Source organism: Tursiops truncatus, chromosome 19, assembly GCF_011762595.2.
Source record: "Tursiops truncatus isolate mTurTru1 chromosome 19, mTurTru1.mat.Y, whole genome shotgun sequence".
Taxonomy (NCBI): domain Eukaryota; kingdom Metazoa; phylum Chordata; class Mammalia; order Artiodactyla; family Delphinidae; genus Tursiops; species Tursiops truncatus.
In genome coordinates, this window is record NC_047052.1 from 49,357,929 (window position 1) to 49,499,557 (window position 141,629).

Below are 141,629 nucleotides of genomic sequence, written 5' to 3' on the forward strand. Positions count from 1 at the left end.
CCCAAGGACGTTGGAAGCCACGTAATAATGTAATATTTATTTTTTCCCAGAGAGCTGCAGCCTGTTGGTTAACAAAGTCTTGAATGGAGGAGGCTCAGGGCAAGGGTGGATTCCTCCTTTGATGAGCGCCACAGACTTAGCTGCCCCGTCATGTTTTACAGGTTGGGGCACATTGCTCATGACCTTGATTCCATTCGCTTCCTGTGATGGCTTCAGGCAGGACGGGGCCCAGGTCTGGTTGCCTCTGCTTAAATCTGGAGTGCAGTAGATGCCTGGACAGCAACCAGGGTGAGGGAGAAAGGATGTTTTCTAGGGCAGGGTTTGTGTTCCGTCTCTGAAGAGGGACGAGCCCAGACTGCACTCCAGGGCCTGGAGCCTTGTGTCTCAGGGGAGCTGAGTCACTAAAGGGCAGGAGAGTGAAAGGAGATCAGGACAGGGTAGGGGGGCCTGGGTGCTGATGGGAGAGCAGTGCCATTTCTGAGCTCTGTAGATACCAATAGCCACTAACTCAACAGCGTTGAGACTTTGGGATGAGATAGCCCTGGGTTCACATCCTGCCTTGGCCCCTTTCTCAAGGTATCAAAAAATCCTTTGCACAAAGTCCTGTCCAATCCTACTACCAGCCCCCTCAGAGACTTCCATCCTACTGTGTCCACCATGGGACCTCACTGTCTGGGGACAGCTCTGTCTTCTGCAAGAGAGCCCAGATCTGGGAGGGACCTGGCCTGTGTTGATTGAGCCATCATTTGGTGTCGGGACCTGCCACTACTTATGGCTAGAGAAAGTTCTACTTCTGACTTCAAACAGCCCTTTGTTTTATTCTCTCATTCTGTTCCCTGAATCCAAGGAAGACACTGACCCGAGGTCTTACTGCTGGTCAGTGACTCAGGCTGGACTAGAACCCAGGTCTCCTGAACCCCAGTCCGGGGGCCTCCGAACATCCCTGGCCCAGCCCATGTAGGAAGGACAGCCTCTGCTCATAGACAACCCTGGGGAAGACCCAGGTTAACGTTCCCATGTGCCCTTTCTTGGGACTGGCAGAGCTGGGCTCCTGGATGTGAAACCCAGGGTGATGCTGTCAGTTCCCGCTCTCACTGGATTCCCCACTGGCTTCCTTGCTGCCCCAGGAATAAATAGACTTGATTTTCCTCCTGGCAGTATCTGGGTGTTATTTCCATCTGGCCTTAGGGAGCCCCTCCCAGGAAACAAGCAGGAATGAGGTAGACTTTCAGGTGTATGGAGAGAAGGTCAGGGATGCAGGAGAAGGGGCTGGGGCTCCCCAGAGCCAGGAGGTTCCTCCTCTGCTGGCTGATGGGGAGGCTGTGTCAACCCTTTGCACCAACCATATCCCTGGGATTACAGAAAGAGACCCCTGCTCCCTGCAAAGTGACTTCAAGTGATGAAAGAATGGATGATCTGGCTTGACCCAGCCCTGGTTGCATCCTCCACATGATATAGTGAATTAAGAGCCTACATGTCATAGGAGTGGCTGGAGCAACAGGCTCCAGGCTGTGTTGAATGGTACTCAGGACAGCACTCTTGAGCTGTGATCCAGGATCTGGACGCCCTTGTTTCTGCTTAGTGGCTTTTCAGCACCTCAAAGCTATTGCCTAAACTCACGGGTGCTGCTGGGGAAACACCTGGCTGTGATGCCCAGAGCTTCAAATACACCCAGAATTCCAGCTGCAAGGCCGTGTGGGAAAGGCAGTCTGAATCTTCCCAGCCTCTGCAGACAAGGAGGCCCTCAGTGGAGGGCAATGATGCCAAGCGTCCTGCCCATTCCTTATGGTTCCCCCTTGCCCCCAACTTATTATAACTGCTTATTACAACCCAAAATGTCTCCCACGGCTCAACCGCCAAGTCCTCAGCTGTACGGCTCACCACTCTCTTCCCTCTAACTTGTGCCCCAGCATGAGTGTCTGTGCCCCCCTCATCCACAAGTTCCAGGGTTCATGCATGATGGTTTCTGTCTGACCCTCTCTCCAATCTCTTCATGTGCGTTCTATTCGCAGCCCCCGCACCACCCCCACAGCAGCTTTCAGTTTAAATGTTGCCCACATGAAATGTCCCTGAACTCTGAGGGTGTGGTCTGTAACCTCATTACATCCTGATAGCACCTTGGACGTCTTCTCTTGAGCACTTTTCACAGCTTTTTGTGTGTGTGTGGCTTTGTTGTCAAGGAAGACACTTGAGAATTAGAACCAGTTGTGCTTCTGATGCTCAGTGAGAAGGGAATGAGTCGTTTCTGGGACCAAACAGATCAAGGGTTTCAGATTTCGGTGAACCACACCAACCTTCGCTCTGCACGAGCAGTTGGGAATCAAAATCACACTATAAAGTGAAGATACTCAGAGAATGTATCATTCCAGAAACAGATCGAATTGGTCAGCACTAGAGGTGTGGACAGTTCCTGCTGTTCTTTGGACACGCACCCCCCCATTCAAATGTTTTTACTTTTCTTTTTTTAATGTGTGTGGAAAAATACACCTAACATAAAATTTACTATTTTAACCCTTGTATATTGTACTGTTCAGTGACACTTTGTACATTCAAGATGTTGTATAACCATCACCAGAATATTTTCATCGCCCCAGAAGGATAATCTCATACTCATTAAGCAATCACTGTCCATTCCGCTGTCCTCCCAGCCCCTATAAAACTCTGATCTGCTTTCTGTCTCAATGTTTTCACCTGCTTTGAAGTTTTCCTATAAATTATGAAAGATGTGGTGGTTTGCGTCTGGCTTCGTTCACTCATCACAGTGTTTTCAAGGTTCATCCGTGCTGCAGCATGTATCGGTACTTCATTTCTTAAGAGAAATAATATTTCATTGTATGGGCGTACCACATCTTTTTATCCATTCATCACTTGGTGGACATTTGTGATGTTTCCACCTTTTGACGCTTGTGAAAAATGCTACTATGAACATTTATGTACAAATGATTGTTTGAACATCTGTTTCAATTCTTTTGGTTATAATCCAGGGGCAGATTTGTTTGTTCACATGTTTAATTTAGTGAGGAATGAACAGTTTTCCACAGTAGTTGCACCACTTTGCATATTCACAAGCAAAGTGTGCAGTTTGCAATTTCTCCATATCCCTGTGAACACATTTTTTTTTTTATCATTTAAAAAGTACCACCATTCTAGTGGCTATACAGTGGTAATTCCTAGTAATTTTGATTTGAATTTCCCTTAAAACATGACTTTGATCATGTTATCATGTGCTTATTGGATATTTGGATATCTTCTTGGAGAAGTATCTATTAAGTCCTTTGCCAATTTTAAAATTGTATTATTTATCTTTTTGTTATTCAGTTGGAGTTCTTTATATTCCAGATCGTTATTAGCTATATGATTTTCAATATTTTCTTTTATTATGTGAGTTGTATTTTCACCTTCTTGACAGTATCCTTTGATACCCAAAACTTTAAAAATTTTTTAAAGTCCAATATATGCTGGGTTTTTTTTTTTTTCCCTTTGCCTCTATGCTTTTGGTGTCATATGTAAGAAACCATTTTGAAATCTAAGGTCATGAAGACTTACTCCTATGTTTTCTCCTAAGACTTTTCTAGTTTTAACTCTTACATTTAGGCCTTTCATCAACTTTGATTTAGTTTTGTTTATGGTGTGAGGTAGAGGTCCAGCTTCATCCTTTTGCCTGTGGATATGCATTTGACCCAGTCTGCCACATGTTGAAAACTTCCTCCCATTTTGTATGGTCTTAGGACCCTCATTGAAAATCAATTGGCCAAAGTCCATTTCTCCATCAGTCTGTAAGGACATTGTTGTTGAGCTGTCAAGGTGAAAAACTACCATGGCTTCCAGTTCTTTGACAAAACCTCAGATGTGTGACGTTCTGGCCAAGAATCTGTGATTTCATATTGTTGGAGCATTCATTGTCTCCCTGAGAGTTGAAAATGCAGATTTCTACAGAAATTATTTTTTAAAAAGAGACTCTTTTTAAAAAATTAATTAATTAATTTATTTGGCTGTGTCAGGTCTTAGTTGTGGCACGTGGGCTCTTTGTTGCGGTGCGTGGGCTTCTCTCTAGTCGTGGCACACAGGCTGTAGAGTGCGCGGGCTCAACAGTTGCGATGCGTGGACTTAGTTGCCCCACGGCATGTGGAATCTTAGTTCCCCAACCAGGGATTGAGCTCACGTCCCCCGCATTGGGAGGCGGATTCTTAACAACTGGACCACCAGGGAAGTCTGTCTACAGAAATTATGATTCTATAAAAGATTTTGAGGAGATGAGGAAGGCTGGTATCTTTCAGAGTGCAAAGTGATTTTGGAATGCAAAGAATTTCTTTGGGTTGAGTTCTGTGGAAGTTTGTCACTTACCTGTGTTTCTGAACTATGAAACTATGAACTATGAATATCTGGGCTAAGGAATAGCTTCTCTTGATAAATAAAGAATTAACAAAAAAATCAATTGGCCATAAATGCATGAGTTTATTTCTGGAAACTCAATTCCATTCCATTGATCTATATATCTATCATTATGCCGGTACCACACTGTTTTGATTACTGTAGCTTTATAATAAGTTTAAAATTGGGACTTGTGAGTCTCCCAAGAGTGTTCTTTTAAGGATTCCTTGAGGTATTCAGAGTCCCTTGCAATTCCATATGAATTTGAGAATACGCTTTCACATTACTGGAAGAAGGAAAAAAGTCATTGGGGTTTTGCAAGGGATTGCATTGAATCTGTTGATTGCTTTGGGAATAATCTAAACAATATAAATGATAACTGATTTGGGAGATGTGAAGAATATGAATGAGAGAATGGGAGAAATTGTGCTGGGTACTTGGTAAGCAATAGATGACTTTAGAGGTGATTGATGTGACCAAGATCGTTACCATACTAATTTGTTTTGTTGCCATTCTGGACAAAAAGTCCACACCAGATTTTAAGTAGATGTGAGGGAGAGGGGAGTAGTTTTTCCTCTGAGAGAAGCCAGTTGGGATCAGAAGATGAAAGAGCTGCTCCCCTGAGGGAGGCTGACAGTGCACATTTTTGCCTATACTTCTTTTTTTTTTTTTTTTGTATGCGGGCCTCTCACTGTTGTGGCCTCTCCCGTTGCAGAGCACAGGCTCCAGATGCACAGGCTCAGCGGCCATGGCTTACAGGCCCAGCCGCTCCGCGACATGTGGGATCCTCCCGGACCGGGGCACGAACCCGCGTCCCCTGCGTCGGCAGGCGGACTCCCAACCACTGCACTACCAGGGAAGCCCCCCTATACTTCTTTTATTTTTTAAAATTATTTATTTTTGGCTGCATTGGGTCTTCATTGCTGCGTGTGGGCTGCTCATAGTGGTGGCTTCTCTTGTGGAGCACGGGCTCTAGGTGCGCTGGCTTCAGTAGTTGTGGCTCGCGGGCTCTAGAGCTCAGGCTCAGTAGTTGTGGCGCACGGGCTTAGTTGCTCTGCGGCATGTGGGATCTTCCCAGACCAGGACTCGAACCCCTGTCCCCTGTATTGGCAGGTGGATTCTTAACCACTGCGCCACTAGAGAAGCCACTTGCCTATACTTCTTTTCGCTTTTTTTGAGATGCATGATGCATGTATCTCAAAGATGCATTATGATGTAATGTCTATTTTTCCTAATAGATGCCGCCAGGCAGTCAGTAAAATCAAGAATAGAGAAGATTCTGAGCCCCATCCCAACTTGCTCACTCCTGGCAGGGCCCTGATGCTGTTGGTAGCCTGGGTTTCCAGTGCCCAACACAGGGCTGAGTCCTATGTTTGTGGGGTGGGGAAGCAGGGGAGAGATGGCTGGGAGGGAGATCCTTCTGCAAAGAGGGACCCTGAGGCCTTCCCCAGTGTATGAGATCCCAACAGGCCTTGCTGAGGAGCAATATTACAGGGAGGACAAGGGAGATGTCTGGAGAGAGGGAGAGATTTGAACTTCAGGCGCCAGTTCTCAGTATGTCACAAAGACGTGTTGAGTTAGATACACACTTCCTTCATCCATTTATGATTTCATTCATTCATTCGTGCATTCTTTCAATATTCCCTGAGCACCTGCTCTGCCACCAGCCTTGTGCTATCTGATGATGGGGACACAGTGGTGACTTAGTCCCAGACCCATTCCCTCTGACTCCCACGTCCAGTTGGGGCACAGACGATAATGACCCAGAGTGAGCAGGTCTGGGAAGAAGGGCCAAGGGTGATAGGGAGGGCTTCCTGTAGGAGGGCACATCTGAGCTGTGATTTTAAGAATGAGCAAGAATTGTAACTATTTCAGAGGGGGCTCAGCCCTGGGAGGGCGGAGGACAGGACAGGGCGAGTCACCCTGTGGGCCTTGGTGAGGATTCGGGCTTAATCTGAGTGCACTGTGAGCCAAGAACACATGCTAAACAGGGAATGAAAGTGGTGAGACTTGGGTCTGTGGAAAATCCTAGTGTCTGTCTCCTGTGAGGGGAGTGGACAGAAGGGTGGACGGACAGGAAGCAGGAAACCAGAGAGGATGCTTCTGGAGCAGAAATAATCATGCAATTACCAGAGTTCTAAATGTCTGACCTCTCTCAAGGGGGTGGGATGTATAGCACACTCGTTTCCCAGAGCCGTTTCTTCCCCTGTTCTTCAGGCCTCCCCTCCTCTTACAGCTGCAGGGTAGAAAAGCGTTCTCCAAACTGTGGGTTGTGACACTCCTTCAGGTTGTAAAACCAATGAATTTATCTTAATGGGTTCTTTTAAAATGAGAAGAGAATTGATGGAAGATAGAATAGCGTGCACTGCAGAGAATCTTAACTCACATAAGGATGTAATATCTATCTTTCCCAGTGAGTCACATACAATGGTTAATAAACGCACACGATTGGAAAGACTCCAGGCACAGGCTTGTCTTCTGCTTTCCTAAGAGCCAGTGACTTAGCTGTCCCATCATGTCTTCCCAAAAAATAGGTTCAGCTCTCACATCCTTCATCCCAGGTGCTTCCTGGAGTGGCTGAAGGTAGGCTTGGCACACAGCCTGGCATCTATACCAAAAAGAGGGGCGAGGTAGGTCTGGATACCTGCCAGTTCCAGAGAGAAGCTGGTTGCCCAGGGCAGGCTTGGGGTTGGCATCCCTTGAGAGGAGCCCAGCCCCCTCCCCTCCCCTCATCTGCAGCCTCATCTCTCCGGGGGGCTGAGTCAGGACCTGGGTGGAAAAGTGAGAGGAGATCAGGGCAGGGCTAGAGGGTGGGTCTCAGAGGCTGTACTGGTGGGAGGACATTGAGGTCCAGGCCAGGGCTCCATGGACACTGAGAACACCAGACTCAACAGTGATGAGGCTTCAGGGTCAGAGAACCTTGGGTTTGAATTGCTATACTTTCTCAAAGGGCCAAATAGGCCGTTTATAGGTAACGCTATTCCTGTCCTTGTATAAGAGGAGGACTTGCTTTCTCATATTTGACTCTGACAGCATTTTTTTTTTTTTTTTTTTTGGCTGCTTCGAGTCTTAGCTGTGGCACGCGGGATCTTCATTGAGGCATGTGGGATCTTTCGCTGTGGTGCGTGGGCTCCTCTCTAGTTGTGGTGCACCAGCTCCAGAGCAGGTGGGCTCTATAGTTTGTGGCACGTGAACTCTCTAGTTGAGGCGCCTGGGCTCAGTAGTTGTGGCTTGTGGGCTTAGTTGTCCCACGGCATGTGGGATCTTAGTTCCCTGACCAGGGATCGAACCTGTGTCCTCTGCGTTGGAAGGTGGATTCTTTACCACTGGACCACCAGGGAAGTCCCTGAGCTGTTTTTCAGATACTGAAAGCCCCACCACGTGGAAGAAGTTAACTATTTGCTGACCACAAGCACATAGATCCCAGACCAGTTGGAACCAGAAGGTTGATGATGTTGACTCCCGATTACCTCACCATCAACCAATCAGAAGAATGCCCATGAGCTGATCACGCACTCTACAGCCCCTCTTCCTCACCCTGTCTTTAAAAATCTTTCACTGGAAGCCATTGGGGAGTTTGGGTCTTTCAAGCACTAGCTGCCCGTTCTCCTTGCTTGGCACCCTGCAGTAAACGCTGCACTTTCCTTCATCACAACCTGGTGTCAGTAGATTGGCTTTACTGCACACAGGCGAGCAGGCCCAAGTTTGGTTCTGTAGCACTAGGCGATGTGAGGACACAGTGCCAATTCAGTAGCAGATCCTGTGCCATCACTGGGGACACAGATCCAGCCTCTGGCTCAGGGAGGTCAGGGCTGGTTGGAAAGCCATAGGTGGGGAAGAGCAAGTGTTACCTGGAGAGAGTCTGCGATGATGATACTGGAGAAGCGGCATCTTCCCTGAGATTTCAAGGATGAGTTACAATTGTGGCTGATTCAGTGAATCTGGAGCCTCTAAGAGCAGAGGGTGGGGCCAGGAGAGGGGCTGGAGGTGGCAGGGCTGGTCGTCTCGTGAGGCTTTCAGATACTCTGGGTATGATCCTGAGCTCACGGGGCACTGTGGAGGGATCATAAGCAGGGGATGAAGGTGGTCAAATCTGTGTCTGTGGAACTTCCTGGTGTCTGTCTGCTGTGAAGAAGGTGGACAGGAGAGTTAGTAGAAGCAGGAGACCAGGGAGAAGGCTTCTGAAGCAGAAGTCATCACCCTATAGCAGAGAACTGATCACCCCCTTTCTCCTGACAGAGTATGCGGTCATTTCACCTCCTCTTGCAGGACCATTTCCCCCTCTGCTCTCTGGCCCCATCTCTTACAGCAGCAGGTAGAACAATATTTCCCAAGGAAAAGACTGGGGCATCCTGGTAGGATGTAAAACCAATTCACTTGGGCATAAACAATAGTATGTTTTACTTGAATAAGAATAGACTAGAATACGGGAGAGTGTGCTCTGAACAGGATGCTGTGCTATACTGTTCAATGCACTTTCTCCTGTGACTGTGTATAACCTACATAATGATGTAATCTCTATTTTCCCCAGTGAGTCACAGACAAGTGGTTAGAACACTTGAGAATAGAGAAGGTTTGGGGATCACCTCCTCTTTTCCTACGAATCACTAATGGACTTCCCTGGTGGTGCAGTGGTTAAGAATCCGCCTGCTAGTGCAGGGGACACGGGTTCAAGCCCTGGTCCGGGAAGATCTCACATGCGGCGAAGCAACTAAGCCCGTGCGCCACAACTACTGAGCCTGCGCTCTAGAACCCATGAGCCACAACTACTGAAGCCCGTGTGCCTAGAGCCTGTGCTCTGCAACAAGAGAAGCCACCGCAGTGAGAAGCCCACGCACCGCAACGAAGACCCAACGCAGCCAAAATAAAATTAAATAAATAAATAAATTTTTAAAAAAGAAAAAAATAAGAATCACTAACTTACCTGCCCCATCACGTGTTCTAATAAAGGGGTTCGAGAATTCCCTGGGGATCCAGTGGTTAGGTCTCCATGGTTTCTACTGTAGGGGGCGCAGGTTCCACCCCCGGTCAGGGAACTAGGATCCTGCATGCTGTGCTGCATGGCCTAAATAAATAAATAAATAAAGGGGTTCATCTCTTTGGTCCTCAGTATCAGGATTTTCCTGGAGGAATGCAAACCTGGTTGTCTCGACCAAAAAGAGAAGTTATGCCAGGACTGGATCCCAGCCAGGGTGAGAGACAGAAGCACAGTCCCCAGGCCAGGGTCGGGGTTAGCATCTCTGTGGAGGGAGGAATCCAGCCCACCCTCCCTGGCCTGGAGTCTGATCTCTCAGGGCAGCTGAGTCAGGCCCTGGGGTAGGAAAGTGGAGAGAGATCCTGACACTGCAGGGGAAGCTCAGAGGCTGTGCTGTTAGGAGGGCAGCGGGGACCAGGCCAGGGCTCGATGGACGCCGAGAGCCCCTGATTTGACAGTGATGAGGCTTTGTGCTGGCATCCTGCTTCTATCCCTTCTCAAGTGTCATAAAAACCATTACACACAGCACTATCCAATCTCACCACCGGCTCCCTCAGAGGCCCCATCCTATTCTGCCCACCTTGGTCCTCTCTGTGTGGGAGTGGGTCTGTCTTCTGCTCCTGAGCCCAGCTTCGTGAGGCAGGGCCGAGGCTGCTGGGTGGAAGCTGTCTCAGGTGTTGGGACTCTCTGCTTCTACCATGTCTAAAAGATTCTGGGTTTCTGGACAGTAAGGGTGAGATCAATTGGCCATTTATTGAATTCTCTCAACCTGCTCCCTGGATTCAAGCAAGATAGTGACCTGAGGTCCCATGCTGGTCAGTGATGCAGGATGGAATAGATCTCAGGTCTCCTGAATCCCAGTCCAAGAGCCTCCAAACCCTCTAGGAAGGACAGGCTGGACCTGGTCAGACACCCCTGAACAAGACCTGGCTTGTCCTTCCCACAGCTTTTAGTCAAGGATGGTGGAGCTGGGCTCCTGGATGTGAAACCCAGGAGGATGCTGTCAGTTCTTGTTTTTTTTAAAAAAAGATACTTATTTATCTATCTATTTGCGCCAGGTCTTTGTTGTGGCATGTGGGATCTAGTCCCCTGACCAGTGATTGAACCTGGGCCCCTTGTGTTGGGAGCGCAGGGTCTTAACCACTGGACCACCAGAGAAGTCCCCATCAGCTCCTGTCTTCACATACTTCTTCGCTGGATTCCCCTTTGCCCCAGGAATAAATTGATTGAATCTTCCTCCTGGCAGCATCTAGGTGTTATTTTTATCTGGCCACAGGGAACCTCTCCCAGGAAACAGGCAGGAAAGAGGTGGACTTTCAGGATTACAGAGAGAATGTCAGGTGCGTAGGAGGAGGGGCTGGGGGTAGGAAAATGACCTAGAGAAAGGCACTTGTTTTCTAGGATTTACAAAGGCCTTTGAATGCTTTCGTTCGTTTATTTATTTATCATGCCCTTGGGTCTTTGTGTCTGCACCTGGGCTTTCTCTAGTTGTGGCCAGCAGGGGCTACTCTTCATTTTCAAATTGTATGAAAAACTGGTTAGGATGGCACTAGATATATTTTTATATATTGCAGCATTTTATTTTTTTATTATCAAGGAAGTGATATTTTATTTTAATTGTTTTAACATCTTTATTGGAGTATAATTGCTTTACATTGTTGTGTTAGTTTCTGCTGTGTAACAAAGTGAATATATGTATCCATGTATCCCCATATCCCCTCCCTCTCACCCTCCCTATCTCACCCCTCTAGGTGGTCACAAAGCACCGAGCTGATCTCCCTGTGAGATGCAGTTGCTTCCCACTAGCTATCTATTTTACATTTGGTAGTGTATGTATGCCAATGCTACTCTCTCACTTCGTCCCAGCTTACCCTTCCCCCTCCCTGTGTCCTCAAGTCCATTCTCTACATCTAGTGCAGCATTTTAAAAAGAAATTCTTCCCATCCAGGAGTATGATCTATTTTACAATATTTGGTAAGTATCTTCCTCAGGGGAGTATTATGTGGTATTGTCTATGGAAGATAAAGTAACAATTGTCTGTCTTTACTTCTGGATTTACACAGAGGACTTTTTAAGAAAGAACTTAATTTGCATAGACATTTTACACCAATGTATGAAAGTAATATCATTTTTTAATCTTTGTATTTTTTAATTTAAATTTTATTTTATATTGGATGGAGTATAGCTGATTTACAATATTGTGTTTGTTTCAGGTGTATGGCAAAGTGATTCAGTTATACATATGCTTATATCCGTTCTTTTTCAGATTCTTTTCTTTCTTTTTTTTAAAAATATTTATTTATTCATTTGGTTGCACTGGGTCTTAGTTGTGGTGGGCTCCTTAGTTGCAGCTCCAGGGCTCCTTAGTTGTGGCAGGCAGGCTCCTTAGTTGTGGCAGGCGGGCTCCTTATTTGTGGCATGCGAACTCTTAATTGTGGCATGCATGTGGGATCTAGTTCCCTGACCAGGGATGGAACCCAGTCCCCTTGCATTGGGAGCGTGGAGTCTTATCCACTGCGCCACCAGGGAAGTCCCAGTCCCACCAGGGAAGGTCCAGTGGTTAAGACTTTGCCTTCCAGTGCAGAGGGTGAGGGTTTGATCCCTGTCGAGGAGCTGAGATCCCACATGCCTCAAGGCCAAAAAACCAAAACATAAAATAGAGACAAATATAAAATAGTAACAAATTCAATAAAGACTTTAAAAATGGTCCACCTCAAAAAAAATCTTTTAAAAAAGGAATATTGAGTAGAGTTCCCTATAGTATACAGTAGGTCCTTGTTGGTTATTTATTTTACATTTAGTAGTGTGCATATGTTAATCCCAAACTCCTAATTTATCCCTCCTCCCCACCTTTCCCCAGTAATATCACTTTGAAGTAAAGTGAGAGGTATTAATAGGCTCAAATTATTGAAAGTAATCAAAGTTAATTTCATGGATAATGAGACAAATCATAATCACGTGTCACTGGAAAGGATGCAATAAGAAGACTGAATCCCTTCTGCGGCATTCCCGCCAGAGGTGTATATCCTGTAGTGAATGATGAGAAAACATCAGACAAACCCAAATCGAGGGATGTTCTACAAAATAACTGGCCTGGGACTTCTCTGGTGGTCCAGTGGTTACGACTCCGTGCTTCCACTTCAGGGGACGTGGGATCGATTCCTGGTCCGGGAACTAAGATCCCACATCCTGCGCGGTGCAGCCAAAAAATAAAATAATAATAATAAAATAAATAATAATTGGCCTGCAAGCTTCAAAAGGGTGAAGACCATGAAATTCAAATAAGACATGACAATTAAGTGTAGTGGGTGGTTCTGACTTGGGCCCTGTTGTTATAAAGGGGGACAATTTATGAAACCTGAATGCAGTCTGAGGCTTAAAAGGTAGTGATGTATCATGTGAATTTCCTGATATTGAAGGTAGTTATGTAGGAAAAGGGGTCCTTGTTTGCAGTAATTACGCACTTCAAAGGTGAGGTGATGAGGCATTATGTCGGCCACTTACTCTCAATGGCTCTGGAAACCAAAGCGAGGTAATAATATTTATCTTATAGGATAGATGTGAGGATTAAATGATATGATGTGAGATCTTGTAACATTCCTTGGCACATAATATTTCACTAAATTGAAGGTGTTCTTATTATGTAAAATCAAGACACTAAAAATATGTAATCAGTGTGACCTTTACCTGTAGCTATTTCTTCACAAACACACAGGCACACACTTTTTACGTATGTATGTTTGAGTGTGTATATCATCACATCCACCAGGGGGCGCGTCAGGCTTCGGTTACGGCTTCATTGTTTTTTAGTTTAGGTAGACCACTTGTTCTCATATGCCTTGGTCTCAGAACGTCTTTATACTCTTAAAAAATGTTGAGGACCCCCCAGAGAGTCTTTGCTTGTGTGGGTAATATACAATATGGTGTACTGTTCAACCAGCCTTCTGAAAAAAATCCATGATATGATGTTTCTATGGTGTAAATACTTCACCATGGCCCATTTCATGCTATCAAAGTTTTAACAACCGGTACACATGATCCTAAATTTAACAATTCACTCTCCCAAGCCAGTAAGGGCTGGCACCAGCACACCACAGCGTAGTTATTCATTCATATTTACCTTATATAAATTTAAACTGATAAATTTTAAAGATTTATTTATTCATTGAAAAGTAGCAATGATAAATCCATTACATGTTAATATCAGAGCAATGATATCATCAGACATCACATAGCTTCTGGAAAACTTTACCTTATAGTAGGAAGAAGAGGAAAGCCAATAACATCTTAGTATTCTCATGAGAATAGTTTTGACCTTGTGGAGCTCATGAAAGGATCTCAGAGACTCCCAGGGGTCTGCAGACCATACTTGGGAATCACTGGCTTAGTAATATAATATAAAATAATATAATGTAATATACCTTAAATCTATTCAATCCAGTACCCCCTTTAAAAATAATAGATTTTTATAGTATTCCTTTTATTACCAGGAAACAAAATTCATGCACAGCATAACTTATTTGTACATGTAATCTCTAACTTAAAATTATTGCAATACGTTATCTGTAGTTTAGAAAAGAAACAAAAGAAAAATACACTCTACAATCCTTTACTAGACATGTGTGTTTAGGAATGAAGCATGTGTTTGGTTTTTAGAAAGGTGGTTTGTGTATATGGCATATATGAGGTCAGCCCAGCTAGGTTCAGGGTGGCTCCTGGAATCAAACAGATCAATATTTCCACAGTGAAATGTGGGCTGTTTATCCCACCACAGTGGGATAAATATAGATTACCAAAATAGCCCGGGTCGGGTCAGGTTTTGCTGTCAAGTACACTAGACAACAATCTCTCCTTTTCAGAGCTATTTGGATCCTGGAATTGTGGATGACTGATGGTGAGCCTGTAATCTATGATTAAATACGAAGTGTTCCATTAGGTCAGTGTTCTCAGACACTACAGGGCCCGATGTTCCTGCTTTTGATGAATTATAAGTTTAGATTTAAGGTGAAGAAGACAAGATTCAGTCAGATTTTTATCTTTATATTTGACATTTTGAAATAAGAGCTAAATAAAAAACATTCATATGTCTATTAAGAGAGAAAGCAAAACAGGGTGACCAGCTAGATTGTCTGGGATTCAAATACCCTAAGGAGGGAGAATGTCAGTGATATGATTCTCTGACATGGTGAGCACTCGTAATACCAACTTTTGCCCCAAACAGGGTATGATCTTCCCTTGATTCACATGTAGTTGCTTTCCTGGAAAATTCAGAGTATATTAAAATAGTGTAAAATTTTTGCTGTTTATATGTAAAATGGGAGCCGCTGTAGCCTAAGATGATCCTTAACAGATTCTTCCTGCACCTACGAACTCGGGCAGGAACCCAGGAAACCCCTCCTGCTCTGGGCTGCACAGTGCATTGCGAGAATCTGGGTTCCCTGGCCCTGGCCACCAAATACCAGAAGCCCTACAGATTTACATGCATCTCCCGGGACTGCCCCAGCTACTGGGTCTTGCTCACTGAACCCTGAAGGAGGGATGTGCCAGGGAGGTGGGGTCTCAGGGCGCTGGGAGGGGCCTCCTGGCCTCCCAGAGTGGAGCGACAGATTCTCCTGCAGGAGGCGCCAAAGCGCTGAGCACGCGAGCAAGGGACTCCGGCCACAGTGCAGAGGGGGGGCAGTTACCTGCATCTACACCAACATACACATCAGCGTCTGCATAGGGAACCATGACATGCAAGAGACTTTTACATGTGTGTGATTATAGTCGTGCGTGTGTTTCACATGTTTTACTGATGACAGGTGCCCTTATTTACAGAACCCAGATAGATGTCACTATCTGTGTGTGCAACAACATGTATCCACGTGCTAGCATCGACAAGCAGGCTCACATCAAGGCATGCCTAATGCCAAGACATATATCTTGACCATGGTATGTACTGACACGTCTATTTGTCAGAATCCACGTGTTGCTACTGACTTGTGTGTTAATGGCAGCCTGTTACATGACACCTATGTGTGTGACATCCAAATGCACATGGACATGTATGCATGTGGACGTGTGGGTAGTGACCGTGCCTGTCTGAGCCTCGTCTGTCCACCCTCCAGGATGGAGCCCCTTGGCTGGCAGGGGAGTGGAGATTTGGAAACAATCATCCAATCTACCCCAGGGCGTATTATTTTTTTATTAATGCAGTTTTCAGAAATGACTCTCTGAGCCACAGAGAAGTTAAATAACATGGTCAAGGTCGCACAGCTGGCACGTGATGGAGCCCAAAGGCTGTCTCTAGAACCATATATTGAAACCACTAAACTATAGGAAAATAATGGAGCCCACCTAATGGGGCTGTCATGATGTTCCAGTCAAAGCAGAACAGCACTGGGCACAGAACGCTCGCCCTACTTACGTCCATCGTCTGATTCCAGGTTGGCCTTGGCTTGAGTTTGGAGGGATTTTCTGCCCCTGGCCGTGTTCCAGGAATGCCAGCTGACCTTTATAAACCCATACTATGAGGAGTCAGAGCCAGGGGAAGGGAGAGCAGAGAGAAAATCAGATCACAAGAGGCAGCAGTAGAGAGGTTAGGAGCAACTCCCCCCCAGTCTTGGGCAGTAGGGAGGGTGAGTCTTACAGAGGTGAACACCAGCAACTAAAATGTCTGAGCAGATGTACAGAAAACAGTAGCCGGAGATGCTGACTTGTCAGATTGGGTGTGTGCTTGGTTCTGGGGTTTTGTTGCTGAACCCTATTTCCCTGTCAATAAATCAAGCATTTTTTCTCCAATATCCCAAAGCCTAAGACTCTACCTCCACGGTGCTGCTCATAGCAGAGCTCCAAGATGTTCTATAAAGAGTGTGGGAGATATTTCTCCAAAATGGCGACAATAATATTTCCAGTTCCACGTGCTCTTCCTGTGGAAGCTTGACCTTTCCCACCAAGAAGTAGAGTCTGGGGACTTCCCTGGTGGTCCAGTGGTTAAGACTCCATGCTTCCAATGCAGGGGGCCCGGGTTCGATCCCTGGTCAGGGAATTAGATCCTGCATGCTGCGACGAAGATCCCGTGTGCCACAACTAAGACCCGGTGCAGCCTAATTAATTAATTAATTAATTAATTAAAAAAAGAAGTAGAGTCTATTTCCCTCCACTGGGCAGGACTTTGTGATTGCCTTGATGAAAAGAAGTGACACTGCATGACTCCCAGGGCTAGGTCATAAAGGAGACACAGCTTCTGCCTGTCTCCTCACTCACTCACCCTCTCCCTTGGGGCTTGGCTGCCATGATGTGAGGAAGCCCAAGCAGCTACATGGAAAGGTCACATGTAGATGTTCCAGCCACAGCCCCCAGGTGAGGTCTCAGCTGACAGGCAGCATCAACCACCAGGCATGTGACTGAGGAAGCATCAGATCATTCCTGCCGACAGTCTTTAAGCTGCCCCAGCTGATGCCAAGTGGAGCAGAGATGAGTTGTCTCCACTGAGCCCTGCCCAGATTGCAGATTCATGAGCAAAATAAATCTCGTTTGGGTGGTTTGTTTTGCAAATGAGAGAGCTTCCAGTTCTTTCCAACCTGTGGGGAAAGAGGACTTCATTCAGACCTAACTCAGATGTCACTTTCCTGCTGAAAAGCCTTCTATGTTTCTATCTCCCTCAGAGTGAAAGCCAACACAACCTAAAAAAAACTCACCCTGCACGATCTTTCCACACCACTGTCCACTTCCTCCCCACATCATCTCTCTGATCTCATCTCCCAATCTTCCCATCCATCCCTCTGCTCTAGCCACACTGGTCTCCTTGCTGATCCCTGAACTTACCAGGCAAATCCCACCTCAGGACACTTGCACTGTTTTTTTTCCACCGTAGATTAGCCTTGCCCATTCTGGAACTTCATGGAATTGAAATCACATAGTAATTCTCTTTTGTGTCTGTCTTCTTTCATTCTGCATAATGATTTTAAGATTCATCTGTGTTGTATGTGTATCAATAGTTGATTCTTTTTTCTTACTGAGTAGTATCCATTGTATGGGTGTACCACAGTTTGTTTATCCATATCAGTATAGTAATATGTTGATGTGTGGGTGAACCTCAATATCTTTTCAGTCTGTCTCCTCTCCTTTACCCCCATTGCCCCTTCTCTGGCCCAGGCATCTCTTCTTTACACCCAGATCTGCACCCCAGCCTCCCTCCTGTTCTCTGACCTTCAGTCTCACCCCTGTTATCCACTCTCCACATGGCAACCAGAGGAATCTTTTTAAGGCACATATTGTGTTCCTGTCCTGCTCAAAACTCTGCCATGGCTCCCCAGTGCTCCCAGGATATTGCCCAAACTTCTTTCATGGCTCTCAGATCTGGTTTGATCTCACCTGCATGCACCATTCCAGCATCACTGCCCACCTCCTCTCCTTACACTCCACGTTGTAGCCACAGGTACCTTTCAAATATCTCAAGGTCCCAAGCTCTTTTTTTTGCCTCCAAGCCATTGCATTCTCTTCCCTCTGCCCAGAATACTTTTCTCTCTCCCCCTCTCTCTCTCTTTTAATAAATTTATTTATTTTATTTATTTATTTTTGGCTGTGTTGGGTCTTCATTGCGCGGGCTTTCTCTAGTTGCCGCCAGCGGGGGCTACTCTTCCTGGCGATGCGCGGGCTTCTCATTGCGGTGGCTTCTCTTGTTGCAGAGCACGGGCTCTAGGCGTACAGGCTTCAGTAGTTGTGGCTCGCAGGCTCAGTAGTTGTGACGCACGGGCTTAGTTGCTCCACGGCATGTGGGATCTTCCCAGATGAGGGCTTAAACCCGTGTCCCTTGCATTGGCAGGCAGATTCTTAACCACTGCGCCACCAGGGAAGCCCTCTCTTTACCTTCTTCACTCTTATTCATCCTTCAAGTCTCTGTTCAGAGGTCTCCTCCTTAGGAAACCTTCTCGACAACCCCCCCCAGGCTGGGTGAGGTGCCTGCACTGAGCTCCCATAGTTCCTGGTGGCTCGGATCACTCTGCATTTTAATAATGTAAAGCTCTCCCCTAAGCTTCAGCTCCAGGAACAAAACTTGTCTCTCCAGAAAAACAAGAACATATCCCTTTTTAAAAAAAAAAAAAAATTAATTTATTTAGTTTTGGCTGTGTTGGGTCTTCATTGCTGTGTGCGGGCTTTCTCTAGTTGCAGCGAGCAGGGACTACTCTTCGTTGTGGTGCGCGGGCTTCTCATTGTGGTGGCTTCTCTTGTTGCGGAGCACGGGCTCTAGGCGTGTGGGCTTCAGTAGTTATGGCTCGTGGGCTCTAGAGCGCAGGCTCAGTAGTTGTGGCGCACTGGGCTTAGTTGCTCCGCGGCATACGGGATCTTCCCGGACCGGGGCACAAACCCGTGTCTCCTGCATTGGCAGGCGGATTCTTAACCACTGTGCCACCAGGGAAGCCCCAAACAAGAACATATCCTTTTAGCAAAAATTGGAAATCATTTCGAAAAACACATTTCCCATATCACCTTTGCTGCCAGGAACCATCAAGTGAAGTTTAACACTAACCTAGATCATAGATGCCTGGCACATCTGTGTATATAAGTTTTAGTCCTGTTTTAATGTTTGTTTAACAAATGTCAATTTTCCTTGGGCACCGTAAATCCTCAGATTGGCTATCTGCTATGACTCAGATAGCCTCTGCTTCCTCGGATAGGACCTGCTTCTCCTGCAGCCCTTCCTAATTTTGACCTCTCATTCACATGTCTCTGTACTGAGGCTCAGGAGATATTCTCTCAGTTTATCAAGATTCTTTTGGGGGTAAGCAGCTGAAATCAACTCAACTAATCTAAGCACAAAGTAAATGAATAAAACAATATTTAACAACAACAGCAACAACCAAAAAACCCATAATGGTTCTAAGATTAAAATGGACTTCAGGTATGGCTGGATCCAGGCACTTAAGTGCTAGTGTTAGGACTGTCTTTTACAAACTTTCATTTCTGCTTTCCTCTGCATTGACATTCAGCACAAAGCCTCTTCTTTCATGGTAACAGAGCCCCATGAGCTCCAGGCTCACATCCCACCAGCTTGGCAACTGCAGTAGAAAGAGAACCTCTTTTGTGATAGTTGCAGCAAATGTCTCAGGGTTGGTTTCTCACTGGGCTAGATTAGGTCACATGCCTTCCCTGAACCAATCACTGTGATCAGAAAAACAGAATAAACTGGCTAGGTCTAGTCCCTGGAGCTGGTGAGGGGAGGGTTATGGCCAGCCCTATTCAAATTAAATAGACTGAGAGGGGAGAGAAGTGGTTCCCCAAAAGAAAACTGAGTGGGACACTAGGATGGGCAAAAACCACTTCTGCTGTAGTGTCCTCTTCCCTGCCCAAAGCTGCATCCTGAATATTGGTCTGCTACGGATTAGAACCCAACCACCACCAACACACACACACACACACACACACACACACACACACACACACACACTCTGTTCCTTATCCAATTGTAACACTTCCACCACTCCTTGGTGACCTTGTGCCTCTCCCTTCTTACTTCATTGGTAGAAAGATCATTTCTCCGCTCTTTTGAAAAGTGGGTGTGATTGAGTTTTACATATTTACTTGACATAAACTTGATCACTCACCAGTGAGAACCTGAAAACGGAGTTAGAGAGGCAAGGAGGTGGGGCTGGGGTACAGAGGGTGCCAGACCGGAGGAGTGGGGAGCAGAGGGATTGGGCACGAGACGGAGGGGTGAAGGTGGAAGGAAGGGGCTCGGGACTGAGAGGGAACGATGGGGTACAGAGGGGGGAGGGATTGTAGAACTGGGGTGGGGTCGGGAGTTGGGGGCGGAGAGGAAAAGCGGAGGACTCAGTGGATAGGGAAGGGGTGGAGGCGGAGCTGGGCGACTCAGGAGGCAGGGCTGGGCCACTGGAGGGGGTGGGATTGGAGGTCGGAGGGGCCCACCCGGGGGTAGGAAATGGAGGAGTGAGCCAGGGGTGCGAGTTAGAGGGTGGGGGCTGGAGTGAACTAGGTGGGTTCAGAAGAGTACTGGTGTCGGAACTTGGCGGGAGATACTGGGCCAGAAGGCGCGGCCAGCCGATCTTGCTTGCACCGCGCTGGCGACACTGCTGAGAAGTCCGCGGCAAGGAGTGTGGCTGGGGGGGGGTGTATTCCACTGCACCCGCCCCCTCTACACACACACACACACACACACACACACACACACACACCTCTCTCTCTCTCTCTCTCTCTCTCTCTCTCTCCCTCCCCCCGCACCCCCCCCCGGCATTCCAAGTCTTCGTCTCTTGTCCCGCCTCTTTCATGGAAGTGACAGACCGGTCAACCAACCAGAGCCGCGGGCCGGGCGCTGCGCAGCCAACCGCTCGGCGTGGGGAGGAGCTGGGGAGGGGGCTCGCAGGGCAGGGGAGGGGGCTAGGGGCCTCGAAGGGCTCCGGAGCGGCGACTGGCGAGTCATGGCGCTGGGGCTACAGCGCGCAAGGTACTGGGCTTTGGGGTCAGGAATGATAAGAATTGGGGGGGCTCCTCTTCCAGCGACCCCTGAGCCGGGTGGGGAAGGCGCGGGTGCAAGCCTAGGGCCACTCGGGCGCGCGGTTGGAGAGACATCCCCGCCGCACCCTCCACCCTAGGGGACTGCAGGGGTGGGGGCATTTCCCCAAGTCCAGGCTGCCACGCCCCTCTAGCCAGGAGCGACATCTGGGTCGTGATCCCAGATTTCCTGCTGTTCCGGGTTCGCTTCCCCTCCTGACTGGGGTTGAAACTCGGGGTCCCCATGGAATCGGGGGTAGTTGCGTTTGAGCAGTTCCCAGGCTTCTGCGGGAGGCATTCTCCCTCCACATACTGACCCTTCTGGCCTCCGAGCCCCCAGAATTGAGGTTGTTCTTTGACACCAGACCCCTAGAGTCCTAGGGGATCCGGGGTACCCCCAAATTGAGCCTTCCCAGATATAGGGAGTCCCTTGGAATGCGGAGTCAGCTTCTGAGTTCAAGAGAAGAGAGAGCCTCTTTAACTGGACCCTCCCTGACAGTCTCCCAAACCTTGAGTTGCCTAGAAATAGGCAGAGATGGTCACCTTTCAGAAGCCACCTTGGGACCCTTCCCAGGGGCCTTTTGGAAGGTAGGGTCACCCCCTTTAAGAACCAGAAAACAGCCTGACCCACTTCCCAAAGTCTAGCCTCTTATCTGACTCCTCCACTCCCACCCAGTCCCTGTGACAGTGGGAAGGGGCACCCAAGCCTTATTTGGGGAAGACTCCAGAGAGGGTGCTGTGCCTGATTCAGTGCAAGCTGTGGGAAGCGCCCCCTGCCGCAGAGCCCAGCTGGGGTCATCCCGGACAGGTGGTGGGTTTCTGTGTTCCCTTCCCAGCAGGTGCAGATTTGCTGGGGCAGCACAGGGAGCTCGTGCTCTGGGTCCACTGCCAGGGGGTCCTATCTGGCCATGTTTTCATGGGACCCCAGAAAATATCCCACGCCCTTGGTTTCTCCTGTCCAATCTGAGGCGTCCAGGAAGCCTCACCCCCTTCCCTCCTCCCTGGCTTCGCAGGTCTGATTGGATCCTTCCCCACCCCCATGTTTTCACTCCCCCCACTTATACACCCCCCAATTCTATTCTAGTCTCTGGCTCTGGGCCTGCCAGGGAACTCTATCCCACCCCTTGTAGGCCAACCCTGGTCTAGCCCCTCCCAGCACCCCTTCCTGCCTAGGTGGGAGCCCCTCTTGGCGGAGCTGGGGCGCTCCCCCCTCCCCATCCAAGGCCAGCCCTCTCCTGCGGTGTCATCTGAGCCCACGCACCGCCCACTCATAACTCGCACCCAGATCCCAGCCACGCTCCATCCCCTCCTGCACCCCTAGGATGGCGCTAGGGCCAAAGAGGGTCAGGGTGATGGTGAGTGGGCCCCCCATACTCCCTTCTTCCATCCTTGCCATCCCACCCCAGGCAAGGGTGATTCTTGGGAAGTCCCTGATGGGCATTCGGCCCAGGGTGCCCCTCCGGTCAGAGGGTTCCCAGAGAACATAGGGCTTTGGGTACAGGCGCCCCACTGGATTATCATGTCCTTAGGAAGGAGCAGAGTCAGGGGTAGAGAGACTCCCACCGGCCCCCACCCCAAGTCCCTTCTCAAACCCAAACCCTCTCAGGCCACCTTGGCGCAATGCCAAGAGGAGTCCCTGCATGTATTCAACCTAAGCCCCCCCCCAAATCCTCTACACTTTTTGCAAGACCCCCAGTACCCAGCTGAATATCAGGAGAGGCCCAGGAGCAGCCCTGAACGTGGGGAAGGGTGTCCCCGCTTCTCCATGCCTTTGTTCTCGGGTGGCAAGTTCTTCAGGGCAGGGAAGAGGTGGGCTTCTCCCTCTCCTGGTTGTGGGGGGGGCACCAAGCCCTAGTCCCCATTCCCAGGCCTTACCCTGGGGCCTCCCAGCCTGGCTCCACCCCCGTTCTCTACTGGAACACAGAGGAAGGGTGGCAGGGTTCCAGCTGCACGTCCCAACCTGGGCAGAGTGCCAAGGGGACGGACCAGGGCTGGGCATGGGGCCAGCTGGGGAGACTGGCCAGCTGGGGAAATCTGGAGGCAGCAGTGGTGGGACAAGGGGAAGGGACTGGGGCCAGTGGACAGAGGAGGGGCAGGACAGGGGTCCGTTGGGTGGCATGCCCACCAAGGCATGGCATTTAAGAGCACAGGCCCCCAGATCAGGGTTCAAATTGCAGCTCGCCCGCTTCCTGGCTTGTGTGGCTTTGTGCCAGCAACTGCTCTCTGAGCCTTAGTTTTGTAGCCTGGAAAATGAGGGTTATACCTCCCCTCCCCTGCACCCGCTCAAGATGAGAAGCAGTGAGGGGACAGATCTTTGGGGCAGGATACCCGATAGGTGAGCAATAAACTGTGTTCGAGTCCGACAGGGTTCTGGGTAGAAGCAGATACGTGGTCAGACTAACAGAAGCGTTGGGCATGGTTGCGCATTGGTGGAGGGCCCTGGGATTACCAGCTTGGTTACTTGGCTGGGTGATGCAATTGCTCAGAGCCTTGGTTTCTGACTCTGTAAAAGGGAGATCACTTTTCCAGGTTCTTAGGGTTTGTTGAGAGGATTTCATGGGGTCTCTAAGCTCATGAGTGTTTGATCCACCAAAGCTATCATTATTATTAGTATCACTATGATTTCGTTTTCTTCCCAAGGTGTTGTTTAAATCACGTGTGTACTTGCACACATACACACATCACACCATGGGGTTACCACTGAAGCCCGAGGGTTTCTCCAGTGCCTACGATGCTCCTAAGCCTTCCATCCCTGATGTGGACAAAGGGGAAATAATAAAAGTTGAACCTTTATATAGCACCAACCAATTGCCGGGCCCGGTTCTAAGCCCTTGACATATATTAACTCATTTAATCTTCACAACAGCCCCATGAGTTTGTGCTGTTCTTAGGCTCAGGGAGGCTATGCAACTTGTCCAAAGTCACACAGCTATTAAGTAATGGAGTTGAGATTGGAACCCTGCACCAGAGGAGCTAGCCCCAACTCTGTTTAAAGGGAAAGGCCAGAGACCAGGCATCTGTGGAGCAAGTGAGAGGCCACACTTCCTGTCAGAACATCCGGAGAACAGGCTGGGAGCTAGAAGGAGGGTCCCGCTGTAGCCACCAGCTAGCTTCTTCTATGGAGGGAGGAGTCATTTGGCCACAGAGAGGATTATAGAGCCCAGCTGCCCAGGAGGTGGGGGGCCAACCCCACCCCCCAACCCCACCCCCCAACCCCGTTCCTGTTCCTACTCCCTGTTCCCTCTGTCTGGGCCCCCAGCTCAGCGAGGCCCGCCCACCCCCACCCTCTGGGCAGGAAGACAAACAGGGCTGGAACAGAACGGGACAGGAGGACGGAATGTCCCCTGGGCAGAGCGGGACTGGAGGCCCCTGCCCCCCATCAGCCAGGAGGGAGGGGATGAGGGCAACTGCTGGCTCCCTCCACCCAGCTGCCCCCTTCTGTGCCTCCCACCCACTTGCACTGAGGAGTTCTTTCCCATCTGGAGAGTCAGAAGAGTCCACTCCCCTCCCTCCATCGTGCCTGTGGGTTGGGCTGCAGGTCTCCTGCTCGGGGGTGAGGTTGATGCCCCAGAAGTGGCCTCTGGCTTTTAGGAAGGGGCAGCTTCCCCTCCTAGAGCTTTGCGTCCATGGAGGTTGGCGGGGACGTCACAAGAAAGGAATTAGAAGAATAAAGGCTTTGGAACTTCACTGCCTGACTTCAAATGCCAGCTCCACCACTTAATGGCTTTGTGACTTTTGGGGCAAAGGACTTCACTTTCCAGAGCCTCAGTTTCCCCTTTGTGAAGTGGAGGTTTAAAGTGCTCTCTGCCTAGGGCTTTCTTAGGACTGAATGAGTACACATAGGCTGAGTCCTTACTTAGTGCAACGCCAGACGCATAAATGCTTAGCAACTTATAGCTGCTTATTAATGGTTTTATCAATAGTATCAATATAGATGAGATTACATATACCATACTATATGTAACATACTCTATAATTTTCTTCCCCAAAACTATAATTTGGATTCAGACAGACCTGGAGTTTGACTTTTAAGACAGTGGCAGAAACAGGGAGAAGTACTGAAATCTGGAGATAAACCCAGGGCCATACAACAGAGGAAACTGAAGAGTTTAGGAAGACCAGCGTTCAAACTCTGGCTTCACTCCTTGTGGGCAAGCACTGCACCTCTCTGTGCCTGGGCTTCATCTGTTCAACGGGGAAAATGTTACTACCTTCCTTCTAGGGATGTCTGAGCTAAACGGGTTAATGTAAGTTACACACTCGGCATGGGGTCTGACCTAATAGTAAAAGTTGGATAAGTGGTAGATATTTCTGAAAAAAAATGACACTCATCCTCTCCTCCCAACCCCACATGCAGAATTCAGGCATTTGAAGTGGATTAAAGGGCAGAGATGAGTGGTGAGCCATTGGCCCTGGGGTTGGTTTGCTGTGTCACCCTGGCAGGGCCCCTGTTGGTGGGTCGTTGGACTTTGAGATCTGTACTCCAAGATTCTGAGGACTCAGCTCAGCTGAGGAGGGGAAAGGGCAGAAGAGGGGGTTCTGGGAGGCTGTAGGGCAGGGGGCCTGGGGGGCTGGAGGCATCTTCTTGCGCCCTCCGTTCCCTGGCTCCTGGCCAGCTCTGCCAGCCCCCTCCCAGCCGGAGGCCTCCCTGTTCCCCGGTCTTCCCAAGCCCGGAGAATAAACAGCAGATAAGTCAGGGAGGGGACAGAGCGGCCCTGGGCACGCCTTGGAGAGGAGTGAGGCACCGGAGGGCAGCATGGGCTGGCTGGCGCCGGGACAGATAAAACCTGAGGCAAGGAACGACTCCACAGTATAATCCACCCAGGCCCAGAGAGCTCCGGCAACTCGCCCGGGCCACACTGCGAGGCCAGCACAGTCGCGGCTCTGCCCTCCCTGAACCCGAGACCCATGTGGCAGCAACCCACGTGCTTGTCCCATCCAACTCTTTCCCTTCCCGGGGCGCCGCCAGTGAACGCTGCCCATGCCCGCAGGTCGAGCACGGAGCTGCGCAAGGAGAAGTCCCGGGATGCGGCCCGCAGCCGGCGCAGCCAGGAGACCGAGGTGCTGTACCAGCTGGCGCACACGCTGCCCTTCGCGCGCGGGGTGAGCGCCCACCTGGACAAAGCCTCCATCATGCGCCTCACCATCAGCTACCTGCGCATGCACCAACTCTGCGCCGCAGGTGAGGCCCGCCCCCGGGAATTCCCACCTCAGCAAGACCCCGCCCTCGGAAAGGTACATCCCAGGGAGGCCCCGCCTCCGGGAAGCCTCATCTCCACAAGACCCCGCCCCCCTATGTCTTCCCGGCGAAGCCCCACCCCTCTGGAATCCACTTAGTGGGAGAGGCCCCGCCCCTTCAGGTTCTGGGCCAATCGGAACCCAGTTTCTTTGGAGTCCCCGCCCCCTTAGAAGTCTATCATTTGTGAGGCCCCGCCCATTGGAACGCGCCCTTGGGAAGCTCCGCCTCCTTAGAGTTGGAACCCTAGGGAATAGGAGGCCGGCTAACTCCCAAGGCACCTGGACCCTTAGGATTTGGTCTCCTGAGAGATCTTCTCGGCTAAGCTTCTTTCCCTTATAATCAATATCCCCAGGAGGCTTCACTGCCCAATATTTAATTACTTGAGAGAGTCCCGCTTCCCCTCCTCAGGTCCCTAGTTCTATTGCTTGTCCCCTTAGTAGCCATCCCCTTGAATTCCCTCCCTGTTAGAATTCTCTGTAGGACGCCTACACACACACACACACACCCCTTGGAATCCCAGGACCCTGAAAGCTTTTATTATGGGGAAAGTGGACTCATCCTCTGGCAGACTCTGCCCATTAGATGAATTCTGCCTCCTTAGAATTCTGTTGCTTGGGAGTCCCTGCTCCTTTAGAATCCCGCCGATCTGGAAGGTCCTGCTCCAAGAATTCTGAACCCCTGGGAAGCTTGGCCCCCTTGGAATTCTGACTCCTCCTAGGCCCCGGCTTCTTAGAATTTTGACCCCTGGAAATTTCATCCCCTTAAGATTCTGCCCTCCTTAGAGTTCTGTTCCCTTAGGAAACCCCTATCTCCTTAGAATTCTGTACCCCTGGGAGGCTCTGCTCCCTTAGAATTCCAGTCCTTGGTGGTCCTGCCCTCTTCCTTGGACTCCAAGCCACTGGGATGTGCCCCACTCACCTGGAGGTACCTATAAGTTCCTCTGAGTGAAGGAAAGCAGAGGGAGGCTAGCCAGGGTGGCCTTACCGCTGACTAGAGATGCCCCATCCTGGTCCGGACACCAGGGGAGTGGAACCAGGTGGGAGCAGGGGGCGAACCACTGGATGCCTGCTACCTGAAGGCCCTGGAGGGCTTCGTTATGGTGCTCACCGCCGAGGGAGACATGGCTTACTTGTCAGAGAATGTCAGCAAACACCTGGGCCTCAGTCAGGTAAGAGGAGCTGCCTGCTTTGTGCAGGTGATGCTGGGATACAGAGGTGACCAGAACTACCTTAGCCCTATTTTTACAAGGCCCACAGTGCAGAGGGGAGACAAATATGTCACCAGACAGGAAGATTCAGAATGGTCAGGGCTGGGGTGGGGCAGCCTAGGGGGCTGTACAAGCCGGGGGTGGAGGGTGGTACCTGACCCAGCCTGGGTGGGAATTGAGGGCTTCCTGGAGGAGAAGACATCTGAGCTAAAACCTGAAGGGCTTAGCCATTCAAAGGGTATGGCGAACGGATGGGATCAGAGGAGACTGGCAACATGCATGGCCAAGGGAACAGAATATGCAAAGACACAGATGTGAGATAAAACAGCATTTGGGGGAAATAAAGACATTAATCCAAGCTAGGTGCAGAGTGCAATGGGAGAAAGTGAGAGAGAAAAGGCTAGAGAGGACATAATTTAGGACCAAAATAGAAGGTTTATCTCTAGGGCACTGTGGAGCCATGGAAAGATTTTAAGCAGGGGAGAGGTTGTGTCAGAAAGGTGGAATCAGAATTTCATTTTATTTAGAAAGATCCCTCTAGGTACTGCACAGAGATAGAATTAGAGGGAGTGAGACTAGCGGCTGGAAAATCCATAAGGAAGTGGATGCAGGGCCCCAAGTGGGAGAAAAGAAGTAGGATTAGGGGCCTGGGGATGGGAGGACAAACAAGAGACACTTAGAGAGTAGAACTAATTTCAGCTGATCCTTACAGCAATACCATTCTTCTTCTTAGCTCACATAAATGGGCTCCACAGTTGGCATCCCTTCCTTTCCCCTGCCTTGTTATCCCACTCTTGGTACCAATTTCTCTGTTAGTTTGAGCTCTTGGGCTCAGATAGGTGAATGTCTCAAGATCCCAAAGCTCGGAAGTGGCAGGGCTCGGATTCAAATCCAACTACAAGATCTCACTCCTCCCCTATTCAGCATTAGCTCTGGACTCTGGGCTCTGTGGATCCCCTTTCATCTGTGTCACCTCCTCCCAGCACCAGTCTCATTTCCTGAATTGAAATAAGGAGTTGGGTCTTCGGCTTGCACAACAAATGGAATTTGAATAGAGTCTCACCTCAGGGCCTTTGCACTTGCTGTTCTCTCTTTCTGGAACACTCCACTCCAGAGAGCCACCTCACTGGCTTTGTTCAGCAATTTGTGTAAATGTCACTTCTTCAAGAAACTGTCCCTGACTACTGCCTCTAAGATAGCGTCCCATCATTTCATCATCTTACCTTGCTTTAGCTTTCTTCATATCACTTAGTATATTGTTTTATGCATGTGTGTTGTTTTGTTTGTTCATTGGCTATCTCCCGCCACTAGCCAGTAAGCTCTGAGAGGCAGGGATTTTGTCTTCATAGCCACTGCTGTGCCCATACCAGGTAGAAGAATGCCTAGCAAATTATATGCCAAAGAAAGGAATGAATGAATGAATGAATGAATGAATGAATAAGGAGACTGGGGAAATAATCCAGGCTCATGAATTAGGGCAGGCTGATGAGGATGGGAGGGAGGAGATGGGTCAGAGGCCCTGGTAAAAATGCTTTTCCTCTAAGACACTCCCTGCTTCCCTCCCTCCCAGCTTGAGCTGATCGGACACAGTATCTTTGATTTTGTCCATCCCTGTGACCAAGAGGAGCTTCAGGACGCCCTGACTCCCCGGCAGAGTGAGTCCTTGGAGATCTCTGCCCCCAAATTACAGAAACTGAGGCTCCATCCTTTCTTTTCTTTTCTTTTTTTTTTTTCTTGCGGTACGCGGGCCTCTCGCTGTCGTGGCCTCTCCCGTTGCGGAGCACAGGCTCCAGACGCGCAGGCCCAGCGGCCACGGCCCACGGGCCCAGCCGCTCTGCGGCATGTGGGATCCTCCCAGACTGGGGCACGAACCCGTGTCCCCTGCATCGGCAGGCGGACTCTCAGCCACTGCGCCACCAGGGAAGCCCTCCATTCTTTCTTCAGCATATCTTCTCCCCCTCTGAAATACTGGACTGAGAAAAATGGGATGAGGATGATGTGGCCCTGCCCCAGGGAATACAGGGACATGGCTGCACCCCGGGGGTCTAAAGGAGCATAGCGTACCCCGTGGAGACCCTCTCTGGGTCGGAAGTCTCAATTTGGGGGATGAGGCTGGGGAGAGGTTAGTAACCAGGGTGCTGGAGGGACTGGGCCCTGTCCCAAGCTGCCCGGTGACCTGCTCCTCCCCTCCCCCCCCCACGGCCCTCCTCAGGCCTGTCCAAAAGGAAGCCGGAGGCCCCCACCGAGCGGTGCTTCTCCTTGCGCATGAAGAGCACGCTCACCAGCCGCGGGCGCACCCTCAACCTCAAGGCGGCCACCTGGAAGGTGGGCAGGGCCTGGCCTGGAGGAGGGCAAGGGACCTGCTGGGGCTGGACCTGAGCCCTAAAGTCTCACAGTGGGTTGGAGTCCGGGAGTCTCCTGGGCCGGGGATCCAGTGGGGCACTCTCAGGCTGGGTCTAGTGCATCCTTTGGGTACCTCGGAGGTTGGGGATCTGGGGGTCCTTGTATCCTTTCTTAGTCTGGGTCTCTGTGAGCCTGGGGCTGGGGGTCCTCAGCATCTTGGGCCTGGAGTCTCCATGGGGTTGGAATCCGGGGTTCTCGGAGCTCCCTGAGTCTTAAGAATCTAGAGATTGTCAGAACCTTCTTAGGTTGGGTCTCTGTGGGGTTGGGGTCTGGGGGTCCTCAGAGCTCCCTGAGCTGGGTCTCTAGAATCCTCAGGGGTTTCTTCTTCTCAGCTCCCTGAGGGGAGGGGCCTACAGGGAGATACCTCCCCGCCCCTTGGGTGGCCCTAGGCCCAGGTGCATCATTGCCTCGCTCCCTGCCCACCAGGTACTGCACTGTTCTGGACACATGAGGGCCTACAAGCCCCCTGCACAGTCTTCCCCGGCCGGGAGCCCCCACTTGGAGCCCCCCCTGCAATGCCTGGTGCTAATCTGTGAAGCCATCCCCCACCCTGGCAGCTTGGAGCCCCCGTTGGGCCGGGGGGCCTTCCTCAGCCGCCACAGCCTGGACATGAAGTTCACCTACTGTGATGAGAGGTGGGCAGGAGCCAGGGGCCCACCCACCACCTGCCAGCCTGGCTCCTCTTCTTCCTTTCTGCCCAAGTTCATTCACGTCTCCTCTCCTACCCCCCAGCTGCTCTCTCTGCTCTGTTTCTATCTCTCTGACTCCATCTATCTCTGTCTTTGTGTATCTCTCTGTCTCTGAATTGTCTGTGGGTCTTCGTATCTGGGTTCAGACTGCTTGGGTTCAAATGCCGGCTGTGCACCCTTGGCCAAATGACTTCACCTCTCTGTGCCACACTTTCCTCATCCGTCCTATGGAGTGATAGCAGAACCTACTTTGAACAGTTGTTCTGAGCATTCAGTGAGTTGCCTGGTACAAAGCACTCTAGAAGTGCCTATTTTTTAAAATCATTATCATCATGATTACTTTTTATTTCTATTCATTCTTTTTTATCTTTCTTTTTGTGACTTTCTTTCTTTCTCTTCCCCTCTCCTATTTCTTTCACGTTCTCTTTTGTCTTTCTTTCTTTCTTTTTTTTTAAATATTTATTTATTTATTTTTGGGCTGCCTCGGGTCTTAGTTGCGGCACCCGGGATCTTTCACTGTGGTGTGTGGGCTTCTCTCTAGTTGTGGCACGCGGGCTCCAGAGTGCGTGGGCTCTGTAGTTGCGGCATGCAGGCTCTTTAGTTGTGGCACACAGGCTTAGTTGTTCCGCGCATGTGGGATCCTAGTTCCCCGACCAGGGATCGAACCTGCGTGCCCTGCATTGGAAGGCGGATTCTTAACCACTGGACCACCAGAGAAGTCCCCTTTTTTGTTTTTTCTTTTCATCACTCTTCCAATTTTTACCTTCTCTCTCCTCCCCTATTAGTTTCCTATGGCTGCTGTATCATGTTACCACAAACGTAGTGGCTCAAAACAATACAAATTCTCTATCTCAGTGTTCTGGAGGTGAGAAGTCTGAAATGAGTCTTATGAGGCTGAAATCAAGGGCTATGTTCCTTCTGGAGGCTCCAGGGAAGAATCTGTTTCCTTGCCATGAAAGCTTCTGGAGACCTCCTACATTCCTTGGCTTGTGGCCCCTCTCTCTACCTTCACAGAGCATCACTTCAGCTTCTGCCTCCATCATCACATCTAGTCTCACTCTGATCACCTACTCCCCTCCTATAAGGACTCCTGTGATTACACTGGGCCCACCCAGATGATCCAGGATCATCTCCGCATCACAAGATCCTTAACTTCATCACATCTGCAAAGTCCCTTTTGCCGTGTAAGGTAGCATATTCACAGGTTCCGGGAAGTAGGACGGAGACATCTTCAGGGGCCATTATTCAACCGGCCACACCCCGTTTTCTATTTCTTACTCTCCCTTTCTCTCTGTTACAACCCTGTCTCTGTCTGTCTTGCTGGCTTCATCCCCGTGTCCCCCTCTCCTTCCTTTCACCCACCCTCCACTTTCGCCAGTTGAACTGACCGGGGTCCACTGCACCCACTTCAGGATTGCGGAGGTTGCTGGCTACAGCCCCGATGACCTGATTGGCTGTTCTGCCTATGAGTACATCCATGCGCTGGACTCAGATGCAGTCGGCCAGAGCATCCATACCTGTACGTGTTCAGGTTCCGTTTCCGGTGCTGCATGGCCCCAGCCAACACCAGCCGCCTGCTTCCCCAAGTCCCCAGGAACCTTCTCTTCCCTGGCCCCTTCATCCCCAGCGCCCTGCTCCCACGGCCTTCTCTCCCCAGTTGCCCTAACCCCTCCCCATGCCCCTCCCCAGTGCTGAGCAAGGGCCAGGCAGTAACGGGGCAGTACCGCTTCCTGGCCCGGAGTGGTGGCTACCTGTGGACCCAGACCCAGGCCACAGTGGTGTCGGGGGGCCGGGGCCCCCAGTCTGAGAGTATCGTCTGCGTCCATTTCCTGATCAGGTAAGCGGGAATGAGGTGGGGTGGCTGTGTGTGGTTCTCTTCTGGTCTGCATACGTGTGAACAGGTGTGTGTGTGTATATGCACAAGTGTGCATGTGTATGGTGCACACGTGTGTGAGGGAATGTGCACAGGTACACGTATGTAGAACATGTGTGACTGACCACACACGTATCTGCATGTAGACACCAATGTGTGTGAGCGTGTAATTTCAACTAAAAGGATTCTATATTCAAGTTAAAATAAGAAATCTAGCTGAATCTTGGGGGCTTTTTTGTGCTTTTTAAAAATTGATGTGTAATTTACATAGAGAAGTTTCATTCTTTTTGGTATACGCTTCTATGAGTTTCGACAAGTGCATGGAATCGTGTAACCCCGACCATAATCGAGCTATAGAGTAGGGAATTCCCTGGCGGACCAGTGGTTATGACTCCGCACTCTCACTGCCAGGGGCCTGGGTTCAATCCCTGGTCAGGGAACTAAGATCCTACAAGCCATGCAGTGTGGCCCCCCCCCCAAAAAGCTATAGTGTAGTTTCATCACCCAAGAAAATTCTTGCATAGTGAACCCCACTCCACCCCCCAGTCATCTCTGGCAACCACTGATCTGTTCTCTGACTCTAGAATTTTGCCTTTTCCAGAATGTCATGTACACGAAATTCTGTAGTATGTAGCCTTTGAGCCTGGCTTCTTTCACATAGCCTAATACATTTAAAATTTATCTACATTGAGGTGTGTATCAATACGTTCCTTTCTGATGCTAGGTAATCTTCTGTGGTATGAATATGTATGGACCACGGTTTATCCATTCCCCAGTTGGAGGGTATTTGGACTGTTGCCTATTTGGGGCAATTACAAGAAAAGCTACTGTAAACATTCTTGTCCAGGATTTTTTGAGATCATATGTTTTCGTTTCTCTTGGGCAAACACCTAAGAATGGAATGGATGGGTCATATGGTCAGTGTATGTTTAGCTTCCTAAGAAACTAGCAAACTGCTTTCCAGAGAGGCTGTACCCTCTTGCATTCCCATCAGCAACGTGTGAGGGTTCCAGTTCCTCCACATCTTTGCCAGCATTTGTATTGTCTGTTTCTGTCTTGTTTTGTCTTCATTGGGTGACATTCTAATGGGTGTGTAGTGGTGAATCATAGTCTTTCCCGCCGCTTCCATCATGCACCTTAGAAGTTTTTCACCATGACAACATTGTGACGAGGGCAGCAAATGATCACCCAAGACGGAGACTTACAGCTTTTCTTTGAAGATTATCTTCCAGGACATGGCATTCATTTCTAAAGCCAGAGGAGTTTCCCTGGGTCTTTTTGGTCAAGAACAGATTCTATTAGAAAACAGAGGTTGGTAACAGGAAGATTCATCTAAGTCTTCATACACAAGAAAACAAGGCTGAGCATCCTTGGAATGTTCTCTCCTTAACACCCTTTCAAATCAGAATCTTTGAATAACTTGTAGCCTTGGGAAGAAGTCTCCTCACTGTCAGAGCTAAGGAGAGGGGACCCGCCCCCATATCTTGCGGCAAGCTCCTTTCATTCATTATGAAGATTTGCCTTTTGATGGCCAGTCCCTGGAATTTCAATCTGCCTCGAGTTCAGTTTTACTGGCAGAAAATGGGTGAAGAAAGAATAGGTGTTTACTTAGTAACAGTGAGATGAGAAGCATATGGTATGAATCGTGCTTAGTGCTGTGTACGTATTGTGTGGCGTGCAGCTGTGTGGCTCTTGGTGCGTGCCCAGGTGCTGACACTTTGTAGAATCCATCCTGCCACACCTAAGCCTCCTTCTGTTGCAGTGAGCACCTGCTCCATAAAAATACAACTCACTTGCACGGGGCACTTACAACATTCCAGGTCCTGGGCTTTGTGTTCACAACCACCCCATGAGGTATAGCAATTATTTCGATCCCCATTTTTGGGGAGAGAAAACTGAGGACCAGAGAGGGGAAGTCATTTGCCTGGTGTCACACAGCTAGTAAATGTCAGAGCTGGGTTTTGACCCAAGGTTGGTCAGGAGGCTACACTAATAACCACCAAACCACACAATCTCTTATTTGCTCAAGCCAGAAACCTAGGAGTCTCTCCTGCATCCTTTTTCTCATTCCCTCCTATCCACATCCACTCTGTCCACCTCTGGGATAGATCTTGAATTTGTTTCCCTTCTCTCTGTCTCCATGGCCACCACCATCTCACACCTTGTTTATAGCATTAACCTCCTAACTGAGATCTAAAGCTGGTTTGGATTCCACTGATCACACAACTGCCGAGGTCAGGGGGCAGGTTCTGAAATACGAATTGGTTCATGTCTCTCCCCTGCTCAAAGCCCTTCTGTGGTTCTCCAGTATCCAGAAGAGAAAGTCCCCAAACCTTAACATGGCTCTTCAGGCCCCGTGTGACCTGACTCCTGCATGCCTCCGCTTATCACTCCAAACTCCAGGACCTTTGCACATGCGGATTCCTCTGCCAGGATGCTCCTCCCCCTTCCCTCCTCCTCTTTCTCCTGAATGACGCCCACTCATACTTCTGGTTTCAGCTCAGACATTACTTACTGCGAGACCCTTTCCTGAACCCCTACAGGAGGTCATATCTCCCCATTTTCCCTCCTGGTCCTGTCCTTTTGCTTCGGAGCAGTTAGAACCATTTGTGTGTTTAACCAGGCCTTCTTCCTTGATGGCCCTTCTCAAAATTGCATATCTCCTTCTTCGCCTTTCTTTCCCCTAATACTTACTGTCCTATAAAAGTGTGACATGGGAATTCCCTGGTGGTCCAGTGGTTAGGACTCCAGTGGTTAGGACTCTGCACTTTCACTGCTGAGGGCCCCGGTTTGATCCCAGGTCAGGAAAGTAAAATCCCTCAAGCCAGCCCCGTAGGAAAAAAAAAAAAAAAAAAAAAAAGTGTGACATGAGCCACATATGTTACTTTGAATTTTCTAATAGCCATTAAAAAAGTAAACAGAGGCGGAAAGTGGGGGGTGGGATGAATTGGGAGATGGGGATTGACATCTATACACTAATATGTATAAAATAGAGAACCAATGAGAACCTGCTGTATAGCGCAGGGAACTCTACGTCACTTCGCTGTGCAGTAGAAACTAACACAACATTGTAAAACAACTATACCCGCCCCCCCAAAAAAAGTAAAAAGAAACAGGTGAAATTAGTTTCAATAATACTTTATTAAATACAATAATATATCACATCAATAATATTGTTAAATCAGTAATACATTATTAATTAATGTAATTAATAATACACTATTAAGTGTATTATACATTGTAATATAGGTATATGTGTGTATTCTAATACATGCAAAAATGTCATTTCAACATGTAATCAATATTAAAAATTATTAATGAGATATTTTAGATTCTTTTTCATACTCAATTTTTTCAATCTGGGGTGTATTTTATACTGACAGTACACCTCAATTCCAACCAGCCATGTTTCAAGGGCTTCGTTAGTGGAAATATATATTTTGTAACTAGATAGATACATTTACCAACAAATAATATCTTTTATTGAAGGTCTGTCTTTTCCCCCTAGCATTTAAGCCCCATGAGAGCAGGGAGTTTTGTCTGTCTTGTGCGCTGCTGAATCTCCAGCGCCTAGAACAGTGTCTGGCACACAGTAGTTGCTCAATAAACAATGATGGCAAATACTTACATAGAGCTCACCCCGCGCCAGGCACGGTTCTATGCATTTGACATACACTAACTCATTTAGGCCTCACGACAACCTGGGGAGGAGGTACTATTATTACTCCCTCTTTACAGAAGAGGAAAATGAGGCCCAGAGAGGTCAGCCATATGCTCAAGGTCACACAGCTCATAAGTGGCAGAGCTGGAATTTGAACCCAGGCTGCTGGCTGCAGAGCCCCTGCTCTTAACCACTAAGTATTACGGGTTGTGTAGGAAATGTCTGTGGAATGAATGAACGCGTGCATTTCATGTGGCATGTATGCATATGTGCGAGCCCAAGTGTGTAGAACATGTGTGCATATCTGATGTATACACTTGGGTGTATATGGGAGTTCCTGTTTGTGCCTGTGCCGAGGGTGCATACACGTGTGACTGTGCGACCTTATGTTTTTCTAGAGGGGTGGGGTGGCTTTGGATCCAGCCTAAATTGGGATGTTTCCAGCTCAGAAGGGGTGGGTGAGGATGGGGAAGGATCACAGCTTCTCAAAGAGCTGGCAGAAGGACCACCCACATTCTGACCTGGATAGTGTTCTGCAAATGAGATGCAAATGAAGGTCTGGTCCTCCATCCCAGACCCATTCTCCAGAAGCCAATTTGCAGAGAGAACATTTGAGTGGCTTCTGCAGCTACAGACTGGGGAGGGAGGGGGCGGCAGGAAGGCACGAGGGACGTAAGGATGTATTTATAAATTCGTTCCCTTGAATGTGACAAATGCCTATGAATAGAAGCTTCATAAATAAAATCTCTTATTCATAAAAATATATCCCCATAAATTCTTCCTATTTGGCAACATAAGAATATAGTAAGTGCATAATCCTCATCAATACATTTATAAGAATGTATTTATAAGTAAATCTCTATAAAGAGAATATTTAGTTCTCATGCCTTTCACTCTCCCTGCTCTCTGCCCCTCATGGCCCCTCAGTCTCTCCTCTCTCTCTCTCTCCCCAGCCTATGCTAAATGCCAACTCTTTTTTTCTGCCTTTCCTTCCACAGAGGGAGCTTGGGAAGACACACTTCACTTTCTTGTCAATGCTATTATAATTAAAAAGCATTCAACAAAATTTAAATCTTTAAAACAAGTCAATGTGGCAAATTACTTTCTGCACAATGCCCACCAGCCCCCGGATGAGACTGCCCTCCTCTAACAGGACATCATATGTGGAGGCTGCCAGGCACCCTCCCTGACTCCCACTCCCCTTTCTGCCCTGTACCCCAGCCGGGTGGAAGAGACCGAAGTGGTGCTGTCCCTGGAGCAAACGGAGCGACACTCTCGCAGACACGTTCAGCGGGGCACCCCCTCTCAGAAGGACGCCCCTAATCCTGGTGACAGCCTTGGTATGGGGCAGGGCTGGGGCTGGGAGGGGTTGTGTCCCCAGGATGCTCGGAAGAAAGCCCAAGTGCCTTAATGCCACTCGCTTGGCCCTGTGTGACCTGCTTCCCTCCCCTTCTTACTCTCTGAGCCACACCAGCCTCCTTAGTGCTCTGGGAACAAACCAAACTCTTTCATGCCTCAGGGCCTTTGCACATGTAGTTTCCTTCGCCCAGAATGCCCTTGTCTCTTCCCTCCTCCCTCTTCTCTGTCCCCAGGATGATTGCTTCAGTCTTGTTGCTCTCTGCTCTGAATCCTGCTGTGGCTTCCAATCGCCCCCACTTTCCATTTGTTCCGTGCTCCCACTTCACTGTTCTTTGGCTTCCGGTAATCTTGACCCTTCCACGTCTGGCTCCTTTCTACCTCTTCCTTCTCCTCTGCTTAACACCCCACCCCCTCCAATCCTGGATGGATGAGTTTCCCTCCCTGTTTGTTCTTCAGGGCCTCACCGTCTCCAAACTGTTGCTGGCAACCCATGCTCCTGGGTGTGGTAATGAGGTCCCCCATCTCCTTTCCTTTTCTGGCTTAGAACTGGCTCAGGGCCACATCTTGACCTCCAGGGACCTTAGAATCTCCTTGAGGATCATGGGCCAGTCTTTTCTCCTAACATGACAGCCCCCCAGGCTGAATGTTATTCTGTGCCACCGGGGAACCGGGTCAATCACTTGCCATGGTCCAGCCATGTCAATTTTAAATATTAAAACATTTCCCCACCATTGGGCAATTGCTACAGTCCCCAGCCTACTGTGTGCCCTCACCCCACGTTAGCCCCTCCAGGGCAACTGAAGGGACAGCAGAAGTTCTCCAGGACTCGGCAGCACTGTGAACGGGGTCTATGCTGATTACCTAGTCAGCTATGCTCCCGGGGGTTGGCAGAGGGCTCTGCCCCTCAGCCCTGGGTGACCCTCCTGTGTCCTCCCCATCTTGATGTGTCCTGCAGACACCTCCGGTCCCCGGATCCTAGCCTTCCTGCACCCCCCTGCCCTGAGTGAGGCCGCCCTGGCCGCTGACCCCCGTCGTTTCTGTAGCCCTGACCTCCGTCGCCTCCTGGCACCGATCCTGGATGGGACTTCAGTAGCCGCTACCCCCAGTGCACCCCCAGCCCCACGACGCCCCCGAAGTCCTCTTCCGGTAAGCAGTCCCCTCCACTTCAGCCCTCAGGATCTAGGCTGTTTTGGCCTTTGGCTTGAACCTTGCTATTCTCTGGGCCTCAGTTTCTCCATCTGTGTAGTGGAAAGGCTGGGATGAGATGGAATCGGGGGTTCCTTCAAGACCTAGATTCCAGATTCTTCAACTGTTATCTGGACCAAAACCTAGGCTGTTTGGGACTGGCGTGGGCGACCCCCTCATTGCTTGTGACCAAGCATCCAGGTTTTCTGAGGTTTGAATTCAGAGTCCAGAATGTCTAATGTCTTAAACTGCGCAAACCTGGATTCAAATCCTGACTCTGCCATTTGTGGCTGTGTTACCCTGGACAAGTGGGGCCTCGGCTTCTTCACCTGTAAAATTCAGATAATAGCAAGTTGCCACCTCATTGGTTATTGTGAGGGTTCAGCAAAATCATTCATGAGAAGCACTCAGAAAGGCTTCAAGAGACCATAACGGTTACTGTTTTCACTTAAGAGTCCAGATAGTCTGACCTTTCACTCAGGGGTCCATATTATCTGGTCTTGAGTTTCCTTATTCCCACCTTTGTGACCACCCCCCCCCCCGGCAAATATCTTCTCTCCACCGGAGAAATAGACTGTGACCTTTGACCTCACCCTTTACCCTTGGGAAGCTGGACCGGGCATTGTTTTCCTCCAGACTCCAAGACATTTAACCCCAGAGGGCCAGAATATCTTGGCCTCAGGCTTTGGTCTTTCGAACCTTTGATGTTTGCTCTGTCAATCTACACCCAGAGGGACTTCCCTGGTGGTGCTTAAGAATCCACCTGCCAATGCAGGGGACACTGGTTCGAGCCCTGGTCCAGGAAGATCCCACATGCCACAGAGTAGCTAAGTTTGTGCGCCACAACTACTGAGCCTGTGCTCTAGAGCCCGTGCACCACAACTACTGAGCCCGCGTGCCGCAACTACTGAAGCCCGCACGCCTAGAGCCCGTGCTCCACAACAAGAGAAGCCACCACAATGAGAAGCCCGCGCACCGCAATGAAGTGTAGCCCCCGCTCGCCGCAACTAGAGAAAGCCTGCATGCAGCAACGAAGACCCAACATAGCCAAAAATAAATAAAATTAAATCAATAAATTTATATATAAAAAAAATTTATACCCAGGCGCTCAGACTTTTGAACACCCAGGTGCAGAAACTCACATTTGCTATTTGACCCCTTTGGTGTCCCAGCTGGCTGACATTTGACCCTCACTTCTACCCCTGAGGTCAAATGTTTAGACTGCCTTACTGCCTAACATCTCCCAGGCTCAAGATTTCCTTAAGTCTCTTATTCTCTCTCCCCACAGGCTGATCTCCCAGATGAACTACTTGTGGATGTGGAGAATGCACACAAACTCTTCGCCTCTGGGAAGGACCTTGAGGCAGTGGAGACAGATCTAGATATAGCTCAGGTAAGGGCTGGCATGGAAGGAACGGTCTTTACCTCTGGGTTCTGGGTGACATATCTAAGTTTTAGAGAAGGACGGTGGCATGGTTAAGGGGATGAGTGGATGGATGGATAGATGGGTCATTGAATTCACTAGGTGGATGATGGTAGAGAGATGGATGGGTAATGCTTAGGTATTTGGACGGATGGATGGATGGACGGATGGATGGATGATGTATGTTTGGATGGGTAGCTGGATAGATAGACCGTTGGATGGATAATAGATGGATAATGTTTGGATGATTGATGGTCTGGAGAGATAAATGACAGTGGCATGGATGTATTAGCTATATATCACCGTGTAACAAATTACCCCAAAACTAGTACCTTCAAACAAACATTTATGGGACTTCCCTGGCAGTCCAGTGGTTGAGACTTCGCCTTCCAATGCAGGGGGTGCAGGTTCAATCCCCGGTCGGGGAGCTAAGATCCCACATGCCTCGGGGCCAAAAAACCAAAACAGAAAACAGATGCAATATTGCTACATATTCAATAAAGACTTTAAAAATGGTCCACATCAAAAAAAAAAAAAAAAACTTAAAAAAAAAACCCCAAACATTTATTAGGTCACACAATTTCTGAGAATCAGGAATCTGGGAGCAGCTTAGCTGGATGGTTTATTCTGAGTCTGTCATGAGGTTGAAGTCAAGCCCTCAGTCAGGGCCACAGTCATCTGGGGCTAGAGGATTCAATTCCAAACTCGCACACATGGCTGTTGGCAGGCCTTGGTCCCTCACTGGCTTTGGCTGGAGGCCTCAGTTCCTCACCATGTGGGCCTGCATAGAGGCTGCCTAAGCAACCTCACAGCATGGCAGCTGGCTTCCCCCAAGGCAAGTAATCCAAGAGACAGAGAGTGAACCTAAGACAGAAGATGCAGTCTTTTATAAGCTAATCTCAGAAGTGACATACCATCACTTCTGCTGTATTGTATTGGTCATACAGACCAACCCTGGTACAATGTGAAGGCAGCCACAAACGAGTGGGGACACCAAAAGGCCAGGGTCATTGGGATTTATGTCTCTCCTTCACACAAAACTCACTCACCCCCTCCCAAGTCCCCCAAAGTCTCTTCCCACTACAGCATCAACTTTAAGTCCAGAATCTCGTCACCTCAGTCAGGTCTGGGTGTGGCAAAGCACCTCAAATACAGTTCCTCTCAATCTGTTGGTCTGTGAACTAAAGAGACAAGTTGTCTGCCACCCACGTACCCAACATCCAGTGATGGGACAGGCACAGAATAACTGCCAAAAATACTCCTATTCAAAAAATAGGGGAAAGGAGAGCACACAGGTATCACTGGTCCACAGCAGTTTTGAAATCCAGTTGGGCAAATATCAAAAGTTCCTTGGTCAGAACCCATTCTGACTCAAAAACATCCCAGGAGTTTTTCTCCGTGGTTCTTGGCTCCACCCTCTGGGCTCTTGGCAATTCACTCTGAGTCATCCTTCCTTTTTCATAAAAAGGTAACATGTATTTGCAACTGAGTGGTTTTTGTAACCTGCTTCCTGCTTTTAGAACTTTGATGGCCCGAAGGTCTCTTTTCATTTTGTACCGTCTCTGTCCCTTTCAGGCCAAGCTGTCAATGCTTCTGTTCATATAATTCTCTTTAAAAAACAACAACAACAACAACAAACATTGTATGTCTTAAATGAATCTCTTTGGAGTTCACTCCATTAGACAAAAGCCATACCCACACATCTCTGAGAGAAACCCTTCTCTACCTTGGGCTTCTGTTGAGATGGCAGAGTGACAGTGCCCTGAGGTTTAATAGAAGCCCTATTGTTTGATTGAGAAGACCTGTGAGGCACATCCTTAAACCCTAGAGTACCTTTTGTCTGACTGAGGATATTCTAGGCACCACCTTTTGTCTTTCTGGGGTCTTAACAAGGAATTTTATAAACACACCCTGGGCTTAATCTTTAGACCATGCTTTCCTGAGAGTGCCCTTCTTTGCTCAGAAACCATTTCTTAATTTTAGCATCACTTGCTATCTGGTTCCCAGAGTCAGCCAAACCCAAGGTGAGGGGCACAATCCTCCAGACTCCCAAGTCTGCCCAAGACTTCTGACATCAGCCACAAGTTTGGGGGTCCCCAGGGCTACCCTCATTTCAGAGCAGCTGCCTGCAAATTCGGAGACTCTCATGGGCTCCCTCAGGTTTTATAATTTACTAGAACTAGTCATAAAACTAAGGAAAGCACTGTATTTATGATTACAGTCTTATTATAGCAAAAGAATATTATAGCCAAAGGAAGAAATTCATAGGGTAGAATCTGGGACTGGGAAAGTCCCAAGTTCAAAGATCTCAGGTCCCCAGGGATGGTATTACCCTCCTGTCATTGATGTGTGGAAACATGCATATGGAATACTGCCAGTCCCGGAAGCTCACCCCAGCTTTGGTCTCCAGAGTTTTTATTGAGGTTTCATTGTGTAGGCATGATCAATTGAGTTATTGCCAATGTAGCTGAGTTCCATCTCCATCTCCACCTTCCCCAGCACACACACACATTTTCCTTGGAGGTCAGGCTGATTTCATGGGGCCCAAAGCCCCAGCCCTCAAATCCCATGGTTGGCTTTTCTGGCATGGAGAGTCCCCATCCTCAGTTGTCTTGTCAGAATAAACTATCAGGTGTGGTCCAAGGGGTCCATCACGAGTAGCCAAGACACACCTATCACTTGGGAAATTCCAAGGGTTTAGATGTCACCTCCCAGGAGCCAGGACAAAGGCCGAACCTCTTCTTGGGTAAAATTCTTCACTGCACAGGGAGGTTGAGAATTTTCAAGCCCTTCAAGCCCCAGCTCCTTCCTGTTTAACATTTCTTCCTTTATCTTTTCTCTCCCTTTGCCTTTTACTCCAAGTAAGCAAGAAGAAATCAGGCAGCCCCTTCAACACTTTGGCTGGAAATCTCCTTAGGTGGATCAGCCAGCTTACTAGTTACATTTTCTACTTTCAACAAAACTGCAGGTGACAGTGTTGCTAAACTTTCAGCCACTTCCCAGCAAAAATCTTTCCTCCAGCTTCAGATAACGTGTTCCTCACTTGCCTTCAAGCCCTCAGTGGCAGGCTCCTCATGGTTCAAATTCTGACTAATGCCTTGTTCAAGGCAATCCAGGCCTCCTCTAACGGGCCCTTCAAAGTCCTTGAGCCCTTGCTCACTGCCCAGTGCAAAAGCCCCTCTCCCATTTTAGGTTTTTGTTACAGCTACACCCCACACTACTTATCAAAATCTTATTTGCTATCTATTTCTGGATAACAAATTACTGTAAAACTTCGAAGGTTAATACAAGCGTGTATTGCTTCACATACTTTCCGAGGGTCAGGGGTTTGGGAATCACTTAGCTGGGTGGCTTTTGCTCAGCGTCTCTCATGAGGTTGCAGTCAAGATGTCACGCTGGGCTGCAGTCATCTGAAGGCTTGATTGGGACTAGAATATCCACTTCCGAGATCCCTCCCTTGGCTGTTGGCAAGAGGTCTGTTTCTTGCCATGTAGGCCTCTCCAGAGGGCTCCCCTCAAGAGCCAGTGACCTGAGAGAGAGAGAGCACAGCAACAACGGAAGCCACAGTCTCGTTACAACCTAATGTTGGAAGTCACACACCATCATCTCCTCAATATCCTATTGTTACCAGGTCAGCCCTAGTCACCATAGTAGGGGAATAACCTAGGGTGTGAATACCAAGAGGTGAGGATCCTTGGGGGCCATCTTGGCAACTGGCTACCACAGAGTCCTTCTACCCATTTTACAGATGAGGAGACTGAGGCTCAGACCCTTGACCTCAGGCACACAACTCAGAAGTGGTGGAGCTGGGACTCTAGCCCGGGTCCACCCAAGGCCAAGGCTCATGCTCTTAACTCCCTCCTGCCCTCCGCAGGACGTCGATGCTCTGGACTTGGAGATGCTGGCCCCCTACATCTCCATGGATGATGACTTCCAGCTCAACTCCAGTGAGCAGCTACCCAGGGCCTACCACAGACCTCCAGGGGCTGTCCCCCGGCCCCGTGCACGGAGCTTCCACGGCATGTCGCCCCCAACCCCTGAGCCCTCCCTGCTGCCCCGCTGGGGGAGTGACCCCCGGCTGAGCTGTTCCAGCCCCTCCAGAGGGGACCCCTCAGCATCCTCCCCCATGGCTGGGGCTCGGAAGAGGTGAGCCACAGTACAGGTGGGATATAAAGAAGTGTAGAGGGAACTCCCTGGCGGTCCAGTGGTTAGGACTCCACGCTTTGACTGCTGAGGGTGTGGGTTCAATCCCTGGTCGGGGAACTAAGATCCTGTAAGCAGTGGCGTGGCAAAAAAAAAAAAAAGAAGTGTAGAGAAGGTCCCTGACCCCATCTTTCTCCTGCCTCCTACTTCAGCCTCATCCCTCATTATTCCTCCTACCCTGACCTCTGCTCCAGCCAGGCCCGCAGTGTCCCCAGCACATGTCATGTTTGTTTCAAACTTTATATCTTTGCCTAGGCTGTGCCTTCCTTCTGGAGTGCCCTCCACCGTTCTCATTGTTTATCCAAATCCCACCAGTCAACCACGGCCCTCTCCTTTGGAATTTGTTTCTATCTGGCTTAGTAACCATTTTTGTCATAGTTCAGAGGACATTGCCACAGTGTCAGAGAAACTGTCTAGAACTAAGTTCCCTAACACCTTTGAATATCTGTTGAAAGCCATGGACCCTTCCCAAGAAGATTCACATGCACATATAGACACATGATCTCGCGTATAATTTCAGAGGATCCATGTCCCCCTTCCAAAGATGTTACACTACGAATACTCAAGTTTTTGCTCTCCAGATGGTAGGCGTGTGCCCATTTAGTCTCCAGGGTGGTCTCGTTACTATCCTTATAAGGCTTTCATGGATACATCTCATTATTTTCCAAGGCTTTCAGTTTGGAGCTGGATATACAGTGGGTGCCTAATAAAGAGTTGTGAAGTGAGAGAGGGAGGAAATTAGTGAATCTAGTAGTTGGATGGATGGCTGGCTGGATGGCTGAGTGGATGGACAGATAGGCGGACGGATGGAAGGATAGACGGATGGTAGTTGTACAGGTGGGTGGGTGGGTGGGTGACGGATCACTGGGTAGATGAATGGGAAGATGGACTGGCAGATGGATGAATGGATGGATTGGTGGGTGTATGAGTAAAGGAATAAATAGGTGCTTGGGGGAGTGAATGAACGCTCATCACCTGCTCACACTGGTGCCCACACCTGCCCAGGTTTGCTGGGTTCTGAGATTCTTGCCTGTCTTCCTCCAGGGCCCTGGCCCAGAGCGCAGAGGACGAGGCAGAGGGGGTGGAGCTGCTGGGAGTGAGACCCCCCAAACGGTCCCCCAGCCCAGAACCCGAAAACTTCCTGCTGCCTCCCCTCAGCCTGGTATGTGTGGGGATTCGTGGGATTCTCTGGCCCTCAGAACCCAGCAGGCTTAAACCTAGTTTTTATAGATGGAAAAACAAGAGAGGCAGGGAGGGCCTGGCTGAAGGTCAAATGGACGGTCAGCCATCCAGCTAGGGCTAGGACCTTGATCTGCTGGTTCAGGCAACAGGTATGGAAGGGCTTTGCAAATAGACGTAAGTTGGTGGTAGGTGCTAAGAAGAAAAAATAAGCAGGGTAAGGGGAGAACTGACAAGGGTGAATATCTCTAGGAATCTTCTCTGCTCCCACGGAACACTCCCTCCCAAACCTAGCACAGGTCTTGGCCTTTGATTATTAGTGTAGCTTTAAGAGTACAGACACTAGAGTCAGACTGACTTGGGCTCGAGTCCCAGGTCCGTCACTCAGTAACTGTGAGACCCTGGGTGGGTGACGTCACCTCTCAGCCTCAGTCTCATCTGGGAAGTAGCAGATAGTTAAATTTCACAGGACTGGCATGAGACGGCCCTTAGCTGCTCTTAGTGGGCTATTGATAAGTGGGCGTATAAACACCAACCGAACAAGAGCAGCACCTCGGGCTCCTCACTCTGAACAGGGCTGGGTTTTCGTTTGTTTGTTTTGTTTTTGCGGTACACGGGCCTCTCACTGATGCGGCCTCTCCCGTTGCGGAGCATAGGCTCCGGACGCGCAGGCTCAGCGGCCACGGCTCACGGGCCCAGCCGCTCCGCGGCATGTGGGATCTTCCCGGACCGGGGCACGAACCTGCGTCCCCTGCATCGGCAGGCGGACTCTCAACCACTGCACCACCAGGGAAGCCCTGAACAGCGCTGTTGGAACATGAGAGTGTGGTTGATAATATCAACAGCTCTGATTTATTGAGTGCCTACCATGTGCCAGACGCTGACTGCACCAAGTGCCTTGCATGATTATTCAGTCCCTACAGCCACTCTTGAAATACTATTATTGTTCACATTTACACACAAGAGGTTAAGCAACTGTATCAGTCAGAGACTGGACAGGAAACAGAGAACATGTTCAAATGGGGTGTTGAGGAGAATTTAGTAACAGGACTGTTGGCAAAGGTGTAGGCATCACCCTGGGGCTAGCAACACCATCCCTAGCCTGAAGGCACAGGGCAGAGGGGTGGCCACTGGATCCTGGAGAGAGTAGGGTCCGCCTCGCAAGAGCTGAAACCTTCCATGGAGGGACACAGCCAACCCAAGATGACCCAGCAGGGAAGCAGCTAGAAGATCAAATACCCCTTGTCTTCCTCCTCCAACCTGCTGGTATCTCCCATCATGTGAACCTCAAAGGAACACACAGAGCAAGGTTGCACGTTGGTGGAGTCCACACGCACAGGTCAGCCTGCTGGGGCACTGAAGGGGAGAACAAGGCTCTGGAGGGACCCACAGAGGACATCTGGGACAGTGACTCACCCTAATTCACACAGCCAATAAGCAGCCACTGAACACCACAGTGCCCGTAACCACTGCCCCATCCTGCCTCCTTGGATATGATGATGATGATGATGATGATGGTGATGGTGATGATGATGGTGGCTTTGTCTGTGTCCCCTAGAGTTTCCTTCTGACAGGAGGACCAGCCCCAGGGAGCCAGCAGGATCCCAGCACCCACCTCCTAGAACTGAATGAGCCCCTGGGTGAGTAGCAACCTGGGTAGACAGAGAAGCTCTGGGTCCCCATCTCCTGTGGGAGGTGCCTTAGATGGCTGAGAGAGGGTGGGATGATTCTGAGGCTGGTGGGGGAGTCTGTCTGTGCCTGGACATGACCTTACTGGAAACAGGCAGCCCCTCCCTCTTCTCAGGGACACTGTGGGAGGAAAGAGAGGCCCTGAGGGAGGCAGGGGCTGGCCAAAGCTGTCCCTTGAGGTGGAAGCTGAGCCCGGGCCTGAGTCTAGGTCTCCCGAAGCCTGTGTCTGATTGTCCCTTGGTCATTCCCAGCTGTGTGGCTTTGGGAGATAGTTTCTGCTTCTGGAGTCTCGGTTTCCCCCTTCTTGTCAGTGGGGGCCTATTTTCCGTAAAGAAAAACCCCAACGAACTTTTTGGCCCACCCAATATAAGAGTTCATACTTTAAGGAGATGTTTTGAGGACTTGTGGATATGCTGCCCAGGAAGAGCTTAGCACGAGACCTGTTTCACAATAAATGCTCAAGAAATGTCGCCCTTAAGGTGATGCTGGTCCCAGACCACCCCACCCCCGCAACGCTGCAGAGTATGAGACAAGCTGCTTTGTCTGTGTTGCTCTCATCATCTTCCAGCACAACTATGAATAGCCATAGCTCCACCTGAAACCTGCAGGCACTGGCCATGAGGGAGCTTTCCAAAGCACAAATCTGATCTTGGCCTTCCTCTGCTCAAAGCTCTTCTATGCCTCCCTAGCGCCCTTCAGAGAAAGATCAAGCCCCTCATCTTGGACTCCAGTCTCTGCGGGGTCTGACTGTTGCCTCGTCTCAGACTGCACTCTGCTTCACATCCTCCGTTTCAGCCACAGTCACTATCCTTTAATTCATTCTTTCCTTCATGCGTGTAACAAATATTCACTCAACACACAGTAAGTGCCAGGCACTGTCCTAAGAGCTGAAGACAAAACTGGGAACAAAACACATGGAAACCCCTGCCCTCATAGAGCTGACATGCTAGTGAGGGAGACAGTCCAGAACAAAGAAACAAATGCAATAAAGAGTACACGTGATGAAAAATAGTGCTACTTGGGAAAATAATGTGTGCAGAGGAGAAAGGAGTTCTGTGGTGGGGGGATTTCCATTTTAAACAGTATGATTAGGGGTGGTCTCACTGAGAAGGTGCCATTTGAACAAAGACCTTAAGGAGGTGAGGGAGTGAGTTGTGACAATTTCTGGGGGAAGAGCATCTCAGGCAGAGGGAACAGCGAATGCAAAGGTCCTGAGGTGGGAGTGTATCTGTCTTCTATGGGGAAAAATCAGGCCAGTGTGGCTAAAACACAGAGAAGAGAGGAGAGAAGCAGATTCCACAGGGCCACTGTGGGGCATTGTGAGGACTTTGAAGTCATCTTGCTTGAGGAGGCTGCCTCAGGGCCTTTGCATATGCTGATCCCTCTGCCTGGAATGCTTTTCCCTCCATTCTTTGTCTAATTACCACATCCTTTAGATCTCAGATCAAATACGACTCCTTCCACAGAGCCTTCCCTCATTTCCCAAGCTATGGTTTGAAACACTCATCACAGTCCACGTTCACATAGGAATTTGTAACATTATTTGATTACTGTCTGTCTGCTCCTCACAGGGCAGGGGCCTGGCCTGTCTTGGTCATTGTGCTTCACCGTGTGTGCAAGGCTGGGCACAGAGCAAGGCCTCAGTACATATTTGTAATTGAAGAGCTAACGTTTATCTAGAGCTCATTCTGTGCCAAGCTTTGTGCTCAGTCTGTTACGTACGTACATGATCCAGTTGACGTCCCTCACTGGAATGTCAGCCCCACGAGGGCAGGAAGTTTCATTTATCCTGTTCACTACTGTGTCCCCAGTGCCTGGCACACAGTAGGTGCTCAACAAATATTTTTTGAATGAGTGAATTCTCATGAGTGAAGTAGGTCTAAGTATCCCTGTTTCCCAGATGACCACAGCTCACTGGGCGCTGTTCAAAGCGCTTTACGTGGATTCACTCATTTACTCCTCACTGACAGCCCTGTGGGAGGCAGGGGAGGTATTGTTGTTAGCCCATTTTACAGATGAGGTAACTGAGGCACAGAGAGGTAAAGTCACCTGTCCCAGTTCATACAGCAAGTAAGTAGCAGAGCCTGGATTCAAACTCAGGTGGCATCTGGCTCCAGGCTTCTTAACATCAGGACACCTGAGATTCAGAGAACAGCACTTGCCCAAGATTTCAGTCCTATTTGAATCCAGGCATGCCTGCCTCACCAGCCATGCTCTTAACTGTCTGAAGACGGGTTGGGGTGATAACTCCCCACTGGTTTACCTTCCATCTTCCCCCACAGGCCTGGGCCCCTCCCTGCTCTCTCTCTACCCGGACGAGGACACCGCCCAGCCCAGGAGCCACTTTCAGCCAGCGGCAGGCTTGGCCCAGGCCAACTGAGCCAGGTCCTCTTCCCACCTCCCTTCTCCCCCCACAAGAAAGGACGTCAATCATACTCCAAGCCGGCAGCCAATGCACAGGATGGAGGTGCCGGGAGAGGGGCTCCCTCTCTCCTCTCGGTGACCCCCGCCCGCCTCAGGCCTACCTCAGTCCCCACCCCTCTGCCCCACCCCCACTGTCTGGGGGTGCTCCGGGGTGGTCTCAGCTCAGTGACCTCTGGGAGGGGGTCCCTGGCCCCCTCCTGCTTCTCTCAGGACTTCCCTTGGGGTTCTCAGTACCGGTTACCTCATCCTTTTCTCCAATTCTCTTGGCTTTATTTTCGGTAATTAGGGGTGGGGGAGTTTGGGGCTCATGTCTGCATTTCTGGGCTTGGGGGAGTATTGATAACCAGAAGCACCTTGCTTTCCATCCATCTTTCTTTCATTCTTATTTTTATTTTTGTTGCTTTCATGGTATGTTTTTCATCGCTACGAACTGCCTGGGGTCCACAAGAATGTGGGACCCTGATCTTCCCACCAACTCAGGTGCCAATGGGGACAGCAGGCCAGACCTCACCCCCGGCGACTCCTGATTGAGCCCTTAGCCTCCCAAGCGGCCACCCAGCTCTGCCCACCCCTCCGCTCTGGACTTCTGCTGGCTCCTGCCTGACCTGGACCCCGACTCCATAGGCGGTCTTCCTATCCCAGGTGTAGCTTCCGACCTCTGCTTCCAGACCGTACCACCTCCAACCCTTTCTGGTTCTAGACCACACAGCTTTTGACCTACTCTGGTTCTAGACTGTGCCATCCCGGCCTTCTCTGGTTCTAGGCTGCACAACACCCAACATGGTCTGGTTTAGACCTTGCATCCTCCAAACCGCTGTGATTCCGGATCTCACCGTCTTCTCCTTCTGGACCTCACAATCTCCAACTCTGTCTTTCTACTTCACGCTTTCTAAAGTTGTCTGGTTCTAGGCTCACAACCTCCAACTCCCTCAGGCCTAGGACCACCAGAACCCTCTGGTTCTAGAGCTCACGCTCCGCCTTCCTCTGGTTCTAGAGCTCACGCTCCGCCTTCCTCTGGTTCTAGAGCTCACTCTCCGCCTTCCTCTGGTTCTAGAGCTCACGCTCCGCCTTCCTCTGGTTCTAGAGCTCACGCTCCGCCTTCCTCTGGTTCTAGAGCTCACGCTCCGCCTTCCTCTGGTTCTAGAGCTCACGCTCCGCCTTCCTCTGGTTCTAGAGCTCACGCTCCGCCTTCCTCTGGTTCTAGAGCTCACTCTCTGCCTTCCTCTGGTTCTAGAGCTCTCCCCACAGGTCTCCCTTCTTCTCAATGGCACATGCTCCTACTCCTGCTGATTCCAGCTCTTACAACCAGATTTCTTCTGATTTTGGAACCCCACATCCCCAAGCTTGGAATTGGTTCTAGTCTTCCTGATCTGTAATGCATTTCGTTCCAAATCTAGACTTCATGATGTCTCAATCATTTTGATTCATGATGCCCAGCTCAGCCCTTTTCAACTCTACACTCGAGACTTGCTTCTCCCATCAAAAAGAAGTAAAATGGGTTTCATGTCTTGACCTTATGGGTTTCGTGTCTGGACCTTTCAGAACCAGACACAATGTTCCAGTTCTCTTTTGCTCTCGACCTCATCATCGCTACCACTGAGTGGTCCTGGACTATACAACCTTGACACTTTGCAATTTCCAGGGCCCTCTGATTCCAGATCTGATGATCTCCCTTTCTTCTGGTTCTAGTAATGGGCTTCAAATGTCTTCTGATTCCAGACCTCGTCCTATAAATTTCCTTGACTCTAGACCTCACAATCTCCAATTGCCCCTCATTCCACATCTTATGACTCCGAACTACCACGTATCTAGAACTCAGCCTTCAAACATCTTCTGATTACAGACCTTGCCTTATAAATTTTTCTGGTTCTAGACCTTACAGCTTTAAATTCCTGATTCTAGACCTTACAACTCCCAAATCCCTCTGGTCCTAGAACTTGGTCTTCAGACTTTTTCAAATTCTAGTCCTTACTCTGTATCTCTGGTTCTAGACCTCACAGCGTCCAAGTGCCTCTGATTTCAGATCCACATTCTTTTGGCTCTAGAACTCAGCCTCCAAAGCCTTCTGATTTTAGAATCTGGACCTTGCCCTGTAGATTCCTCTAGTTCTGAATCTTAAGACCTCTGACTCCCTCACTCCAGACCCCACCCTCCTAACTCTATTCTGGGCTTCCCGCCTAACTCAACTTGCTCTAATTACTACTCTCTGCCTTAAGTCTTCCTATTCCAGATCCCTACCCTCCAGGTCCTTGAGCTAATGGACTTCATGCTCAAGCCTTTCCATTCTCAGTCTCATATCCCTAAAAGTTCTCTGTCCTAGAACCCCCTCCCTCCCCACCTCAGCCCTCAGATATGTACTTACTGTTACTTAACCCCAGGTATCTGGGGAACCTGGGGCTCCCTCACAATCCAGGTGACTTCCCCAGCCGCACAGGCACACGCACAGCCCTATCTGCATATCATGGGGTGGGGAGAGAGGCCAGGACTCCTCAGTACTCCACCACCACCTATGTGTCCCTGTCCCCTTCCCCCAACCTTCTTTCGACGATGGTGCTATTCTCGGTCTCCCACAGGAAAAGGCCTCCCTCTCTCAACCCAATTCACCCCCTTTATGGAAGGCACTTCTCACTGTTTTGTCAAGGGATGGCCTGTCCAGATTGGTGCTATGAGGAGAAGGGTCTGACCCCTCCCTCTCTCAGCGGGTGACCTAGGCCCTCTATGGAGGGAACTGTGTGGGCTGGGGGAGGGGAAGGGACTGGACCAGCCATGCTGGCTGTGAAACCCACTGATCTCTAAACCCCCATAAAGATCTCACCTTGGTAGGCACCAGAGCTCTGTGTGTTGACTCATCTGTGGGGTCGCTTCAGGGGGTGGGGGTGCACCGGCTGACTGGGTGTCCATGTCACTTTGTGATATAGGTCTATGTAACGTTGTGTGTCTGGTGATGTTTTCATTCTGTGTGGGTCATTGTGACATAATTCTGTGAACCTGTGTGTGGGGAGGGTTGTAATTCCTCCTCCATGTGTTACTGTCTGGGTGAAATGGTTCAGCCTTATGTGTGTTTCTCATTACTGTGGATTTCTGTGTTCCTGAGTGTAGGAGGCATTGGGATTTTTTTTTTTTTTTTGTACCTGTGTGTTGTCTGTGTGGTGGTGTGATTCTAGATGCACGTATGGGACTGTGTGACAGTATAATTCTGTGTATTGTCTCTGTGACATGATTCTCTGTACTTGAGTGTGTGTGTGTGTGTGTGTGCGTGCGCACGTGCCAAAGAGAGATTTTGTGTCTACAGCTTCCTGTGTGGACGGGTGTGCCTGTTGTCATGTCACCCTCATAACCCCTCTCCTATGTTCCACAAAGTAATCTTTTCAAAGGAAGAAAACCACTTTTAGGAACTCCCTGGTGGTCCAGTGATTAGGACTTGGCACTTTCACTGCCATTGCCCGGGTTCAATCCCTGCTTGGGGTGAACTAAGATCCCGCAAGCCACACGGTGTGGCAATAAATAAATAAATAAATAAAAATTTTAAAAAAGAAAAGAAAGCCACTTTTAAGCCTTCGCACTTGCTGTTCCCTCTGCCTTAAATACCTTTCTCTCTTCTCCCCTCTCTTCACCTGGTTATCTCCTACTCATACATTAGATCTTGGTTCAGACATCCCCTCCTCCAAGAAGTCTTCCCTGCCTACCTCAGCTGGGTGAGGTCCTCCCACAACCTGAGAGCTGCCCGCCCCACCCCCCATCAGCTCTAGGTACTCTGTCCCACTTTGAGTACTTCGGAGTGGATATAAAAAGTACTTACACTGTGTCAGGCCCTCTGTCACTTTACTTACGTGATCTTATCAAACTCTCCTCTAATCCTATACCATAGGCAGTTATTATCCCCATTTTGCAGTGAATGAAACTGAGGTTCAAAGAGGATGATCACTTGCCCGAGGTCACACAGCAGGGAAGGGCTGTGCTGGACTCGAATCCAGGATTCAAATCCATTATGGCATTCTTCCCACACACACCAAAAAAAAAAAAAAAAAAAAAAATCTAACCCCCAGCGTAGGCTCTGGAGCATACAGGAACAGTAGAGTAGGAATTAAGAGCACAGGAATTAGGTGGAACAGGTTCAAGTTCTGGCTCTGCCACTTTCTTATTGTATGACCTTGGGCAAATACGTTGACCTCTGCAAATCTCAGTGTCCTTATCTGTAAAGTGGAGACGATACTAGTATTTACCTTCTCGGGTGATTGTTGGATGTGGTAGGGTCAGATTGCCAGGACAAGAAGTTTTGGGGGTGGGAGAGCTTGTGCTGTCTCCAGGAGGGGAGCCAGAGCAGGGCCTTAAAGGATTTAGTGCTACAGTTCGGTATTGAGTAGCGGCTGTGGGTTTAGGACGGATAGTCTGGAATGGGGTACCGTGAATGAAGATTGGGGATGGGAGTGGCATCTGGAGATGTTGCCTGAGACTAATCTACTCAGGGTCTCTTAGGTCATCAGAAAAAGTCTGGGTTTTCTCCTAAGGGCACTGAGGAGCCATGGAAGGCTGGTGACTGGGGCGTGAGGAAGGAGAAAGGAGATGGTGCAACAAACTTCTAAGCCTAGCTCAGGGCTAGGGGATCCAGGGCACCTTTAATTAATAACTTACAAACACTGGCCCTTTCTGGTGTTGGTTTGAGAAACCGCCCATTTTTCAGAGAGGGGTAAGTGAGGCCCTAGAGAGGAAGGGAAGATTTCTTTGTTTAAGGTCACGCAGGTAAACTGACAGAAGGGCTTGACCCCCGGCTCCGGTTCCGCGTTGGGCATGGTGGTGCCTCGCAGAAAAGCCACACCCACCAGCAGCATTCGCAACCCACCTACCAACGGGAGAAGACGGCAGGGAAATCCCACTTTAAGACCCCGAGAAACTTCTGCGGCTCGGAACATGGAACTTTGGGAGACGGGGCCACGCCGGGCCTTTTTTGCCCGCGCGCCCCTTTTCGCCTTCCCCATTGGCTCATGCTAGGAAGGGCGCCGTCAGGGGGCCCTCTGGTCACCTTCTCCGCGCGCTCTATGGCTAAAGCGCCCTGCGCAGGCGCGCGAAGGGAGCTTTCAGGGCCCGCGCTTTACGACACTTGTGCAGCAGCGGCAGCGGCAACTCGGCACTCCTTCGCGACGATTCGGCCGGGTGCCGCTGGCCGCGGTTGCCAGGGTGGGGGGTCGCTTTGCGGCATGGCGATGGCGGAGGGCGAGCGGACTGAGTGTGCTGAGCCCCCCCGGGACGAGCCCCCGGCTGATGGCGCTCTGAAGCGGGCAGAGGAGCTCAAGACGCAGGCCAACGACTACTTCAAAGGTACGCCCGCCCTGGAGGGAGCGAAGGAGGGTGGAGAGCGGCCCAGGTCAAGGGGTGCCGGGCCCGCGCGGAACCATGGCAACGAGGAGCGCCAGCCTGGGCGCGGGGCAGGCACTACCAAGTGACTGGGCGTGGGGAGGCCGAGGATGGCGCTACCAAGGGGCGACAGAGGGGCCTTCTGAGAGAAGGGGTGACACCTAGAAGTGGCGTACGGAGCGGGTGCTAAGTGGGGAGACTGAGGAAGGCGATTCCAAGTATGAAACGGGAGGGAGACGGGAATGAGGGCACTACCAAATGTGAAACCCCAGAGGTGCCAGCTTATGGTGAGACCTGAAGAGGGCGCTACCAAGTAGTGACATGGGGCGGAGCAGTGATGGCGCTACCAAGTGGAGAGACACCAAGTGGGGGGGAGGGGGGAACTGTCCCAATAGAGCAGGAAATCATGGGAGTGGAGAATAGATCATTAGATGGGAGGGAAAGGAAGTAGGAGATTTGGGGTTACACTAGGAGAAAGGAGGTTCTGGGAGTAGAGGTGAGGCAATCCCAAGAATAGTATGACTTAGGATCTTGGGAAAGAAAGGTGTGGGGGCACCCATTCATTCATTCATTCATTACGTTTATTGAGCATCTGCTATGTGCTAAGGATCATGCTCGACGTTAGGGATGTAGCAGTAGATGAGACAGATGTAGCCGTACCCTTATATAGCTTGTAATTTAGCAGAAGACTCAGACATTGAGTAAACACACAGATAAATATTAAAATACTTAGAAGCTGTGATGAGTCCTTTGGAAAAACCCCAATGTAGTGTGAAGTAGAGAATAAGGGTTAGAGGCTAGTACTTTAGAGAGGGCGGTCAAGGAAGATCGCACTGAGGAAAAGGCATTTAAGTTGAGAAAGAGAATTGGGAAGGAGTGTCCCAGGTGGGTGGAGCTGCCTGTGCAAAGGCCCTGAGGTCGGGAATGAAAAGAGACTGGCTGGCTTGGCTGGAGATTTAACGAGTTAGTAGGGAAACAGGTACAAGATAAGCTTAGGACAGGGGCCAGTTCCTGTAGGGTGTCACAAGTCACTGCATAGACTAGTGTGGATTTGACTCTGCTATCCAAGAGGAGACATTGAGTAGGTAGACGGGCCAGTCTGGAAGTCTTTGGAGAGGGATTTGGGTATGATCAGCCTATGGGTGGACTGGAACACCCTGGGAATGGATGAGGTCACCTCAGAAGAGAAGGGGCCTAGTACGGAACCTCAAGGGATTCTAATGTTTAGGACAGAAGAGTGGTCAGTGAGGTGGAAGGAGAATCAGGAAAGTTGAGAGAAGAGAGTGCATCTAGAAGGAGGGGCTCTACCTGAGGTCGGATGCTGCCAAAGCGAGCACCGAGCATTGACCATGGGATTTGCCTCCATAACATGTTGGTGGTCGCCTTGACCAGAGCAGTTTCTAGGGGATGATAGCGATGGTAGCCAGAGGGAAGGGCGCTGAAGAGTGAATGGGAAATGAGGAAGTGGAGACAGCAATTGTTGACAAGGGTTTTGAAAATTTTGGTTCTGAGGGGGAGTGGAGAAATGGGGGGAGGGTGCTTTTTTTTAAGAGTAGAAGAGACTAAGAGTATGGTCCTACAGAGAGAGAGTTGATTTTGCAGGAGAGAGAGGAGACCTACAGCAGCAGAGCCCTGGAGGAGGGGTGGGGCATGGGAGGAATCCAGAGCATTAGTGGAGAGCTGTCCTCTGGTGGGAGCACAAACAGATTTTAAGAGTGGGAAAGTCAGGTCAGGCCAGAGCAGCGAGAAGGAGGTGGGGCTGGTGAGAGGTGAGGCTGGAAGGTAGAGCCCTGGAGGCAGGTCAGGGACGTGATCCCAAGGGTGGTAGGAAGCCAAGGAGGGTTTGAAGAGAGGAGCAACACTGTCTGATTAGCACGTTTGAAGGCGATCCCCCAGTGGCCTTGTAGAGACTGGACCCAAGGGCAAGGCTGGAGACCAGGAAGGAGACTAGAATGGTGGGCAGGTGAGTGGGGAGGGGGGTGGTGCCCGCTAGGCTGGAGAGACGGAAATCGACTCAAGAAATGTTTCAGAGGGAGAATGACAGCGGCTGCCTGGAGAGAGGGAGGAGGGAACCCCAGGCAGGAAGAGCTGGATGACAAAGGCCCAGAGGTGAGCCTGGCACCAAGGAAGTGAGTGGGGCTGGAGTGTAAGAGGCCAGAGGAGTTTAGGTGAGGCTGCAGGCAGGAGCCCGAGCTTTCCACTTGAGGACCCCGAGGAGCCGTGGATGGTTCTGAGTGGGGAAGGACTGGATTGGGTTTGTGCTTCAGGAAGGCCCCTCGGGAGCGGCAGGAGGGGGCGTACGCTGGGAGAGCTGGGAGGAGGCTGGGGCAGGAACCTGGGCAGGAGAGGGTGAAGGCCAGACCAGGGCAGAGAGGGGTTCTCGGGGTGGAAGTGAGAGAATAGATTTGAGAGATGTTCCGGAGGCTGCCATGACAGAACAGGGTGACTGCCTGGCTTTGGGGCTGGAGGGACCAGGTGTCCAGGACAGGGTCCAGTCTCCAGCTGGGGGTGGTGTGCAAGGTGGGGCTGTTCCTGCAATGGGGCTCGAGAGGAGCAGCAAGTATGGGGGTGATGCTGTGGCGAGGGAAGAATTCTGGGAAACAGTAAGCCGTCGGGAAGGGCTCCTTGCCCCCCAGGACCTGGGATCTGAGCTCTTAGGAGGCCTGAGACTGGGCAGGTAGCCAGCGGTCCTGGCACTGAGCTGGAACGGAGGGGAATGCCCCTTCTGGTCCAGGTCCCTCGCTGTTTGGCAGGCAGCTGCAGGCGCAGAGCCCCAGTCTCCAGGGCTGGGGGAATAGCAATGAAAAGAATAATTACAGCTCGCCTGAGTTGAGCCCCCGTGGTGGCCAGGTACGCCACTTTGTTTAATCCTCCCCCAGGTACTAGGTAGGAGCGGGCCTGTTTGTTTATAGAGGAAGCTGAGGCTCTGAGAAGTGAAACCGCTTGCCCAAGGTCAGGGTGTGTGAGCAGCACAGCCCGGATATCCCCCTTCCTCACCACGTGCTTGGCACCCACGTTCAGAGTCCTTAGCCACAGCCTCACCTGGAGCCGTCCTGGCCCCAGTGGGAGAAGAGGGGCCCCAGGGGCTCAACATGGTGGGAGAAGAGGGACCCAGGGGCTCAACATGGTGGGAGAAGAGGGGGCCCAGGGGCTCAACATGGTGGGAGAAGAGGGGCCCAGGGGCTCAACATGGTGGGAGAAGAGGGACCCAGGGGCTCAACATGGTGGGAGAAGAGGGGCCCCAGGCCCCCCGCCCCCATCAGCATGGCTGGATCACTTCTGTGAACTCAGGCCCATTCCAGAGGCCCTGGTGGGGCAGAGCCTGATCCCCAATGTCGTTCAGCTCTCTTCCCCTCTTTCTGGGCCTCATTGCCCTCCACCCCCTTCTGTAAAAAGAGAGGGGTTCTCAGGAGGCCTCTGAGTCTAAGAGTTTGTAGACAGGCTTAAGAGCTCAGGCTGCCTGGGTTCAAATCTTGTTTCTTCCTCTTACCTGCTGTGTGGCCCCTGGGCAAACCTTAACTTCTCTGCGCCTCAGTCTCGTCCTCTAAAATGGGGCCTCTCTTGAGGATTAAATGCGTTCATATTTGTCGAGCACACAGAGCAGGGCTGGGATCCGGTGCCGCTGGGTGGCTGTGCGAAGCACAGGCCCCTCCTGTTTGCTCTAGTCTCTTCTTCCTTTCATTTGGTCATTTATTCACTTCTTTTACAAGCCTCTGCTGACCTCTTTCTCTGCTGTAGCCACATTTCAGCCAGGAGTTCCTTTCACCCTCACAACCAGCCCATGAGGCAGGGCCGATTGTGGTTCCCGCAGTTCAGATGAGCAAGCTGAGACTGAGAGTGGGGAGGCTGTCTGCCCAAGGTCTCGTGGTCGGGATCCTCAGAGCCAGATGTCCGGCTCCGAGACACCAGGCTCCCCACCGCATGCCGAACGGCCCGGCAAGAGCGCTGGCCAGTCTGCCTCTGGAGCCCAGCCGGGAGGCTGGAAGGAGCCCTCGAAGGTGTTGGTGTTCCAGGGAGGGTCAGTCAGACTTGGGCTGCCTGCTTCTGCCCTTGCGTGTTTCTGGGAAGTCCTGGGCTGCCCTCCAGCGCTCACCATCCTGGGGGACACACCCATCACCTAACGGTGCCTACCCAGAGGGGGCAGGGCTGGCATAGGGGAGCCCAGGAGCCGAGGCAGCCGGAGAGGTGCCTGATCCAGCCTGGGTGTCAAGGGAGGCTTCCCAAAGGAGGTGACACCCGAGCCATTTGAAAGATTGCCAGACGTCAGCCTGCAGGAGGAATCGCTGTTATATTGTTCCTGGCATCTCCCAGCACCTGGCTTCTTTCTCTAGTGTAGCTGTGTCCTGTCTTTCTCTTTCTTTCATTCCTTCCTGCCTTCATTCAGGAACCATTCATGAAGCCTGGAATCCTCTTCTTCCATTCTTTTCACCTGGCGCACTCTTTCTCCTCCTCCAGGTCTCAGTTCCAGCATCCCCTCTGGGTTGCCCCAGTTGTAAAACACTCTGGGTCATCACTGCCTGGGGGTGGATCTGTGTGTGCTGTGTCACTCCCACCCCGCAACTGGACTGTGAGCCCAGGAGGGCAGGGCTGGGGGCTGCTGTGTCCTCAGACAGGGCAAGGGTTCAAAGAAGTAAGACAATCAGGGCCCCTGCCCTTATGGGGCTTAGGTTCAAATTGGGATGATGGATTATAAGCAAACAAAGGAAGCCATGGTTTATCAGATGGCTCTGGAGAAAAGACTAGTAGAAGTTAGGGCAGGAATTTTCATTTTAGGCTCAGTGTCTGGAGGACTCTGAAACTTTAGACCAGAGAGGGCACATAAGTTGCCCAAGGACACACGGCTAGTAAGGAGTGGAGCCAGCAATTGGGCCCAGGCTACCTGCCCCTGTGTCTGTGCCTGTCTCTATGCCAGGCTCCCACTGAGAGGCCACCTGGTACGGAGGATGAGAGTGGGAGCATTTGGGTCTTGGCCTGGCTCACAATTCCTGCCTGCCACTTTGTGTGTTGGGGTTTCCCTCCCAGAGCCACGCCTGGAAAATGGGGCTAATGCAGCTGTCCTCGGGGTTGCCGTGAGGGTTCAGTGAGGCGACTCATGCACCAAGAGCCCCACGTGGCACCTGGCACGTCATGGCCTCCGCAGTTCGGGCACACCTCCTAGCTGCGGCCTCCTGCCTGTTGAGTGGCCGTATGGGCAGGACCCAAGACAGCTCTGCAGATACAGACTGAGTGTTTGACCTTGAGCAAGACCTCTGTGGCTTGCTGTAAAGTGAGCACCAGACGGTGCTTATGCCGTGGGGATGTGAGGATTCCACAGGCTGAGATGTAACGTGCAAGGCATGGCCGTAGCTCATTTCAAATAAAATTGACCTTTCCCCTTGGCCAGATGTCACATCCTGTCACTCCACACTTAGAACATTGATGTCCACACCCAGCTCTGGCTGTGGTCTTTGGGATCTGTCCTGCCAGCCTCCCTGCCCTCATATCCTGCCCTCCCCCAGCTCACTCCACCCCAGCCACACCACCCTCTTGCTGGTCCTGGAACATAATGCGCTCTCCCCCCTTCCCTCGCCCCCCCAGGACCTTTGCACCTGCTGTTCCTTCTGTTGGGAATGCTCTTCCTCTGGTCTGGTTTGTCGCTTCCTTTGGGTCTCTGCTGAAGTGTCCCCTTCTTGAGACCTAAGTAGGTTCCTTTTCCTTCCCCACTTCCTATTCTCCTACTAGAACCCCTCTTTGGGCTTGTTTACTTGCTTGGGGGGCTGGACAACCAGGGGGCTCAGGGAAGACTCACACTTGCTGGTTCACAGCCCAGGTCTGGCACTCAGTAACATATCCTCTCCAGGCCATGGGGAACATTCAGTAAGACCCTCCTGAAGTCCTGGAAGAAGTATTGTCCACCTGGGGCCTTGGGGGGTGATGGTTGGGTGGATGGGTGTGTGGAAGTGATTTGGGGTCTTAGGGATTTGGGCCTGAGGAGACAAGGCCTGTGCTAGGGTGGGACAGGTCAGGACAGGGAAGAGACGTTTCTGAGCTCAGCTGTGGACCTCAGTTTCCCCATTTGTAAATTGGGGGACTGGGCGAGTACCCAGCCCAGGGCCTCTTCTGGCTGGGCGGTGGCAGCCTTGCCTCATGCTTCTCCTCCATCTTCACAGCCAAGGACTACGAGAACGCGATCAAGTTCTACAGCCAGGCCATCGAGCTGAACCCCAGCCATGCCATCTACTATGGCAACCGCAGCCTGGCCTACCTGCGCACTGAGTGCTATGGCTACGCGCTGGCCGACGCCACGCGGGCCATCGAGATGGACAAGAAGTACATCAAGGGCTACTACCGCCGGGCCGCCAGCAACATGGCATTGGGCAAGTTCCGGGCCGCCCTGCGCGACTATGAGACGGTGAGCCAGGCCTCGGGGGGTGAGCCAGCTCCCAGCTTCTGAGCCAGGCGGGTGCTGAGGGCCGGGTGGGGGCAGGCTGGGGGAGGACGGCCTCTGTGTGTGCAGCTGGACTAGACGGGGAAGGTATGAGGGGGCCATTCACATGTTTACTTGCCGCTTGCTCATCCAACAGATGCCAGCCGGGCTCGTAGCCCAGCTCTGCCATCGTCGCCTGGTGACCTGGGACAAGTTACCTGGCCTCTCTGTGCCTCCTTTCCCACATCTGTGAAATGGGAGGACAGTAAGACCTACCTCTCAGGGTTGCCGTGAAGAATAAATGAGCCTCTGCTTTCCAAGTGTTTAGAACTGCCCCTAGCATGTAGTCAGTGTTCTGTAATAATTAACTATTATGATAATTGTTGCTGTTATTGTTGGTGAACAAGAGGCACACAGCTCTCCTGGTGGAGCTTATAACTCGGAGGAGGGCAAAAAGCAAACCCGTCATTGTGAGGGTACACAGAATCGTTGCAGGTGAGGATATGGGCCTGGGAGAAAATAGACGAGGGTGATATGCTGTAGAGGGAGCAAACGGGGGATGTGTTTTAACGAGGTGACAAGGGAGGGGACCTAGAGGATGGCAAGAATTCACCAGTTCACTTGCTCATCTGCCACCCCATCACTGTAACTGCTCTGATGATAATGACAGTGGTAAGGACTCCCAGAGCACACGCCTTCGGGCCAGGCATGTTCGATACCCTTCTTGTCAGCTGGCTGAGGGACTCGTGAGGCAGCCCTGTGAGGTGGGAACTGTGATTACTCCCATCGTACAGATGGGGTGACTGAGGCCCAGAAGGCTCAAGTCCCCTGCCCACCAGCACGCGCAGGCGAACGGCAGAGCTGGGATCTGAACGCAGGCAGCCCGGCCCTCCGGCCCACTCTTTCCCCGCTGGAGAGAGTCGCTCCTCGAGAGCAGGGGTTTTGTTTATTCTGGTCATTGGGACGGTGCTTGGCATCCAACAGGGGCTTAGTGTTCGTTGAATGAATGATCACTCTGCCCCCGTCCCCGCAACGCACCCGGCACTCCCTCCTTTCATTGCATTCGTCACGCACTCTGAGCAGCTTCTGTTGTGTCGGGAGAGGCAGCAGGGGAGGCTGAGAGCCACAGGCTGCAGTTGGAGGGAGCCAGGGCAGACGGTTGGGGCTGGCTGCTGGCCCGGAGAGGAGGGCGGCTGTCAGGCCAAGTGCAGCCTCCAGCCAGGCGCTGGGCCGGGGGCACCTGTGTCAGGGTCGGGCAGAGGCCTGAAGGAAGAGATAATTCAGAGACTGAGGGGCAGAATGGAGGAGGGGGCTGGGGTGACCCCCCGGGAGGAGGACGGAGGAAGGAGCAGCAGAACAGAGCCCTTGCAAGCGTGGGCTCCCAGGCCGTTCCCCAGCCAAACCTCTCCCTCGTCCCTTGGCGTCCTCATTTGGAGAAGGGTGACAAGAGGAGTGGCCACCTCCTGGGCGGCTGTTGGGCTCTGGTGAAGTGGTGTGCATAACGATCATAGGGCTGGAGGGCTCCGTAATGAGTAACTCGGAAGACAGGTGGGGTTGGATGGGGACAGGGCTTTCCTGCAGGTCCCCAAATGGGGGGAGGGGCCTGGAGGAGATGGGAGGGGGCAGGAGATGAGAGGAACCCCAAGCACAGGTCTGCGGCACAGCTCTGGCCCAGACTGGGGCCTCGCCCCGCATATTCCATGAGGCTGAGAGGTCACTTGCAGCCGTCTTGTGGGCGTACTGCATCTGAGTTTTCTCCCGGGCCTTGCGGATGCCCTGGGGGCCGGGTCGCGGCCCATTTCCCTGTGAGGGCTTTGCCAGCAGCCCTGGGGAGCCCCTGCACGAGCCTGAGATCCTTGCCCACCTGGGCCAGCCGCCCGCCTGCAGGCCGTCCTTTCTGACACGTTTCATCCGACTCTGGGTGCAGGGCAGAGGGCTGGGCCCTGGGGTGGCTCCCCATCCCGAGTCTCTGCCTCCAGGGCTACCTTGGGACGTGCTGGAGTTTCACGGAGGATGTGCCCAGGCCCCCTCTCAGGTCACGGCATCCTCGGAGGCGGAACCAAGATGTGGCCGTGGGTAAACGAAGAGCCTGAGGCTGTGTCTCACAGCAGCCTGGGCCCTCAGCCTGGGCCCTCAGCCTCAGTTTCCTCACCTGCATACTTACTGTGGGCCTAGCTCTGCTGTGAGCTCTTGACGTGCTTTTTACAAGAAGGAAAATGCGTTCAATCCGTTTTGCAAGAAGGAAAAAGAGGTCTAGAGAGAGGATGTCCCTCCTCCAAGGTCACCCAGCAGCGAAGTGGCAGGGCTGAGACTTGAACCCATAGTCCATGCTTGTAATGGTTAGTGGGCCGTGAAGTCAGTGTAACAGTTTGAGACCAGCACTTCTGTCTTCATCAAATAGAATAGAGAAGAAGACAGCAGTTCATTGTTTGGAGGAAGTACGTATATATTTGTGAAAGAGTATTTTTCATTTATGTGAATACGGATGCGTATTAGGTGTGATAAAATATATACTTCTTACTGTGAGTCATAGTCTCAAATTCTGAAGGTCACTCATGCAGGGGCTGGAGGCGCCGGCTCCGCGGTCAGGACGCCCGGCTATGAGCTGTGTATCTCTGAGAGCTTTGGATCTTCGGCCTCAGTGTCCTCATCTGTAAACGGAAGAGAACAGCAGAGCCTGCCTCAGTGGCCTTGTGAGGATTCGGCAAGAGTAGTACGTTCAGAGTAGGGCCTGCCCCTGCTCAGTACTGGGTGCGCTTTCTCCTGGGGGTGTCTGGGGAAGAGGCTGCGGCCCCCAGGAAGGGCCGTGTGCAGGCACAGGGCCTTGTTAGGGGGCGGGGACGTGGGGGCACCTCTCTTTTGCTCTCCCTCCAGGGCAGGAGCTGATCTCCCCTTTCCATGGGTCCATGTTGAATCCCCCCACCAATGCCCCTCATCTCCAAGCTCATCCTTCCCGGGGGACTCTGGCTCCAGGATTCCCCGCCCCCTTACTGGGGCCTCTTCTCAGAAGATTCCACCTGTGTTCTTTCCCGTCTGTGGCTGGAACTCAGGTGGTGAGTCACATGGGCCCGGGCCGGATCTGGGGACTCCTTCAGCACTCCTCACCCTCTCCTGGGATTTTTGGGGTTTGGTTTGTAATATGGTTTGCATTTGGGTTTCTTCTTACAGCATAGCCCAGCACAGTCAGTTAGCAGTGCGTTTCGCCTCGCTAGCCTGTACGAACGCCCGTTCCCCTAAGGTGTGGACGTATGATAGTAACAGGAACGGTCACAGCTGACACCTGACACGGCGCTCTCAGGGGCCGGGTGCACTGGTGACCTTCGTGCTGTGAAAACTCATGTGATCTTCATGACAACCCTACGCAGTGGGGACTCTTACTATCCCTGATTTACAGGTGAGAAGACCAAGGCCCAGAGAGTAGTCACTGCCCCAAGGTCCCGCAGCCAGGAAGGGACAGTCTGGCCCCAGACTTGGTGGCATAATCATCGCCCTTAGCTCAGGCAGCGTACTTCGATGGCCTCGCTCTGATTTATTATGGAAGGAGTGTTGGTGTGACCTCCTAGATGAATTCACTGGAGGGTCTCGACCCATGGGGTGAAAACCCTAGTGTCCTGCTTCCCACTGCCTCCCCCAGACCCCTGGCTTCCTTGGTTGCCCATGTGCCACTGGCAGGCGTGGCCTCTCTCTGGGCTGCATCCCATCACCTCTACATTGGAAATAGTCATAATGGCTCACAACCCATTGTCACGTGGGTCCCCTGAAGTGAGCTCTTGCTCCTTCACCTCAGTTGTAAACCCGAGCCGTTGTGAAAAATAGTCTGGTAAGTTTGGGCAACTCGTTTGGTGGCAAAATCTCATCTGAACTGATAGGCCGTTGATGGTCTTGTTTGCCCCCATGTAGTACGACTAGAAGTTTCACTGCAGAAACGGGAGTGTGTGTGGTTACCAGGTGCCACCCGGACTTGCTGGAGGTGTCCTGTAACATACAGCACGCGGGTGCACTGTGTCACCTTTCTAAAATCCGAAGAGTTCCCAATTCCCAAACGCACGCAGCCCCCGTGGCTTCACGTGGGGATCACAAGCCTATGTTATCATTTCATTGATTCGAGTCGTTGTAGTTACTGCCTGTGAATACTCCCAGCTGAAAATACCACTTTTTAAAAGCAGCTTTTTATTTTGAGAACGTTGTAGCTTCACACGCAGCCGTAAGAGGTAATACAGAGATCCCACTCTCCCAGTTTTCCCCAGTGACATATCTGGCATCACTATCAGAATCTGGATACTGACACGGATACAACCCAGATCCCACTTTTTTTTTTTTTTTTTTTTTTGCGGTACGCGGGCCTCTCACTGTTGTGGCCTCTCCCGTTGCGGAGCACAGGCTCCGGACGCACAGGCTCAGCGCCCATGGCTTACGGGCCCAGCCACTCCGCGGCATGTGGGATCTTCCCGGACCGGGGCACGGACCTGTGTCCCCTGCATCAGCAGGCGGACTCTCAACCACTGTGCCACCAGGGAAGCCCCCAGATCCCACTTTTTAAAGAAAAGTCCAGCATTCGCTTCTGACCCAACAGGCCTTGGGACCCACTAGGCCCCTCCAACCTGGAGCAAACGACCTTCCCCAGGAGCGGAAGCCTGGCAGGGTCACTTCCCTTTCCCAGCCAGGCAGCCAGTTATAGTAGCAGTCGCAGCAGCCCCAGGCCCTGGCACAGGCGCTCGCTCGCTGCTGAGCCCTGTGATGGGCCTGATGTTAAATTCTCACAGCTACCCTCCACCTCTCCAGCCTCCCTCGCTTTCTAGAAGCTGAGGGAGGCTGGAGAGGTAGGGCTGCCTGCCCTGGAAGGCCTGGATACAGACCCTGGAGGCCTGGCCCCAGAGCCTGCACTCATGACCACGACGGTGTCTCCCTGGAGGCCGCGCAGGGCACCGTGGGGACGGTGGCAGCGGTAGGGAGGGGAGCACATCCCAGCGTGCTGGGGGAGCAGGATCTCAAGCAGCAAGAGAGCTGAATCCTGGCTTCTCGGGTCAGTGACCTCACCTCTCTGGGCCTCAGTTTCCTAATCTGTCAAGTGGAGATGTGATAACATCACATAGAGCTGCTCTAGGATACAGTGAGCGAGGTAATTGCTCACAACATCAGCCGCGTGATGAGCGTTCGAACACTTAGCTGTGTCCCGGTGCCGCTGCTGCTGTCGCTGCTCCCGCCCCTCTGTTCCCGGGATCGTCGGCGTTTGCCTGCATCCCGCACCCCAGCCTCTGAGCTGTCTGCGAACAGGGTAGTGGCTCAGAGGGAATGCTTAGTGGGGCATCCATCCACTCCGGGCATTCGTTCACAGCTGGGACTCGGCCTCAGCCCTGCCCTCGTGGCCATGGCCGCCTTGCAGTGGGGAGGCAGACCCATCTCCAGCAGTGCTCCGGGCTGGGGCGGGCGGGGGGAGCCCAGGGCCCTGTGTGAGCCCAGAGGGGGTGCCTGACCCAGCCTGGGGGAGAGGGGAAAGGGGAGCTGAGACCTGGAGGAGGAGGAGGGACTAGAAAGTTGCTGGAGGTAGAAATGAGGTGCTCTGGGCCAGGGGCAGCCTGTACGAGGCCTGGAGTTGAGAAGGAGCTGGTGCTTGGGGACTTGGGAGTTTGGTCTGGCTGGTAGTGCTGGGCAAACAGAGAACGTGGAGGGGTGGGCGGGCCTGTGGGCCAGGCCCAGTGGTGGTTGGGACTTCGTTCTGCGGTGTGGACTCGTAAGGTCTCCTTGGTGGGGAGGACTCCAGGGAAGGTCTGGTGCTGCCTTTCTCCCAAGCCTCGCACTGCACCCCTACCCTGGGTGGAGCTGCCTGGCAGGGTGCCCTAGCCTGAGCCTGCCCCGAACCAGCTTCCTGCCCCGCTCCTGGCCTGCACACCCATTCTCAGGGGCGTGAGCCACACTGACCCTCAGAGGTTATTAGCAGATGCCTTTTCCCAGGCTTCTGACTCACTCTGCCAGGCTTTCCAACCGGGGGGCATCCCTGCCCTTGAGGGCCAGCCCTGGCACACCCCTTTCGGCCCCCCCCCGGCACAGGAGCTGTGGGAGTCCGCTCCTGGGGAGGCCAACAGGGTGCGCAGGTCAGGCAGGGTCCACTAATAGTTACAGGAACAGTTACAGATAACTAAACTGAGGCTCAGAGGGGTGAATTCACTTGCCCAGGGTCACCCAGCAAGTAAGTAGCAGAGCTGGGATCTGAATGCAGCCCTGCCTGCCTCTCAGCTTGGAGGATCAGAGCTTTTAGGAAGCGGGGTAGAAGGTAAGGAGAGCGGAGAGGACAGGCTCCTTTTCCTGAGAGCTGAGTGTGTCCCAAAGCCGTATGCCTGCCGCTTCCTCCTTACGATCTCATTTAATGAATGCAGCAGCCCACGAGAGGGGGCATTGAAGAGCAGCCTACGCTAATGTGGACTTGACTCACGCCTGGCACCGCTGCACACACTTCACAAGTGTTCACTTGTTTAGTCCTCCCAGCCCCCAGGGTAGAAACACTGTCACCTCTACCTTACACAGGAGGAAACTGAGGGAACTCACTTGTCCTGGGTCTCCCCAGAGCCCAAGATTGAACAAGGGCCACGTCACCACGAGGTGCCCGCTGCTGCCCACAGAGCCCAGGCTGCATGCCAGGCCCTGTGTATCACCCCCAACAGCCCTGGCAGGTGGAGCCTGTCATCTCCCCCATCTTGCAGATGAGAAAACTTAGGCTCAGCGAGTCCGGGTTATCCAGCAAGTCATTGCCTCTTCAGATGAGTCTGGGCTGTAAATTATGACTTTGGATCCGGCCCACCCTTTCCTGTCAATCCCACCCTCCTTGGTATTGACTGTAACGGTATCAGTAAAGTGCATCTCAGCCCGCTCTGATTCCAATGAGGAGGCTGAAGTGGGGCCAGTTTTATTCTGATGATGGTCAGAGCTAAGATTTATTAAGAGCATCTGCGTGGGTTGGCACGTTTACCCACCCGGCAGCCCTGTGTGGGCAGCTCTGTCAGGCCCAGTTTGGGGATGCAGAAGCTGAGGGCCAGAGGTGAAGCGAGCCCAGGCTTGCACCCCTAGTGCACCCGGCACGGGTGCTCTGCTCAGCAGTCGTGAAGCCCCGGGCCAGGCAGGCCGAGGGCAGCCGCGGCGTCCCCGTCTCCCTATGGCCCCGACCCCGGCCTGGGTGTTGATGCCTCTTTCCTTCCCTCCCCTCTCACCCACCCACGCACCCAGGTGGTGAAGGTGAAGCCCCACGACAAGGATGCCAAGATGAAATACCAGGAATGCAACAAGATCGTGAAGCAGAAGGCCTTCGAGCGGGCCATCGCAGGTGACGAGCACAAGCGCTCCGTCGTGGACTCACTCGACATCGAGAGCATGAGTGAGTCAGGCCTGGGTGCCCCGCTGTGCCCATCCCAGAGCATTCCTCGTCTTTGCCTGAGCCCTCCATTCCCAGTGCATGCTGGGGCGCAGGGGGGATGGGGCTCAGTGGTGCCTCTGGTGCCCGTCCCCACACGCTGTCTGTTGCTCCTTCGCCTGCGCTTCTGGGGACTCCACAGTCCAGAGCTGGGTCTGGAGGTTCCGGATTCGGGCAAGCTTCCCTGCTGTACCACCCACCCTGCCCTCCACAGTTGCATTCACCCGTCATGGGCCTCCTGTGTCTGGTTTGTCCGTAGGTCCTCTGGACGCTCAGCTGAGTCTGTCATTCATTCCACAGATGGTTATTGGGCACCTAATAGGTGCCACTGTTCTAGGCACTGGGGACACAGCTGAGAACAAAACAGCCCCTGCCCTCCTGGAGCTGGTGTCCTAGTGGGGAGAGAGGATTGACTAGTCAGTTAACAGTGTCAAGTGCTATCAAGTCCAGTCGAGGAGAGGGCTTTTGAGCTGACCTGAACGGAAGGAGCGGGCCATGAGAGGACCCGGCCGGGGAGTGGCATCTTCTCTCACTCCATCCCCCTCTCAACCTGTGTGTCCAGCGCCATCTGCCCCGTGCCTGGGAGCCAGGCCCCACTTCCCACCCTCACAGTGGCCATGGCCACTGACTCTCATCCCCCCATTCACACACCAGCCATCGAGGATGAGTACAGCGGACCCAAGCTTGAGGACGGCAAAGTGACAATCACTTTCATGAAAGAGCTCATGCAGTGGTACAAGGACCAGAAGAAACTGCACCGGAAATGCGCCTACCAGGTAACGCCCCTGTCGAGGGCTGAACGCGCCTGTGACCCCAGGATAGCATCACAGCCGGGCCTGAACCCCATCACAGGGCACGAGAGGAGAAGGGTGGTACCGGCAGCGAACACTTGCTGAGCCCGTGGTGTGCCTGGCACCCTGCAAATGAATTCTTTATTTCTAGCATTTCCATTGGGTTATTTTTTTCAATAGCTTTCATCTCTCTGCCCCATATGTTCATGCATGTCATTTACCTTTTCTGCTAGATCCTTTAACACATTTTTTTCATAGTTATTTTAAAGTCTCTGTCTGGATGTTCCACCATCTCTGGGTCTGCTTCCGTTGTGTGCTCTCTGCGTCTTATAATTTTTTATTGTGTGCCAGACATCTTGTGTAAAAGAGTAGTAGCGACTGAGACAAAACTCCTTCAGGAAACGGCAGGACCTGATTCTGTCGGGCTGCTATTGTGAGGGTCTGTGTCCATCTCATCTGCAGTTCAGGGGCAGGTCTTATTGGACTTAGTTCACCACCGGTTTCAGGTGTCTTCAGAGTGGAATCAGGACTCTCCCGTCTGCAGGGCTTGGGATCTCAGCCCTGGCAAAATCCCAGGGATGTCTTTATGCTGTAAAGTCTCCAGCTTTTGGTACTGGAGGAAAGCGCTCTGATTTTCAGCCCCGCTGCCAAGATGGGGTGGCTGGGGAGTTCTCTGCCTTCCAGTCTCACCCCCACTTTTGTGCCTCAGATGGCCTCTCTCCACCACGCCGCCTTGCGCCTCGCCTTCTGGGTGGCTGTGGGAGGGAATCCGAGGGCGAGGGTGGAGGCCTGCGGCGGGGCCCCTCAGGGCTCTGTAATGCCAGCCCACGCAGGCACGAGGGTTCTGCTGGCTTCCCCTCAGCCTTGAAGGGTCTTGCCCTCCTGGCGCGCTGCCAGGGGGGATGCAGTCATGGTCCCTTTCTCCCAGGGAAGGGTTTCTCACCGTTACTGCCTGCAGTTTGATTAATTTAGGTTTCTTTGTGTCCTTGCTCTCAGATGTTTCAGGGGGTTTTTTGTTTGTTCCTTTGTTTTTGTTTCTTTTTTGGCCTCTCCTACTTTTTTTTTTTTTTCCCAGGCCCTGCTGTGCAGCTTGTGGGATTCTTAATTCCCCGACCAGGGATTGAACCCAGGCCCTGGCAGTGAAAGTGCCAAGTCCTAACCACTGGACCACCAAGGAATTCCCTCCTCTTCTCTTTAACACTCTGTTTTCCCAGCTTTGTATTTAGAAAATTGTCAAGCCTACAGAAGAGTCAAAAGAACAGTGTGGTTAACGTCATACCCCTTTCACACCTAGGTTCACCGTTAACGTTTTGACACATTCACTTCATCTTTCTATGTATATGGGTGTGTAGATACACATACACTTCCTTCTTTTTCCTGAACCATTTGAGAATAAGTTGCATCATAATCTGTATCCCCTAAAAACAGGACATTCTCCTACGTGACTATGATTTAGTCATCCCACCTTAGTAATTTAGTACCAATACAATAACACTGACTAATGCAAACAGTCCACAGGCTGTCCATAAGATTTGCAAACACTGTCAGGTGTACATGACATTGTCAAGGTCATCTTCAATCTGAAAGAACTAATACTCTGTGTTTCTAGACAAATATTTTAATTTTCCCCAGTTTTTTCCCCCCAGACATTCTTTTTAGCTGTTTTTAAAAAAAAAAAAAAAAAAAAAAAAAATCCAAAATCCGGGGAATTCCCTGGCAGTCCAGTGGTTAGGACTCTGTGCTTTCACTGCCGAGGACCTGTGTTCAATCCCTGGTTGGGGAGCTAAGAATCCCACAAGCTGTGTGGTGTGGCCAAAAATAATAATAATAAAATATAAAATAAAATCCAGAATCCACTGAAGGATCAGTTGCTGCACATGACCTGCCTTTTTAACCTTTTTTCATCTAGAGCAGTCTCAAGCCTTTGTGGGAGATTTTCGTGACATTGACATTTAGACGTTTCCAAGCCAGTTGTTTTATAAAATGGTCCACATCTGGCTTCATCTTGTGTGTTTCTTCATGATGCTGATTGTTTTTGTTTTTTTTTTTAACATCTTTATTGGAGTGTCATTGCTTTACAATGGTGTGTTAGTTTCTGCTTTATAACAAAGTGAATCAGCTATACATATACATATATCCCCATATCTCCTTCCTCTTGCGTCTCCCTCCAACCCTCCCTATCCCACCCCTCTAAGGTGGTCACAAAGCACGTAGCTGATCTCCCTGTGCTATGCGGCTGCTTCCCACTAGCTATCTATTTTACATTTGGTAGTATATATAAGTCCATGCCACTCTCTCACTTCGTCCCAGCTTACCCTTCCCCCTCCCTGTGTCCTCAGGTCCCTTCTCTATGTCTGCATCTTTATTCCTGTCCTGCCCCCAGGTTCTTCAGAACCAATTTTTTTTTTTTAGATTCCATATATATGTGTTAGCATACGGTATTTATTTTTCTCTTTCTGACTTACTTCACTCTGTATGACAGTCTCTAGGTCCATCCATGCTGATTGTTTTAAGAGAAACCAAGAATCTAGGTTTTCCCATGAAATAATCCTGATGTTTAAATACCGCATGGGACACTCGGGTCACAGCTTGGGGGCCGCCTCTGTTCCCGGCCAGCACCCGCGCAGCCAGGCCTCCCCTGCCCCTTCCTCTCCTCTCCCCTCCCCGCCTCTCCCTCACCCTCAGCCCAGCAGCGTCTCCTGGCCAGTACAGTCTCTCTGGGGCTGGGGTGGGCGGCAGGCCCTCCAGCTGGCCCCACTCACAGCCTGCCCTGCCTTCCAGATTCTGGTACAGGTCAAAGAGGTCCTCTCCAAGCTGAGCACACTCGTGGAGACCACGCTCAAAGAGGTGCGCGCTGGGGGCAGTGTGCGGGCAGGCGGGCCGGGGCGGGTGGCTCCCTGGCTGGGGAGGGGCCACGGAGCTCAGAAACTCACAGACCCACCGGGCTTGGTCTGCCTTCTCTCTCCCTGACGTCTGCCCTCCTCACCCACCCTGTCTCTCTCCTCCTGGCTGTCTCTCTCCTCCCCTCTTCATTTCTGTGCCTTACGCCTGTGTGTTCTGCACGGTTCTTCTCGGTCTGCTGTGACCTCTCACCCCTCCCCTCACTCCTCCCCCCTCCCCACATCTCTCTCTGGGCCCCTCCCTCTCCGGTGGCCTCTTTTCTTCCAGACAGAGAAGATTACAGTGTGCGGGGACACCCACGGCCAGTTCTATGACCTCCTCAACATATTTGAGCTCAACGGTTTACCCTCGGACACCAACCCCTACGTATCCTTCCTCGGAAGGGCAGGCCCCTCCCCTGCCCCGCCTCCCGGGTATGGGGTGCAGGAGGGAGAGGACCCCCTGCCTGGGGAACAGGCGTGGGCCTGAGGAGGGAGAGGCCTGAGTGCTTGCTCTGGCACTGAGCGGGGGCGGAGCGGCTGGCGGCCTTGCGCTCCGGGCTCTGGGGCCAGACCGGTCAGGGCCAGTCCCCGCCTGCTGTGTGACCTGGGCAGGTGGCCAGTGTGTCCGAGCCCCAGCTTCTCCCCGGCGTGAAAGAGGGCTGGATGTGTGTGTTACAAGAGCATATACGTGGGGCGCCTGGCCCAGCCCACACCTGGCTTCCCTCTTGGTTGTGCCGTTTTCCAGCTATGGCTGTGGCAGGTCACTTCACCTCGCAGTTCCTCGGGTTCCTCGTTTGTAAAATGGGGAGAAGAGATAGTGGTAAAGCGGGCTTCCCTCATCGGGCTGCTGAGAGGAATAGTGTGTTAACACCTGTGACGCGCTCAGTGGCCCACGGTCCATGCTGAATAAGTATTTGCTCGTGTTATAACTGCCTGATGAATGGCCACTGGGTGGGGCTACCAGGCCTGTGCAGTGTCGGCTGGGAGGGCCTGTGTCCCATTTGCCCTATGGCTTTGGGCCTATACTGGGGGGAGAGCTGAAGCCGGCTGACCACCTGGGGTCTCCCCCCTGCCGTCAGTTTCCCTGAGGAGCAGACGAGGTTGGAGATCTTAGTACCGTCCCGAGGCTCGGAGAGGCCAAGCTGCTGGGCCAGACAGTGAGGAGAGACGAAAGCCCAGATGCCCCAAGCCCTGCTGGCGTTCTCGACCCCAGGGCAGTGCCGACAGGAGCCGGGGTGGAGGGGCTGAGGAGGGAGCAGTCCCCCCCACCCTTGTTTTCCTTAGCAGAGCAGATATTTAATGGCGACTTCGTGGACCGCGGCTCCTTCTCCGTAGAAGTGATCCTCACCCTTTTCGGCTTTAAGCTCCTGTACCCTGATCACTTTCACCTACTTCGAGGTGAGCTGGGAGGCAGCAGGGTCTGGGGTCAGTGTGGGGACCTGGGCAGAGCCCTCGCTTTTTCCTCTGTGAGCCTCCTATTTCTTATCTAAGAAGTGGGGATACCGGTTGCAGGTGTGTTTGTTTTGTGTCTTCACTGAGATCATGCACGGGCCTGCCCTGTAAGGTTGGGCAGGTTGTGCACTGTGCAGTGACATCACGTTAATGGAGCTCTGTGGGCCCTGGTGAGGACTTGGTCATGGGAGGGCTCTGAGCAGAGGAGGGTCAGGGGCTCTCTCTGGTGTTGAGAGGATCCCTTGGGCCTCCGTGTGGGGAACAAACCAAGGGCTGAGAGTGGGAGCAGGGAGACTGGTGGTGGCTGGACCCGGGTGGGAACAGTGGTTGGATTGGGGCGCACTTTTCAAAGTAGAACCCAGAGTGTTTGCCAGTGGGCTGGATGAGGGTGTGAGAGAAAGAAGGGGTCAAAGGGGGTACTCCAAGGTTTTGACTGGAGCATCTGGAGGGCTGTGGCTGCCACTGACAGATGCGGGGACAGGAAGAGCAGGATGTAGGCTGGAAGATGGGGAGCTTGGCTCTGGATGTGGCTGTGAGACTGAGAGATGTCTGGGGGCACCCGGGGGCTGTAAAGTGTGGGTTCCTCAGCGTACATGTGGTATTGGGCAGGATGAGCTCACCAGGGAGTGAGGGCCGCCGGCGGAGGACCTGCCCGCTGAGAGGTGGGGCGGTGAGCGGAAGGTGCAGCCAGGAGAGGGGGAGAACCAGGAGGAAGTGAGGGCAGCGGGCTGGGTTGGGGGCTCCTGGGGGCACGAGTGCTGACAGCGGGCAGGTTCGCAGCCAGGTTCGGGGGGTTCTTGCAGCAGGACCTGGCATGTGGCAGATGCTCGATGAGCGCCTGCTGCAGCCGTGGGGGCCTGGCAGCTTCCTTGTCTCCCCCAAGCCCCGGGAGGGAGGAATGAGATTGCGGGTGGGAAGATAAAAGCACGGCGTGGGGCTGGCCCACAGCAGGCATTCTGCAGGGGGCCTCTTCTTTGTCAATACCTCCCCCTCCTTGGTACTTCCTGCCCAAAACGTACGGCAAGTCCTTCAAGAAGGAGCCCAAGGCTCACAGGGGCAAGGGACAGGCCTCTGGTCACTTGGGATCGGGGCCAGGGCTGAACCCAGGCCTCACCCACTCCGTGATGATCAGTGCAGGCCTGGGCCTTGTGGCCATGTGCCTTCTCAGCCCGTTTGCCCCTCTAGAAAGGGGCCGGGTTTCTGGGAGGGACCAGTGAGCTGCTGTGTGGTTGCCATTGGCTTGGGGCCACCAGGCTGTCCTCAGCCTTGGCCGGGGTCTGAGCCAGAGGGCACCCAGCGGTGCTGAGGTTTCTCTTTGTCCTGCTGTCGGCCAGGCAACCATGAGACGGACAACATGAACCAGATCTACGGCTTTGAGGGTGAGGTGAAGGCCAAGTACACAGCCCAGATGTACGAGCTCTTCAGCGAGGTGTTCGAGTGGCTCCCGCTGGCCCAGTGTATCAATGGCAAAGTGCTGGTGAGGCAGGCCCGCCCCCGCCGCCGCTATGAGGTGCAGCGAGTCAGAGGGTTGAGGTGTGGCTGGCCCCTGCCCTCACGCTGCTGTTCCCACCTGAACCCCAGATCATGCACGGGGGCTTGTTCAGTGAAGACGGCGTCACCCTGGACGACATCAGGAAGATCGAGCGGAGTCGGCAGCCCCCAGATTCAGGTGACTGGGGAAGGCTGGGGACAGCCCCTCCCTCCTGGGGCTCGGGGGCTCCAGCCCTGCCCCGATGGGCTTTGCGCCCTCGGCAAGAGACAGCAAGGCTGAGCCTCAGTTTCCTGACCTGAAACTTGGGTCAGTGCACCTCCCTCGTGAGGCAGTGCTGGCCGGGGAGCATGAGTGTCCACAGCACTTGGCGGTCATTTATTTATTTATTTGTGAGTTCACCTGCTGCCCCTGGAGTGATGTGATGGGGACAGACAGCAGAGTGTTAGCCACACACAGCTGTGGGGAGAGGGTGTGTGTGGAGTGGTGAGGTAGCGGGCCGTGGGAGGGCCTCCTGGGGACACCACGCGAACACCGACAGGGCAGGAGGAGGAGGTGCCTTCTCGCAGGAGTGCGGCCGGGCAAGCGCGGGGCGCGGAGGGGCTGGTGAGGCCAGACCCTGTCCGGCCTCACAGGTCCGGGTGAAGAGCTTGGTCTTTGTTCCTAGGGCAGTGGGAGCCACAGAGGCTTGAGCAACAGAGGGACCTGGTCAGAACTGCAGTGTTAAAAGCTCCCTCCAGGGACTTCCCTGGCCCCAGGGCGGTCCAGTGGTTGGGACTCCGCGCTCCACTGTAGGGGGCTCGGGTTGCATCCCTGGTGGGGGAACTATGATCCTGCATGCTGCGTGGTGCGGCTAAAAAAAAACAACAACAAAGAAACGCTCCCTCCAGCTTTGGGGCCCTAATGGATTGAATGGGGTCTGGTCCCGGGGGAAGGTCAGCGGGGAGGCGAGCAGCGGCTCAGAGTCCTGTCTCACGTGCCCCACACCTGCCCCGCGGCGGACGGCCCCTCCCCTGCCCTCCGCCAGGCCCCGACGCTCCCCTCTGCTCCCTTCCAGGTCCCATGTGCGACCTGCTCTGGTCGGACCCTCAGCCGCAGGTCAGTCTGCCCGGGGCCGTGGCCAGCAGGTGCGGGCTGTGGGCAGAGCGGGCGGGTTGGAGCAGCAGGCACCCTGAGCTCCCTGTCTCCCCAGAACGGGCGCTCGGTCAGCAAGCGGGGTGTGAGTTGCCAGTTCGGGCCCGACGTCACCAAGGCCTTCCTGGAGGAGAACAACCTGGACTACATCATCCGTAGCCATGAGGTCAAGGCCGAGGGCTATGAGGTGGCGCACGGCGGGCGCTGCGTCACCGTCTTCTCTGCCCCCAACTACTGGTACGTCCCCACCTGCCCCACCCATCTGGTGGTTTTCTTTTTTTAACTTTTTGTGATAGAAAATTCCAAGGATACATAAGAGTAGATAAAATAGTATGATGAACGCCCACGTACCTGTCACCCAGGTTCAACAGTTACCAGCTCTCACCACCCCTACCGTGGGCTATTGTAAAGCAAACCCCAGGCATTCTCGCTTCTACCCGTTGTTGCCCTAGTATATTTCTGAAAGAAGGAAGTCTTCTTTTCTGTGTGTAATTGTGATACCACTGTCACACCTTCTAAAGAGGTCACCTGAACCCAGCCAGAGTTCCATTTCCCCACGTCTCTCATCAACGTCTCATTTTAGTCGATTTCTTCCAAGCAGGACCCAAACAAGGGCCACGTTTTCAGTCTCCTGATCTTCGAGTTGCCTGTTCTTCTTGCCCTCCCCCTTGCTGGTTTTTGGTTGAAGAAACCAGAGTCTCTTGTGCTCTGGCCGTTCCATCCCCGGGTGGCCGGACACCACGTTCCTCTGTCCCCTGTGTTTCCTGTTGACTAGAGCCGGGGCATGGTCAGCCTGGAGACCAGGTTTTGGCAAGAGTCCTGCCTCTGTGGGGCTGCCCGTGCCCTCTGCCCATCCTGTCAGGAAGGCCCTCTGCCGGCCCTGCTCCCTGGGCCCTCTCCTCCCCGCCCCCGGCTCCCACGTGGCCCTCTCTCCCCCTCATCCCCACGCCTCCTGCCTCGGCCCCCTGGGCCCCTCTTCACCTGGATTCCTCTCTCTTGCCTGGTGAGCCTCTGTCCGTCCGTGTCCTTGACTCTGTCCAGGGCTCTTCTCCCTCCCTCTCCCTGCCCCGCCTCCTCCTTGATGCCCCAGGCCCACCCAGCCTCTGATGGACCACACCGGCCCTTCTGCCCTTGTCCCCGCAGCGACCAGATGGGGAACAAAGCTGCCTACATCCACCTCCGGGGCTCTGACCTGCGGCCCCAGTTCCACCAGTTCACAGCAGTGGTGAGTCACCCCCTTGGGTCCCCTGCTCTCCCTGGCCTGGGCCCCGGGGGGAAGAGGCTCTTACGAGTGCATAACGGCTCTCAGGGGTAGGGCTGGTTTCTGCATCTGGTGCTCAGAAGACCCTCCTCCACGCGCCGGCCCATTTCTATCTGTGTCTAACCTGTGTGCCTCTGGTTTCTCAGCCTCATCCCGACGTCAAGCCCATGGCCTATGCCAGCACGCTGCTGCAGTTAGGGATGATGTGAGGCCCACGTGGCAGGGGCCCTGCTCCCCATCCGACCCCAGGCCCGGCCCAGGGCAACGTTGGAACCCCCTTTTACTTTGTAAAGTTTGTATTTATTCCCCTTTAGGTTTGCAGAGGGGGTGGGGGGCTGGCCAGATGGTCTGCTCCCTGGACAAAGAAGAAGGAGGTGGAGAGGCGGAGGGTGGGGCACCGAGCCGGCATTCTGGAGGGAGGCCAGCACTGCTGGGGGGGGCGGGGCCCAGAGGCTTCCCCGCCCCCTTGCTTGCGTGGCCCCTCCCCTGGTAAAGCAATAGGTCCCCGCCATGGGAAGACCCCTGGAAGGAGGGTCATCAGGGAGGCCTCACCTGCACCTCACCCGCTCCTGGCAGCCCCAGGGCGGGGCTAGGCTGGGGCTCACCCCCTTCCCGGCTCTTTTATGTCTGTAATTAATTATGTTAAAATAAAGTCATTATTGTAAGTCAGCTTGTCTCCGATGGTGGAGCCTCGGGAGCTGCTGGGATGGGGGTGACCGCTTCATAAAGTCCTGTCCCCTCATCTCTCATCTCCCTGGGGCACCCTGGAGCTGGACAGGCCGGTCTTGGGGCCAGCCAGCCAAGCAGCCCCTTTGCCCATCATAGTGGGCTCCTGAGGGAGAGTTCTGCTGCCTGGGACAGAGAACCCCCATCAGCGGCTCACGTGCAGGTGGGGAGACCAGGGCAGAGCAGAAGCTCCTCCTTCCCTCTGCCGATCCCCGTCAGCAAGTGTTCACTGAGGCTGCTCACAGCCCAGCGGGGCAGAGCCCTCTTGGGCAGGCCAGCCTCGGTCCTTACATCACGCAACGAAGCAGACGTCTCCACCCGCCATGGAAGACTGGAGGTATTTTCTACCACTTCCCCTTTTATTCTCCATCAGAGGTTACCGTTGAACCCCATTCAGGCTGCTCTCCCGGGCTTGGGCCACTGGAGAGATGTCTGTTTTTAAGTCTGAGCTCTTTTGGATCCACCTTTTCCAGATGACAGCAGATGGAGGGGTGGAGTCCGGGTGAGTACCTTGACCCCTCAGGTGCCCCCCCCCCCGGCCCGGGGGACAGAAATGAGGTGATCTCAGTCCTAATTCTGTTTCGGCATTCAGAGAGGTCCTGCGGGTAGGTCCTCTTCTCCACGGCAAGTCAGTGTTGCAGTGGATGTGAATGAACCACCTTCCAGGGGGTATGCACTGGGCTGTCCTGAGGAAAATAGGCACGAGTCCCAATGTGCCAGTTGCATTTACTTCCCATGGGAAACAAGTGTTCTGAGGAGCCCTTCAGACCTCCAGGGGGAATTCCAGCGGGCGAGGCGCCCGGCATCCGGGTGTTGTGATTACTCCTGCTGGTAACCCAGGAGTTCAGGAGTCCCCAGGCCCACCCTCATGTTCAGTCATTTGCTAGAAGAACTCACAGAACCCAGAAAAGCTGTTATACGCACGGTTAGTTTGTCACAGCAAGGAAAAAAAAATCAGCAAAGAGAAGAGGCACACAGGGCGGAGCCCAGGAGAGATCAGCCGCGGGTTTCCGGTTGTCTCTGCCAGTGAAGTCACACGGATAGCGCTGCTTTCTCCCAGCAGCCATGGGACAGCACGCACAGGGAAGGTCACCTGGGCCTTGGTTTTCAGGGTCTGTACTGGGCTTGGTCACGTTGGCCACCCATCCCACATGGCGGACCTTAGTCTCCAGAGAGACTAGCCGATGCCGTGTGGCCCAGGGTCCCCAGCATAAATCTCGGGTATAGGCCACCTGGATAAAAAAAGACCCTTATCTGGGAGGATGTTCCCAGGGCTTAGAGCCCCGCCTTGGCCAGACCTTTCTTTGGGCGAGGTGAATCCTTTACTGCATAGCAAACCCTAAAACTCACTTTAAACACACACCCCCCTCCCCCCACCCCCGTCTTTTCTGTTTCATGGGTTGACAGGGCGGCCGTGCAGTTCTCACTTGAAGTCTCAGGCATTTGTGGTCGGTCAGGTGGCCTCTGGGCCTGGACTCACCTGAAGACTGGCCTGGCTGGATGTCCAGGATGGCTCACTCCCACGCCTGGCGGCTGGGGCAGGCTACTGGCTGGGAACTGTGGCTGGAGTGCCCACACTGGCCTTCCCTGTGGCCCGGGCTTCTCACAGCACGGCAGCCGGGGCCCACCAGGGAGCATCCTGGATGCCCAGAGAGAAGCCGCAGGACCTCACGACCCGGTCTCGGAAGTCCCGATGCATCCCCTCCCCCACATCGTGTCCATCGACCACGTCATCTAGACCGACCCAGATTCAAGGGGCTGGGGAAATAGATGGGAGACACTGTGCCAGTCCCCTCCCCGGAACACTGCCTGCCACGCGAGGCCTCACCGAGACCCATGTTGACAGCACTTTCAGAGGAAGTTTTTTAACAATTTACTTAAATTTCTGATTAAAAGTCAATTTATTGGTTGGTCTCAAGTTGCTTAGAATTAACTTTAAGCCCAGAGATGCAGTTATTCCTATAGAAAGAGGCGCATAGCTCGCGTTTACTTTGTCAGCTGTTCGGTTTGGCTTTTTATTTTAAGGATGACTCGATTCCAGACTGCATGCTGCTGGCAGTCCTCTTAAAATACCGACGGTTCCTTTTTTTCTTTTTTAACTTTGTATTTGGAAACAACTTTAAAGGTAAAAAGTTGCAAAAAGGTCCGAAGAACACCCCTGTGTACCGTTTACCTAGACTCACCTATCACAGAACACTTTGTTCCATTTGCTTGCACTGGTGTGTGTGTGTCTCTATCACACACACACTTTTTTCTGAGTCGAGAGTAAATTGCGTGGCATACCTCATGATCCTTTATCCTTATGCACTTCAGTGTGTTTTAACTAAGATTAAGGGTGCTTTCACATAATCACACTACAGTTATCCACTAGTAAATTTAACATGGCTGTGCTATTTGTATTTATCCTACTAACTGTATTCCAGTTGTATCTGTTGACCCGATCAATAATGCCCTGGGTTACATTTAGTCCTCCTGTCTCTTTGGTCTCTAATCGGAAACATTTCCTCAGCCTCTTTATCTTTTATGATATTGACATTTGTGAAGAAGACAATCCTCCCCATCCTCTTTGTTTAAAGAATGTTTATTTGGGGTCCGTCTGATGTTTCTGCCTGATCAGACTCTGGTTGTGGATCTCCAGGCGGAACAGTACATAGTGAGGTCCTAAAAGGCCCTGTATTTGTCATGTGTGTTGCAAATAATTTTCTCCCTCCTGCCTTTTTTTTTAATACTAGTATTGTGGTTAAAAAAAAAAAAAAATCACATCACGTAAAATTTACTCTGTCCCAACCTGTCTTTTATCTTTAGGCTTTGCCATGTAAAAGTTTACTTATTTATTTTTTTATTTTTCACCGCGCAGCTTGTGGGATCTTAGTTCCCCAACCAGGGATTGAACCCAGGCCCCCGGCAGTAAAAGTGACAAGCCCTAACCACTGGACCACCAGGGAATTCCCTATTTGTAAGAAATCAAATGTATTGGTTTTTCTTTGATTGCTTCTGGCTTGTGAGTCAGAGTTAGAACGCCTTTCCCTCCACCCAGATTTCAGGGAAATTCCCTCAGGTTTCCTTCTGGTGTTTGCACGAAGAGGGTGAGGAAACTGAGGCCACTTGCCCGGAGCACACAGAATAAGCAAGGAGTCAGGATTTGGACCCCCAGGTCTGCCTACATCCAGAGTTAATATGACCACAGGGCTAGAGGCCCAAAGAATGAGGGAGCCCGCTTGAGGCATTGGAGAATGAACATGGGCAGAAGCAATTAAAGCCTGAGAGTGTCGGGAAGGCTGGGGCGAGCGCCCATCTCGGGATGACTAAAGGGGCAGCCTCAGGGGGCCTCATGCTTTGCAGCCTGTACTTTAAAAACAAACAGTCACGGGGACATTGCAACCCTCCCATGTTCGTAGTGGGAATGGAAACCGCCACTGCCGCTGTGGCACACCGTTTAGTAGTTCCTCGAGAGGTTAAACAGAATTACCATTCCCAGGTACAGTCCTGACGCACAGCAATTCCACCCCTAGGTATATGCCTGAAGGAAGTGAAAACAGGTGTTCAAGCAAAAACTAGTACACGAATGTGCATAGCAGCATTATTCACTATAGCCAAAAGGCAGAAATTACCCAAATGCCCACCAACAGATGAATGGATTAAGAAAGGTGGTCTGTTCATACAACGGAATATCAACTCAGCCTTAAAAAGAAATGAAGTTCTGATCCATGTTACAACAGAACCTTTGAAAACATGATGCTAACTGAAGAAGCTGGACACAAAAGGCCACATACTGTACGATTCCATTGATCTGAAATGTCCAGAAGAGGCAGATCCGTAGAGACGGAAAGATGAGTGGTTGCCAGGGCCTGGAGGGCAGGGAGAAAGGGGAGTGACTACTTAATGGATACGAGGGTTTTTTAAGGGTGGAAATATTTTGGAACTAGATAGACATGAAAGTTGCACAACACAGTGAATGTACTAAGTGCACTTGAATTGTGCACTTTAAAATGGTTTAAATGGTAAATTGGATGTTATTTTTCCACAATAAAAAACGCATTCACTTTAAAAACAGAGATGCGGGATGCAAATGTGGTGGGAAAGAAGGCAGGGCAGGGGTGGGGGGCGGGGGGGGATACCACCCACCTTGGCCTCGCAGAGACCCTGGGCAGGATAGCAATCAGGATAGCAACCTTCAAGGAAAGGCTTGCATCTGTGCAAGCTTCAGTTTCCTCACCTATAAAATGGACACCTTTTCAGGCAACTCATAAAGTAACTGCTACGTAGCCGGCTCTAAGTACTTTACATGCATGAACATTTAATTCTTACGCCAACGCTATGAATAGACGCAGTTTTTAAAAAATGTTGAAGTATAGTTGATTTACAATGTGTTAATTTCTGCTGTACAGCAAAGTAATTCAGTTATACATATATATATATTCTTTTTCATATTCTTTTCCATTATGATTTATCGCAGGGTATTGAATATAGTTCCCTGTGCTATGCAGAAGGACCTTGTTTATCCATCCTATATATGCTAGTTTGCATCTGCTAATCCCAATCCCAAATCCTTCCCTCCCCCCCCCCACCGCCTTGGCAACTACAAGTCTGTTCTCTATGTCTGTGAGTCTGTTTCTGTTCCATAGATAAGTTCATTTGTGTGGATAGACATGCTTTTTGATGCCCATTTTACAGATAAGCAAATTGAAGGACAGAGAGGTTAAATTATGTGTCCCAGATCACACAGCCAGCAAGCAGCAGAGCTGGAACTTGAACACAGAGCTGGGCTCAAGTCTGTGCCTTTAACCAGTCTGCAGTAATATTGAGCACTCCCTGTGTCAGGCGTATTGCGGGCATGAACACATTGGCTCCTCATAACAAGAATCGCCATTTTACAGATGAGGAAACTGAGGCACAGAGTCAGGCAGCAGTTTACCTGAGGACAGCTAGGAAGGGGCAGAGCTTCTTGAATGGGAGACAATAAGACCTTTGACGCTAATGCTAAAAGCAGAACATTTGGGGGAAAGCTTTTGACCCCTTTCAGCAAACAAAACAGACTAAATTTTCACGATGATGAGACACAGAATACATAAAGATTTAAGTTAAGTAAGAATTCATCCCACCTGGGTGATCTCTTTTTTCTCCTTTTAGGACAGATGGTTTGCAGTCTTACCGCGGATAATAAAGGCTCATAAATCCCTCAGAGCTTTGCAATTCTCAAAGCATTTTTGTTAACCATCTGTCCTTTCAAGATTTCTCATTAGATACTTTTGTGACTGTCTATTCTACAGCTCTAGGGGGCGCTGTTAACGTCGTGGTGTTCCATATTAATTACAACACCGTTCCAGCAGATGGCAGTAAAGTGCCGGGGTAAAGGGAGTACCTCTTCTCTATTCCGCATTTTTCCCCCTAATCATTTGTATGACAGACATATTTCTAATTTGCATCACTTGGTTTCAACTACCAATTTTAACTGAGCCTGAATCAAAGTATTTGGCATTTACCCTTTTCTATGTCCCCTCCTATCTGGGCCTGTTTTCCTGTCCCTAAGACCGGGATGTTTAAAGGAGTTTTCTTGGGACCTCTTTCCCAGAGCTGCCCCAACGCTCATTTGGAGCTGGTTTAAAGGCGCTGGCTGCTGGATCCCCAAGCGGCTTGGTGGGCACTCCCCTCCTGACTTTCCCTAGGGGCCCAGCGCCCCCTCTCTCAGCCCTTTCTAGCTCCCTCTTCTTTCCTGGGCTCCAAACCCCTGTGTCTAACTTAAAGAGAGTTATCAGCGTGGGAAGGGGAGGCAGATGGCCTTGGGCTACTGTCAGTGCATAAAGGCAAAACGGGATTTATACGAGAAAGATAAGAGAAAGCTTCAGATGGTTTGGGGACGAGTATTGCTTCTACACTTTGGTGGTGGGGGGCAAAATGATTATCTAGCAACTAGAAAAGAGCAGGCTTTCTGGGGCCATTAAAGAAAGCCATTTCAGATATTTGGGATTCTCCAGAAAACCTTGAGAGTTTGGCTGCGGAGCATTTGTGGGAGGCTGTGTCTGCGACATCTGCGGTGGCCTCCCTCTGGCAGTGCCCCCATGGTTAGCCCAGGTTGGCTCCATTCCTGTATCAGGGTTTCCTCAAGATCTGTGTTATCTCTGTCTCTGTCTGTAGGTTTCCATCTAAGTACATCTGCATCCATATCTACACTGACAGCTGTATCCTTATCTAGAGCTACAGTCGTATCTACAGCTGCGTCCTTATCTGTATGTATATCTACAATGATATCCAAAGCCAATCTATGTCCAGATTTGTGTTAGTTTCCTAAGGCTGCCGTAACAAATGCCCACAAACTGGGTGGCTTAAAACAACAGAAATGTATTCTCTCACAATTCTGGAAGCTGGAAGTTTGAAATCAAGGTGTCAGCAGGGCTCTAGGGGAGACTTCTTCTTCGCCTCTTCCAGCTTCTCTCTCCTGGCATTTCTTGGCTCCAATCTCTGCCTCCATCTTTACATGGGGTTCTCCTCTTCTTTCTCTCATAATAACACTTGTCGTTGGATTTAGGGCCCACTTGAATAATTCAGGGTAATCTCATCTTTTTTTTTGCGGTACGCGGGCCTCTCACTGCCGCGGCCTCTCCCGCTGCGGAGCACAGGCTCCGGACGCGCAGGCTCAGCAGCCATGGCTCACAGGCCCAGCCGCTCCGCGGCATGTGGGATCCTCCCGGACCGGGGCACGAATCCTTGTCCTCTGCATCGGCAGGCGGACTCTCAACCACTGCGCTACCAGGGAAGCCCGATTATTTCATTTTTAGACTTTAAAAAAAAAAAAAAAAACATCCTCTGCGCCGCATGCCCTGTCTATATGCATGCATTTGGATATAAATATTAAATATGAGGGAAAGGGGATGCATGGAATTCATCAAATTAAAACTGAAACCAAAAAACAAAAAGAAAAAGAAACCTGAAACCAACCCGAACATTAAAAAATAGTACATGGTAACTGGAGAAATGAATAAGGACAAAAAGATAAACCTGAGGTAGCAAGAGTGGCCCAACATCACTGATCTGAAATATCTGTAAAAACTCAAATAAGTGTTTGGAGATTCAAGCAACAAAATCATCTGCTCTGACTTGGTCAGATTTCCCAGAGTCCCTGCTGAGTTTCAGCCCAGGAGCCAGCACTCACACAGCAACTTGTGAATCCTCTTCCACACTCAAGCATGTCTTCTGGTGAACACTGGAAAGGCTGCCCTCTGGAGAGGCACTTGCAGTGCCTTTTTGTGTGTGTGGAGCAAAAGATTCCACAGTCACTGCCATTTTTCTGTTGTGGAATACACTTCGTAACATCAGTCTGCCAACCCTGAAAAAATTCAGGTCTTTTTCCTCTGGCTTCAGACAGCAAGTACTTTCTTATATTCTGTACACAAAACTTAAAATGAGTATCTTGGGAATCATCAAATGAAATAATTTGATTAGAGAGTGTCACAGGAATGACAGATCATGGACTTCTAGGTGAATGGAACCAACAGAGGACTCCTTTTAAACAAATCCACCTTTTACGGTCCATCTTTTTGCTCCATGCTATCCTTTGGTTACCAGCTGTCTATGAAAAAAAAAAGTTGTTGAAGAAGTGACCATGGTTCCCAGAAGATTCTGTTCCAAATTTTCCTTACAGGGACTTCCATAGCGGTCCAGTGGTTAAGACTCCGCGCTTCCCCTGCAGGGAGCGCGGGTTCCATCCCTGGTCTGGGAACTAAGATCCCGTATGCTGCGCAGTGTGGCAAAAAAAAAAAAAAAAAAGAACTTACGGCTGTGACCTGTAGTCAGAACTCTTCTCTCAACAGATTCTTATTCAAGCCAACACCTTCCCACAATTTATTACCTGCCCCTGACAGATGCTCACACTGGGGTCAGGAAGGTGGAGTTAGTCGTGTCCACTCTGAGTGGAGCAGGGCAAACAGACTCCGGCCTCTTCTCTGCCAGCCGCCGCCAGAGGGCGCACGGCGGAGAATTGTCTCCAAAATGGCCAGTATCAATTCTTTCCCTCCCTGTCTATGCCTGGTATTTCTCCCATCAAGAGGTGGAGTCTGTTTCCCCTCCGCTTGAATCTGGGCTGGCCTTATGACCTGGCTTGATTAAGAAGTCAAGTCCAGTCAATCACTCCCTTCCCCAAACCCTCGAATGGCTTCCAATGTCAATTAAGGTCAAAGCCACAGACCTTACGGTGGTCTAGACCTGCTCTGTCCAATAGTGTAACCAATGGCCACAAGGGGCAATTTAAATGTAATTAAAATTAAATAAGATTGAACATCCATTTCCTCAGCCATACCAGCCACATTACACGTGCTCAGGAGCCACAACGTGGCCATGGCTACCATACCAGGCAAGTATAGCAAGTTCTCTTGGACAGCACTGGTCTACTCACTCTGTCCCTACGTCCCGTCTCTGCTTCATTGTCCACCACTCTCACGTGACTTCAGCCACCCAGGTATCCATGCTGTTCAGGGAACACGCCAGGCATATTCCTGCCTCAGAGCCTTTGCACTTGCTGTTCCTGCTGCCTGGAGTGCCCTTCCCCAGCATATTTGCAGGGCTGTGTCCTTCACTTCGTGTGGGTCTTTCTTTGAATGCCACATTCCTAGGAGGGCTTCCCTGACCACCCTGTTAAAAATGTAACCCTCCCCGCACATCCCCACTTTATTTCAGACCTCTGATTGTCACTTGGCACACTTATTTGTTTCTAAACAGTGCACTGACTCTGTTTGTCTGGGGGGTTAATAGAGGGCATTGAGGACACGGGTATTGAAGGCAAAGAGCAAAAAGGGGAAGGTCAGGTTGCCCAAAGATCAGAAATGCAGCCGCTGCTCCCGGAGCCCCTGTCCCACGTCACTGCTGCTGCCACCACAGCCTGAGTCCCCCTCCTACCGCTTCCAACTGCCACCAGTGTCCATGGGCCAGCAGCGGCGGCGCAGCTGGCAGAGGACTCGGGACGGTGGCTGAGGCCGAGGGGCCTCTGTGAGGGGGGAAGGGCAGCAGAGCCGCTCAGGCTCCGCGCGGCGGCCAGGGCGGCTCTGAGGTCCGTCGGGTCCCCCCGGCCCTCGCCGCGTCTCCAGTGCCTTCACGGTGCCCGCCCACGTGGCCGCGCAGATTCTGGTTGTTGAGTGACTGACGGAAGGCGTGAACCGCGCGGACTTGGCAACCCGAGCCCAGATGCGCCGGGCGAGGAAGGTGCTAGAACGCTACGCGGGGGTGGGAGCCAGCCGAGGGGGCGCGGGGAGGAGCGTCTCCCGCCGTCTCCGCGCGTCAAAGTCTTACGCTCCCGCCTGGACAGCGCGGCGCGCGGAGCCCGCAGAGGCCCTGCAGCAGCGGGTTGGTCCCCGAGAAGGAAGCCCCGGAGCTGCCGCGGGCCCCGAGGAGGACGGAGGAGACGCGGCGGCCTCTGGCGGGAAAAGAAGGCGGCGTCCCGGGAAAGGCCCGAGGGAGCCGCGGATCCAGGCCCCGCCGGGGCTGCGGCAGGAAGCGGGACGGACAAGCACAGACCCTCGCGGAGCATCATCGGGGGACAAATCATAAGCTTCCTAGACAAGTACAAGCTTCTTCCCTGTGCTGTGGTGACTGCAGACCAGAAAAATCAGGAGGGCAGGGGCCTGAGGAAGCTGGGGCGGGAGAGGGTTCGCGGTCATGACCTAGTTAAGGTTGTTCAGAGAAGCCCTCACTAAAATGTAGGTGGCTTCTGAGCAAAGACCCGAAGGAGGGGAGGGGTGAGGCCGGAGGATGCAGGAGGGAACCGCACTCAGGAGGCAGGAACAGCTGGTGCAAAAGGCCCGAGCCGGGGCCGTAGTGATCGGGATTTATTCACATGTAACCCCTGACCCCTCTGGTGCCAGGATTCCTTGCTTGCAGAGGTCCCTGGGGTAGGGGGCAGGTCGCGGCGTGCAGATAGGCCGGGAGCGTGCCCCAGGCTCGAACCTCTAAGAGGCACTGTCCCGACCCTTGACCGGATCAAACAGACGGGGGTGCCCTGAGACTCCCAGGGATGTGACTTGGTCCTAGAAGAGCCGGAGTGAGAAGCCAGGACTCCAGGAACAGAAAAGAACCCCCCTTTCCTGCCATCAGGTTCCCCAAAGCCTTATGCCCACAAGGCCCCGCCTTCCTCATTTCTGGCCCCGCCCCTCACACAGGACGCCTCGCCTCTCCTTCGTCTAGGCCTGCGGAGACGGTGTCAACTCAGGCAAGTTGCCGTAGCCCGACTATCCACCAGGTGGCGCTCCAAGACCGATGGTTAAAATCGCGCCCGCGGTGGCTCTCAGGGTGCGCCCACGGTCCCCACCAGGAGGCGCTCTAGGACTGACGGTTAAAATCATGAGGTTGATGGCGTTTCCTGAGCGCTCAAGGTGTGCGGAGCACTAGCCTGCCGTCTTAAGCTCCAAAGCTCCGCCTGTGTTTTGTTTCGTTAATTAATTAATTAATTAATTAATTTTTTTGCCTGTGTTGGGTCTTCGTTGCTGTGCGCGGGCAGGGGCTACTCCTTGTTGCAGAGCACAGGCTCTAGGCACGGGGGATGCAGTAGTTGTGGCATGCAGCTCAGTAGTTGTGGCTCACGGGCTCTAGAGCGAAGGCTCAGTAGTTGTGGCACATGGGCTTAGTTGCTCTGGGGCATGTGGGATCTTCCCGGCTCAAACCCATGTCCCCTTCGTTGGCAGGCAGATTCTTAACCACTGCACCCCAAGGGAAGTCCCTCCGCCTGTGTTTTGAATGCCAGGCTGCAGAAAGTGGACTTTCCTCTAGGGCAGTGTTTCTCAAAGTCAGATCCTGAGATCAGCTGCATCAACTTAGAAATGCATATTCTCGGGCCCACCTCCAACCTACAGAATCAGAAACCTTGAGGGAGGTGCCCAACAATCTGTGTTTTAAAAGGCTCTCCAGGTGATTCTGATGCACGACCTGTTTGAGAACGCCTGCTGTGGGGTCTGAATCTCCCCTGGAACCCTAGGGTAGCGGTTCTCAGCCCCTGATACACTGACACAGTATCTTCTTCAATCCTTACATCTGAACTGAGAGGAAAGCTCTATTATGATCCCCCTTTCAGATGAGTAAGTGGAGGCCCAGAGAGGTTAAGTAATCAGCCCAGGGTCGCACAGCTTATAATTGGCAGTGCCAGGGGTGAGCCAGGCTCCAAGTCTCTCTTCCAGAAATCCCTCTTCATCTTATCCCCCCAACGATTTCCTCTTTTCCTGTCACACCACCCTGGGCCCTGGGGTGGGGGACTCTGGAGGTCTTCACCTGTCACAGGGTGGTATCTATCCCCTCCACGTCTGTGATTCACTGTTCTTCTCTGTGGTGATAGTTGAATGGCGGCTAGGTCAGTCCAGATAAGCGCTGGTTTGGAGTCAAAACTCCAGTTCTGGGGCTTCTGCCCTGAAAATCTTGGCACATTTGAAACCACAGCCTGGAAGGCACCAACAGGCTGCATTTGGGGACTGGGCCCTGCTGGTGACATTTGAAGCCCCCTTGGATTAAAAGTAATAGTGAAAGCCCTGTCTCAGGTTACCTAAGGGACCTCCCACCTTGGGGGTCTCACTGGATCCTCGTGCTGGGGACACAGGATGGCAGGGCAGGGAAGCCTGTGTCCACTCAAAGGAGGGACAGACACTCAGTAAGGGACAAATTTGTCCAGAGTCTCAGGGCTACTCAGAGGGGGTGTGAAGATGAGAACCTTGTGTGTGATTTGACAAGTGTGTCTCTGAGTGTGTGTTTGCACGTGTTTGTGGTGGGTGAAACTGCGTGTGCATACGTCAGTGCCCCAGTGTGGATGCCAGCGTGGGTTTGTGTCTCAACCATTAGGTGTATGTGGGTGCGTGTGTCCATCTGAATGTGTGTTTGTGAGTGTGTGTATGAGTGGGTGTGTATGTCTACCCAGAGAATTGTGTGGGTGTATGTATAGATCTGTGTTGATTGTAAGCTCGTGTGTGTGTGTGTGTGTGTGTGTGTGTGTGTGTGTATATGTGTATCTGGGCTGATGGGTGTTGGTGCATGGTATATTATTTCATTTCATTTCATTTTTTATTTTATTTTATTCTATTCCATTTTATTTTTCTTCAACCAGATAAAGGGCATCTGATAAAACAAAATACTATATCATAAACTTCATCATACTTGATTGAAGTGTTTCCTCCCAGGATTGTGAACAAGGCAACGACGCCCAATCTCCCCATATCTATTTAACATTGTATTGAAAGTCCTAGCAGGTGCCTGGTGTTTTAAAAGGTGGGTAATGGTTTGTGAATTCGTGAATGAGTCTTTATGCCTTGGTGTGTGTCTGCATGTCTGTGGCTGTGTGAATGCCTGTGTGTGTTTGTGATTGTGGGTGTGTAGGTGTGAGGGAGGGAGTAAACAGTCTCCTCAGGGAGAACAGTTTCAAGATTAACAAGGGTGGGTCTGTTCATGTGACCAAGGCACAAAAGGACACTCAGCTGGCTTTGAGCAGGGTTTACCTGGAAACTGCTATAGCATGAGTTCCTCTCTGAGCTCCTTGGGGCAGTGGTCCCCGATCCCAGCTCCCTGAACTCCTCCTGAAAGACCCTCCCAGGGTCTCTCCCCATCTCTGCTTCTCCCACACCCTCCCACCTTGCAGATTCCCAAATAGGTGAGGCCTCCTGAGTCTGTGGCAAGCAGTTTCCCTCCCTCCAATCCTGGCACTCAAGCCTCCTCTCTGTAGGCTCCAGAGATGGTCCCTGTGCGGTAAGGGGTTAACTCAGTGGGCTTGGCCCGTGCATTTTCAAAAAAAAGAACTGGCCTCCTGGGAGGGAACGTCTAAGCCCTTGGAATGTACTGCCTGATAAGAATGTCTTTGTTTCCCCTGGGGCCTTGGGGCAGAGAGTCTATGCTAACAACGCGATTGATGCTGAATGCCTGTTTTTGTTCCTGGGAGGTTTGGGCCAGGCTGCTGAGTTTGATCCCTGGAGGGGCTGGAGACTGAGTAACCAGGCTTACGTGACCAACCCCCAATAAAAACCATAGACAGGGCTTCCCTGGTGGCGCAGTGGTTGAGAATCTGCCTGCTAAGGCAGGGGACACGGGTTCGAGCTCTGGTCTGGGAGGATCCCACATGCCGCGGAGCAACTAGGCCCGTGAGCCACAAGTACTGAGCCTGCGCGTCTGGAGCCTGTGCTCCGCAACAAGAGAGGCCGCGATAGTGAGAGGCCCGCGCACCGCGATGAAGAGTGGCCCCCGCTCTCCGCAACTGGAGAAAGCCCTCGCACAGAAACGAAGACCCAACACAGCAAAAATAAATTAATTAATTAATAAACTCCTACCCACCAACATCTTCTTTAGAAAAAAAAAAAAAAAAAACATAGACACCAAGGCTCAGGCAAACTCTTCAGGATACCTCTCAACCCCTAGAAAAGTCAGAATCACGTCGCAGTTTTTAAAAAGTCCCCTAGTTCATTAAAAAAATGAAGATGTGCCCAGGAGTTCCCTGGTGGTCTGGTGGTTAGGACTCAGCACTTTCACTGCCATGGCCCGGGTTCCGTCCCTGGCGGGGGAACTGAGATCCCACAAACCGTGCGGCCAAAAAAAAAAAAAAAAGAAGAAGAAGATGTGTCCAAACATTCTGAACACACCACTAAACAGTGGTCTAATTTGACCAGTTACATTTAAGGAAGGAAGACTTGAGTACACACGACAAATAAAGACAATCACTGATGTGCACAAGACAATTAGTAGGCTCAGAAAAAAGTGAGGATTTCTAGTGCAATGCAGGTTGGCCTGGGGCTTGGGTTTCAAGCCTCAGGGTGGCTTACCTGCGTGGGCAGCACATCAGAAACACCGGAAATGCCATTGCTGGGAGAGTGGCTGAAAATGATGGTGCAACACCACGCTGGTGTCTTATGCACCCGGAATGTATGGACTGGGGTCCTTTGGAGTAAGCACAGAGAGAGGCAAGAAAAGTTGTATGTCATAGGATTTCCTTTTTTTTTTTTTTGTCAAAAATAAAATACTGCAAATAACCTCTGTATCTCTGTGAGTCCATGAACAATGAGAAAATGTGAACGGCTGTGTCAGGCTATAAAGGTGAGGGTTACAGCGTAGCCAAATCTTGGCTCTGGGACTTGTGTGAACTCAGGTGACCTCTCTGGGCCTCAGTTTCCTCATCTGTAAAATGGAGACAATAGTATCTGCCTTGCAGGGTGACTGGGAGACATGTAAAGGGCTTCTAGTAGCTCCTGGCCCACAGTAAGTGCTCAATAAGTACACAAGTCCCTAGTTAACCTGGTTATGCAGGGAAAAGGGGCATTTATAGGGGAATGGGGTGGGGTGGGGGGTGGACCTAAACCACAAAGGGCACAAAGGGTCACCACCTATGCGATCATGTTTATCCAGTCATGTAAAGTGATGTGTGTGCAGAAGGAAATTAAGCAGAACTACTTTTTAAAAGAAAAATTGTAGGATGATCCTCTTCTTGTCAAGCTGTCAGAGTCTCTCTGAGCCCACTTCTGAAACTTCCAACAAAGCCTTTTCTGCTTAAGGCGGTGTATTGGGCTGAAGAGTGTCTTTTAAAAATTCAGGTCCAGGGAGTTCCCTAGCGGCCCAGTGGTTAGGGCTCTGAGGTTTCACTGCTGAGAGTTCGATCCCTGGTTGGGAAACTAAGATCCTGCAAGCCACGCAGTGCGGCCAAGGAAAAAAATTCAGGTCCACCCAGTACCTTGGAGCGCAACGTTGTTTGGAAATAGGGTGTTTGTGGATGTAATTCTTTTTGGTTTTTTTTCATTTATTTATTTATGGCTGCGTTGGGCCTTTGTTGCTGCGTGTGGGCTTTCTCTAGTTGCAGTGAGCGGGGGCTACTCTTCGTTGTGGTGCGCGTGGGCTTCTCATTGCGGTGGCTTCTCTTGTTGCGGAGCATAGGCTCTAGGTGTGCGGGCTTCAGTAGTTGTGGCACGTGGGCTCAGTAGTTGTGGCTTGCAGGCTCTAGAGCACAGGATCAGTAGTCGTGGTGCACCGGCCTAGCTGCTCCACGGCAAGTGGGATCTTCCTGGACCGGGGTTTGAACCTGTGTCCCCTGCATTGGCAGGCGGATTCTTAACCTCTGTGCCGCCAGGGAAGCCCTGCGGCTGTAATCCTTTAAGGATCTCTAGATGGGCTCCAAATCCAATATGACTGGTGTCTTTATAAAGGGAGGAGACGGGAATTTGGGCACAGTGAGACACAGAGGAGACAGCCACGTGAAGACAGAGGCAGAGATGGGGTGACGCTGCCACAAGCCCAGGACCACCTGGGGCCACCAGAAGCTGGTGTGCTGGTCACAGCCAATCACAGAAGCAATGGCCCTGGCCACCTGTCATAAATTGGGTGGCTTAAGACAACAGAAATGTATTCGCTTACAGTTCTGGAGGCTGGAAGTCTGAAATCAAGATGTTGTCAGGGGGCTTCCCTGGTGGCGCAGTGGTTGAGAGTCCGCCTGCCGATGCAGGGGACACAGGTTCGTGCCCCGGTCCGGGAAGATCCCACATGCCGCGGAGCGGCTGGGCCCGTGAGCCATGGCCGCTGAGCCTGCGCGTCCGGAGCCTGTGCTCCGCAACCGGAGAGGCCACAGCAGTGAGAGGCCCGCGTACCGCAAAAAAAAAAAAAAAAAAGTATTGTTTATTGAAAATGGCAAGTGTAGATCAGTGCTTGCCATCTCCTTTTGCATCATCTGGGAGCTGGTTAAACAGCAGACACCAGGCGCCAGCCTAGAACTACTGCCTCAGGATCTGCATTTTAACCGAGGTGACCTGGATGCACATTACCATTTGCGCATTACCATCTGAATTAGCAAAAAAAGAGAAAATATGTGTATGGATGAACAAAGGATTTTGTTTTCATTGTGTTCCTGTAAAAAAAAGAGAACAGCACGTGGGACTTCCCTGGTGGCACAGTGGTTAAGAACCCGCCTTCCAATGCAGGGGACACAAGTTCGAGCCCTGGTCTGGGAAGATCCCACATGCCGCAGAGCAACTAAGCCCGTGAGCCACAACTACTGAAGCCCACGCGCCTAGAGCCCGTGCTCCGCAACAAGAGAAGCCACCGCACTGAGAAGCCCTCGCACCGCAACAAAGAGAAGCACCCGCTCACCGTAACTAGAGAAAGCCCGGGCGCAGCAATGAAGACCCAACACAGCCAAAAATAAATTATTTTTTTTAAAAAAAGAGAGAGAAAACAGCACGAGTGGCCAAGGGTCTAATCTCTGGAGGCCTGATCTGGGTTCAAGTGCTAAGCTCCGAACTCCTAGGCTGTGTGAACTTAGACAAGTCATTCAGCTCCATGGGCCTCAGCTTCCACATCTGAAAATGGGGTGATGCTGGATGCAGCCCTTTCCCCGCTGGTCACTGTAAAGTTTTAGTCCTCAGCACAGAGGACTCAGAGTACCCAGCCCAGAGCAAGGTCTGCCCGTTCCTTGTGCCACTTACATTTTGTAATCATGTATAAATGTACTCACACAATGTAACACCTCTGTCATAAAGGGGCCAACTCCCCACCAACCACTTGGCCAGGCCACGCGCTTGTGCGGGGTCTTAGTTCCCCAACCAGGGGTCCACCCGGGCCCCCCACAGTAAAAGTGTGGAGTCCTAACCACTGGACCTCCAGGGAAGTCCCCCGACTTTCTTTTTGAGGTTTGACCATCCACAGCGTTTAGATCACCCGCCCCCTGTCTGGGAAAGCTCATAGAAAAGCCCACTCCCTCCTGTCCTTGGCAATGGTGTGAAGGTCAAGGCTTACAACCCCCAGCCCCACCTACCGTAAAGACCCAACTCACTCACTCCAATTCTGTTCAAGCTACCAGACTGCCTTGTGCCTGCCCTGGACTCTCCAGAAAGATCCATCCTGTGAGTAAGAAACCTTTTCATACCCTCTTGGTGCTTGTGGTATCATAAGTCTCGACATCCCAACTGATTTGGGGTGTGTTTGATCCACCCAACCACAAAACCACCTTTTATGGGGCAACCACAAGAGGACTTCACTATTAAAAACGTGTTGTCATCCAGGAATCATTTGTTTTTAATTGACATATATTTGATTTACAATGTCATGTTCATTTCTGCTGTACAGCAAAGTGACTCAGTTATACATGTATCTGTATACTATTTCTTACTCTTTTCCATTATGTTTTATTGCGAGATACTGAATATAGTTCCCTGTGCTTTACCGTAGGACCTTGTTGTTTATCCATCCTATATAAAGTAGTTGGCATCTGCTAATCCCAGACTCCCAATCCTTCTTGGTTTTGTTTATAATGACCAGAGACTCATCAACTTGTAGGATGTCACAGCAGGGAGAGAGTTAGCTAACATCTACGGCAGTGATTCTCAAGGTGTGTTCCTTGGAGCAGCTGCAGTAGCCTGGGTTCTCTCCTCCCTGGAAACTACTGACTCAGAACCCCAGATAAAGGATAATTAAAAGATGATGATGGTGATTCTTTTCGTGTATTTATTTATTGTTGGCTGCACCGTGTGGCTTGTGGGAATCTCAGTTCCCCAACCAGGGACTGAACTCGGGCCACAGCAGTGAAAGCCCGGAATCCTAACCACTAGGCCACCAGAGAACTCCCGGGATGGTGATCCTTAACCTTGGCTCCTCATTGGAGTTCCCTGGGGAGCATTTTAAACATCGGAATGCCCTGGCCACATCCCCAGAGAGTTTGAACCTGTTGATCTGGGATGGGGCGTAGGCATCGTAATTGGAAAACTCTCCAGGTGACCCTAACGTGTGACCAGGGCTTCGAACCGTTTCTGCTGCAATCCTCCAATTTCAGAGGCAAAACGCTGAAGCCAGATAAGGGGAGGATCTTGCTAAGGTCACAGGGCAAGTTGGTGACAGAGAAGGAGAAGAACGCAGGAGTCCTGATTCCCCCTCAAAGCTTCCTTTCATTCTATATGGCGGCCCTGGGCCCTGTCGGTGGTGGTGCTGTTTTAAAAGTAATAATAATTATTTTTATGTGCCATGGGGAGACTGATATGGCTTACTTTGAAGTCTCCTACATTCTTTTTTTTTTTAAGTTTTTTTTTTTTTGATGTGGACCATTTTTAAAGTCTTTATTGAATCTGTTACAATGTTGCTTCTGTTTTATGTTTTGGTTTTTTGGCCCCGAGGCATGTGGGATCTTAGCTCCCCTACCAGGGCTCAAACCCACACCCCCTGCCTTGGAAGGCAAAGTCTTAACCACTGGACTGCCAGGGAAGGCCCCAAAAGGCTGCTACATTCTTTGAATTAAAACCAATAATCTAACTTTAGTAAGCAAAATGTTCCACAGCAAAATGTTTAAATGGTGTATACGTGGCAAAACGATGGCTAATTTTTCCATGTTTATTGAGGTTTTTCTATAGTAATCATATATTACTTACATCGTTAGATAAAGAATGTCTATATAAATGACACTGAGGGTAAAAAAAACAAAAACAAGTAACTAGGGTGAGGCGGCCACGGAGCATTTTAATGGAAACGCCAGCTCTAGCCAGGAAAAAAAAAAAAGAAAAATGTACAAATGATTCATTTTTTCCTTCAACCTCTAAGCTCAAAACCTTCCTGGTGTGTGAGTGGGTGGCCCTGGAGGGTGGCCTCATTCCTGCATAAACCTTATTTCAGTTGGAATAAAATCTCTCTAGTCGTGGGTCAGACGTACGTTCCTCATTACCACGACCCCTCTCCTAATGTCCTCCATAGCCCAATTCCTTGCATTTAGGGCTTAAATATACGTCATTTTTAAAAACCATTTTTAATGAAAGTATAGCTAATTTACAGTGCTGTGTTAGCTTCAGGTGTACAGCAAAGTGATTCATATATATATATGAATATTCATATATATATTCATATATATGTATTCTTTTCCATTATAGGTTATTACAAGACATTGAATATAGTTCCCTTTGCTGTACAGTAGGTCTTTGTTGTTTATCTCTTTTTTTTTTTTTTTTGGCGGTATGCGGGCCTCTCACTGCTGTGGCCTCTCCCGCTGTGGAGCACAGGCTCCGGACGCGCAGGCTCAGCGGCCATGGCTCACGGGCCCAGCCGCTCCGCGGCATGTGGGATCTTCCCGGACCGGGGCACGAACCCGTGTCCCCTGAATCGGCAGGCGGACTCTCAGCCACTGCGCCACCAGGGAAGCCCTGTTTATCTCTTTTATACATAGTAGTGTGTATGTGTTAATCCCAAACTCTTAATTTATCTCCCCCTCCCACCTCCCGCTATCCCCCCGGTAACCATAAGTTTGTTTTCTATGTCTGTGAATCTATTTCTATTTTGTAAATAAGTTTATTTATATCATTTTTTTTAGATTCCACATATAAATATCTTATGATATTTGTCTTTCTCTGTCTCACATGCTTCACTTGATATGATAATCTCTAGGTCCATCCATTTTGCTGCAAATAGCATTCTTTTTATGGCTGAGTAATATTCCATTATATATATATCTTCTTTACCCATTCATCTGTTGATGGACATTTAGGTGGCTTCCACATCTTGTCTATTGTAAATAGTGCTGCTATGAACATTGGGGTGCATGTATCTTTTCGAATTAGAATTTTCTCCAGATATATGCCCAAGAGTGGGATTGCTGGATCATATAGTAACTCTATTTTTTGTTTTTTAAGGAACCTCCTTACTGTTATCTATAGTGGCTGCACCAATTTACATTCCCAGCAACAGTGTAAGAGGACACACCCAAAGATATGTGATTTTTCCCTCCATGTGGTAGCTTTCAGGCCCACAAGGGAATATGATCTACCTCTCTTCATGTTGTTTATTAAATTTGGTTTACCAGTTGTCTTTCTGCTGTGTTGCCATCTTCAAGTAGATATTTATAATGTTTGGCAAACGTAAACATAATTTAGTATTCAAAGAATTTGAAGACAACGATACACATCTTCTTTCAGAAAAATAAATAAAATAGTTTATTCTCTTTTGTCCTTTAGTTAAAGGCTTCAGACAAAAATGCAGGATTAGTCACCAGCCAAGACGACTATTCTCACCACGTGACACTTTCCAGACACCAGGAAGAAACATGATCAGTGTCCACAACATAAACGAGAGAAGCTTCATCTGACTGTTTTGTGCATTTGGTCTTTTTAAAATGCGCACTTGTACCGCTGGGTTCAGATTTTCATCCATGGAACATTCTAGAAAGTAGACATAACATTCATTCCATTGCTGTACCTGAATGAGTAGCTGCTTGTAAAAAACATTTTTTAAAGTCATGGAATATGTATCATGCATACAGACATGTGCCCCAAACACAGTTTAACAAAAAACATAGCAAACTCCATGGTCCTATGACCCATCAAGAAACGGTCAGTCCAGAAGCCCCACGTGTCCTGCTCATCACAAATTCCTCCCTCCCCCCAGGGTAAATCATACCCTGCTTTGTGATAAACACTTCCTTGCTTTTCTATAGATATGTATGTTTATTACCAAGCTATGCATCTCTCAACACTATAGATCTGACTAGTTTTGAATGTTATATTCATGCAATCCTACTGTATAGATTATTTTGCTGTGTGGCTGATTTTCAGGAAAAATAACTTAAGCAAAGGAAAAGAACATGGGGCCTCCCAGTTTCCTGGCCATGTTTCCTCCCTTGGAACCTTGTTCCTTCCCTTTAGAGAGTGGAGACAGCTGCTGGGTATTTTTTTGTCAGGAGAAAGTTCAGGGCCTGCAGCTGGTGGCTGTAACCTGAGCCCCAGCTCAGATGAGAACACATCTCTCCCCCCAACACATAATCCCAAGGTTTTGTCGATTATTTCCAGAGAGGAAGAGAGAGAGAACTCAGAATGGCCCTGGGAGGGGATAGAGTTGCCAGTTCCGTGGTATTGAAGCATGAGGCCGTATTTTATTTTATTTTTAAATTTTTTTATTTTGATGTGGACCATTTTTAAAGTCTTTATTGAATTTGTTACAATATTGCTTCTGTTATTTTGGTGTTTTTTTTTTTTTTGCGGTATGTGGGCCTCTCACTGTTGTGGCCTCTCCCGTTGCGGAGCACAGGCTCCGGACGTGCAGGCTCAGCGGCCATGGCTCACGGGCCCAGCCGCTCCACAGCATGTGGGATCTTCCCGGACTGGGGCACGAACCCGTTTCCCCTGCATCGGCAGGCGGACTCTCAACCATTGCGCCACCAGGGAAGCCCTGCTTCTGTTTTATGTTTTGGTTTTTTGTCCCCGAGGCATGTGGGATCTTAGCTCCCCAACCAGGGATCGAACCCGCATCCCCTGCATTGGAAGGCAAAGTCTTAACCACTGGACCACCAGGGAAGTCCCAAGGCTGTATTTTAGATTCCTGTTCCATGCAATGAAAATGTACAAACCAGACGCAGTGTCTTTGGAAAAGCATCATCGTCTCACAAGTTGAAAAGTCACATCTGATTTCAAGCAACGTAGAAACAAAACCTACCCAATGACTCTGCTCAGCCCTCCATTTGAAATAGCAAAACAAATCAGCAAAGAACACCCTACCTATCCATCCATAGGGGAGTAGCTAATTAACCTATGTCAGTGGCTGTCACACATCACTGACCATGATCCATGGTAAGAAATGCATTTTACTGTGACCCAGAAAACACACACACAGACACACACACACACACACACACACACACACACACACATATGCCCTATAGAAAATAAAGCTTCCTGAAACATATTACTACACAAGATGAATTCAGATATTTTGTATTCTGTTGTTTCTGTTGGGAAAAATTGTGCAAGACCTTGAAATGTATTAAAAAGCTGACTGGTGCCTTTGCCGGAAAATTCCGGGTTGTCCGGCACTCTGTTTTGGGTTTTCAGATTCCATGGGGTCTCCGAATCCTTGAGTGCTTTACTCCTCTGTAAACTGCAGATAACAAAACAATGCAAATGATTGTTGCCCATAGACAGTAAGTGAATTTTGTCTTGGAGAACAAATTATTTCCCTCTCCTGCTGGGGGAAAAGCCGGTTTTCTGTATACAGAGGAAGTTCATTTAAGCTTTCCTAATGGCTTACCTGTGTGCCTGCCCTGTGGCTTTTTCCTTTTGAGCTGGTTGTACTATTTTACCAAGTTATTAGATGAGTTAAATAAAACATTTGGTGTGTGTCCATTTTATGGTTGTATGAGAGTTGAGATTTTACCTTTAAAAAGATGGTCATGAGGGCTTCCCTGGTGGCGCAGTGGTTGAGAGTCCGTCTGCCGATGCAGGGGACACGGGTTCGTGCCCCGGTCCGGGAAGATCCCACATGCCGCGGAGCGGCTGGGCCCGTGAGCCATGGCCGCTGAGCCTGTGCGTCCGGAGCCTGTGCTCCGCAACGGGAGAGGCCACGACAGTGAGAGGCCCGCGTACCACAAAAAAAAAGAAAAAAAGATGGTCATGAGGTTCTCCATGCAGCGTGAATTTGTGGGAGTTTTATTTTTTTTATTTTTTTATTTTTTTCGGTATGCGGGCCTCTCACTGTTGTGGCCTCTCCCGTTGCGGAGCACAGGCTCCGGACGCGCAGGCTCAGCGGCCATGGCTCGCGGGCCCAGCCGCTCCGCGGCGTGTGGGATCTTCCCGGACCGGGGCACGAACCTGTGTCCCCTGCACCGGCAGGCGGGCTCTCAACCACTGCGCCACCAGGGAAACCCTGTGGGAGATTTTTATTGTCCTCTTTTCAGTATGTTCTTTCATAATAGCTATCTATTGCTCTTTTTTGGTGTTCTATAATCAGATTAAGACACTTATGCATACTTGCCCCCCTCACACAAATTAGGAAAAGATAAAATAAGTGCTTGTCCAGAAAACCATTCATTTCCCCATCTTGGATAATAATAGTGATGAAAGCTATGTGCTGAGTGAGTTCTAGGTGCCAGGCCCTGAGATTCATATGTAACATCCCCAGAATCCTCCCAACACCCCATTTTGCAAACAGAGAAGCTGAGGCTCAGAAAGATGGAGTGATGTGCTCAAGGTTTCCCAGCTCTGAGGTCATGAGCCTGACCCAAGATGACCATCACTTTAAACGTCCCCCCCTCTTGCATTAGTGTCTTTGGAGAATTTATGGCAAATCCATCCAATAAAAATATTCCCCAAGCCCTTCCTCTGTGTTCGGCCTGTGCTGGGGACACAGAGGTGACCAATGACAGCCCCAGCTCTGACCCCCCCAGGATTCACAATCCAGTGGGGGAGACAGACCCATCTCCAGGCAGTGATGACCCAGAGTGTGCAGAGTTGGGACGAAGGAGCCTCAAGGGGGCGCTGGACCCATCTTGGGCAGTCAGGGAGGGCTTCTTGGAGGAAGCTGAGCCCCGAAGGACAAGGAGGTGTGATCCAGGTCAAGTGTGACCAAGGCTTTGCAGGGAGAAGCCCAGGGCACTGTGAGACTCCAGAAAAACTTACAGTGCGTGGAGGAATCCAAGCTGAACAAGAAAGGTAAATTCCAGATCCTCCCCAGAACTGCTCTTGGATAATCACATATCTTAGGACTGGCCATGAGGTTTGGTCTCTGGTTGGCAGGTGATGGAACAGAGGAGGAGGGTCTCTGATGAGAGCAGCTGGCAGTCTCTTCCAGGCCCAGCCCTACTCAGGGAGCTCTGTGGATCTCTGTTTTCCCAAATCTACTCTGCTCAGTTCCAGAGCCAGGGTCACCAGGCTGCCCTTATCCTCTTTGCTTGGGGTCCAAGTCCCCCGTCAGGGACACAGCAAGCCAGACAGATGTAAGTTCAAATCCTGACTCCCGGGACTTCTCTGGTGGTCCAGCGGTTAAGACTCCGTGCTTCCACTGCAGGGGTCTCTGGTTTGATCTCTGGTCCGGGAACTAAGATCCCACATGCCACATGGTGTGGCCAAAATATTTTTAAAAAAATCTCACCAAATCCTGGCTCCCTACAAACTGGATGTGTGGTTTCTGAGCCTCAGTGTCCTCATCTATATAATGGGTTGATAATCTCTAGTCCATGTGCCTGTTGTGAGGGTTAAATTCATATCAGATCACACCTCTGCTCAGAACCCCATGGTGTCTCCCATGTTCCTCTGAGAAAAAGCCAAGTCCTCCCAAGACCTCAGTCCCTCTCTGATCACAACTCCCACCTTCTCCCCCTCCCTCCCTCTGCACCAGTCACACTAGGCTCCTTGCTGCTCCTCAGACATCTCACGATCTCCAGCCCCTGGGCCTTTGCACTGACTGTTTCCTTGTCTGGAAAGACTCTACTCCATCTATCTGCAAGGCTCATGGATTTTATCTGTTTTGTTCACTGCTGTATAAACAGTACTAGAACCATGCTTAATAATAATAATTTTATATTATATTATATTAATATAACAATGGTAATAGTGATGATCATAATTATTACAAGAGCCCCTAGGCATATTCAAGTGCTCAGCTCCATCCCTGAGGTTACCTTGTTACCAAGTCTAAGCTTGTACTGCTTACTGAATGACAGGTCAATAAGTCGAGAGATGAACTGTTGAGGCAAGAAATAGCAACTTTATTTGGAAAGCCAGCAGACTGAGAAGATGGTGGACTAGTGTCCCAAAGAACCACCTTGCCTGGGGTGGATGTTAGTTTCTTCTATAAAACAAAGAGGGGGAGGTAAGGAGGTAAAGTATAAAAGGTGATAAGTTATTGTATTTCCTGGTTCCAGCCAGATTCCAGAGGGGATGTGTTAATTTCTTCTTTCCTGCAGCCATTCACAGGTAAGTCTGGTCAGGATGTTTCCTGTGAGCTAAACAAAGGTACTTTAGCTTAATGCTCAGGCATGGGAGACAGAGTTCCTGGAGATGGGCTATTATGTATACTTTAAGCTTATAGGCAACATCCCTTTAGTGAATAACTTATAGCAAAAGCAATAAAATACAAAGGTTAAAATAAAAGAAACAGATCCAGTACGGAGTCAGATTTGTTCTTCCTGATTACAACCCCCCTACCTCTGGCCCTCACTTTCTCTGGGTCTCAGCATGCACTACAGTCAGGCCAACAGGGGTTGTCCTAGAAGATGGCTCTCATTGGCTCTGACCATCTGATGTTTCTTTTAGCTGGACCAACAAGGAGAGGGAATTCAAGAAATCCACTGGGAAAGCTTGCCAGGATAAAAAGTAAATTTTTGTGGTAAGGCCTGTTAACAAGCAGTGGAGATTTTTGAAAATGTACATGTGAAGAGTAATGGAGGGTGGTGGTGAGAAGGGGACTTGAGCTGTGAATACTCCAACCTTGATTTGACTAGGGGGACCTGAGCTTAGAGAGAAGAGGCAGAGAGAGTACAGGTTGAAAAGTTTCCCTGGAATGGCCACCCACAGGATTTATGGCCACCTGGAGTGACTGGCGTCATTGACTGTCATCAAGAAAAAATATCACCCTCTGAGGCAGGGGAGGGCGGGTGTCTCTCTTGTGGAGTTTACTATTTACCTGTCTACACTGATGAATAAGCACTCCTTTGTTCTGGCTCCCTTCCCAGCACTGCAGACAGAGGCAACCCTCTTTCTTTTGTCTTATTTATTTATTTTTAAAGAGAGTGTCTCACTCTCTGGCTTCAGAGTTCCAGTGGTTGTCCAAATGGCCGGCTCCATTTCCAACCCAGGACAGTCAATGGATGCAGTCATTTATTCATTCAGTAAAGAATGATTAAATGTCCCTCTATGGCGAACACTGTCTAGATTCTGGGAATCTGATGGTGAAAAAGACAGGGAAGGTGCCTACCCTTGGGGGCTTCTGTTGTCATGGGGAGTACAAATTTAGATAGTGCATGTATTATCTTTAAACCACTTTGGGAATTGTTTGTTATGCAGTGATGCTAACTGATACACTAATAAGCCAACGTGATGTGATAGTGATTTTTGTGAGTGTGTGTGAAAGAGAAACTCCTGCAGTTAGGTAGAATCTGGTAAGGCTCCTTAGAGGAGGTGACATTTGGACCAAGGCTTGAAGGGCAAGGAGGGAACCACATAGGGAACAGCAAGTACAAACATCCTAAGGTGAGAATAGTGGAAGATCATGGCTGAAAAAGACGTAAATGAACATGGAAATGATTCAGTTCTTAAGCTGGGGGTGGGGTGGTGGGTAAACTGGCATGCAGGCACTCATTCTATTATTGTATATACCTTTTTTCATATATCTAAATATTTAATAATGACAGTTTTCTAAAATTATGAGAATAATTATTTAAATAGAGAACAGGGTATATATTTATTTGGTTAAATATTTCAACAAAACAAGGACAGATAGGATGACTCTTTCTAACCAGTTAACAATATGAATTTTACCTTTTAAAAGTTGTAGTATCAGATATTATGAGAACAGTTAGGATTAAAACAATAAAATCCTGTGGGGATGCATTTTACTCTTTCTGTTAGCAAGAAAAATGAAAAATAAAATACCAAAGATAGAAGACATTTTCTTTCTTTCCTTAAAAAAAAAATTCATGGAAATTAAAAAATGTAAACGACAGTAGTGAGAATAGTATAATTACCTCCATCTATAACAATTTTTTTTCAGGGTCAACTCACAGCCAATCTTGTTCCTTCTATCCCCCTACCCTCTTGTTTTTTCTGGAGTATTTTAACAATAATTTTTTTCAAACTATATGGGTATTTGGAAATAGCCTGTGTATTTTTTTTTTTTTGCCACACTGCACAGCTTGTGGGATCTTAATTCCCTCTGCAGTGGAAGCGTGGAGGCCTAACCACTGGACCACCAGGGAATTCCCTATAGTCTGTGTATTTTTAATGATTATATGAGATGGAGAAATATATGTGCAGACTCACATCAGTTGCTGAGGTTAGCAGTCTGGGGGTTAGCATTGACGGGGAAAGCCATGTCAGAGGACCTTTAGAAAGTACAAATTGAAGAAACTCTGGAGCAAGAAGGAGCTCTCACAGCACAAACCGGATAGAACAAGTCAGATGAGTCACAGAACCACCACAGTGGGTTATTACAACTTACTCAGGAGGGGAAATCTGGGTGGGAGCCCAGAGCCCCTGGACCTCAGTATTCATGGAAATTCTGTGTGTTCTCATTTAAAGTACACAAGAAGACAAAATAAAAACCTAAAGGTGAAACAGAGAGGAAGAGGATGCAGAGGTAACCCTAAAGTGCCAAGATGGGTGAAAGTGTTGGGGCTGCATGGACGCGTTGTCATGGAAACTGCAGTTGGAAGTGTTGTCATGGAAACCACAGCCAGGACTCCTACCAAAGTTGCTTCAAAACTATTTTTAGATCCACTGGTAATCATCGGTGGTTCACTGTTGGGAGAAGTTTCAGGCAGCTGATTCCACTTACACACACACATACACACTCACAGACATATATATACACATGCATATATACATATGTACAAATATATATTTATAATTACCTATACATATAATTGTATATTGTATATGTAATTATAAATATTTGTTTGCTCATATATAAATAACAAATTTAAAGTTTTTCTGTCTCACGCATTTATTTATCTCTTTACTATTTTGGAATGCTTAATTAACTCAATCTGCTTCTCTGATTCAACCCTGACTGAAACACTCTTAGGCATCCGTGTAGTGAAGAGTTAACTCAACAGGTCTGGGTTGTCCAAACCCCATACCTTTTAAAGCATCAACTAGCCCTTCTCTGACTCCTGGGTAACCTCTAAGCCTTAGAGGATCCTGTACTAATAATGCAATTTATGGTGGTGGCCTTGTGCCACGCAGCATCGCTTTGACCTCTGGAGATGCTGACGGCTGAGTAACTAAAGTCAGTCACATGTGTGCTCCATGCCTACATGACTGACCCAGAAAAAAAAAATCCTGGACACTAAGGCTCAGGTGAGCTTTCCTGGTTGGCAATACTCTATTATCACACACTGTTGCTGGGAAAAGTAAGTGCTGTCCATGTAACTCCACTGGGAGAGGATGACTGGAAGCTGACACCTGGTCTCTCCCAGACTCTGCCTTAGGCACCTTTTCCCTTTGCTGATTTGAAACTGTATCCTTTTCTTGTAATAAAGTATAATTGTGAGTACAATCATTTTTCTGAGTCCCAGGAAGACTCCCAGCAAATCATTGAAACTGAGGGTGGTCTTGTGACCCTCAACCCAGTATCTCAAATTCATCATGGCCCAAACTAAACTTCTGATTCACCCTCTCCCTTCTTTCCCAAGTCTGTTCTCCATCAAACCTTCCCCGTATAAAACTAAGTGCCGTCATGCCCCTTCTAGTTACTCGTTCCAAAACCCTGGGGTCATATTTGCTTAGTTTACCTTGCACCCTACGTCTAATCAATCAGCAAAACAGCGAAGACTGGTATGAAATATTTACAGAAAAGGGCACATATCATAGGCATATAACATGTTGAATTTTCACAATCGGAACACACCTATAACCGACAACCGGAACAAGAAACAGAGCGGGAGGGAGACACATTTCAAGTCATTAGACATTCCACAGGAAACAACTCTCCCGACTTCTAAAAACATGGTTAATTTTGCCTGTTTTTGTACTTCATATAAATGGTATGATATAGTATGTGCTCTTGTGTATCTGGTTTCTTTTGCTCAAGATTTTGCAGGATTCATTTATATTGTTGCGTGTCATTGTAGATCATTCATTCTAATTGTTTAGTATTTTATTGTGTGAACATTCTACAGTTTATCCGCTCTTCTGTTGATTGGTGTTTGGGTAGCTTCTAGGTTTTGGCTACTAGGAACTATGCTGCAATGAATATCCTTGTCTATAGTTTTAGTGAACACATTTCTGTTGGGTACATACATAGCTAGGCGTGGGGTTCCTAAGTTGTAGGGCTAGCATCTGCTTTCCTTTAGTGGATACAGCCAAAGCATTTCCAAAATACACATACACGGGACGTGTACACGTATTACACGTATGAGAGTTCCAGTCAATCTTCTCCTCATCACCACTTGGCATTTTTTGACCTTTTAATTTTATCCATTTTCCATCAGCAAATTTACAACAGCGCCCTTGTGCTACCACTAGATTTTAGTACAACTTGCTACACTCTTCTAACAAGAACATCCCATTTGGTAGACATTATGCTACCAATCTTCTTGTTACTTTCCTGGACCCAATGGTTCAACCATCCCAGAACAAACTCCAGGTCAATGGAAAGATGGTATAAGAAGAATTCCACTCAACAGTGGGAGGGGGACTTCCCTGGTGGCACAGTAGGTGAGAGTCCGCCTGCCGATGCAGGGGACACGGGTTCATGCCCCGGTCCGGGAGTATCCCACATGCCGCGGAGCGGCTGGGCCCGTGAACCATGGCCGCTGAGCCTGCGCGTCCGGAGCCTGCGCATTCGGAGCCTGTGCTCCGCAACGGGAGAGGCCACAACAGTGAGAGGCCCACGTACCGCAAAAAAAAAAAAAAAACAGTGGGAGGACTCCTGGAACTCTTGCCTTTACAATAATAACAGTTTACTATGTGTCAGGACCAAATACACATTGTTTACTTATTTATTTATTTTTGGCTGCGCTGGGTCTTCGTTGCTGTGTGTGGGCTTTCTCTAGTTGTGGAGAGCGGGGCTACTTTTCGTTGCAGTGTGCAGGCTTCTCATTGCAGTGGCTTCTCCTGCTGCGGAGCACGGGCTGGTGCACAGGCTTCAGTAGTTGTGGTACATGGGCTTAGTTCCTCCGTGGCATGTGGGAGCTTCCTGGGTCAGGGATGGAACCCATGTCTCCCACATTGGCAGGAGGATTCTTAACCACTGAGCCACCAGGAAAGCTCCAAATTCACATATTTTATTTTATTTTTTGGCTGCATTGGGTCTTCGTTGCTGCTCACGGGCTTTTTCTAGTTGCGGCCAGCGGGGTCTACTCTTCATTGCGGTGTGTGGGCTTCTCATTGCTTCGCATTGGCAGGTGGATTCTTAACCACTGAGCCACCAGGAAAGCCCCCAAATACACATTTTTTATTTTATTTTATTTTATTTTATTTTATTTTATTTTATTTTATTTTTTGGCTGCATTCGGTCTTCATTGCTGCTCACGGGCTTTCTCTAGTTGAGGCCAACGGGGTCTACTCTTCGTTGCGGTGTGCGGGCTTCTCATTGCGGTGGCTTCTCGTTGCAGAGCACAGGCTCTAGGTGCTCAGGCTTCAGTAGTTGTGGTGCACAGGCTTAGTTGCTCTGCGGCACATGGGATCTTCCCGGATCAGGGATGAAACCCGCCTCCCCGCATTGGCAGGTGGATTCTTAACAACTGCACCACCAGGGAAGCCCCCAAATACACATTTTTTAAAATAAAACGTTGAATGCTGAGTACTTGGTCACAGGCAAAAATCACCATCATAGAATGAACTTTAGAGAATAAAAGAATAAATCTGAAATTCTATCAAATTCAAAATTTTTTTATTACAATTTTATTTTTTAAATTTAGTACCCAATTTCTTCTTAAGTTTGGGTGTATAATCTTGTAGCAAAGTCAGCTACAACTTGCTCTTTTGGCGACTCTACGTTATGATACTAAATGGATGAAGAAGAAACAAGACATATTTGACCAGCTCAGCTGATGGTGACACTTACCCAACTATCAACCTTTCCTTCCTTGCTAAAAGTAACTGACTAAAGTAGAAGATTTATTGTCTCATCATCTGAGAAACTGGAGGATCTTGTTGATAGTAATGATGGTATATCATTGAAACAAACCCATGAGGTGAAACTCGGTGCACTGCTAGAAAAAGCTACTTTGGGGAATCTTTTCAGGGACCAAAGATCGTTGCTCTCTGCGTCTTTTGAAGTGATGTCGATCATCACCAATCCTAGACGCATTCTACTTTTGCAATATCTTCTTCTTTTTTTTTTTTTTTTTGCGGTACGCGGGCCTCTTCCCGTTGTGGCCTCTCGCTATTGTGGCCTCTCGCGTTGCGGAGCACAGGCTCCGGACGCGCAGGCTCAGCGGCCATGGTCCACGGGCCCAGCCGCTCCGCGGCACGCGGGATCCTCCCAGACCAGGGCATGAACCCGTGTCCCCTGCGTCGGCAAGCAGACTCTCAATCACTGCGCCACCAGGGAAGCCCCTGCAATATCTTCTTGTTATCACTTGCTGCATAATAAGCCATCCCCAAACTTAGCGGCATAGAACAACTGTTTGTTATACGCACTGATTCTATGGGTCAGGAATTTACACAGGGTAAAGCAATGATGGTTTGTTTTTGCTACGCCATGTCTAGCCCTCAACTGGGATGATGTAAGTGGTTAGGGAGTGACTCAAGTGGTTGAGGGGTAGAATCATCTACAAGTTTCTTTACTCCCATGTGTGGTGCCTGGACTGAGATCACTTGAAGGCTGGGCTGAGCTGGGAATCGTTGACTGGAGCACACACATGTGGCTTCTCCACGTGGCTTGGGCTTCCTCACAGCATGGCAGCCAGAGGCTAGTTGAACTTCTTACTTGGATGCTCAAAGATCCAAGGATGAGATTGTCCCAATGAACAAGGAAGAAGTTGCGGGGCTTCCCTGGTGGCGCAGTGGTTGAGAGTCCGCCTGCCGATGCAGGGGACACGGGTTCGTGCCCCAGTCCGGGAAGATCCCACATGCTGCGGGGTGGCTGGGCCTGTGAGCCATGGCCGCTGAGCCCGCGCGTCTGGAGCCTGTGCTCCACAACGGGAGAGGCCACAACAGTGAGAGGCCCGGGTACCGAAAAAAAAAAAAAAAAAAAAAAAAAAGGAAGAAGTTGCATGGCCTCCTAGCCTGAGGAGTCACATAGCTTCCCTTCCATGATACTATTGGTTCAATCATTTCCTTTCTACCACACTCGCTATTGGTTAATGCAGTTACAAGTCTGCTCAGATTCAAGAGGAGGGGACATAGATCCCCACCTCTCTGTAGAAGGAATGTTAAAGAATTTATGGCAACGTTTTAAAACCACTGCATAGTGACATACATTCATTCTTCAGCTGATTCATAGAATTTCAACATGTTAAACACTTGAGATTTTAAAACTCTAGTTATGGGCTTCCCTGGTGGCGCAGTGTTTAAGAATCTGCCTGCCAATGCAGGGGACACGGGTTTGAGCCCTGGTTCAGGAAGATCCCACATGCCGTGGAGCAACTAAGCTCGTGTGCCACAACTACTGAGCCTGCGCCCTAGAGCCCTCGAGCCATAACTACTGAGTCCACACACCACAACTACTGAAGCCCACGCACCTAGAGCCCATGCTCCGCAACAAGAGAAGCCACCGCAATAAGAAGCCTGTGCACCGCAACAAAGACCCAACACAGCCAAAAATAAAATAAATAAATTTTAAAAACTAATAAAACTTTAGTTATAGCTAGAGTGTTTGTCTTTACTGGAATGTGAATATTCAAATTTAGCAATTTGAATGATGTCTAAAATATGATGGCAGCTCGGGCAATCAATCACACAAATATTGATCATGCCCAAGTTCAGGGATATCAGAGAGGAAAGTGAAATGGATACCTGGCTATTTGGTGTTGCAAAGGCCAATTCCAAAATGGAATCCAAACAACAGATTTTGGTTGAACACCCAGGCCCACTGCATTTTTCATATGTGATCTCCCCCAATCTTCAAAATTTCCAGATCAGGAAAGTTTTTATTGGTATTCCTATTGTGAAGAAGAGGAAGGAGCTCAGAGAGCTCAAATTTCTCGTTTAAGATCGCACAGTTAGGAAGCCACATTGATAGATGTATCAGTGAGGGCCGGACAGGAAACATGGCAACTCAACCTGAGTCACTGAGGACTGTTTCATTAACTATTAACAAAGGTGTTACCTGTAGGCAGTGAGTTGAGGAAACCAGCAAGGAAAGGTGAGGCACGATCCCCAGGCTTGAAGGGGGTGGGAAATCGAGAAGTTTCTAGAAACTTCTGGAACAAGGAACTGTAGCTCACCTAGAAGGCTCTCAACAAGAGCTGTGGCTTTTATTAGGGGAACTCAGGGGGACTGAAGCTGCTGTTTCCTCGCGCCCTCTGCTTTCTGTTGTCTCCTAGGAGTCTTGTTGGCTCAACTCAACAGGAAGGCTGAGGGTAAGAAGGGTAGTTGGTGTAGCCACAGAAGTCAGCACCCCCCACCCCCGTCCCGGAGGCCCATGTTGAGTAGAGAAAGGTGGAAAGACCGGGTCCGGGAGGGCAATCAGAGAACATGCAGACCTCGGGCTCGGTGAATAGGTGAACAGTCGCACTCCCACGCGATTCCCCAGGCCCAGTTGCACAGCCCACGCGCTAGCTTGCAACCACCGGTTGCCATGGAGACCGCGGGTACTACGCGGGAGCAAGTGCGCAAGCGCGCCCTGGGACGCCGGCCTCGGCTCAGCGCAGCTGCCTGGACCCAGGCGAGACGCCACCTGACGCGCCCTGTCCGAGCGGGGGCGGACGCTGTCGTCTCGGGCACTTGGCCCAGAGCATCCGTGCCGGCGTGGCCCGAGCTGGCACCTGGCGAGCGGCTGCATCCCGGCGGCCTCTCCTTGGCCCGTCTGGGCGGTCAGAGGCGGGGCTGCCGCTTCCCTGACGGGCTGGCCGAGAGCCAGGCCCCGGGGAGGCCGCTCGCGGTTTTCGGCGATTCCAGGACACGTGTGAGCACCCGGGGCCCGGTATGGGGAGGAAGACCTTGGGAAAGCGCGAGGCCTCCTGCAGGCCAGCCTGGAGGGGGCAGCTGAGAACTCAGCCTGGCCTTGTTCCCGGGAATTTGACCTCCCTCTCCTGTCACCTTACAGGATTGCTGTTTAGGGACCACTGCAGCCCCGGTCCGCGTCGTAGACTCTTCAGTACACGTGGGAATCGAGCTGCCAGGTGTCCACGACCATGGCGGTGAACCTTTTGGAGGACTGGTGCCGGGGGATGGAAGTGGACATCCACAGGTGCCTGTTGGTCACAGGCATCCCGGAGGACTGTGGCCAAGTGGAAATTGAGGAGACCTTGAATGGGGTCCTCTCCCCGCTGGGCCCATACTTTGTGCTCAACAAGATTTTTTTGAGGGAAGAGAATGCCAAAGCTGCCCTCGTTGAGGTAGGCGAGGGTGTGAATCTGAGGGCCGTACCCCGGGAATTCCCAGGAAGGGGGGGCATCTGGAGAGTGGTCTGTAGGGACCCCACCCAGGATGCTGAGTTTTTAAAAAACCTGAGTGAATTCCTGGCTGCAGAGGGGCGCACCCGGGAGGATGTGGTCTGCCTGCTGCAGCTCAGCCAGTCCCCACCACCCCAGAACCGGAATCAGCCCCCAGAGAACTGGGCAGAAGCTTTGGGGGTGCTTCTGGGGGCAGTGGTGCAAATCATCTTCTGCATGGATGGCGAGATCCGCAGCCGGGAGGAAGCTAGGGCTCGAGAGGTTGCCGAAGCCCAAGCAGTGGCATCCTTGGCTTTGGCAACAGCGAGGAAGGTCAAGAAGGAGCCAGGGTGGGCTGCAGAGGTGGGCTCTGCCTTGAAGATGGAGAACCTGGACGGCTGGAATGACGTGGAAGATGAGGGTGACCCTCTTGAACCTCTGGTTCAAAAGGCTGGAGCTAAGACTTTCCCCAGGAGAAAGAAGCAGAAAAAAACTCCCAAGCAGGAACCAGTGCCCTGGAAGAAATCCAGAGGCAGCCATTCCCACCGCTCGGCCTTGTTGGAGGATCCGGAAGCTGATGATGCTGAAAATATGGAGTTGTCAGAATACATCAGGAGCAGCAGAAAGCCCTGTGTGAAGCGGGAGGGGTCAGCTTTGAAGAAGGCCCTAGCGAAATGTGCCTGGAAGTCTCCCAGCAACCCGCCCCACGATGCCCAGGCAGAAGCTGCGAGCCCTGGAGTTGCCTCTGAGTCAGACCAAGACGGCGGTCCAGAGGGTCCACAAAAGAAGAATACCATGGTCTGGGCCTCGGCAAAGAGCCCTGCTCCCACGAGGAAGAAGAAGAAGGTGAGCTTGGGCCCCGTCTCTTATGTCCTTGTCGATTCAGAAAACACCAGGAAGAAGCCAGAGATTCCAAAGAAAGGGCAAGGCTCGAGAAGGGATGCGTTGGATCAGAAGGCCCTTCAGAGCCCACAGCCCGCTGAGCCACCAGCCTCAACCTCCCAGGGTCCAAAGGCCAAGCCACAAGGCTCTCCTCATGCCTCCAGTGGTGAGAATGACAGCAGAAGTCATTTGGGTTGTGTCAACAAGCGGCTGAAGGGGGAGGAACAGCACGGGCAGGTGGGGACGGAGGAACCCAAGGGGACAGAGGGTCCAATGGTCGTTGAGGAGGACCCCAGTGCAGTGGAGGGAGTGGGTGACACACCAGTTGAGGTTTTAGAGGCTGGGAGCCCTGACCCCCCTCCTAGGAGCCCCTGAGGCCAACACTGGGGCTACCTGTGGGGACAGGAGGTGGCAGAGCAAACCCACTGACCTATCTTTTGTTGGTGAGTGTCTCTGTGGTATTCTCAGGTCATCTGACGCTTCATCTGATCCATCTCCCTCAGTAAGAATTGAATCATTTGGGGTTATATATTGTTTGTCAGAGTAGGTGGCTTTCAGGGTGGAGTTTTCTGGAGGCCTGTTTAGGAGATGGAAATGTTCAAGGACTTAGAAGTTCCAAGGAAGTGAAAAAACTTTCCGGTGACACCTCTCCCTGCTTCCCCTCTCGAGCTGTTCTAATTTATCCACAGAACCCAGAAAACCTAGATTTCCGTCTGCACCCGAGCAGTCGAAAAAAGACCAAGGAAGAAGTTCCAAGCGGGGAACAACGTTTCTCTTGTCGTTGACTTTTCCCTGTTTTAGGGACCCCCCCAGTTCGTAGAGATCCAGCTCTCAGAGGTAAATGGTATGTGAGATGTAGGTGGGAGGAATTAGGGTAAGGAGGCGTACCCCTGTGCCTTTTCTCTGCCAGGCCTGCTTTTTCACCTCCTCCTAGACTCACCTTCAGAGGTTGGAGAGTCACTAAGCAGATTGGGAAAACTCTAAAACGTTCACCTTGGCACATGGGCAAGGTCACTGTTACGTTCATTCACGTTCGGCCTTTCTCCCCCATCCCCTGCTTCCTTTTCTGGATACTCAGCCAACCTCTGCAGGGCCTGGCATTGTAAAGGGCGGGGCGGCCGCTCGCTCCCTGCTTCCCTTTCTCTGCTTCGACCACCGGGTAGGTTAAGCGAAGATCTTTGCTGCAGACCTGACTTCCTTGCTGCTACTGGTCTGCGATATGCATCCTCCAGTTCTCTAACCAGAGGATGTTAAGGTCCCAAGCATCGGTCTGGGGGGAAAAAGATTGTCCACGTAGGCCTTGAAGTGTTTGGTTTTCGGTCCTGTTAATAAAAATGGGACTTGGATTCCCATTTGGGGTGAAACCCTTGCAGGAAGCATGTGGGAGCAATGGGTAGGAAAGGACTCTGGCATTCCTGGCTGCCTGGCTCTAATTCCATCCAATACCCCCAAACTCTTTTTGAGGCTGAAGACCAAATCTCACATTCTAGGAAGAGAGAGAAAAACATTCTTTAAAACTTGGCTGTGAATTTCTGCTCTCTGACTAGACCAGAATGCCATGTGTCCTGGGTGTGCAGCAGTCGGGGGAGGGGCGGGTTCCCTGAGCTCAGTGGTTTCCAGATTGTATCCCGGGGAAGCCCGAGCTGTGCTTAAAGAAGTAATCCGAATCTATTTTTTCATGTATTTAAAAAACAACAGCAACTGAAAGATGACTACTTGAAGGTGTCATAAGTCAAACAAGTCACATCAGAGTCTATCAAAATAGGACCTTGTGTTCACCCGTTAGCTTGCTTTGGTACAGGTATCCAATTCGTCGATTCCACCACCTATTTGCCTATAATTGAATTTCTTGTAAATGTGACTGATAGGAAAAGTTCCAAGTGGGAGAAGTTGGTCCTGCGCATGGCCTGTCGTAGAACACACCGCAAGAAGTTTCCCTTTGTAATTCACATCCTCTTGTCCTGCTGTGATGCTCAATTGTGTGATGGTAGATGTATCAATACGGCGCGCAGTAATTCATATTCTACCCGAGAGAGCGTTAGGGTCTCTCTTCTGGCTTCAGTTTTTGGGATAAAGAACGTGAACAGTTGTTAGATGTTGTTGGTGATTCAACTTGGAAAACAGATTTCTTGTTGACGATTCATTTCAAAAGCCTGGATGAGTCTGAGGATGCAGGAAGAAAGGAGGTGGTTTCCGTTTGTTGCTCTTCACCTGCGTGCGTCACGGTTTTCCTTGGGTCCGAGCAAAACAAAACAGAGGCGTGAATTGGCCTTTCGAGGTGACGAAAGCCTCCAGCTCTCCAGCTCCTAATTTCAGAATCAGGTCCATTAGGGCTTCGTTGTGTTAACAGATTGACACCATGATTAGTACATGTAAATGTATATGCTGTAAAATAAAGTTTAGCAAACTAAGTATCTGTTGAGTCTCTTATAGGCGCCAGTGGTATGGACTGTTTGAGAAAAGGGTTCCCTCCGCCCCACGCTGAACAATACACACTGTCCTAGACACCCAGCCCAGCTGTTGCAGACCTGGGTTCAAGCTGGAAGGGTCGTCAATTTCCTGTGAGAGAAGAAGTCATCAAGATGTCTCTCATTGCTACATGGCCTGCCACCAACGTGAAAGCCTTCCCCAGACAGTCTGCATTTTTTAGAAGTTTCTAGAACAGGTACCTGGTGTTGTGAATTAACCTGAGAAGCCGAGTTTATTTTTAAAAGCAGCTTCCCCTCAGACAGAAGCTGAGGTTTTTCAAGAAAAATTCGAGTTAAGTTTCCTCCTGACCAAGCCCCTCCCCTGCTTGGGACACCTGAACCAGGGGGCCACCGCATCAGAGTGCACCCCTGCTGCACAAGAGACCAAAGGGGAAGCTGGGCTTTGAGGACGGGGGAGCTAATTAGGCACTGGAGTGTACACACATAAAAACCCAGGTCAGAGGTTAATTTATTGGGTCCTTTACTTTGCCCCTCTATGGGAAAAGCCACGTTTGGCCAAGATCTTTATGCACCTCCCATGACCAGCCGCTCCCTCCAGTTTGCACCCAGTCTGTCGGGAAAGGCTGGAAGTGGGGGAACATGGCCGGAAGTGGGAGGAGATCCAGGGATGGGGCTCCGAGGGATACAGGGGAAGTCAGCCGTCCAAGGAAACCCCTCAGACCGCTGCTTGGACGGGGCAGCATTCTGTTCAGGGGTGGGCCTCAGAGCAAGGCCTGGCCGCAGGGGCCTCCAGGGCAGGGCGCAAGGTTCTGAGGGGAGGGTTGCACGCCACCAGGAGGACCTGAAGGTAAAGTTTGCTCATCCATTCGTGCTTCTGTTTAGCCAGAATTTATCGAGCATCTACCATGGGACAGCCAGGAACAAGACAGAGCCCTACCCTCCGGGAGCTGACATTGCAGCAGGGAAGTGGACGATATGCATAGATATATGACGGCGGGTAAGGGTTGGTGAGTACCGTGACAAGGTATAAAGCAGGAGAGGGTCGAGGTGAGTGTGTGTGCGAGAGAGAAGGGAGAATTGGCTGTTTTACACAGTGGTCAGGGAGCGCCTCTCTTAGGAGGTGACGTTTGAACAGACCTGAAGGAGGTGAAGGGTGAGATAGACCACCGGCTGGTGGGACAGCATCCCAAGCAGAGGGAACAATCGGTGTGAAAGGAGGCACGAGGGTGCCTGGTCTGAGAAAAAGGCCGGCGTGGCTGCAGTGGAGGGAAGCAAGGAAGAAGTGAGGAAACGACTCAGGAAGGATGGACTTCGGCTTTCGTCTGAGCGAGTCAGGAGAGGGGAGGGTCGTGATCCAGCTACGATGTTCACAGGCTCCCTTCCCCGGTCCAATTCTCCATCCAGCTGTTACTCTGAGGAGGAGATTTCTCCGCTCGTGGTTGGACATACGGGCTGTAAAGTGTAATCCTTGATCTGAAGAAGTGATGCTCCGCCGTCCAAACTGGTCCAGTATCTTGTGGCTCTTTTATAGGACTCTGGGCACTTGCATCTTCCGCTGAGTGAGAAAAGCCTAGTCTGGAGTCAGTTTCCACTTCCGTCAACCTCCGTTTGGAGCCCCGCCCCCCCGGGCTAGCGGCGTCAGCCTCACGTGCCGGCTACGTACGATCAGGCCTTCCCACCAGAGGGTTTGCCGCACAGCCATGTGCAGTCTCTGTCTCTCGTTGGCAGATCCAGCAGTGCTTACTGGCATTTTGTGCCTCAGAGGGTGCAAGAGGACTGTGTCTGGCGTCAGCCCCTCTCTGTATTGCTGCAGTGCCCCCATAGCCACTCATTCCATGGCCCCAGGTGACCAACTCAAGGGACCATATGGGGCTATCTGCTTGTGGATTCCAGTCACCTTCCAAACCTGGGAGTTCTGAAAGGCACCGACATGTCCTACTTTAACGCACCTCCTAAATTCCCCTAGTGATTTCAGCAGGACTGTGCCCCACATGGGCATCCCTTTATTTATTTATTTATCTTTGTCTGTGTTGAGTCTCTGTTGCTGCGCGCGGGCTTTCTCCAGTTGCGTTGAGTGGGGGCTACTCGTCGTTGTGGTGTGTGGGCTTCTCGTTGCGTTGGCTTCTCTTGTTGTGGAGCATGGACTCTAGGTGCGTGGGCTTCAGTAGTTGTGGCAGGTGGACTCAGTAGTTGTGGCACGTGGACTCAGTAGTTGTGGCACGTGGACTCAGTAGTTGTGGCTTGCGGGCTCCAGAGCGCAGGCTCAGCAGTTGCGGCGCACGGGCTTAGTTGCTCTGCGGCATGTGTGATCTTCCCAGACCAGGGCTTGAACCCGTGTCCCCTGCACTGGCAGGCGGATTCTCAACCACTGAGCCACCAGGGAAGCCCCTGGGCATCCCTTTAAAGGCCAGGTTTCCCATGGCCAGGCCATTGACCATCACTCATGAGTCAGTAAAAACCAAAGCGGATTTTACCACTTTAATTCTTCCACCACCGTTGGGGAAACAGCATGTACTTCAGCCCACCGAGCTGATTTGTTTTTACGTCCTTCCACTCTCTTCTGGAGTTCCCTACTAGTAGAATGTAAACTACTAGATGTAAAAGACCAGTAGATAAGGGCTTCCCTGGTGGCGCAGTGGTTGAGAGTCCGCCTGCCGATGCAGGGGACACGGGTTCGTGCCCCAGTCCGGGAAGATCCCACATGCCACGGAGCGGCTGGGCCCGTGGGGCCATGGCTGCTGAGCCTGCGCGTCCGGAGCCTGTGCTCCACAACGGGAGAGGCCACAACAGTGAGAGGCCCACGTACTGCAAAAAAAAACAAAAAAACAAAAAAAAACCAGACCAGTAGATGCTGATGGAGGTCATCTTGCCACCATGTATCAGGAAGTGCAAAGGCCCTGAGGCAGGAGTATTTCTTGTGTCGGGGAGGCCAGTGCAGCTGGAACAGAGTGAGCAGGAGGGGAAATAGGAGGTGAGGTCAGAGTGGGTGGACTTTCTGAACCCAAGGCAATACAGAGGAAAGCAGATGCAGAGGAGAGAAAAAGAGAATATTGTTTGTATTAAGTGAGAGCCTGGCTCCAGCCTTGCCTGAAAGCCAGACTCTTGGACTTTGGGGTTACATGAATCAATAAATACCTTACTTTTTCTTTTCTTTCTCTTGCCTTTGCCTATCCTCTCCCCCCCAACAAGCAATCTGAATTAGCTTATTTCACGCCTGACAGTTTCCTGATTAATGAAACTAGGGAAAGGAGTACAATGAAAACTAAATCACCCATCCACCCTAGATTCCAGAGTTTAGTGGTTTCTTTTGTGTCCTTCCAGAGATGCTCTATGTAGATGAAAGATTTACAGCATTTATATGCAGATATATTTTCATCCTCTTTTTCACTCAAATGTAAGAATACTATGCACATTATTCTGGACCTTGTTTTTTCACCTGATATATCTTAGAGAATGTTCCAGTTTTCATCATCTGGCTGCCTAGTGTCTGGGTTAATGGCTTCAGGTACATTTGTATCCAGCTGCTCAAAGACAAGTCTCAGGAATCTGGCTCCCCTGCCACTCTAAGCTCCCAGTAAAAATGGGTGTGTTTTCCGATGGTTCCAGATACTGTCTCAGGGAAGACTTCTGATAGCCCCCCCACCCCCCATAACATGTCTAGCTCCAAACCAGAGTGGCTATGGGAACATAGTGCCCTGATTGGCCAGCCTGGGTCACATATCCCTGTGACAGTGGGTGTAGTCCCTTTGATAGACAGCCAGCCCCTCCAGATATCAGTGGAAGAAGGGAGGGACCGGTTTTCAAGAGGGTTGCAGAGAGGACAAAATAGATACCGAATGACTCCTATTCAGGACAAATCTTTAGTTCTCCAGCTCAGAGTAAAGCCTTGGAGAGACCCTAGAGGGCAGGCCACAGGATGGGCCTGGGGGAGACACAGCCTAGGGGAGTGGGCAAGGGAGACAACCTGCTTGAGTTTGAATCCCAGCTCCACTCTCTGACTGTGTGACCTTGGGCAGGTCCCTTCCCCTTCATTTCTTTACCTGTAAAATGGGGCCTATCAACTTCACAGAGTCCTCCCAAGGCGGGAGACTCTACAGTAATGGGTAAGGCTGTTGGGTCTTTAAAATCCTTTCTGATAAGCACCATAACTAGAAGGTAAGTAAGAAATATTTTAAACGGGGGGGTGTCTTTGGGGAGAGGGATGAGAAGGTGATGGGGAGAGAAGAATTTCTTTTTCCTTTTGTTCCTTTTTTGTACCTTTTGCGTTTTTGGCCTTGCCCGTGAATTCTTTTTACTTCTGTAAGATGTCAGTAGGGCTGTTTTCTGAGAGGCGGGATGACAGGCCATTTTTTTCCTCCCCAATATTTGTGTTCTGTAACCTAAAGCGCATTGACTAAGGTTGCCGAGATAACTTGTTTTCCTAGAGGTTTTGGAATAAAGATTCCTTTGAGATACGCACATATATTTGACATCGCGTTAAATGTGCCACGGGTAGGTGAATTGGTAGCTTTGTGCTGCCTTTGAAAAAAATTGTGGTAAAATACACACACCCTAAAATGTAGCAGTTGAACCGTTTGTTTTCAGTGTACAGTCCAGTGGCATTAAGTACGTTCACGTGGCTGTGCAGTCATCACCCCCATCCATCCATAGAATCTTTTCATCTTGTAAAACTGAAACTCGAACCGATAACAGTAACTCCATGGCATCCTCCCTCCAGTGTCCAGCAACCACCATAGAAGTGGACTCACTTTCTATGACTGGCTTGTATCACCTAGAATAATGTCCTCAAGGTTCATCTCTGTCATAGCATGTGTCAGAGTTTTCTTCCTTTTAGAAACGAAGAATGTTCTTCCCCAATAATATCCCATTGTATGTGTGTATCACATTTTGTTTATCCGTTCATCCACTGATGGACACTTGGGTTGCTTCCACCTTTTGGCTGTTGCAAGTAGTGCTGCTATCAACGTGGGCGTATAAATATCTCTTTCACTCCCTGCTTTCAATTCTCTCAGGTATATACCCAGAAGTGGAATTGCTGGATCATATGGTAATTCTATTTTTAATTTTTTGAGGAACTGCCATACTGTTTTCCATCCTGCTCCCTTGATTTTTTTGTTTTGGTTTGGTTTTTTGTTTTCATTTTTGTTTTGTTTTGTTTTTGGCTGCATCAGGTCTTAGTTGCAGCACAGGGGATCTTCACTGTGGCATGCGGGATCCTCCACTGCAGCACGCAGGCTCAGTAGTTGCGGCATGCGGGCTCTCTAGTTGTGGCTCGCGTGCTGAGTAATTGTGGCGCGCGGGTTGCCCCGTGGATGTGGGATCTTAGTTCTCCGACCAGGGATCGAACCCACGTCCCCTGCTTTGGAAGACGGATTCCTAACCACTGGACCACCAGGGAAGTCCCATGCTCCCTTGACTTTGAAATCCCAGCCTTTTTCTGCAAAATTGTAGAAGCAGGGGACCACATGGCAGAAACTTCTCCGGCCCATCTGCCGCCAGTATGCTCCACTTTCACTGTGATAATGATGAGTGAACCTGGAACAGATTTTGCCAGCATAATCTGGCATGACAGAGGATGGCTGTGCTTACTGTAAATTTGAGGTGTTCTCCTAATACCCTCTGTTTATGGGAAGGAATGTGAGCACTTGTTAAATAGTGTTAAAAATTCAACACTGAAACAAAAGTACACCACTCTTCTTCCAGGCCTTAAGATCTGTTAACTTTGAGCATTTCCGGTAATTGCAGGGTGAACAGTTTTAACATTCTCACAGCTGGAGTAACCAAGAAAATTCTAAAACAGACCAGGAAAGAGGATGAGCCTTGCGGGTTATTAAAGATATTATAAAAATATGTTATGAATCCACAATAACAGATAGTGCAGTAGAACAGACCGGCAAATCCAGGAATAGACACACAGATTTGGGGAATTTTGTTTGGTGGTTTTGCAAATCAGTGGGAAAAGAGAGATTACTGAACAGCTGGTGTTGTGGCAGCAGTGGGAAGAGAGGCTAGTTACTCTTATAAATTCCAGATGTATCAAAGAATAAAACACAAAAAACTAAAAGGATGAAAGTCGTAGAAGAAAATACAGGCGAATTTGTCCGTCATTCTGGCGTGAGAAAGATCTAAGCAGGATACAAACCCTAAGGGCCACACCAAGGAAGAAATCAATTCATTTGTCAACATAAAAATTAAAAGTCACCCTGTGACAGATGTTACTATTAAAAAAAAAAGACACGATACACTTGCAAAATGTTTCTAATGTATATCATAGGAAAGAGCTAATTTTTTAACTCTAGTAAGAGCTGGTTCAAGTTAATGAGCAAAAGATGAACACCCTAATAGAAAAATGGGCAAAGCATATGAACAGGCAATTCACTGGGAAGATATTACGAACAACTGATAAATTATGTGAAAAGTAAGCTTACTGCACTCAAGCTACAATCAGTGCAAATCAAAACAAGAGAGCATTGTTCACCTGATGGGCAAACCTTCTTACACATCGTACATACTCCCTCCTGGCAGCTTCGTAGAGCGTATTTGTTTAAACTGATGCCAAGTTTCTGGAGTTTTTATCGCTATTTGGTGATTACAACTAATATTTTCACAGAACACCAGTGAGCCTCTGTTACTTTAACAAAATAATCAATCTGGTGGTGCTACTTGAGTGGTGGGACGCTACATACTTTGAAAAATTTACTTTTTTATATTTCCTCACATTAAAAAATACAACACCACAGAGATTTAAAAGCACGCAGACAGAGACATGATTCAATCCAAACATTAGCCAGTGTGGTCGGATGAATTCATTTCTCCACAGATAAAGCAGCGACTTTTTCTACACGTTGTGCTTAGAGATTTGTACTTTTTGCGACAGAACGAGTGACTGAGATCAGAGAGCTGTGCTGGTCTGTGCTAACACCACCTGGGTACGTCCAGGCCTGTAAAAGTGGCCCCGGAAGTCCTGGGTCTACAGAGCGCATCTGTCCTTCTCAGTTAAGCGTCAGGTGGGACCGTCCCAGGTCCTTTGGGTCCTGGCTCTTGTCGAGCCCTGATGGCCATGGAACAGCAAGAGGATGCATGGCAGGTCTCAGCATGACTCCATGGTCCTGGGATCATCTTAGTGCCCGGTGTAAGATTTGGCGTTTGTCCTGTGACTGCTGCAATTTTGATGAGGAAAGGAAGGACTTATTAGATAGACTTAGTGGGTCCACTATGAGACCACGTTTCCTCTGACTTCACTTTCAAGCTTCTGGCTCCATTTAATTGAAGTGTATCCTGGGTTTGCAAAGCGAGCTATAGAAAAATGATCATATGAGAAGATAGGGAAATTTCTGGGGGAAAAAAATGTACTGAGTAGGGATTACCACATAATCTCAAAAAATGTATGTAACACATAAAGATGTAAACGTGTATATCTTAATTCACTTAGAAGTATAGTGTCTGTGCTTTTAGCCACTGAAGAGGAAGTGGAAAAAAAGAAAGATGAACTGCAAACTGGGAATACTATTAACAGCATGTATAACACACATGGGCTAATTAATTTACCAAAAGCTGATCCAGAAGAATAATATGAAAAAGACAACCTGGCAGAAAAGTATACAAAGGCCAGGACAGGCAGTTTGGAGAAAAGAAATCAAGATGACTATTAAGCGTGTGAAAAGAACAACGCTCGACCCCATTCCTATTTTAAGAATTAAAATCAAAAGCAATGAATGATAGTTTTTCACCAATCAGAAATTTGAAAATTGGATAACAACCCACTGCTGGTGAGGCTGTGGAGAAATGGGCAATCTCCTCCACTGTTTGTAGGGAGGTGAATGTGTCCAATCCGGAAATGATCTCAATGCCTGTGGTTTCAGGACTGGTTAAATCAATTATCAGCCATTCGTATGTGCCGACGCAAAAGGATTTCTGAGCTATCTTATTAATTTAAGGAAACATTCAGAAGAATGCATATTAAGATCATTTTTGTTTAAACACAAAAGATTTGTATATACATGCTGGTTTATGAATAATTTATTTTTCTGATAGTAACAAGTAAATAAAGAGGAATAACAAAGCTGTCCTTTTGGGGAAGGGTCTAGGGGAGGAGTAGCAATAAGGTGAGTCTCACTTTTCATATTTTGTCTTTAAGTACTCTGAATATTCCAACAATGAACAATTCATTCATTCATCAGTGGATAAGAATCCATCTGCCAATACAGGGGACACGGGTTCGATCCCTGGCCCGGGAAGATCCCACATGCCACAGAGCAACTAAGCCCATGCGCCACAACTGCTGAGCCTGTGTGCTAGAGCCCACAAGCCACAACTACTGAGCCCGCGTGCCACAACTACTGAAGCCCACGCACTTAGAGCCCATTCTCCGCAACAAGAGAAGCCACCGCAATGAGAAGCCCACGCACCACAACGATGAGTAGCCCCCGCTTGCCGCACGCAGCAACCAAGACCCGATGCTGCCAAAAATAAAACAAACAAACAAGAAAACAAAATAACCAGAGATAGTACAACCACTCTGGGGAACTATTTGGAAGTTTCTTAAGGTGAGCCGCACCCTTGCCACATGACTCAGGCAATCTACTCCTAAGTATTTTTGCCCAAGAGAAATGAAAACCTATATCTACCAAAAACGTGTACCTGAACGTTCACAGCAGCCTCTTGCTGATTATAACCCAAATCTGGAAACAACCCAAATGTCATACCAATTTTAGCTATCCATGAGTTGATGGACATTTGGGCTGTCTCCACTGTTTGGCTGTTGTGAATAATGCTGCTGTGAACATTCATGTAACAAATTTTTGGGTTGCCATATGTTTTCTTTTCTCTTGGGTTACCTAGGACGTGGTTCATCCACTCAATGGAATATTACTCAATGACAAAAAGGAATGAAATACTGATACCCACAACAATATGGACAAATCTCAAGGTTGTTTTTTTTTTAAATTGAAGTATAGTTGATTTATAATGTTTCAGGTGTACAGCAAAGTGATTCCGTTATACATATATATATATAATTTTTTTCAGATTCTTTTCCATTAGACGTTATTAAAATATATTGACTCTAGTTCCCTGTGCTGTACAGTAGGTCCTTGTTTATCTATCAAAGGTTTTATTTTAAGGGGAAGAACCCAGATACAAAATAAATACACATACTAGTCTTAGTTCAGGCTGCTTGAACAGAGCGCCATAGACCGGAGACTTATGAACAACAGAAGTTTATTTCTCACAGTTCTGCAGACTGGAAATTCGAGATCAGGATGCCAGCATGGTTCTGGGGAGGGCCTCCTTCCAGGTTGCAGATGGCAGACTTCTCTTTGAATCCTGACATGGCTAGGGATCTCTCCGGGGTCTCTTTTATAATGGCACTAATCCCATTCAGGAGGGCTCCACCCTCATGATCTAATCACCCCCAAGACCCCCCACCTCCTAAGACATCACCTCAAGGATTGGGATTTCAACATATGAATTTTAGGGGGACACAAACATTCAATCGGTAGCATTACTGTATGAGTCCATTTATAAGAAGTTTTAGAACAGGAAGAGCTAATCTCTGGTGGAAAAAATCAGAACCGTGCTTGCCTCAGTTGGGGGAAGGTCTTTGCGAGGGGGTTTGGTGGAATGTTCTGTGACCGGGGTGGTGGTTGCACAGGTATACGTGTCTGTCCAAACTCACCGAATTATACACTTAGAATGTGTGCATTTCACTGTGCGTAAATGACACCTCAATAAACACAGTTTTTAAAAAGTAAAGCGGGGTAGGGCTTCCCTGGTGGCGCAGTGGTTAAGAATCCGCCTGCCAGTGCAGGGGACACGGGTTCAAGCCCTGGTCTGGGAAGATCCCACATGCTGCGGAACAATTAAACCTGTGAGCCACAACTATTGAAGCCCACGCGCCTAGAGCCCGAGCTCCATAACAAGAGAAGCCACCGCAGTGAGAAGTCCGCGCATCTCAACGAAGAGTAGCCCCCGCTCACCGCAACTAGAGAAAGACCGCGTGCAGCAACAAAGATCCAACGCAGCCAAAAACAAATAATAAATAAATTTATTTTAAACAGAAAGTAAAGGGGGGACTTCCCTCGTGGTCCAGTGGGTAAGACTACACACTCCCAGTGGAGGGGGCCCGGGTTCGATCCCTGGTTGGGGAACTAGATCCCGCATGCCACAATTAAGAGCCTGCATGCCACAACTAAAAGATTCTGCATGCTGCAAGAAGATCCTAAAAGAAAAAAAAGAAGATCCTGCGTGCTGCAACTAAGACCTGGCGCAGCCAAAATAAAAATAAATATTTAAAAATAAAAAGGGGGGTGATTTTATTTTCATCTTTATAGTTCTGTGCACTGAATGATTAACAGCCAAAACCATAACTATGTTGCACACTAAAAGCCACATCACCGTGACGGGGCTGGTTTAACGCATTTTGTGTGTGGTTATACATCTTGTGGTAAGCCAGCTCCAGCTCACTTTGTGAGCCTGTTTACATTACCCATCAACGCGATGTGGATTAAGACTGTTATAGCCCAGCTTGGGTCTCTGTTTGCAATTCAGGTCTGACACGTCCGTTCTCATAAAACTGTGCATGTGAGTCACATCTCAGGGGTGTGGAAGTCACATTCAGTTCAAGGTCGGGGGCTCAGACAGAGGGGTGGAGGCTGCTTGGTCCAGTGTGAGGATGCAACAAATCTCCGCCCTGGAGGAGGAGCTGTTGGAATGGATTTTCCTGTTGGATCCTGTGACCTTGACACTTCTGAGGGGAAGGTGCTCAGTTATTAAAGGATATTAATGATTCAAATGAACCAAATTCCCCATTCTTGACTTACAAGCATTTGGTTTAACCGAACCACATCCTGACATTATAAAGGCAAACTATTTAAAATCTGCCACCCTCTGAGAACGGCCAGAACACTCAGGAAAATGAAAATTAAGATAGGGGAGTGAGTCCTAGTAGATAGTGAAATGGATTATGAAGCTGAGATATCACTTAGTTTGTTTATGCTGAAGAAATAGACCAACCACTATATTCAATATCTTGTAATAAACTATAATGGAAAAGAATCAAAAAAAAAGAAAACACGTGTGTGTGTGTGTATATATATATATATATATCTGAATCACTTTGCTGTATACCTGAAACTAACACAGTATTTCAATTCAAAATACTTTAATTTAAAAAAAAGAAAAGAAATAAACCAACAAAACAGTGAGACAATAATGAGTACATAAATAGAAATTCATACATCTGAGAAGTTAGACTCTATGGTGCTATTTATTTTAAGTTAGCAGGGGAGAAAGGGGATTTTCTAGGCATAGCTAGTGCTTAGAAAACTGGGCAGCCACTTGGAAAACAGGACTAAAGTTGGGTTCTCTGCTTCCTTCTGCCAAAATACCTTCCAGAAGGATCACAGACGTACATGTAAAAAAAAATCAACAAATATTTAGATAAAAACAGGAGTAACTTTACTTACCATTTTGGAAGCAGGAGGCATTTCCAAGAAGGACTCAAAGCCCAGAGGTCATGAAGGAAAAGATGAAATCAACCTGATTATATTAAACACTTAAATACTTAGAAAAAAAAATCCACAAAGTCAAAAGACAACAAACTGGGGCTTCCCTGGTGGCGCAGTGGTTGAGAGTCCGCCTGCCGATGCAGGGGACGCAGGTTCGTGCCCCGGTCTGGGAGGATCCCACATGCCGCGGAGCGGCTGGGCCCGTGAGCCATGGCCGCTGAGCCTGCGCGTCCGGAACCTGTGCTCCGCAACGGGAGAGGCCACAACAGTGAGAGGCCCGCGTACCGCAAAAAAAAAAAAAAAAAAAAAAAGGCAACAAACTGGAGAACACACTTACCATAAGTATGATGGACTCAAGATGAATTTTCTCAATTTACAAAGAGCTTGTACATATCAAAGAAAAGGAAAACATAGAACAATCTGGCAAGGATCTCAATAGGAAATTCACAGAAAAAAATAATAAACAAAAAGCCAACAAAGGGTTTACTTTCCTACCAAATGTTTATGTAACATAACACAATGTGCCAAGCACTCATAAGCATTTTCCTAATATCTACTTATTTAAGACAAAAAAGAAAAAAAAATGGGCAGGGGGGTGCTATTATGGTCCTCCCCATTTTTATAGATGAGGAAACTCATCACCCAAAGAGGTCAATAACCAGCCCAAGGTCACTCTGTTGGCAAATGGTAGAGCCCAGATTGGGATCCTGGGTTTCCAAGACAGGCTCTTAACCAGGATGCCAGACTGCTTCCCCACCTCTCTCATGAATGATTAAAATAAGGGCAAAGCCAAACAGCCATGCGATCTCATCATTCACCTATCAACGTAAAAATAATGCAAAAGTTTAGGGATGCCCAGCCTGGCGAGGGCTTGGGGAAGCAGGCACCTGGCTATTCTTTTTCTTTTCCTTTTTTTTTTTTTTTTTTGATATATTCAAAGTGCTGAAAGGGAAAACCCTGCAACTTAGGATATTCTACTCAGGTGTTCTTCATAGGCATGGACATTTGTACTTCCTTCTGAGGGCGATGTGGTTCTAGCCATCAAGATTTAAAGTATCCTCATCCAACTGTGCTGAGGTATGCCAGGGATGCTGGTTACAGCATTTTTGTAAAAGGGAGGAGGAAACTGGAAGCAATATGGTTAAATGATTTATGGGACACCATAGGAAGGAACACTGTGCAGTTGTCAGAATGAAATGGATCTCAGTGCTGATTGCCGGGCCATATTTTGAAAACCTTTTATTGAGAAGTATGTGTATCCTAAGTGTTCAGCTGGACGCTTTTTCGCAAATGGAACACACCTGTGCAACAGCCCCCAGAAAACGCCTAAGGCTCCCCCCACCAAAGTCTATTGAGAGCCCTGCCCATCCTCCACCCTTCCCCCACCCCCCCACCTCACTCGCAGAGGTAGGTTCTCTCCATGCCACACTTTTCAGTGATCAAACTCTGTTGCAAAAAAGATGCATTCTGATCCCTTTTGTTGAATATTTTAAGAAGGAATAATAACGCATTGATATTGTTCATACATGCATACAGATATATTTGTTTCAGGAAGGTACAGGGTTTTTTTTTGTTTGTTTGTTTTTTGCGGTACGCAGGCCTCTCACTGTTGTGGCCTCTCCCGTTGCGGAGCACAGGCTCCGGACGCGCAGGCTCAGCGGCCGAAGCTCACGGGCCTAGCCGCTCCGCTGCATGTGGGGTCTTCCCGGACCGGGGCACGAACCCGTGTCCCCTACATTGGCAGGCGGACTCTCAACCACTGCGCCACCAGGGAAGCCACAGGTATTTTTTCTTTAATAGTGATTGCCCTTAGAGTGAGGGACGGGGTAGAGGGCAGGTGGAAGGGGTGCAAGGTGGGGACCTTCAGGGTTCATTTTGGTTTCCTGTGCTTTGTCAATTTCTAACCATACAATCATATTGAGTGTCTTTTTTTCTTTCTTTCTTTCTTTTTTGGCCGCTCCGTGGCATGCGGGATCTTAGTTTCCTGACCAGGGATCAAACCTGTGCCCCCTGCAGTGGAAACGCAGGAGTCTTTAACCACTGGACCGCCAGGGAAGTCCCGTATTAGGTGTTTCTTTTCCGTAGTCAATATTCAGCCATAAAATGGCGTGAAGTGCTGCTACGTGCTACATGTGGCTGGACCTCGAAAACATTAAGCTGAGTGAAAGAAGCCAGGCGCAAAAGGCCACATACTGTACGCTCTCTATACATGAAACGTCCAGAACTGGGAAATCTGTAGAGACAGAAAGCGGGTTAGTGGTTGTCAGGGGCTGGGGGAGGGCGAATGGGGTTCGACTGCTTAATGAGTGCAGGTTTCTCTTTGGGGTGATGAAAAGATCTTGGGTCCAGATAGAGGTGGCGGTTCCACTACCTTGTGATCTACTCAATGCCACTGAATTGTGCATTTTAAAATGGCTCGTTTTATGTCACGTGAATTTCAGTGCAATGTTTTTAAGTAGTAAAAAAAAAAATCTGGCATCTGGATCATGGACCTTTTTTGAGGGGGGGTACGGTAGAGGTTCTTCTTTATACCTTACCTTGAATTTAAAAAGCCACAAAGCCAAACGCCCGTGTTAGCTCTGGCTGCTGGAGAACGTAGCTCTGCTGCAGATCTCGGAAGAAAACTTTTGCTGTCCTCTTTAGATGTGTATTTGAGTTTTTGTTTTGTTTTGTTTTTTGTTTTGTTTTTTTGCTGTACGCGGGCCTCTCACTGTTGTGGCCTCTCCCGTTGCGGAGCACAGGCTCCGGACGCGCAGGCTCAGCGGCCATGGCTCACGGGCCCAGCCGCTCCGCGGCACGTGGGATCTTCCCGGACCGGGGCACGAACCCGCGTCCCCTGCATCGGCAGGCGGACTCTCAACCACTGCACCACCAGGGAAGACGTATTTGAGTTTTTTTAATCAACATGTTTTTGGTTGGAAAGTTTTTAGCTTTCCAAGGGTCAGTTTTTAAAATTCCAGCCTGGGCTCTTCCATTCTCACAAAACTGGAAAAGGAAGAGGGCTTGCAGAGAGTACAAGTCTGGTCATGCTCAAGCAAAGCGAAGCCATGGGGCCCCCGCCTCAGTGGGAACGTTCTGAAACAAGCGTGAATGTGTAGCTAATGTCAACGATTACAGCCCACTTTCATGCTCCAGGCGTGTTCTGGGTGTTTCCCCTATGACTTTCACACTTCGACGAGAAATGAGAGCATTTACAGAATGTTCAAGGGCAAAACGCTGAAGTAAAAATTCCTCCCACTGCTTTTCCGTGATCCTGTACGCACTTAACTGAAGCATTTCCTATGAGGGCAGGCTGAGCTGTTTTTAAAACTGTCAACATGTAGGAATAGGGAGGGAAACATCCCGAATAAACAACCGGAAAACAGAGAGATAGATCAGTCACGCAAGGGGATTGGCTCGGATAAATATGAAACTGTATGATGAGCCTGCAATAATTAAAACAGTCCAGTACAGACCGAAGAAAGGGAGAAACAGAGCAACGTAAATCGACGAAGAGTGTTTACAAATATAGGTGGGGTTTCAAATCGGCACAGGAAAGGTGAATTATTCAAAAAGTGGTCTTGGGACAACAAGCTAACAGTTTGAGGAAAAACAGCCCACTCCTTACATCAAAATTAATTCCAGACGGATCCAAGTGTATAAAATGAAATTGTAAGAGTTGCAGAGGGAAAGATGGGTGGATCGTTGATCATCTTGGAGGGGAGGAAGCTTGTCTCTTTTTTATTTTTAATTCTTTTAAATTGAAGTATAGTTGATTTACAAAGTTGTGTTAATTTCTGCTGTACAAAGTGATTGAGTTTTATATATATATATACACACACATATATAAATATGTACATTCTTTTTTAAATATTCTTTTCCATTATGGATAATCATAGGATACTGAATATAGTTCTCTGTGCTATACAGTAGGACCTTTTTTTTATCCATTCCATGTATAATAGTTTGCATCTGCTAACCCCAAACTCCCACTCCATCCCTCCCCCAGCCCCCTCCCCCTTGGCAACCACAAGTCTATCCTCTAGGTCCCCGATTCTGTTTCTGTTTCATAGATAGGCTCCTTTGTGTCATATTTTAGATTCCACATATAAGTGGTATCATATGGTATTCGTCTTTCTCTTTCTGACTTACTTCATTTAGTATGCTAATCTCTAGTTGCATCCATGTTGCTGCAAATGGCATTATTTTGTTCTTTTTTATGCCTGAGTAGTATTTCATTATGTATATGTACATCTTTATCCATTCATCTGTGAATGGACAGGTAGGTTGTTTCCATGTCTTGGCTATTGTAAATAGTGCTGCTATGAACATAGGGGTGCATGCATCTTTTTGAATTATAGTTCTGTCTGGATATATACCCAGGAGTGGGATTGCTGGATCTTATGGTAATTCTATTTTTAGTTTTCTGAGGAACCTCCATACTGTTCTCCATAGTGGCTTCACCAGTTTACATTCCCACCAACAGTGTAGGAGGATTCCCTTTTCTCCACATCCTCTGGAGGGGAGGAAGCTTTTCAAAGCTGAGTGGACTCGCAGAGTTCAAAGATCTTAACACAAATGGAGGCTCAGCCGGGACCCAGCGAGGGGTTCCAGTCTCATGTGACCTGAAACCATCAAAGGAAACCGGCTTCTCAGCCACTGTGATTCACAGAAAAGTTAAAATTTTTATACAAGAAAAAAATAACAAAGTCAAAAGATAGTGACATACTGGGGGAAAATAGAGGTTTCCTGCCTCCCTTTACAAAAAACTCACGTAAATGATCAACAGAAAGAGGAACAGCTGAGAAAAATAAGCAAGAGACACGGATTGGAAGTTTACCGGAAAACAAGCGTCCACAGCTAGTAAACACATAAAAAGATGCTCAGCGTCACACTTAAAGAAAAGCAGAGCAGAAACAGTCACAAGATAAGGATGGACTTAGAGATCAGGGGAGTAGAGCCGAGAGCCTAGAAAACAACCAGGAGATACCATTGTCCACGTACGTGATTGGCAAAAGTTCTAGAAGTTGTGTAATAGCCAGTGTTGACCAGGATGTGGTGAAACAGTGTCACTCATGATTATTGGGAGTGTGAACTGGTCCAAAGGCCATGTGGCAATAGCTGTCAAAGTTTCAAAAGACTTCTGTTTTGGGTCCCAGGGAACCTGCTGCTAGCAGTTTTCTCCTGCCACATAGTCTCAAATATATGCAATAGCTCTCAAGAGCTATTAAAGGGGAGGGTTTGTAAGAGTGGAAAATGGGGCTTCCCTGGTGGCGCAGTGGTTGAGAGTTCACCTGCCGATGCAGGGGACACGGGTTCGTGCCCCGGTCTGGGAAGATCCCACATGCCGCGGAGCGGCTAGGCCCATAAGCCATGGCCGCTGAGCCAGCGCGTCCGGAGCCTGTGCTCCGCAACGAGAGAGGCCACGACAGTGAGAGGCCCACATAACGCAAAAAAAAAAAAAAAAAAAAAAAAGAGTGGAAAATGAAAGGGATCCAAGGGTCCATCAGTATGGAACTGATTAAATGAACTGGGGTACAACGCTGGGAGGATGGGACACTCTATAGACATGAAAAAGAAATGCTTAGGACTTCCCTGGCGGCGCAGTGGTTAAGAATCCACCTGCCAATGCAGGGGACATGGGTTCGATCCCTGGTCCCGGAAGATCCCACGTGCCGCGGAGCAACTAGACCCGTGAGCCACAACTACTGAGCCCGTGTGCCACAGCTACTGAAGCCCGTGGGCCTAGAGCCCGTGCTCCGCAACAAGAGAAGCCACCGCAATGAGAAGCCCGCGCACCGCAACAAGGAGTAGCCCCCACTCGCCACAACTAGAGAAAGCCCGCGCGCAGCAACAAAGACCCAATGCAGCCAAAAATAAATAAATAAATAAAATTAATTAATTGAAAAATATTTTCCAAGTTGTACTATAATACATCAGTGATAGACATCTAAGCATTTCTTTTTTTTTTTAATTTATTTATTTTTGGCTGCATTGGGTCTTTGTTGCTGTGCGCCGGCTTTCTCTAGTTGTGGGAGCGGGGGCTACCCTTCCTTGCGGGGTGCAGGCTTCTCATTGCGGTGGCTTCTCTTGTTGCGGAGCACAGGCTGTAGGCACACGGGCTTCAGTAGTTGTGGCGCGTGGGCTCAGTAGTTGTGGCTCGCAGACTCTAGAGCGCAGGCTCAGTAGTTGTGTAGCTCGGGCTTAGTTGCTTCGTGGCATGTGGGAGCTTCCTGGACCAGGACTCCAACCCGTGTCCCCTGCATTGGCAGGCGTTTTTTTTTTTTTTTTTTTTTTTTTTTTGCAGGCGGATTCTTAACCACTGCGCCACCAGTGAAGTTCCGGAAAATATTTTTTAAATACCCAGGTGCAGTAGGGCACATGGGATCACCTTGGTATAAATGAAAAATGTTATATGGGGCTTCCCTGGTGGCGCAGTGGTTGAGAGTTCGCCTGCCGATGCAGGGGACACGGGTTCGTGCCCCGGTCCAGGAGGATCCCACATGCCTCGGAGCGGCTGGGCCCGTGAGCCATGGCCGCTGAGCCTGTGCTCCGCAACGGGAGAGGCCACAACAGTGAGAGGCCCGTGTACCACAAAAAAAAAAAAAATGTTATGTGGTTACAAATGGTAATATATGCATCAATTCTTTTTTTTTTCCCCCCTGGAAGGAAAAACAACAAACTTTGAAAAGGGATTCTTCTGAGGTAGGGAAATGAGTGGAAGGTGGGTGGGTGTGGGTGTGGGAGGGCTTTGCTGCCATCCTTGTCTGTAGCTCTCACATTTGAAAGCACATTATTTTTTAGAATGCCGACATGGCGAGATAGTAAGATGTTTTTCATTTTCTCTGTACCTCTTTGCATTAAAAAATGACACTGTAGTTTAAAAAAAAAAATGAAATTACCCGCACACCACATTCACAGATATTTGCTAAGTTAACCAGATTTTTCTGCTCTTCTTGGCAGTGTTTCCTGTCGTTTCTGTACAAATATGTACTTCTTATAAAGTATCTTTGTCTTGGAAGGTGTATCCCTTTGGACGCTCGTTAGTTTTTGAACATTTTTCGTCTGGGCAGGTCCATGCCTGAAAAACTCCACCATTTCTGCAAAGCACAAGCCTTGTCACACTCAACGTAATGACAAGTAAACCTTGGGCACTGCTGTCAGGGAGAAAGTTCCAATCCCTGAGTAATAGTTCTATAAAAACCAGTGAATGTGTAACAACTGAGGCGTGATCACATGCTGTCGGGGACACGGGTTGGGTGCCTCCCCGTGACTTTGACATTCAGGCTAAGGAGTGCGAACAGCTGAGATTCTTATTAACTCTAAAATGAAAATCCCCCCCTACCTGTTTGTCCACCTCCTGGAAATTGACATATGCTTTCAGGATAAGCTGCTGAAAAATTGTTACCATATGAGAATAATGGAGAAACTTTGAAGGTAGGGGCAAGAGTAAGCCTTTTCAGACAGCAAAATGCGTCCTAACTGTTTGGTGCCCCCAGGTACAAGGTTTTTGGTTTTAATGAAGGCAGCGCTGCTATTCACCAGGCAAGATGAGGACCAAGCAGCCAAACCTTTCTTTGGAGAGTGAGGGGATAAAAGCTGGATTTCTACGTTCCTTTCACTGAAATCCAGATGGATCCGAAAGTTAAATGCAAACCGTGAAGCCATCAAGCACTCCAAAAAAAACTGGTGAATTAATATATGCACTTAGAAGTGGGGGAAATATTTTTCTAAGTGGAAAAACAGAACTCAGACGCTATGAGGAGCAAGCTTGATACATTTGAATTTGAAAGCTTGTATACGATCAAAGAATTGTAAAGTCTAAAAAACTGACAAACTGAATGCCTATATTTGAAATCATTCCATTGATGTGTTCTTTTTTTTTTCTCCATTTCCAAAACCTTTTAATTGATTTTTTTTAACATTTTAATGGTTGTTAAATGAGCTGTTCTCAACTTTCTTTTCAGCAATGTCCCAGCTCTGGTACCAGTTTTTAAACAGCTGTCAGTTCTAATCTTGGTTACACAAATCCAAAAGGATTCAAAGTGGGGCAATGAGGAAGTTGTGAGGTTTTTTTAAATTTTTGATCAAATTGTGAAATTCTTGTCATTTCTAATCTTGGTTACGCAGGTCCAGAAGGATTCAAAGTGGTGCAGTGGGGGACTTTTTTTTTTTTTAACATCTGAATGGAATTGTGAAACTCTTGTCATTTCTTACCACAGATGAGAAGGGAAATACCCTGAATTTGCCAGCATGAAGCCATCTAGAATAGCAAACCCTTGTGTTCAAACTTGTCACCCAGTCATTTGTTATAAAGCTGTTATGTCACAAGGCTGAATAAATCCTTAGCAGATGCTCTTGTCATTTTGTGGAGCCTGAGGAATGTGAGAGGTGGCATCTGCTGGCTTAAACAATCTCACTGGCGAGGACGTGCCAGGGCCGGACTATTCAGATACGGCTATAAGTGTTTTATTCAGTGACAGATTTACAAGCGCAATCAGAGCTGCAGAAAAAGGAAGGGGAAGAAAAAAAGAAAGAAAGAAAAAAGCATCACTGTGGTTGCTGCCAATAATGTGGTCTTGGCTTCCAACAGATTCTATTTTTAGGTTGTGGTGGCTTGGTTTTTATTTAATAAGGACCCATATAAAGAAGAAAACAAGAAGTGACCCATTAACCTACTGCCAAAATAGCCCCTGTGGACATTTAAAAATAAGATATGCACAGTGTTAGACACTGAGGCAGTGCAGGATTGAAAATAGAAAGCACGATCCCATCCCACTTGTCCTCTGCCTCCTCTAAAGCCAATGGCCGTAGCACGTTCACATTTTTCCTTCTAAAAGAGAAAAAATGTTTATGTGTATACTGGCGTACATCTCTCTATGCGTGTGCGTATGCATATATTTGTGTGTGTATACATGTCTGTGTCTATATGTCTTGTGTACATGTGCGTAAATGTATGTATATGTATATAGAGGCATATGTATTTATGTGTATTTATATCTGCATACCTAGTTGGATATGTACACATATATATGTGTGCATGTGTGTGTATAAATGTATGCATATATGTTGGTGTGTATGTGTTTTTGTATATGTGTCTGTGATAACAGCATAAGTAGTCGCTTATATATCACACAGGATCTATTTTTGTATTAATTAATTAATTTTTTAATTTTTAAATTTTGGGCTGCATTGGGTCCTCGTTGCTGCACGCGGGCCTTTCTCTAGTTGCAGCGAGTGGGGGCTACTCTTCGTTGTGGTTCGTGGATTTATTGCTGTGACTTCTCTTGTTGCAGAGCATGGGCTTTAGGTGCATGGGCTTCAGTAGCTGTGGCATGCGGGCTCAGTAGTTGTGGCTCGTGGGCTTAGTTGCTCTGCAGCATGTGGGATCTTCCCGGACCAGGGCTCGAACCCGTGTCGCCTGCATTGGCAGGTGGATTCTTAAACCACTGCACCACCAGGGAAGCCCCACGCAGGATCTATTAAGAAATATCATCAGTTCTACTTTCCGGATGGACCCGGAATCCATCCACTTTTTACCCTGGATTGGTCTCCATCTCCTCCCACCTCCCTGCCTGCTCCCATGATTGCCACATAAACCCAATGAAATTTAGATTTCAGATAAATGATTTTGTTTGGTATAAGTATGTCCCAAATATTGTATGGGACATGCTTATAACTAAAATAATATTCATTGTTTATCTGAAATTAAAATTTCACTGGGCAACCTACCTTTTAATTTATTATATCCAGCAACCTCTAGCCTCACTATAGAAGATTCCCCACATGTGGCCAGAGGGTTCCTGTTAGCCCCTAAGTCAGATCATGTCCCTCTCTGCTCAGAACCCTGGCTCTTATACCCCTCAGAATCAAAGCCCAAAATCTCATCATGGCCCTACTAACTTTACCTTCTACTTACTTCTTTGCCTTCGCCTCCCTCCACTCTGTCCCTTGTTTACTCTGCTCCAGCTGAGACAGGCTGGGACCTGGGACCCTTTGCTGCAGTGCTGCCACGCTTGCACCTGGACGCTCCTCTCCTCCAGCAACAGAATACAAGGAAACTGTGTGGGACTAAAAATAACTGCGTGCATGTGCACTTGGGGCAAATTCTGGACCAAAGATACCAAAAAGACCCAAATGCCACTTTTGAAGAGCCTGGAGCAAAAGCAGGGGTTGGGGTGGGGGTGGGGGGTCGGGAGCAAAGACAGGGTACTGCGCCCGCCCCCTGCACACAACACCACCTAAGGGGTGGGCAAACCACCTAAGCCACCGCTCCAGCCGGACCCCTGGACACACCCGTACCCTCACCCCATGTAAGGAACAAGCTCGCCCCCCAACCCCCTGGCCCCAGGGAGCGAGCCAGCAAGGAAACCTGTTGTTTGTTCTCGCTCCCCCCTGCTGCCGCAGGGGCCCCCAAAAAGCCTTGCCTGACTTTCTTGGCTGGCCTCTGATCAATTTCTATTGTTGAAGGAGGCCAAGAACCCTGGTCCGTAACACAGCTACCCTGCTATTCCTTGATCACAATACGCATAGTCCTGCCTCGGGGCCTTTGCACTGGCTGTTCTGTCTGCCTGAACTGCTGTTGCTCCAGATAGTTCCATGACTTACTCTCTCATTTCCTTTAAGTCTTTGTTCAAATGGCATCTTTTCAATGACACACGCTCTGACCACTCTACCAAAAAATGCCTCCGTCCTCCCCACCCTCGTATCTTTAGAACTTATCACTTCCTCACTTACTGTTTTATTTATTTATTTATTATTTGTCTCCTCCTACTAGAATATAAGCTCCATGAGGGCAGGAATTTTCTTTCTTTCTCTTTGGCTGCGTTGGGTCTTAGTTGCTGCGTGTGGGCTTTCTCTAGCTGGCGGTGAGCAGAGGTTACTCTTCCTTGCGGTGCATGGGATTCTTATTGCAGTGGCTTCTCTTGTTGCGGAGCACAGGCTCTAGGTGCGCGGGTTCAGTAGTTGTGGCTCGCAGGCTCTAGAGCATAGGCTCAGTAGTTGTGGCGCACGGGCTTAGTTGCTCCGCGGCACGGGATCTTCCCGGACCAGGGCTCGAACCCGTGTCCCCTGCATTGGCAGGCAGATTCTTAACCACTGCACTGCCAGGGAAGCCCCTTTTTCCTTCTTTTGCTGTGCACACCTCTGTAAGACACTTCCCAGCCTCCTCTGACCACATGACCTGAGTGGAAGGGAATTTAAACCTCCTGCCCATGATTCTCTCTACTTGTTCCTCGTTGAAGCCAACTGGAACAGAGAAGCCTCCCGGCACCACCTCAGAAGCCAAAAGTTGAACATGGAGGAGCTATAAGGTGGAAGGAACTCGGGTTCCTGGATCACACCTTGAGGAAAAGCATTCTTTACATGAGCAAGAATAAACTCCTATCATTATTTGAGCCATTAGACATTTTTGGGGGGCGTGTTTGTTACAGCAGCTAATGTTCCCCTGACTAAGACAACAGGAGAAATGAAGTTTATAGTTTCCCCAGGTGAAGTCTAGTTGATAGAGAGATACATATTCCTTTCCCAGCTCTGGACCTAGTAGTCAAAGGCAGGTTCTGGTATAAAATTCATGGAGTGTCTTTCCAAGGAGGACTGATAGCAACCCTCTTCCCTATGTATTGATCACATCAACTTAAGAGGCTGTATTTATTAGGCTATTTTACTTTTAAGCTACAGAAGCTCAGGCTTCTGTTTTAAAAAAGCTGAATTGGCTCTTGGAAATACAGTGCGGGCAGAGCAGAGTGGGTTGTATTGTTCGTTTGTTTGGACACCTTTACAACAATTGGGATATAAATGACTGTCCCTCTGAGTCTGCCTTCTCTGCACGTCTCTGCCTGTTGGCTTTATTTTTTGAATCTGAGACCACCTTTTTTTTTTTCAGGAGAAGCTCCTGGCACATTCTAAGCGCACATTCCCCAAATTCTCATTTTTCCAAAGAAGAATTGAGGCTGTCTCTGGTCTTAAGGTCTGAGAGCCCACCTGTCCCCTCCTGCAATCCTGTCCTGGCATCTCCAACAACTGTCTGCATAATGCTGAGTAACACCCCATGGCTCTCTGGGCCCAGTTTCTCTTCTGTAAGTCAGTCAGTAAAGAATGTGTTTGACTGAAAGTAATAGGTAACGATGATATAAAAAATATGTACTTATTTTTCTCGCATAACAAAAAATCCTGAAGAATGTGGTTTGGTATTGGTTCAATGGTATTGAAGGTATTGGTTCAATGACATCTGATGTCCCAGGTTCTTTGTCTCTCTGCCTCACCATCCTTAGAGTGTTGACTTTCATGTTTGTGCCTGTTGCTTCATGACCACAGGATGGCTGCTACAGCTCTGACCATCACATCCACAATCAAGGTACGAATAAGGGGAAAGCCCTTTCTGACCCTTATTATCAGGGACACAAAGCTTTGCCCGAAGCCTCCCAGCTGACTTCTGCTTTCATCTCCTTGGCCATGATGGTGTCACATGACTGTGAGTAATAGTCAAGGATGCTGGGAAAATGACTCCCTGTCTTTCAGCCTCGAAAACAGTGGTGGGTAGTGAAGAAGGGGGCTGGGAATGATCTTTGGGTTACCATAGGAACCACTGGAGTTCAGTGTCATGAATGTGATGAATAAGGAAGAGTCTGAGACAAGGAGGAAACAGAAGTTCTTATGGGGGGTGAGGATGATTCCTTTCTATGGGGGGTGTAATTTACAGCTGGGGGACAATCCATGGTCAGTTGTGACTCTGGAATCTTCTGCAACAAGGGAGAAGTAACAGAAACAACAATAATAATACAACAGTAATAATTAGCAACTAACATATGTGCCAGGCACCTGCTCTACAAACACAGACTCATTTATTGCTCCAACAAACCCTATGATTACTCCTATGATCATATCCTCACTGGGCTCACAGCTTCACTCGTATTCCCCACGGTGTGTTCCCCACTCAGCAGCCAGAGGGAATCTTTAAAACTGAAGTCAGATTATGTCTCTCCTTAGCTCAGAGCCCTCCCACAGCTCCTCCCTCACTCACAGTAAAAGCCAGAGTCCTTGCCGCGGACCCAAAAGCCTCAGACAATCTGCCCTCCCTCCACCTGTCTTCTCTCTGACCTCATTTCCCCCTACTTCTCACCCTGCCAGCCACACTAGCTTCCTTGCTTTTTTCTTGCAAGCTCTAGGCATGCTCCTGCCCCAGGACCTTTGCACTTGCTAAATCCTTCTGCTAAGGTTCTTTCCCAATTTCCAGAGGACTTGCTCCCTCGCCTCCTTCAGGTCTCTACTGAGATGCCCCTTTCTCCCCAAGGTCTCCTTGACCCAGTCCCCCAGCTCTGTCAGTTCCTCATTCTTGATTTGTTGGCTGCCTAGCCCTTAGCACCATCTAACTGCCCGTAGAGTTTATTCATTTCTTTTGTTTTTCTCCTTCTCTAGAGTGGAAGCTCCCCAAGGGCTGGGGTGTTTGCCTGTCTCATTCATGCTGCATCTCCAGCACTTAGAACGGTGCCTGAAACGTAGAAGATGCTCAATAAATATTAGTTGGATACAGGAATGGTTGATCTCCATTTGGAAGATAAAGAGAGCTACTGTTGATGGTGCACTTACTGTGTGCCAGCGACCACCCTAAGCGCCTCCAGTGTATCCATGCACCAAACCATTACAATGCTGTGAGGATTCAGTTATCCCCAATTTACAGATTGAGAAATTGAGGCCCAGGGAGATGAAGAGAGCTGCTCTACCGAGTTTCTGCTACGGTAATAAATTACCACAAACTCAGTGACTTAAAACAATACACACTTATGGTCTTAAATTCTGGAGATTAGAAATCTAAACAGGTCAGCAGGGCTGTCTTCCTTCTAGAGGCTCGAGGGACGAATCCCTTTCCCTGCCTTTTCCATTGTATAGAGGCTGCCTGCATTCCCTGGCTCACGGCCCTTCCGTGCCTCTCTCGGAACTCTGCTTCCCTCCTTCTCAGACTCTGACCCTCCTGCTTCCCTCTTTCCTATATAAGGATCTTTTTGATTCCATTGGGCCCCCCTGGATGATCTAGGTTACTGTCCCCATCTCAGAGTCCTTAACCTGATCACATCTGTGAAGTCCCTTTTGCCGCAGCGGGGCAACACGTTCCCAGGGTCAGCACAGCAACTGTCCTTGGGGGACATTATTCACCCCATCACAGTTCCTGTAGTTACGTTCAGAAAATAATCCACAGCGCTGAGATCCAAACTCGCATCTGGCTGGCTGCAGAGCCCCCGATCTATCCTACTCGCCATGACTGCGGGAGGAGACCCGTCACAGCCCCCACCTTTCTCTGGGGTACAAAGAGAAGCTTCCCGAGCCGCTCGGAGGCCCGCCAAGCTCTGCGCGCCGCGTTCCCTCTGTCCCCCCAGCTCCCCACCCCCTGCCACTGGGTTTCTGCTCCTGGAATGCAACTTGTTTCCTTTGGACTTTGGCCTGTGAACAACCTTCCAGGCCCTTCCCTCCCCCTCAGCCCGGGGATGTGCTCAGGCGTGTTGGAAGGACCGAGGGGCCAGCCGGCGCCAGATTCTGGGCCCGGAGCACAGGGAGGGTTTGCAGCTGGGCTGGGGAAGGGGCCCCACTTTTTCTGCAAAAACCATGCCCTGCCATGATGCAGGGAAGACTCAAACATCCAGCCT

General features: G+C 49.8%; 3 protein-coding genes, 1 long non-coding RNA gene and 1 other non-coding gene across 7 annotated transcripts; 4 read left to right on the forward strand and 1 right to left on the reverse strand.

Annotated features, from left to right (window-relative positions):
- The first annotated feature begins 16,300 nt into the window (after positions 1-16,300).
- Positions 16,301-16,373, forward strand: TRNAW-CCA (transfer RNA tryptophan (anticodon CCA)). Its single transcript has one exon. It is a non-coding gene; the product is annotated as a tRNA-Trp (tRNA).
- Positions 16,374-20,730: 4,357 nt separating this feature from the next.
- HIF3A (hypoxia inducible factor 3 subunit alpha) lies at positions 20,731-54,223 on the forward strand. Of its 3 annotated transcripts, XM_073796051.1 has the most exons (15): positions 20,731-20,789; positions 25,828-26,018; positions 27,098-27,243; positions 28,853-28,937; positions 29,495-29,607; positions 30,112-30,320; positions 31,787-31,893; positions 32,064-32,211; positions 37,130-37,248; positions 38,223-38,413; positions 39,741-39,845; positions 43,750-44,021; positions 45,123-45,240; positions 46,816-46,897; positions 49,229-54,223. In XM_073796051.1, the coding sequence occupies exons 1-15, from the start codon at positions 20,764-20,766 to the stop codon at positions 49,324-49,326; spliced, it is 2,010 nt and encodes a 669-aa protein (XP_073652152.1). In that variant the 5' UTR covers positions 20,731-20,763; the 3' UTR covers positions 49,327-54,223. The 3 variants fall into 3 exon arrangements, 2 of the variants coding, with proteins under 2 accessions (XP_073652152.1, XP_033699854.1); XM_033843963.2 differs by lacking the exon at positions 20,731-20,789 and having other exon boundaries at positions 25,690-26,018; XR_012328037.1 differs by lacking the exons at positions 20,731-20,789; positions 43,750-44,021 and having other exon boundaries at positions 25,686-26,018; positions 45,123-46,897; positions 49,229-49,294.
- On the reverse strand, positions 42,080-54,330 carry LOC117308923 (uncharacterized). The gene is made up of 2 exons (XR_004523176.2): positions 54,215-54,330; positions 42,080-43,404 (listed from the first exon to the last, which is right to left on the reverse strand). It is a non-coding gene; the product is annotated as an uncharacterized lncRNA (long non-coding RNA).
- Positions 54,331-54,552: 222 nt separating this feature from the next.
- On the forward strand, positions 54,553-78,208 carry PPP5C (protein phosphatase 5 catalytic subunit). The gene is made up of 13 exons (XM_033843964.2): positions 54,553-54,686; positions 60,872-61,113; positions 68,347-68,494; positions 69,185-69,306; positions 72,103-72,168; positions 72,490-72,588; positions 73,496-73,601; positions 74,990-75,132; positions 75,237-75,324; positions 76,202-76,242; positions 76,337-76,515; positions 77,422-77,503; positions 77,686-78,208. The coding sequence occupies exons 1-13, from the start codon at positions 54,566-54,568 to the stop codon at positions 77,746-77,748; spliced, it is 1,500 nt and encodes a 499-aa protein (XP_033699855.1). The 5' UTR covers positions 54,553-54,565; the 3' UTR covers positions 77,749-78,208.
- A 33,662-nt stretch (positions 78,209-111,870) lies between these two features.
- Positions 111,871-115,444, forward strand: PNMA8A (PNMA family member 8A). The gene has a single exon (XM_073796052.1). It carries the CDS (start codon positions 111,954-111,956, stop codon positions 113,448-113,450), a length of 1,497 nt encoding a protein of 498 aa, XP_073652153.1. The 5' UTR covers positions 111,871-111,953; the 3' UTR covers positions 113,451-115,444.
- The last annotated feature ends 26,185 nt before the right edge of the window (positions 115,445-141,629 follow it).

Coding starts and splice junctions, on each gene's coding strand:
- HIF3A (XM_033843963.2), top strand. CDS start 25,745: ATGTGGCAGCAACCCACGTGCTTGTCCCATCCAACTCTTTCCCTTCCC. Junction 29,608..30,111: donor TCAAGGCGGCCACCTGGAAG/GTGGGCAGGGCC, acceptor CCTGCCCACCAG/GTACTGCACTGTTCTGGACA. Junction 32,212..37,129: donor TGCGTCCATTTCCTGATCAG/GTAAGCGGGAAT, acceptor CCTGTACCCCAG/CCGGGTGGAAGAGACCGAAG.
- PPP5C (XM_033843964.2), top strand. CDS start 54,566: ATGGCGATGGCGGAGGGCGAGCGGACTGAGTGTGCTGAGCCCCCCCGG. Junction 73,602..74,989: donor TCACTTTCACCTACTTCGAG/GTGAGCTGGGAG, acceptor GCTGTCGGCCAG/GCAACCATGAGACGGACAAC. Junction 75,133..75,236: donor GTATCAATGGCAAAGTGCTG/GTGAGGCAGGCC, acceptor CCTGAACCCCAG/ATCATGCACGGGGGCTTGTT.
- PNMA8A (XM_073796052.1), top strand. CDS start 111,954: ATGGCGGTGAACCTTTTGGAGGACTGGTGCCGGGGGATGGAAGTGGAC.